This window comes from Mercenaria mercenaria, chromosome 9, assembly GCF_021730395.1.
Source record: "Mercenaria mercenaria strain notata chromosome 9, MADL_Memer_1, whole genome shotgun sequence".
In the NCBI taxonomy this organism is placed as follows: Eukaryota; Metazoa; Mollusca; class Bivalvia; order Venerida; family Veneridae; genus Mercenaria; species Mercenaria mercenaria.
In genome coordinates, this window is record NC_069369.1 from 13,755,023 (window position 1) to 13,884,351 (window position 129,329).

General features: G+C 35.2%; 2 protein-coding genes and 1 pseudogene across 3 annotated transcripts; 2 read left to right on the forward strand and 1 right to left on the reverse strand.

Annotated features, from left to right (window-relative positions):
- Nucleotides 1-12,166: 12,166 nt before the first annotated feature.
- LOC123547745 (histone H2B-like) lies at nt 12,167-13,029 on the forward strand (annotated as a pseudogene).
- Nucleotides 13,030-38,945: 25,916 nt separating this feature from the next.
- LOC123546510 (uncharacterized) lies at nt 38,946-46,037 on the forward strand. The gene is made up of 4 exons (XM_045332850.2): nt 38,946-39,740; nt 42,310-42,422; nt 43,271-43,458; nt 44,565-46,037. The coding sequence occupies exons 1-4, from the start codon at nt 39,616-39,618 to the stop codon at nt 45,267-45,269; spliced, it is 1,131 nt and encodes a 376-aa protein (XP_045188785.2). The 5' UTR covers nt 38,946-39,615; the 3' UTR covers nt 45,270-46,037.
- Nucleotides 46,038-60,925: 14,888 nt separating this feature from the next.
- LOC123546511 (allantoicase-like) lies at nt 60,926-108,818 on the reverse strand. Of its 2 annotated transcripts, none has more exons than XM_045332852.2 (13): nt 108,721-108,818; nt 97,909-97,996; nt 96,971-97,033; nt 94,326-94,440; nt 90,174-90,272; nt 85,964-86,046; nt 81,655-81,775; nt 80,543-80,613; nt 79,369-79,503; nt 78,615-78,672; nt 64,631-64,680; nt 63,044-63,101; nt 60,926-61,361 (listed from the first exon to the last, which is right to left on the reverse strand). In XM_045332852.2, exons 2-13 carry the CDS (start codon nt 97,981-97,983, stop codon nt 61,126-61,128), a joined length of 1,164 nt encoding a protein of 387 aa, XP_045188787.2. In that variant the 5' UTR covers nt 97,984-97,996; nt 108,721-108,818; the 3' UTR covers nt 60,926-61,125. The 2 variants fall into 2 exon arrangements, with proteins under 2 accessions (XP_045188787.2, XP_053406836.1); XM_053550861.1 differs by lacking the exon at nt 108,721-108,818 and adding an exon at nt 106,579-106,951.
- Nucleotides 108,819-129,329: the final 20,511 nt, after the last annotated feature.

Consider the following 129,329-nt stretch of genomic DNA (forward strand, 5'->3'; position numbering starts at 1 on the left):
ATGTTAATTATTATACTGTTATTAAGGGAAAACCCAAACGGAACTATATATGAGACAAAAGTTTACCATTGAAATAAATATTTTCTGGCTATATATTCCCTTTTAGAAACTGTCAAACTGTGTATAAGACATTCACGAACCCCCTCACAGAAGGGTAAACTAAACTTAGCAAACGCTTTAACAACAACAACAACGACATCATTATCATCATCATCGTCTTTCAGCAGCAGATACAAACCATTACTTACTAGACGTGTAACCACAGTATATCCAATTCATAGAATAAAATATCTTCCAATTCTTTTTAAACAAAATTTGATGCTTATCAGTTATAAATAACGACCATTTTACATCCTTGGGGGCTTTATAATCAGCGAATGTATAATGCATGCAAATTCCATAAATATACCAACTTAAATCTTTTCTCGTATTTCCAAAAAAAAGTTGTACTGTGAAGAAAGACAAACCAGGTCTTGCAACACTGTAGCCAGAAGGCAGAATAGCGCAGCACACAATACAGTGTCGCCGTGATGGCGGCACATAGAGAATCTGGTTCGGGCGTTTTTCATCACGATCCCTTCCAGGCTCGTCCAGAAATGCAAGTCGTATTTCATCGTTAATAAATTTACCGAAAGAAATGTACAACATAAGCATGTATAGCATAAACACAATGTTTTTTTTTGTCTTCCCGCATCAAATTCAGGAAATATGGTGCAACAGTTTAAAATGATTTTATAATGTATATTTAGATGAGCATAATTATTAAAATAAAATAGAGAAAAGTACAAAAATTTAAGACCTTAATGTATAGTTTTGCTTTACGAATTATATACGTCTGAAGAGAAATTAACGCCAGCATCAAACAACTATTTTGGTGGCAAAAGTGACAGCCTATGCCTTGACTGTAAGGAAGTTAAGTTATTTTTGCCGATTTTGTCAAACATTTGAACATTTTGTCACGATTGCAAGACACGTTCTTTTCCAAACTTCCCCGTCTAGATTATGTGTTGTTTGTACGTATTTTCTATATTTATGTTGTCATTCCTCTCAAGTGGAGAATGTTATGTACACGCGCAAAACCAGTAAATTGATAACAGTTCCACTTTGTTCTCATTTCATGAAATTTCATGAAAAAAATAATTTATCACCTGACAAAGCACTTTCCACAAAACAATGATTTTATGCTACCGACACAGACGCCGGTCCGCCATGTTTTCACAACAAATATTTATATGTTCCATCATTCGTAAATAATCCGAGACACTAGCATGATAAAGGGAGATAGAAGGACAAATAGAGATTATATTTTACAGAATGTATTCATCTGTGTACCTGGATAGGGGTGATGGTTTGTATCAGAAGCAAAACAGAGCTCGTGGCAAGTGAGACCCAGACGGGGTGGACAAGATTATGTTTATTTCTTTATACATGGTCTATGCATGTAGGCTAAACAATGAATTCCCTAAAAACCGAGATATGTGTTATGTAGGATGTTAGTATATTTTTTTAAAGGAAATATCTATAATTCATACTATTACTCCATTAAGAAGCAGTCATATTGTGCCACTAGGCTTCATCTATGTTGCACAATGCGAAAATAGAAACTTATGTAATAAGAACTGTTATGAGAAAGAAACTGTCCGACACAAAATGTTTAGTCTGTCCGTAGCATGAATGTGACTTAGTGCTGCAAAATGGGATTTGCGACACTTCGAGACAGAAACAAATAAACGCATCCAGGTTAACTTGCTTGAAAAAACTAGTACTAAAATAATACATTTCTTCATTTCTCTAATTTTCGCCATCTACATGACATGATCATTTGCGATGCTTTTAATCATAGTATAAAATTTTGTGAGACAATTATTACCGAACAGTTGAAAGCAAAGAAAAGAAAAGAAACATTATATTCACCAACATATAAACATATAACTGCATATTATTTGTATTATATTCTAAGACTGTGCACTTATTATATAAATTATACAGTATTCCCAACAATTGCAAAGAAAGTGTTGCTGACATATTTTACAGCTTCTTATCGGCGTCCTGCACATCATACTTATGTCTGGATCATATTTGTTTGGACAAGGCACCGCTTTACCTACGTTTTTTTTTACTAATTTACCAGTAATTGAAATAACGTGACATATAACAATATTTTAGTTTATTCTATTGATATAATCTTAGCCAGTGTTTAATTCCTCATCCCTAGCATTCACAAGTGTTTACATCAAGATATCACTTGTAAAAACGATATCGCCACCCAACAGTTCATATTCATAATTTCTTGGTCCCCAAATTAGTACAAAAGAAATATATATATGATCACAAAAACTCGGTTTCTAGATTATAAAGCAAGATAATAATATACTTCATTTAATCAGCTAAAGTGTAGGATTACTTGTTAGTACAAATAACGATCTTTCCCCTCTCTTGCTTCCGGTTTTTGAAATAAATCGGATTTCCGGAAAGAAAACAAAGATTTTCTTTGTACGTACATTCACATTGTGGCAGAATTTGGAAAAAAACAACATAGGCTGACGTACTGTGACAAAGAACTGAAAAATAGCTATATAAAGACAGATTTTGAGACAGATATTGCCTCAAATTCTGAACCGATGATGCAAATATTTTTGTCCGTGGAATAAATCCGTGTTGCAAATATATCCGAGATTAGTAAAAGTCAATAACATCAACAATGGAGGACTCTGTTTAATAAAAGTTTTGAAATGTGAAAATCCCATCAGCCCTATCCGCGCCCCCGCCCCCCCCCCTCCCACCCCCGCTAGTACTTGTTTAAGCGGTACATTGAATGGGATCTACTATCCAAAAAGTCTAGGAGTCAAAATGCATTTTGTATAACGTCTCATCAAATGTGTAACACAATAAAATCATCATTTATAAGAAAAAATAAACAGATATTGCCAATTCTGTCGATATGTATAACAACTGTGCATCTACTTAATATAGTATATCTATGCCGATTATAAGTGCAAGGTATGCACCTTTAGTTCTATATTGAGATACCAGATGTAAAAGTTATGATAAATCAAACTATATCTACCCATGAATTTTGAAAGACAGATATAGATATATCACCTGTACTGATTTTGTTTGACACAACATTTTGCAACACAAGGCCGCTTTCTAAAATAGATAATTTTGGATGTTTTATACAAGTGAACAAATCAGGCCTATAATAAAATAAAACGGCACCAAGAACTATTTCTAAAGTAAAGGAAGTATGTAACAGCAAGATATTTGAAATGCTTTTTTTCAACTCTGGCTATATAGGTGGTATATGCCATTATGTTACATTATAACTTGTATATTGTCACCATGAGTATTCAAAAGGTTGTATATTATAAGGATATGTAATAAAAGAAATTTTAAGGATTTTTGCACCTGTAGTCATGTTTACGCTGAGTAGATCATCGTGGAGGCAGTATTAAAGTAGATAATTTCGTCAATGTCGGCTGACATCATAACAATCAGATCGAGAAACACTAGTTATATTTTCAGTGCCTAGAATAATATATGAGCCGTGCCATGGGAAAACCAACATAGTGGCTTTGCGACCAGCATGGATCCAGACCAGCCTGCGCATCCGCGCAGTCTGGTCAAGATCCATGCTGTTCGCTTTCAAAGCCTATGGCAATTATAGAAACTGTTAGCGAACAGGATAGATCCAGACCAGCCTGCGCAGGCTGGTCTGGATCCATGCTGGTCGCAAACCCACTATGTTGGTTTTCTCATGGCACGGCTCATATATCACGTAGAGAAACGTTGTCAACAAAATGCACCTCTCACGGACAAATACACCATCATATCACGCATTCTCTTGACAAAATTTAAGACAAAATTACATTTGGGTACGATGTCATATTTTATCTAGAGCAATGTTACTGTAACTTGCACAAGGAAAATAACACAGGAACTTCTTATTTAAACCACTGAACTTCTTTTGACATTTTCGTAAAATCGGGACTCGAAAGAAACTGTTCAGAACAGAAAGAAAAGAGAAAATATTTAATGACAGGAACAGAAACAAGGCTGGCTACACCCCAGGAAAAACTACAAACGTTTACCAGACCTGGAACGAAGGCATGCAGAGTAAAGAAAAACGAGACACGATGACTACAGCCGGTATCAGACCAATATATACACGGCCATCTCCCAGACATTGGTGAAGCCGAACCAGAAACGCTTAGAATAAACACACTGTTTGCAAAAATGCATTAGAGGAGAATAAATAATCCGCTTGTCAGGGAAATACAATTACAGTAGATAAATATGTCACTGGGGAAGACGGTATACCGTTCATCAAAAGACGCACACATAGAAATGAACGGTGTAAATATGCTATCTGATTTATGGAGCATAATTATGCGAATGTACTGGAAAAAATTATATATACTTCATAACCCGCATTTAAATTTTTCTGTAATGGATCTTAATTGATAACGGAAGTTGCAATATTAATAAACTTAAAATGAAAAAAAATTAATGGCCATTATTAACAGTTATATTACTTAAATAAACATCTCAGTTCTTTAATTTTCAAGGCAAATAACGTTAAATTATTATTTTTATATAAATTAAATTAGCGAAGGATAGTTCTGAGCAATTAAAGTTAAAGTTTCGTTTGTAGTACAGATAGACTTTGTATATTCTGAGGTTTGTCGTCGGTCGTGTTACAAGAGAATAAATTCATGCTTTGCACACTTTTAAAGTACATTTGACATGGCTGTGAATTAGACTCATGAACCCCAAAAGAGTCTAAGAAACACGTCTGTTCTTTCACTTTTTTTTCTTCATATATTAGTCATATGGAAATCTTTCTTTGTCTAAGCATTTTATTCATATCGATAAATAGCAAATATACATAAATATTGAGCTCATTTTGTGAACGGGCACAACGTTAGTTTGAATATTTAAAGTACATAACACTCTTATAAACATTAAAGGTTATTGTCTTTGATATTAGCTAATTCTTTTCAAGATGTTCACAAATTTATACAAAGTAAAACCGACCAGTATTCAGATCCCAGAGATTCGTCAGCTAATTTTATTAAGGCAATGGAAAATAAATGGTAGTGCGGATCGTCGCATGACTTATTATTATTATATTATTATTATTATAATACCAGATTATATAAGCGTCATTTTCATGACAAATACGTTCAAAGGCGCTTAACATATATAGCAAACGCAGCCACACAGGGCGCGAAATCATCCTCCACTAGTACAGACACAGAGCGATCTGACCAGAGGGACAGAGGGAGATAAAGCCCCCAGAATCCTTTTTAGATACAGGCCTGTACTGCTAACTTAGCCTAGCTCTTTGCGAATAGATAGTCTGGTTCATTCATGTGCTCGGTGTAAAGCAACGATACACACGAAAAAAAAAACAAAGACAAATATCAAACAGCCGTCTTCCCTGGGAAGAACCAGTACATGCCTCTTAGTTAGGTGGAAGACATCTCAGAAATTTCCAATACCTTCTGTTTTTTCTTACGACAACACGTCACTCTCGTCTTCGTCAACGTAAAATGGGTTCGTCTTGAAACTGGACAAAACTTTGTTGAGTGTATGCTGGCAGCTTACCATCTCAAAGACAGCAAATAGTCCTGATCATAACCCAACACTGTTTGAAAATATACCGTAAAAAACTGGGCTTCTTGCGTGGCAAATATGTCCCCATCAGAAACGGTTACATGTTCCTATGTCTTACATTCTCTAAATAAAGTAATTATCATTATTACAATGTACATACTTTATTTACTCCGAAACAAAAACAAGACAATAAATAACATAGTATCGGAACAAAGCACAGGTTTACACAAAAATGTACAGAAGAAACAATTATACAGCATACATGATATAATTATTGAAATTACATGACAGTCAATTGAGTACAAAAATGCAGTATTATAATATATTGTAGATAAGAAATCAAACAATCTTCTCGGAACGAAAGACAAGAAACATTCAAAACTACAGTATACTGCATTCAAGTACACTTTATCACCTTAAACTCGTTTGTATCTAGATTATGTCAAGTTCAAGGCTTGCTATGAGATGTCATAACTTACGCACTTACATTACAAAAAATATAAGAGTTTCATAGTTTCTGCCCTCTATTTGACAGACACAAGACATCTTGTGTAGCTCTATTCTACAAACATTGCTACTATTTTAAAAGAAAACATTGGAGACGACCACAAAAAAAACCCCAACTATTTATGCAAAGTTAATTAACATCAAAATGTTTTAACAAAGTTTCCATAAATTTTGACGAAAAACAGATCTGAAAAATTGTTGTGCAGTTTGAATACAGTAAAACTATGTGGAAGTTGTTAATGGTGATCATTCTGATAGAATATTCCCTGTTAAGTAAAGGGCTCTGACATGACATTGTATGGGTCATTGTAACATGGTATAATACATACCATTGTGAGTCAAACCACGGGTAAATAAATATACGAATGTGCACAGAGACAATGGATGTCATTCCAAACTAGCCCTTCAATTACCAGACATAACACAATTTTTAAAGGGATTCGAGTTTTTTCAAGGTCTATCTATATGAAACTACTCAGGTAGTTAAAGAAAACAAAAATATATATATTTTTTATTTTACTGATCGGTCAATCAAATAAATATATCAATTAATTCGTCTTTATAAATGAAATGATAATATCGATAATTAAACGGACAAGATAAATACACGTTTGGGACAACAAATTATGTAGGTGTAGATAGGCTTGAAATCGAATGCAGCTGAGATATCAATTTAAAAATTGTACATTTTTCTTCAGCTTCTTCCTGTTTCCTATATTTTTTTAAAATATTATTCAAGATCGAAATGATAACGTTTATACAATAAGCCAAGATAAGTTTACTTTTGTGATTATCATGAAAGACTATCTATATCTGCACCGGCATGTATCCCAGTAAATCCAGGTCTTCCTGGCATAAAATTTAGACATATCCAAAAGTTCCTCCGCTGAGAGTAGCGCTCAGTACAAACTCACCTACATGAAGCAGTGGATGGTAATTTTTCAAAAGTTAATTGAAAACTAATTCAATTCAAGGACTTCAAAACATCCATATAATTTGCAATGAAATTATATATCTAGATAGAAGACTTTTATTGTGACGAGACGAGGGATGTATCTTTTATCTACATATGAGATACGGGGTATGATATGATAACGTGAAATTGAACGGGGTTAGGAGTTATGACACATGCTCTCTCTGACTCGAATTTTAAACGAATAAACTTTTTCTTCAATAACGCCCATGTTAACACAACACAGAAGTTTCAATGACGAATGGCAAAATCAACATCATTTTGTGTGTTGCCTTGTAATGGTTCTTTCCTAATTGTATGCTTGTTAGGGACGAGCCGACATGTTAATCTGCGGAAAATGGCCTTACTTTGAAGTAGATAATAGGAACATGAAAATCATACGGAAATCCTCCGGTTGATTTATTATGTGCACTTAATCACCCTCTAATGTACAGCAGTGGTGTCCACAGCGTTCGCGTAGTTTTGTGCATCTTGCAAGCAATCATGATTATAAACATTGAGTATTCAAACTAAAGAGCACGAATTTAACTGAAGACATTCTTGAAATTCTCTAAGACATTCCATTTATGTTTTCATGTTGAAGAATTTTAAGATTTATTAGCAATATTCATCATTCTTTTTTTCATTTAGCTACGTCAGTTTTTTTTCCAGATCTTGTATAAATAAACCGAAGGCTGTTCTACGACGCTTAGGAATGAAGATCGAATTCGCTTCAAAATTCGAAATATGAAATTCTGTCAAACATGTTTATAAAGATCAACCGTGGGAAATGAAACAAACATATATTATATAATACAATATAACAATATAGCAAATTTGATTATATTGAATAATAACATATTGAAAAAAACACGTATCTTTAAAAAGGATTTTTGTGTTTGTTTTCGTTTGATAATAAATTATAGGTCATATGGCGACTTTCTAGCTTTTGGTAGTTGACGAAGACCTAAGCTATTCCTCCGAGCATTTTTTGTGGACACGGGCGGGCAGCTGGTTAGAATCACCGACTTTCAGCAAACCAAATGGAAGGCTTCTTTACATGAAAATATTTAAGACTGAAATGTACATGTTTATTGATTCAAATAATACTTAAAACAATGCAAAAAGATGAAACATTTTGAATAGTTCATCTCACATAAAGGGAATAGGTAAATAATTACGACGTAAGACATAATACGACTGGTACTTACATCATACTAGTGCTAAGAACAAAGTAATGGAAAACTAGGGCTATAAGTGAAAGTATCAACAGTAAGACACATCAAAGAAATCTGTGCAAAAAGCAATTCATATCTGTTAACGGTAGGTATTTACATAGGTTAGCATTTAATTGGCTGATAAGCACAAAAACAACAAAAATGTTTTAATATTTAAATATCCATTATCTTTGGAACTGTTCAAAACTGGTTACCTGTAAATATGTAAATGGATAAATTGGCTGGTCGTCATGTTTACTTGCATTGGAAGAGAAAGAAAATGCCATCATACATATTATGCTCTACCCCAACGTATAGTATGAGAACCATGGTACACAATGAACCCAGGAAAATATACTAATCCATTTCAGTCGGGCATTTTTCATCTAAATTGCCCTTTTCCGCAAACGGATACTACGCAAAATGAACCACCTGTGATTTATTTTCCATCGTTCAACTGGTCTACTCACAAAGACCTAGGGTATCGCATCCAGATCTCTTGTGCCTGAATCTCTCTCCCTCTCAAACGTATCTGCGTCGGCAAGATTGCTGTTAGCAGGACATAGGCCTAAGTGTCTCCGAGTCAAAATAGCTAACGATTGTTCGGGAATAAGAAGTAGAAGTAAAACAAGAAGACAAGTAGGAAACAAGAAAATTTCGGTAAAGCCGATGGATGCTCTCAGATGTATTATCATTGCATATTAAAAGAACAAAGTGGAATTCACTGACTGGGCACATATAGTTTATTAATGTTAAACAATCAATTGAAAAATCATTCCACCGGAACATGCAGAAATTGTGCACACCTTCTCTTGACAGTGAAACATCATATAAATTTTCGGCGAATTCCAGCCAGTGATTGTTGTGAAATACTCCTGACTATGATGTCGTATGTTGAATACTGAAAGGGCAATAAATCAGTGAAAAATCTTCCGACTAGAACATGAAGACAATATTCGCATCTCCTCTTCATTGTGAAGCTTCCTATGAAGATTGGCTAATTCCAGCAAGTGGTTGCTGAGAAAGGGTAATAACTCTGTGAGAAATCATCCTACCAAAACACGGAGACAATATGCGCGTGGAGCTTACAATGAAGTTTGGCTAGATTCCAACAAGTGGCCACGGTTGCAGAGAAATACTGCGGACAAGAATTCTATTATTATTATTATTATACCAGATTTATATAGCGCCCTTTTCATGATAAACACGTTCAAAGGCGCTTTACATAAATCAAACGCAGCCACACAGGGAGCGAAATTCATCCTCTACTAGTACAGAAACAGAGCGATCTGACCAGAAGAACAGAGTGAGATAAAGCCCCAAGAACAGATAGAGAGAAATCCTTTATACAGGCCAGTCCGGCTAACTTAGCCTAGCTCTGCGAATAGACAGTCTGGTTCTTTAACGTCCCCGGTGTATAGCACCGATACAAGCGAAGCCGTCTTTCCTGGGAAGAACCAGTACAGGTCTCTAGTTAGCTATAGGTGGGAGACACTCAAGAGCATCTCAGAAATTTCCAGTAGCTGGACCGGGATTCGAACCCCGGACCTCTGGATTGACAGTGAAGCGTGTTACCACTAGACCACTGGCCCACCTACGAATTCTACTATAGTATACTACTGTTGAATAATCAAAGGGCAACAACTCGGTGAAATATCATAGGACCGGAAAACAAAGGCAATAATCGCATCTCCTCCTGATGATGAACCTTCGTATGAAGTACGACTAAATTCCTACTAGTAGTTGCTGAGAAAAAATACTATATAATTATTGTAGTGTAGTATACTACTATTGAATAACCAAAGTGCAATAACTTAATGAAAAACCATCCGACTGAAACACGAAGATAATACGCATCTCCTTCCCAAGAGGTTTCTCTAAATTGCACAAGAATTGTTCTATAGTATACTACATCTTGGGAGCTTAAACCGATAAAAGATGCACTAACTTCGTAAATAAAAATATCCACCAGGTGAATCCGTTACACACTAAATAACAGTAGACATAATATAATACTAAAACAGTACAGTTCTCGTGTAAATATATATATAAAAGAAAATCTAACAATACTCACTCAATACCTTTGCAAAAAGCAGAACAACAACATCAAAAAAAAGACAATGAATGACCCGACGAAAGAGGAAGGGAAAAAGACAAATTAACAAATGAACTCAGCCCCAGAAGGCTCCCATGGAATCCACTACCTGTCCTGCCAGACACAATCAAAGAGGAAAGAGTCTAACTGTAAATGAGTATTGCACATTAATGATAATATGTGTCTCTGAACCTCTTTTAATACAACATCTAATAATTTACTAAATACAATTGAAAAATTATCGTGTCCACGAAGCTTTCGAAATTTGTAAATTACAGTACGTTGCTGCGATCAGGTTCGGAGTACTTTCAGAACTGAAAAACCAAATCGGAGTTTCAAAATACTAGAGTAATATATGTTAAATTATACCTGCTGGAGAAAATGTTCGATAATATAATTTATTCCGTTCATTTAAATCCTCAACATGACTTCAACTTATGTCAAATAATATATTGTAAGGAGTACATGCCCATCTAAATGAGGGAAATTAAGAGTACTTAAAAGGTCTCTCTTATAACTTTTCGTGTTGATTGCATCATTGAATACAAAGAGCAGTAAAACCATTTAAATGCAATTAATCTGCAATTTTAATATTTAAAAACTCGCTGTACTACGGAATACTGTTTTATACATATCCTACCATCGCCTAATTATCAAATGGTAGGATATTAGGATAGGCGATGGCTTACTATCTCGAAAGTTCGACTTACGTAACTCGACATTTCAACTTACTCGAAATGTCGGGTTATTAACTCGTACAATGGCCTTTGGGTTAAATATGTTTTTTTTTCTGTCAGTTATTTGAGATTTCTTGGACTTGCAGAAGTAAAACTATAAATAAAATCCTTAGAGGCTTCAGTGGCCGATTGGTTCAGGTTGCTTGCTTAAAAGCACATACACCTCACTGCTGTGGACGTGAAATGTCATTTTGGGTGTACAATAATTTCATGTGAGGAAGCATCCTGTTGGCTTGTATAAGCTAGGTCAGCAGTTCTACCCATGTGCCTGTTCATGTCTCAAATTATGCACAAAGGGATACCTAGGGTCTTTCTTTAACCATGAAAAACTGGAAAGTCACCAAGGACCTATAAATGTGTGGGTGTGATGTTCAGCTAAACAAAAAAACCCCACCAAACTACCGTTGATAAATAATTTGACATTCTGTGCTCAGCAGATGACTTCCGTTGTCATGAAGTTAAAGGCCAAGTTCACCAAATACTAAGTAACTGGGGTACCACAGATATGCTAGATCATTATACCTCCGCGAAATGAAGTTAGGAGTGTGCCTGTCGATCAATCTGTGGGTCGGTCGGTCGGTACGTTCTAATCCAAAATTTCGAGTTAGTAAGTCGAAATTTCCAGTAACGTAAGTCCAAATTGAGATAGTATCTCGAAATTTCAAGTTCGTAGGTCAGAATTTCGGTAGTAAAATCGGAATTTTGCGTTGCTATCTCAAAATTTCGAGTTAGGTAGAGAATGGAATATAACCCTGTCTGCATACCGTTATAGTAGAAAGAGAATGGAATATAACTTTGTTTGCATTCAGTTGCAGTAGGTAAAGAATGTATTATAACCCTGACTGCATCCCGTTGCAGTAGGTAGAGAATATAATATAACTCTGAAGCATACCGTTACAGCAGGTAGAGGATAAAATATCACCGTGGTTGCATACTGTTACAGTAGAAAGAGAATGGATTATAACACTGACTGCATACCGTTATAGCAAAAGGAATATGAAATATAACCCTGATTACATACTATATTCACTGAATAATCATGGTTGCTAAAGGTGTCGCAAGTAAGGGCTCAAAGAAGGCCGCCGCAAAGGCAAAGGCCGCAAGGTGTACTGACAGGAAACGCAGGAGGAAGAGGAGGGTATCCTACTCTGTCTACATCGACAAGGGTGTTGAGACAATTATACCCTGACACTGGTGTCTCCAGCAAAGCTATGTCAATCATGAACAGCTTTGTAAACGACATCAAGAGAATCGCTGCTGAGGCTTCAAGACTTGCCCACTACAACAAGCGATCCACCATCACAAGCAGAGAGATCCAGACAGATGTACGTCTCCTTCTGCCCGGTGAACTCGCCAAGCACGCCGTCAGTGAGGGCACCAAGGCCGTCATCAAGTACACAAGCACCAAGTGAATTGTTACTTGTAGAACACACAAACAAACGGCCCTTTTTAGGGTCACTAAAGCACCACCAAATTGAGAATCTTTAAGACCAACGTACTGACAGTCCTGCTGTATGGTTCAGAGTCCTGGAATAAAATAGAGAAAAGTGGAAACTTCACAGGTCGCTCAACACGACAGAAACGAAAATGTTGCAGGTGGCAGTTTACTCAGACTATCAGCAACAGGGTGGACGTCTTCCAGAGAAAATGCTTCCGCCGGATTCTCAAGATCTACTGACTCAATAAAATCTCTATTGCAAGTCTTCACCACAGCACAAACACAGCACCTCTCTCAGAAGAGATTAAGCTAAGAAGATGGAAGTGGATTGGTCACGTACACCGTATGGAAGAAGCAGCCATCCACATAGTTGCATGTGGTGGACACCAGCAGGCAGAAGTAAAAAGAGGAAGACCCAGGGAAACTTGGAGAACATCAGTAGAGAAGGAGATGAGGACGGAGAACTGAACCAGGGGTCAAGTACAGATATGGACGAAGGACAGGCCACATTTGAGATATTTGGTGGCGGACTTATGCGCAAACCAGTGCAAAGAGGGGATTAAGTAAGTAAGTAACTGTTACATTAGAAATAGTAGGGAATATAACCACTTGAAGAGTTAAACAAAACATAGCTTAGCATTGTCTTGAACAAAATCATGTAAATTCTACTATAAGCTGATGAACAAACTTATCTCTTGATTTAAATGCCTTTGCTATTTCATAAAGATACTTATAGTAAAAATATGATAAAAATCGATTTCAAACAAATGAGAAAATAATCATTCTAATGGGATATTTGCCATGGGAGACGAATTTATTCGAAGATAAAAATATTTCAATATAATTTTAATGCGTACCTTGCTATTTTAATGAATGTTTGAAATTAACGAAAGTTGTAAATCAATTTAATCAAGAACTTTGATCAATAATATAATAACATTGTTGATTACATTTGAATAATTATTGCCATACCTTAACATTAAAGATATGTACAATATATTACATATGCAAATTTGCAATATTATTCTGAGACTGAAGGTTTTTTAATCAGTTTTCGTTCGCGTGAAATAAAAAAAAATTGGAAAGTTAAAATTTAAGTTAAAATATTTCATTAGTTACATGACTTTCAAATGCTTACGTTAGGTTTATTTGAAAAAAGTTTGATTCTAAACTTGCAGATTGGCTGTATATTTAACAAATGAGGCCTTCCCAGCAAACATCGCGGTTAAATGATTTTTTTTCCAAACAAGTTGCCCAAGGGCAATATGTCGAACCCGCCAGCTGTCAAAAGGACTGAGAGTTGCACACGAAACTCTGTCTCACTGAGACAAATATTTGTGCCAATTAAAACAATTGTGCCAGGTTATTTTATAATCCCACATTCAATGACAAAGTTATTGTCCGGACAAGGTCAATTATAGCCATATTTGACCTTTAAACTCAAAGTGTGACCTTGACCTTTAAGATATTGACACGGGTTTGCGCGCGACACGCCGTCTCATGGTGGTTAACAATTGTGCCAAGTTATTTTAAAATCCCACAATCAATGACAAACTTATGGTCCGGACAAAGAAATCCGGACGGACGCACTAACGGACGGACGCACACACGCACGCACATACACCGAACAGCCATTTGGACGATTATGTCTTCACTCCCTTACGGCTCGACAAAAATGAATAAAAGCTACTTTACGATCTTTACATTAATAAAGTCATAAATCACAAGTGATTAGAAGGGCATGCTTTTAATTGATCAAAGTATAACTTGTGCATTATTTTATTTAATTTTGTAAACATCATTTACATGCTTAGCATTAAACAGAATTCCTGACATAGCTTCATGTAAATCTTTTTCTTCATGTAACTGTCAACTTCTCACATATTACACCGTTGGTGATGGAGAACATATAACTTGATATTAAAGACAATGATCAAACTTGTTAGGAATAACCTTATTCACAGAACGCAGTACCCTTAAAAGAGAAAACCTACATCAATGTATATAGTAGTATAGACGTGTACAGACTACTCGGGTATTCTTGCAAACCAATCTAAACAATCACAACTGATGATAACAAATACTTCGACAAAAAACAATTTTTTGTGGCCATTAAACAGATGTAAACTGTAACATGTACCTATTTTGTTTTTAAGCTAAAATTTTTAAGCTAAAAACAAAACAATATAAGAAAATGCCTCAAACGCCTATTATTTCCTTGTGCTACTGGGTGATTCAATGGAATTATATCAATAAAAAGCAACAGCGCTCATTTTAGTCTTTTTTCTTATATTTAACTTGTTGTTTTATGCGATTTGAACGAACACAAAGTTGACATAGCATTTCGAAGCCGGTGTCCGTAGGTAGACGTCTAAAAGTAGAAATGAATAACAACACTATTATAAATAGCCGTGCTCAAGGAGATCGGGAAAATTGAAATAATAAAGCCAAGCTAGTGACATTTCATAAATCATATAATGTCTTTTTTATTGACAATTTAATCATCTGCTCATGAATATATAAAACGATACTGTACATTTTATTATTCCCATATTTAATGTATATTTCCAAACAATACATGGGAAAAGTAAAATTATAGAGCAATGTGGGGCACCGCCTTTGAACTGCCACTTGGAGTTTAAACAATAATCATCACTTTGATTGAATTTACAAGACAGTGTAAATGAAATATATTCCTGCTCGGCTTGCCACTGTACATGAAGACCCAGTGTCTCTAAAATTGTCCCCATCTTTGATACAGAGCATCCGATGCAAATACCGCTGTTAAATATCTCACACATGGTATCGGACCACTTTATTTTTCTACGTCGATTTTTTATTGTGCTTTATTTATGCAGAATTATCATGCACAATAATAGATGTCCGTTATTTTTCAATTAATCGAAAACTTCACTTCGTCATTTGTTCTGGTACGTCACTGTATGTACACTTTATTGATAGTAGAATAATGTAGAGAGTAATGAATAAACTAGTTAGAACGATGACAAATTCCCAACCACAAGGAACCACATACAGTAAACCGTCCAAAGCATATCATCAAACCCTCAACCAAACAAACAGGGAACTCAACAAGACAATAAACATTGTCGGTCAAACAAATACAGTTCTGGATGCCAAGACAAATACACGGATGACTGACAGACCGCCTTGTCGAGAACGATCTGCAGCAAAACAACTGCACGGTGATGTAACGATTTAAGGGATGCCCAACATCACTCTTGCCGCCACGCCATAACTGCAACAAGTTTTTGAAAACTAACTGTAAATATAATCGAGTACCCATATACGCTTTGATTTTCTTATTTTATAAACGACTGATTATAACTTGCATTTTGTTTAATGTCTGAAATAAATCATTATTAAGAAATAAAAATAAAATTCATATTTGACTTTACCCACGAAAGACGCATTTAAATTACAAGAAACGCGTCCAAACGCATGAATGCGTCGCAATGGCTAAATTAAAAAAGGCGATCCATGTTTGCTCATACAGAATGCATAGACTCACCGTACCTAAACAACATTTATACTATTGTACATAGAAATTACGGTAGATATGGTAAGCACACTTGTTTGGGAAAATTGGCCAGTTTGCTTCGCATAAAGTAAAAAATAAGTTTTCTTGGCTATGTAAATACATTTTGCTGGAGCTCTCAGGGATAAATAGTATTAACAACTTGAGCAAACGTCGGATAATCCATATGAAGATTATCATCAAGACAGCGTGATGTATTGATAAAAGCAGTAATAACGTAAAATGTTCAACACGCAGTCTCTTTCAAAACAATAGAATACAATGATGCGACAAATGGCGCACAACTGATTCCCGTGGGAACACCAGTTTCCTTTTGAAAGGCTGCCTTCCCCCATCGGACATAAATGTTATACAGTCAAATTGGAGAGAACAACAGAAACTTCGTCTCACGATTCTAGCAGTAAATAAAAACTGGCAAGAAATTAAAATTCTCGTTAGCAAAAGTCTTTTTGAATTGAAGCAGATAGTTTTATAGTTATTGATAGTGCAGTAGTAAACAGTAAATAAAGTAGAGAATCTCGTGTAATGACTGAATTGACTGAACTTTGATTATCATATGAGTTCGCCGAAGTCCCTTTTATGACCAAAAGATGTGTTTGAACCACAGTTTTCATGCTATCATTTCACGTGTTTTTATATGAAAATATAGATATATCAGTTGTAGTGCAAATACACAAGAGCTTGATAGCGTTGAAGTTTCTTATGTAATATAGAAATCAAACACATGGTTGAAAGTTTATATCACTTACCATCTTTAAGGACGTTCAACTTTGAAACTTGAATGATATGATCAGTAACCACCTCTTGTTCAACTGAAGGGCTTAAGGTGTGTTTTCCAGTACTATTTAATTCATTACATAAACTATTAAAGTAATGCAGACATTAAATTGATGATGATTTTATTGGCCACTTGATTGGTTTGCTGGAACTAAAACATACCTTGTTTATTTTCAAATTCCAAGAAAGTAAGGACTTTGCAGTAGTCAAAACGCCAAGGGAAAATACAGTTGTCAAAAGATTAAGGGAAACACCACTTAAGTCACAGTGAAGCAAGACAGGGGATATATATCAAACGAATCTGTCCCCTGGGGGGATTTAAGAGCTAATTGTTTTGGAGTTCCATACCTGTTCATTTTACCAGTGGTTATAATGAAATTGAGAATATAAATCTGCCATGTCAATTAAGTAATCTTACTTTTTCTTCGAAATTGAGAGCCCTAATTGGTTGCATCTGTTCTTCGGCCGATTTAAAGTACTAGTATAAGAACTGTGCTAATAAGTTAATGCTGAAACTTGCACAAATTTGATGTTGAACAGCGTTTTATGAATTTCTCGGATTCTACAGGTGACAAAAAACGTTTAAGGACATCAAATAAGACATTTTCTTTCACAAAACGGATCTTCTCTTCTCATTCCAAACAAATTAATGTGCTAACGCCTGCAAACCCTGTTCTGAACAACCTCATGAATTTGAGTAGTGATCTACTGTGCCATAATGATAACACTATTATAGAGTGTACTTGTATTACAGCAAGCATTTTTTTATCGGTCTATTGATTGCCCTTTGCGTAGGACAAGATTATGTACGATAATGTTTATAAAGAACCAATGGTCTTACATGGTACTTTTGTCTTCTTCAGTATAAGCCATTCTAAAGGCTGGAATCCTTTGCTCTTGTTTTAATCACACTAACTATCCATTTCCTCTTGCATCACGGTCTGCTATTGCGATTCCAGATATATCAGCATATCCCGGTGACAAAAAAGTTTCAACACAGCACCCTTTGCTTTTGTGTTTTTGAATGCACATTAATGTATTTCGAGTTATTATTTGTAGCTATATGTAATTCACTATTAGCTGATTGTCTGACGCAATTTTGACTAGCTAGGTTCATACTGCCTATCTCGTGATCACAAGAAGACATATAATGAGATTAACCATTAGTTCTTCCGGTTTAAACTCCTGAGTTGAGTTTTGGCTTCTGATCGTTGAAGGCGGTGCCTACCGGTGTTCTTAGATATTTCAATCTGTTTATATATGTTCGTAAGAATGTCAGTCCTTTACACAGTGGTACTGTTACAGGGGTTCGATATGAGGGAAGTTGCGTTGTAGGAACGTGGTTATTCCTATTGGATATTTCTCTTTGCTTTTTAGTGTATATTGTTGCAGTTGTTTCTCTCTGAATTTCAAATCAATGACCTTAGACTATTTTCTCCAATCATTTTTGAAATTGTACTGTTCTTTCTCCATTGGTTCGTACAGAATGGTCGCGGTAAATATACTTTGTCTCGCCGGGTATCGGACTCTTGCTCTCTGGATCTGTTATCGATGTTTTTGCAAACTTCTGCAACGTAAATTAGAAAAAGACTTTACATTGTCCGTTCCTCTCTGAGGATGAAGGTTGGCAAGAAACAACATTCACTTTATTAACAATCCTATTAAAGTTTTGCATTACTATTATTGTGTGTGCTAGAACAATAATAACCTTTACGTCAAATGTCCTGTCTTTTGCCGTTATATTCGGTGTTACTCACATCAAAGTATAGTATAATTGCCTTCTCGTGAAATACAGTGTACAGAATTATGATCTAAATCTATAAGCACCAATTCCTCATTATATATCAGAGACATGATAGAAGTTTACAGTCCGGTTAGGCACCTATATAAGACCAAATGCACTTGGCCAGTACTTGTGTCAAATATTCGAATCGTGATCTACAGCAAACAGAGCTTTGTGCAGATTAAAGCTCCATTTTACAACGGTACTTAAACTGACCGTGTACTATTTACATTTGTATTCTAACCTATAAGTATTGTAATGTTCATACATATGTGTTCTATTTTAGTTTTATTGTTTTACGGTATGAACACATCTGCAGATGTCTCTAAATTGTTTTTTTGTACTTTTAGCATGTGTAAATGTTGAGTTCTGCTCAACCCGGGGCTAGAGGGCGTGGACGGTAGCATGCATTTTAACTACCGTCCATGAACAGGCTCAGTCAAACCGAGCCTGCAACATTTTCGTTTTTGTTGTGTTGAGCGACCTGTGGAGTTTCCACTTTTTCTATTTTCGTCTTTAGCACTTTTTATCGTTTATATATCTTGAATATATTCTGTTAAGCTCTTTCGAACTCAATTAAACATGAATAATAATAAAAGTAATGATAAAAAAAAATAATAAACTAGAGCTGCTTTTGCGAAAAGCGCATGTCTCCCATCTGAATAGTAAAAAAAGAGTACACTTCAGGAGTAAGTTTTGGTTCATAAAAGTTGGTTCAGTAATTCAAAGGGCCACTCGGTTCTGTAAGTTTTGGTTTACAAATCCAACGTGGTTTGGGTGAGTTCTTCGGATCAGTAATACAAGGGTCATAATTCCGAAGTGCCTGGGCCGATTTGGCTAGTTATCGAGTTTGGCCGAGGACATATTGGCAAACACATTTTGTTCAAGTTTGGTGAAGATCGGATGAGAACTGTTCGACTTAGAGCGCGGACAAACTTTGTGACGGACGGACACACAGACAGGAGTAAATCAGTATGTCTTCCACCACAGTGGTGTGGGAGACATAATAATCAGAGTGGATTACTCATAGCAGAATCATTCTATTTATGTCACTATACAGAACAAATGCATGTCGAGGCCGATGTACTTGACAATGCACATCCTATATGCCTTATCTCCTTCAGCTTTGCTTTGTCGTTTCAGATAGCTTTCAAACATAAGACGTCTATAAGAGCCTTTTCTCGACAACCTGTTTATCAAGAGAAAACATCTCCGATGTAAGAGTTGCAAGATAATTTTAAATAATCGAGAAAATCTTGATGGCAATGTGATCGTTATCTATCTGGGCGAGAATATTCATCTTGCAGTTTGGCAAGATGCAATGGCAATCATTTTGTCGCCTATTATCACTGACATAGCGTCAGATTTGACAGTACATTGCTTTGTTTGTTTAAAAAGATTTTTTTAATGGAGACTAATTTGAAAGGTTGTCACGTGTTTTCAGTGAGTATTACAGTGAATTATGTCTGAAAAATTACGTAAAACAATGTTTCGTCTGTGTAGCGGGCTAAGTGGCTTAATGTAGGGTGAAACCATTTAAAAGATGTTAAATAAATGGAAAATCATTCCTTTGATCTTACTGAATCAAATTAAACTCGGAGTCACATATAAAGCTACAACGGAAGTGTGGTTAAGAAAAATGATACTTTAAAAGTATAACTCTATAATAATTAAATTCAAATACCTATTATTACATACTCATAGCAGCAAAGTATATGATATGGGACAAGTAAATAAAAACATGTTTACGGATGAAATGAATTAACCAAGCAAGATTTAAAGTGGAGAAATGAATAACTGCCTTCATGTGATTGCTTCTTTTGTATTTTCCGTTTTTCTTTGTTTCGATCTAAACATGCATTGCCCTGGAAGGTTTTAGGAAATTCTATGGCACCCTTGAATTGACTGAAAAAAATCTTTCTTAACTGTCACTGAAAAATATGACATTTTTTGGTTTAAGGTACATAACTTTAAAACTTAGACATTGTATCCTTTTAATACAGTTCTTGTGTTGTCAACATCTTCATAAATTGTCATCTGTAACAAGGGAATATATCACTATGTGAGCAGGTCCTTTTTCATTTTCTTTACAATATGTTTGTGTTCGGGTCAATTTAGAACATTGGTGGGTTGAAAACAAAGATGATAAGATTATAGTTTATCAGATTCGAAAGTAACAAATACTTATCATCTCCATCTTTTTAGCGCACACAGGGTTGAAGTGTTTGTCATCGTACATCACTTGAACATCAGGAAACACGTTTCCGCATTTTTAAATTTGTGATCAAATTCTTCTTCCGGTTCAACGATATTCCACTTCCGGTGAACGATAACAACTGGTAATTTAACTTGTCTCTATGTTTAGTCAATCATATACTTTCTTGTTTTCATTTTGTTATTCCAGGAAAAGACAAACTTCACTTTAATCAGAAACTATATCTAACGTCTAGTTGTCTGCTCATTTGCACCAGAAGGGTGTCAAATTATTGCGCATTAAATGGATGTGAAATATTCAGTTTCATCAACTCTTTTCTTGTATTTTTATTTTTTAATCTCGTTCATTTTGGACAATATGCATATCATGTCATTTCATTATTTTTCTTACAATACTGATTATCTTACTTTTTGAATTACTTTAATAAATGCCGCATTTCATATTTGGATAGTGTACATTTTATACTTTATCTACTAATATGTATAATGTAGGTTTAAACGTTTCAATCATGAAAATATTTTCTTTACAAAAACGTGTTAGAATTAAATAAATAAATTAAAACTCAAACTAACATGACCTCTTAGACAACGTGAATAAAACGATATCTCTATTTTTAAAACGTATTGAAGTATAGGAAGTATGTATCATAAATGTTCGAATTTTATCTTGAAACAAACTTAAAATACCAGTATTTTCTTTGCACTTCTTAAAAAATTAGTTCTTAAAGACACTTGGGCGTCAAACAAGATCCATTACAGATAATTATAGTCAAGTGAACACGCTAACGTCTCCATTCTAATCAAAATATCAAAGAATTCAATACGGTATTACTTTTTGGAAAATTATAATAGCATTTAATGTCAGAAAATTTTCAACTTTTAACACTCGAAGTCAGGTGTGGAGCTAGGGAAAACGCGCAACTAAATTTGGTTTGCTTTTTATTTCATTTGTTGCTCTTTACATGGCGCGTTTTGCTGTAAGAAAATATTTTTCGACCTTTGTAAATTAAAATGATCTTTTTTGAATAGACAGGAAAAAACGTATATTTATAAGTGGATGCCCCACACTTAAATGTTCAAATCTAGTTATCCTATGGAATGTTAGTAAAAATATTTTTGAGAGGTAAATATTGTTGATCATGTCTCACAAAATGTTTGTCTTGCAAAAATATTTTCCTCAACGAAATAATTGTAAGTAAGGCGTGGTCATTTTTTCATCTTGAAGCTTGTTATTCATAATCATCATCTTCCAATTTAAAGTTTACATCACTGTCTCGTCTGACTAATACTGCTGACCTAATTTATTTACAACAAGTACCAAGAAGAGTAGTAATTGTTCTTTCTATTTCTTTGCTAACGTCATATTTTTTTTATCCTCCCGGAACCTTGACTGAACGTAATGAAAAGAGGTAATGGTCGAAGTCTACAACACATTGTCGTAAAATATGCTCAATCAGCATGAGATACGAAGCCAGGCAGCAACTCCTACCTTGCGACCAATTATGCCAGTGCATTGTACCAGTTCTGCCGATTAGCGCACAGTTGACAAGAGGACATGCGTTACCTATACTTGGGGAAAGACGGTTCTGACTTTTACTCTATCTCACTTTCATTGGAAAGGCCAGAACAATTTACCAGAGCAAGAACAAACCAGCTGAGGCCAACAACTATTTGAATATTCGCATTACACTGTTGGGATATTAATCATACAACGATACAAGAACTACGGATAGCAATTATATTGCATCTAAAGTACCAACATTGAACATAATTACAGGTCTACATTTACAACCTTACTTGTAAAGTGTGTATTTCGAAACTAGTGGCCTAGTGCCTTACACCTGAAAAATACTCACAGTTTAAATTCAGTTTCAGCTTTGCTAAATATGATTTAAATGTTAAATATCAGAATCTGTGAGAAGATTCTTTGGACGCATAAAACGCACCCCCACCCCACCCCACACCACCACCACATTTCAGATCATCCCCTTGTTTAAAACACGGTGTATCCGCTCCCTCTCCCAATCGTCTCTACTTAAAACACGTGCTTATTATGTAATAACAGAATGCGCACAATAAGAAGGCATTTATCAATCCCATGCCGATTTTATCCTTCTCCATATTACTTTTGTCTTTTCTTATCCAGTTCCCCGCAGAATCCTGCTGGATCAAAGACTCCGTATCAAATTAAGTTCATTTCAGTGGATAAAATTTTACAAACTGTATTATAAGATCGGGACGATAAATTCTTAATTATGATTTTAAAATGCTGATAATACTGCAAATAAAACGCGGTATGATTATTTTGAGGCTTTCGTCGCCGATGTGCGGTGTAATAGTTGAAAAAGTAAGCTATAATAGTATAATGGGGTTGCAACCCTGCAAAGGATTTCCATTTATTTCAAAGAGAAAATACACAGCAGTCGCTTAAACATGCCAGGTATATGTGGGGCATTAAGATAGGGTCGTGGTTAGTTTTTCATCAGGTGTTAAAATGGATGAGAATTTTCTATACATGGAAAATAAATAAGGCATAAACATTTAGAACGATTTCTTATTGAAGAAACAATCAAATGAGGACAAATGAGTCATTTAAGTGGTTCGCAAATTGCAAGTTGAATATATTATCAAGTTATTTTTTTTTTCAGAAATGCTGAATCACTTTTATATGTGTTCATTAGAGGCAAGTGTTTTTGAATGCGAGGATGTAGAAATATTAAAAAAAAGGGATTTCATTGCAATGTTACATAAGTTTTAAATTCTAGTTCAAGTTAACGCAATGGTAATAACCTCATAGCTACACGCCGGTTGTCTGGAGACCATAGCTACACGTCGGATCTCTGGAGACCATAGCTACACGTCGGATGTCTGGGAGACCAAGTATATATTGGGAGAGTCTTGCAAAAAAGGGGTTTTAATGACATTTCTGACGGTTTTAGAGATTTTCCGTTGCAATGGAAGCTGTAACTGATATCAAAGACTTGCATTTACCATTACAACTCATTTCTCCACATAATAATTGTGAAACGTCGGGACTACTGAAAGTCGTTTTCTGGTCTGAAAATCATTATTAACAAAGATATTCAACAGCATATCTGAAAATATGATACATTTATTCCTTGAAGAACTCTGTTAAAGTAATTGAAAAATGGAAAACGTCTTGTCACAATTTTTATATAAATTGTCACATAACACAGTTATGTTTTTTTTTCACTTTCGTTTTCATTAGTCTGTTTATACTGAAGTAAAAAAAAACAAAACACACACACACACACACACACACACACACACACACACACACACAAAGAGACCACTTACTGACTTAGAAATTATGCTGGAGTTACCTTACAACTGGAATTAGCCGTAGAAGGCCATTGGGAGGCAGTGGAAGCAAGACAGCAAACCACTAGCCGACTGAGGCTATTCATGGGAGATAATGAAATATAAGCAACACCGTGATGCCCCATAGCAGTGGAGCTCTTTGACAAAATAACACTGAATTAACGCCAAGAACTTTTAATAATTTCTGAGTTAAATCCTTTCACTACTTGCTGCATTGCTTGAAGTGCTTCTTTTGTCTTCAAACTAATCAGTATTTCAATACATTTAGCTTTGTTAGTTATTTTTAACATGATTTTACTTTACCAGAATCCAAGCGTTCTTGTTTTTTTTGGGGCTGAAATTTGGACTTAGATATAGAAAAGACAATAAAGTGTATCATTCTCATTTTCTACATAGAGATTTAAATATTTCTAAATTCACAAAAGCTGACAAACAATAAACTATAGATCTACTTGCATTTTGCATGTTAGTTCCTATCATGGAATTTGAGCCGCTGTAAATATTTAGGTAATTTGATGACTTAAAACACGTATCACTTCATAACAAAATATCTTGTCTTTATGAATGGTGAATTCCATAATTGTTTCAGCGTCTTCATCTACAACAAATAATAACAATGACAATACAAAATGTTATTTATTTAAGTATGTCCTTCCATGATACAAAATACAAAAGAAAACACTCATAAAACTTATGTTAATACAAGCATTACGGAAACCTTACTTTACAGAAATATGACAGACTAAGAATTGTTATGAAGTCAACGAAAATTGAAATACACATTAATAAAACGCCTAAATGTATTAGGACACCATTATCATCTGTAACTATATTACGTATTTACACTACGATGAAATACAGGGAAAACACTATTTCAAGATTAAAGCAAACGTCTGCTTCTTCATTGCACTCTCAAACAGGTGAAAGAATTCAACTTTAAGGTCATTATAAAGCGATCATATCAATGAAACATGCTCCTCATTTTCAACGATTGTCACATACAAGATATAAGTGTTATCTAATTAATTAAAGTATAAACATAGCTAGCCTTATTGTCATATTTTGAAATGTAATCTCCATAAAGCAAAATGTGTTATTATAAAGGTTCAATCACAAGGCATGATAGTGGGCATACTTCGACCCAGAGGGTAGTATATTTTGAACCTAAAGTCTTTTCATCCTCATATCATATCAAAATTTTATACATTTTGAAAGTTATACATAGTTAAGCAATTACAACGGATGTCAATCAAACCCTCGCATTTTCTGCTTTCAGCGTCGCTCTTTGAAGCCGTTTCACATTATTCTTTAAATGTAAGGTATTAATCTAGCGGATCTCTTGACAGCTTCGCATAGATTCAATGCACTAAACGGGTTTTGAAATGAGATACTGAATTATTCTTCTACAATATGCGGTTTACTGTTTCGCGAGTTTGGCATAAACCAGTGCATGCCACATGCACACGATAACATACTGTTTTTGTCAACATTCAGTCAGAAAATTAATATCAAACTTCCTCTATGAAAAGAACAGTTTGCCTGTCTTCTTGTTTCAATATTTTCAACACTATTTCAGTTCTTTAACTGCGGTCAGATATTTAACCAATTATTTTCAAACACCACGCCGGAGCCAGCTATCTCACAACTTCTCCGCATAAAACAAACTTGAATGTCTTCACACATTACGTCCTTTGCCGAAGAGACCTCTATGTGACAATCACGTGCTTGTCTCCCTACTCTTTAAGACAATAATGTAGTGCCCCTACTGCACTATGTAGAATATATAATTGAGCCGTGCCATGGGAAAACCAACATAGTGGGTATGCGACCAGCATGGATCCAGACCAGCCTGCGCATCCGCGCAGTCTGGTCAGGCTCCATGCTGTTCGCTAACAGTTTCTCCAATTCCAATAGGCTTTAAAAGCGAACAGCATGGAGCCTGACCAGACTGCGCGGATGCAGTAGGGGCACTACATTATTGTCTTAAAGAGTAGGGAGACAAGCACGTGATTGTCACATAGAGGTCTCTTCGGCAAAGGACGTAATGTGTGAAGACATTCAAGTTTGTTTTATGCGGAGAAGTTGTGAGATAGCTGGCTCCGGCGTGGTGTTTGAAAATAATTGGTTAAATATCTGACCGCAGTTAAAGAACTGAAATAGTGTTGAAAATATTGAAACAAGAAGACAGGCAAACTGTTCTTTTCATAGAGGAAGTTTGATATTAATTTTCTGACTGAATGTTGACAAAAACAGTATGTTATCGTGTGCATGTGGCATGCACTGGTTTATGCCAAACTCGCGAAACAGTAAACCGCATATTGTAGAAGAATAATTCAGTATCTCATTTCAAAACCCGTTTAGTGCATTGGATCCATGCTGGTCGCATACCCACTATGTTGGTTTTCCCATGGCACGGCTCAATTCATGCTGCAATTCCGTTAAAAAGTCATTCATGGGAGGAATGTCCTTACATTTTACTATAAATAAGAGTTCATGTACAGCAATTTCAACAAAACAGCGTACATCAGCGGGAAATCAAATTTACGATAATAATAATATTGTTTTGCCACCCTATAACCAAGCCCTGTATGAGATCTTATTTTACGCCCTCCGTTATTCCTAGCATGTAATCATGACAGGGAAAAGCAACATAGGTAATTATCTCTCTGTTATACACCCATTAGATGCAACACATCCTTTTGCTTGAGCTCTTGTTGTCAAACATGAAAGACTTCGGTGGGCATATTGCTCATATGGTTTAAATAGTCAGATGGCACAGTAATGGGGGAGTTTTAAGTGATATGTATATTAAATATAAGTGGTTGATAATATAAGGCCCGTTTAAGCAGCTGTCGGCTCGGAGAATCTGTTTCGATGTGATGGCGCGAAACAATAACTCTCTGTTCTAAGCGTAATTTAGAAATTATGTTAGCCTTTATAGCCTTCAATGTTGGATCCATCCACATTTTTACGGATGATCAGATGTGCTTTGCAGTTAATGAGTCAGAAATTCCAGGAATAATGTCTGATTATTGTAACCTCTTTCTATAATTGTTATTGAACAATTCACAGGCTATTATACGGACATCGACATATCATAACCGTGTATATGTGCAGGACATGCTGAAAATACGGCCCCGTTAACTTCGAGGTTCAAAGCAGGTTTCAGGTAACGTAATGTAATAAACAATTTTTAAATCTCAATTTTAAAAATGGAATATTTATTCTACATAAATAAAAAAGTGACTGCTTTCTTGGTCTAGAAACTACATGTCATTTTTGTTGATATCATTGTTTACCTAATACATGCGCAACGTTAGGAATCATGTTGAAGATATCGACGCGCAAAGGGTAAGAAAAGTCCGTTCTGAATCAATATAAATTTATCGTCGAAATGCGAATATCCTGAGCTTTATTTCTCAGAGATGATTAAAAGTGAATAAGTATTTAGAATGAGTCGTGTGTGGATTAAACAAAAGGCGTAGAAAAAAAAGCAGAGTTTAATGGTTCAAAACCCGGTGAATCACGACAGGACCTCGCTTATGCACCAGTTACATTGGTTGACAGGTCCGGTGCGTGGCTTTTCTTTCAAAAACACGAAGACTTTTTTCTCGTAATTGAAACATAGAAATCGGTAAAGCATTACATGATATGAAGTTTACAAATAAATCTATTGATACAAATTATAACTTTTAATTGACTGGCTTATTTCTGTGTATAGAAAAGTGTCCCACATGTTTATAACCATTTAAAAGGTGACATACTCCTGATTCTGGTATGGTGTATGCTTTAATGTAAGAAGTTCCAGACAATTCAGGTCTTCACTTTAAAGAGTACAAAAAGCACTAGCAATAAATTTTAATTCTGAAAAATAAACATACGAAATAATTGAAATGCAGACGCACCGACGCATTATCTACTTAAATGCATAAAACGTGCAAAGAAAATGACATATTCTGGGTACCATATGACAGTGATACAATCGACCATGAATGTCACAAGACTAGGAAAAGAGAGCTGTACTCTGAGATACTGGTATATGACGTCCATGTCATAAATACAAAAAGTAAAACGATAAGAATCGAACGCTAGTGTCAGCCATAAACCGTTAAAGGCGGTTATATCTCTTTTTTATGAAGACTTAATATTTGATAACATCGAACGCTACTGTCACAGCTTAATGTGTTACCCGCTCTCTCGAAACCTTCAAATATATTCTGTCATTCCTTTAGTGGTGAAGCCTAAAAAGGCCGCCAGGTCCCCATGGTATATTATGCACGCGAAATGCCACTGTAACGATTGTAATGATCGGGGAGAGATAAGCAAATCGCCCTACGGCAAAACAATAACTTGTTCATTTAAATACAGTCTAATATTCGGCGTATCTTTGTTTCATCGAGTTCATGATATTAGTTTTGTCTCGATTCCGCAATTTCATAGCAGAAAAACACTTTATCAGGCATATTAATCTTAAATCATACGAAAGTTTATATGAGCACGAAGCAGCATGCTAGCCTGGATATACATCTTATTTCGGTAATTCATAAAAGTCTATCTACCCCCTGTAAACATGAAGCAAATTGGTCCGCGAAAATTACTCTACCGATTTTTGAAAGATAAAAGATGCCGACGCGAAGATCAAACGCTTTCCTCGGCATTAATTTAATAACAACCTCTTGATCCCCTCGAAATGTACAGCCCCTTTATTAATTGTCAGATTTTCCAGAAGAAATCGATGTATCCACAATTTAACTATTTTCAAATCCTTCAATCACGTATTATTTATTGCTCTCTCTGTCTTGCTTTCTATTGATCTCAGTAATTGTTCAAAACAGACCTAAAGAACATATTTTGGTGGTAAAGCATCAGTACGTTTAGTTCCGACAGCGAATTCTAATACGACAAAAAAACGGACAAAGAATACGATTGCTTTTAATACACTTACTTAAACCCGCTTCTTTATACTTACAGATCAGTGTGGATACTAGAATTAATTTCGCCTGGAAAAGAAAAATCTAGAGAACTGTAGTCATATTTTAAGTGCATTTCAATTTCAAAGTGAAAGCATGATTAAGTAATCATGCATTAAGCATATTTGAAAAAGAACACGTTTATTATTTTAGTAAAAAAACATTTTCTTTAAACTGTGGAAGAAAAAATAACGAAAAAAGAAAAGTAAATGAATAAATGTAATTCGGAGAAGCAAATGTATCACTTTTGACAGACACAGACATTTGTTTTAATTATATGTTCATTACCGAATCCCGTAATTCCTTTTTCATGATAATTGAAAAGGTATAACTGGCAACAGGATCGGGAATGCATCTTTTGAGGGATGATAAATGCTCGTTCTAACTGACAGCAAGGAATGTGAAAATACGTAGCGCCAATAAACATGTTACAATAAAATTGAGACTGGAATACCTCCTAGAACCGCCTTGAAACGCCCCGGGAACGCAAAAAGGTTTGCCTGCCGCATGACTGATAGAGGCTCTTAGTCCAGCCCGTCTCAACGGGTTGGTATTACCCTGCTAAATTTCTTTAATGATTTGTCCATATTTCAATTCGGACAGTACCATAAACTGTTAAAAGGGGTGCACACCAAACGGATACTGACTGAATGGCGAACAGTGCAGGTCATGATCAGGCAGAATCAATCGTGTCCAGCATGATAAGGGTTAGACATTTTATCTTTTGATATTCACTTCACATGTTGAAATCTTCATTCAAATGTACTTAACTGTACTCAATATATAATAATAATGTATGTAGAGCTACATTTATAATTAAATGTCATGCAGTATCCGTCATTTCCAGTTTTAGTAGAAGTACTCATTTAGCAGTGTTCAGCTATACATGCATTTCAACGTAATATATAGTATTGTAAATACATACATACAATTGTTTTATAACTGTTCAAGTCCAAGCATGAAATTTGGCTCTAGTATACCTTTAAACATTGATGTCACCGAACTCTCCAGGACTAATGGTTAAAACTGCAAGAAATATATCTGTTGACCGTCATTTTGAGGCAATTTTTCCCTTTGAACACGGTTACCCGCAGTCCGGCAGTGGTACGATTTAAATGATAATGATCGACTGGTATAACTTGCAAATTTCTCACCCAAAATGGATAGTTATCATGGTTATGTATTTTAATTCATGAAAAAAAAAGATAATTGTGAAACACATCCAGCATATATTATACCAAATAGAGAGTACCTTTTCCTTGGATTGCACTGTATCAGAATCCATGTAATTTACTTCCGGCTGACCACAGGCAGTTTGACAAACTGAGACCCAAGTAACCTATAGCAATTAACTTTCATTGGTATATCGCAGTATATGAAGCATACCATACTACTTGTTCCGACATGTATTACAGTTACAAGTCATTTCATTTAAACTTAAATCTAACCTAAACTAGATATGTGAAAAATACTATAGTATAGGAAAAATGCTAGTTGAAAAAAAGTTATCTTACCAAAAACAAGGTTCCATTCTTGTCAAAAATGTGTAAAATTGCTATTGCTTTTTTTTTAATTTGGCCCTTTGTGATTGTCTGTGTGTGTCTGAAGTGAATGCGGATACTACTCAAAATTAAGTCACAGCCACAGATATTTCAGTCTCAGCTGTGTTGAATAGTAGCGTAATAAATAGACTGCTGGCTAGCTTTTACTAAAGACTAACATTGCTACATACTACAGTGCATCGCCACAACGCCACATGTCTATGTATCAGTTGAACAACTTCTTGTGCATCGCGACACGCCACATGTCTAATTATTAGCTGAACAACTTCTTGTGTATCGCGACACGCCACATGTGTAGATATCAGTTGAACAACTTCTTGTGCATCGCGACACGCCACATGTCTAGATATCAGCTGAACAACTTCTTGTGTATCGCGACACGCCACATGTGTAGATATCAGTTGAACAAATTCTTGTGCATCGCGACACGCCGACTAGATATCAGTTGAACAACTTCTTGTGCATCGCGACACGCCGCATGTCTAGATATCAAGTTCAGTTTCTTGCGTATAGCGACACCGCCACACATCTAGGAATTAGTTGAACAACTTCTTGACGTGATGGTTTAAAGATGTAGAAACGTACAGGTCAGGCAGCAAATGAGGAAAAGCTAACAAACTTCTTATTATGATGTTTAAAACTATTTATATAGAACACTTATGTTGTCACAAAACATTTTTATGTAATTTGTTTTGAAACTTCATAAAGGTACTCAAAAATAGTTTTTTTTTTGTTGGAAATAAAGTCACAATATATCTAGAACATTGAATTTCGGCAAAACGAAACAAAAATATAATTCGCTTAATTTTGAAATAAATAATATTTTGCCTACATTTTCTTTATAAGGTATCTATTCAAGTTTATATAATAATTATAGTGTGTTTTTTTTTTGTTACAAACGCTGCATATATCCATATTGAAACGTATTAAAAAACTATATCTGCAATAGCAAATTGTCCATCAAAATAAAACGGTTAGTATGTTGTGTCAAATATTTTCCCAGTTTCATGTACCTTTGTACTTACGGACTGGCGGACAAGTGACCGATGTGTACGCCAGTTAAACTAAATGAAAGGATTGACATTCGTGTTAGATCAAGTCCAAAAACTTCTCAGAAATATGAACCATATTTATTGAAGCACATTCATCATACAGTTGACGCCAAAGAGAATATTCTATGACAAGCATAAACCAGAGTAAACAAATCCAGTACTATCCTAAGGTCATAAAATAATTAAATAAAAAATGTTTTATCCGAAGTTTGAAAAATTCCCACCAAAAAAAAAAAATATACCGGAAGTGTTGCAGCACGCGACCGGATGCTACTACCGTTTCTTTTTTGTTTCCGAATGTCGCAAACATATGTTAAACCGTTATAACGATTCCTATATGAAATTATTAAATCATTTCAAAAGTGTGTTCGGCAAATGTGAAAAAGGATCTTCAAGTGGCATAATTAATTATTCAAGAACTTTTAAATAGACGAAATGTGCAAAGCGTCTTGAAAAAGAAACGGAGAACGAATGCTCTTGAGTATTTGATGGATTTGAACATCTTAACTCAAGTGCCTACAATTTATTTTATGAAATAGGAAGTATAAAAGTTAAAACCTTGTCTCTAAAAGAACCTTGATCATACAGGAAGGGATGATCATACAAGCTACAGGATGTACTTTTTTCCTCTTTACAGATATATCTTTGTTTTTTTAAATTGTCATAAATCATAGTAAGCTTTTACGTTTGTTGTGTATATGACACCATGTGAGTCGCGCCATGAGAAAAACAACATAGTGGCTTTGCGACCAGCATGGATCCAGACCAGCCTGCGCATCCGCGCAGTCTGGTCAGGCTCCATGCTGTTCGCTTTTAAAGCCTATTGGAATTGGAGAAACTGTTAGCGAACAGCATGGATCCTGACCAGACTGCGCGGATGCGCAGGCTGGTCTGAATCCATGCTGGTCGCAAACCCACTATGTTGGTTTTCCCATGGCGCGGCTCATGTCATTTTCGAGGAAGTGTTTTTATTTTGTTTTTATACGATTTCTTTTTCAATTTTTCTTATGACAGTCCTTGAAATGCGAGCAGAACGAAAATGAAATGTGAGTCTTGGTGTCTATATAATTATCAAATTTCTTTGGTTACCCTGCTAACATGTAAATAGTATATCAAGTTATCATCACAATTAAATGTCTCTGAAAAACTAAGATTCATGTGAGATTTTATCACATGGCAGCCATTCCACAGGCCAACATTATACCTGTAGACTTTAGTATTATTCCGACTAATATAAACGGTATCTGTTATGAACAATGCTGTACTGTTAGCAAATTAGCTTTTTACTTGGTACACTTAGTTGTAGCCATATCACAATTTTCATTGCTTCTTCCATAATAATCTTCATTTTAAAACATAAACAACACCTTAGTGTAACAGAAAGAAAGTAATAATTTTAAACACACTTCTCTTTTTTAAACCATTAAATATATGACTCATTACATAAACACGCCAATACATTGACGTTATCCAAACTTTTTCATGAATATGTTTTTTATTTTATATTGAATGTTATGTTAATGTGATTTTTCACAAGTGGCGGTTGATTTTTTTTCAGACTATGAAATCATATAAAAGTCATATTCGTAACAAATCGTTTCGTTCTTTTTTTCTATACTGTACTGTCGTGGTAGTGGGGATAATAATAATTTGATGGTTCGAATCCCACCCTGATGGTCAGGCAATAATGAGGCGGAAGGTCGGCAGTTTTACCCTCATGAAAGAATTTCCAGCGGGGGATATTTAGAATTTTCTTCAACAATTAAAGACCAGAACTGAACGATGAAACGTAAATGGTTGCCTACGAAAGACGAAGGACCCGTGGTGACATTTCAACTTCATTATTTTACGATTTCTGCTTCCTGATTTCACGATTTCCACTTCATGAATTCACGAATTCACGATTTCTGCTTCCTGATTTCACGATTTTCACTTCATGAATTCACGATTTCCACTTCACGAATTCACGATTTCACAATGGTGAAATCGTGAATTCATGAAGTGGAAATTGTGAAATCGTGAATTCGTGAAGTGGAAATCGTGAACTCGTGAAGTGGAAATCGTGAATTCATGAAGTGGAAATTGTGAAATCGAGAATTCGTGAAGTGGAAATCGTGAATTCATGAAGTGGAAATCGTGAAATCGTGAATTCAGGAAGCAGAAATCATGAAATCGTGAATTCATGAAGCGGAAATCGTGAAATCAAGAAATCGTGAAGTTTTTTCGTGAAACCGTGAATTCATGAAGTGGAAATATTGAAATCGTGAATTCATGAAGTGGAAATCGTAAATTCAGGAAGCAGAAATCGTGAAATCGTGAATTCATGAAGTGGAAATCGTGAAATCAAGAAATCGTGAAATCATGAAATCAAGAAATCGTGAAGTTTTTTCGTGAAATCGTGAAATCAGGAAGCAGAAATCGTGAATTCGTGAATTCATGAAGTGGAAATCGTGAAATCAGGAAGCAGAAATCGTGAAATAATGAAGTTGAAATGTCACCACGGGTCTTTCGTAGTTGCCATATGACATAAATTGCATTGACGGGACTTAATTCTAAAAAAAAGACATTTATACCTACACTGAATGGGAAACCAACGCAAGTATAGTATCATCACCATCAGCAGCATACAACACACAGTTTCCTCGGTATTCTTTGGCCTGACAGTTTTCTTGTTTCGCCGTTGAGTGGTATGCGTAGTGCCAAGTGCATTTTAGATTAAAAAAAGAGAAATTGACTATTAAATTCATATTAATTTCATTGATACTTGGATGCAAAACATATTCGGAACCGGTGAAATGGTCAGGGATACAAAATATTTCCGGAAACCGAAAACTGGTCAAAGGCAAAATAAACATTTCCCACAAACCGGCAAAATTACCAAAAATTACCATTTCCGGAACAACCAACAAAATGGCCAAAGATACACAATATTTCTGAAAAAACCGACAAAATGACCAAAGATACAATATATTTCCGAAAACCGACAAAATGGCCAAAGATACAAAATATTTCCGAAAAACCGATAAAATCACCAAAGATACAAAATATTTCCGAAAAACCGACAAAATCACCAAAGACACAAAATATTTCCGAAAACCGACATAATGACCAAAAATACTAAATATTTCCTAAACATTGTTGAAAATTCAGACAGTATATTTCATTTTGAACTGCGGAAATACAAGTTCATACCAAATGAAATTGCTAGCCACCTCAGCGTACTAGGATAACTACACCAGTTCACTTCCTTCGCTGAGGAGATGTTTTAGTATCCAGCCGCTCTACCTCTATACCAAGTTAATGTTATGTACGTCTGTCTGTACATAATTCCAACAAACTAGAGTTATATTTTGGCTTCATTATAAATTTCTTGAATCATCTATAATATAAACAGAATAAAACAAACTAACCTAACCAAATGCAATGATTTTTTTCTCACGCATTTTATTTAATGAACTGCAGGAATACAAAGCACATAGTCCATAGGATATTTTCTTTGCAATGGACATCAAAGCCTTGAGACGTCTGTTGGGAGCGGGTTTTGGTAGATTTATTTTCTGTTTCAGTATGGCAACTATAGTGCACCTCAATGTCATTCGTCAACAGCGAATACCTGAATTTACATTTTCTCTATTAAAATGTCATGGCAACAGCACAAAATGTAACTTTCTAAAAAAGCAGTTTGCATGCAAATAAAAAATAAACCTTCTATGTGAAAAATTAACATCAATTACCTTTACTTTATAAACATCTTACTTACACATTAATAATTATTAACAATATACTTCTGATCTATTTGTGACGCTCTGTATCTAAACAAATGCAAAACTACTATAAAATACATGTATGGGAAACAAATCTATGATGAATTCTACGTGACCTCACATGAACCAGGAATTAACTTTGTCTAAATGGCCGGCTGGTGCAGTGATGTATCATGGATAGATCTTATATAATCCAAATGGGTAGTGTGAATGGAGGCATGTTAAATTAGGATTGCTTGATTATTGATAATTCATCCGCAACTTTCAAGAATGGAACTATTTTGTGTAGCGCATGTACATCTTTTTGAAGTGATTAGGAATAAAATAAAGATTCTATGTTTGTCAAAATATATTTATAACTTTGGTAGCGGGTAAACACACCCCCAATAATGACATTTAGAAAATATCAACTAACTCTTGGAAAATGAAACTATGTATATTGAATTACACATACATTAGTCCCATATGGAAATAAATTCCCATGGATTATTTTTCTTTCAAAGGCAAAATAGTCAAGGGAATAAAATTATCTAAACAACCTTTATTAACTTTAGTCAAGTCATATTTTCTAATGAATTGTACACATTGGTCCCATTTCAAAACAAGATTTCCATGGAATATTTTCTTTCCAATGGGAAAAACATCAAGTTATGCTAAGCAATTCAATGATTGGTCCACCTGAAGATTTAGATGCTAAAATTGTAATATATTTGTAGCTGCCTAATACAAACCACGCCGCTTGTTTAATGACACAGTACTAAGACACAATATTAAACTGTAAGTATTATTATTATTATTATTATTATTATTATACCAGATTTATATAGCGCCCTTTTCATGATCAATTTCACGTTCAAAGGCGCTTTACATAGTTCAAATGCAGCCACACATGGCGCATAATTCATCCTCTACTAGTACAGACACAGAACGATCTGACCAGAGGGACAGAGTGAGACAAAGCCCCCACGACAGAGAGATCAGAAATCAGATACAGGCTTGTCCGGCTAACTTAGCCTAGCTCGTTTCGAATAGACAGCCTGGTTCTTTAACGTGTCCAGTGTACAGCACTGAAACACGCAAGGATTGCCTGGGTGAAACACTGAAAAGCGTTTCTGAAAATTCCCGAGTAGCTGCCGGGGATCGAACCCCCGACCTCAGGATTGGAAGGCCAGTGTGCAAACCACTGAGCTATCCGTCCACCCAAGTACATGTACATATAAATATTTATTCACCATATAGATAGTAGCTTTGAGTACTACGAGCTATATAATCATTATTAAACAACAGATCTTGAATTTTCCTTAACCTTTACCCTGCTAAATTTCTAAAATGAACTGGCCCATCATTCAATTTGGGCAAGACCGTTTATTATTCAAAAGGGTGTTCACTGAAAATCTACTGACTGAATAGCGAACAGTGCAAACCATGATCAGCCGGCTGATCTGAGTCTGCAATGGTCGCAAAGGCAAGATCAGCTGCCGCCAGCAGGCTAAAGGCTGGCTGTAAAACTTGATGAACTGATTTGCCAATCATACACCCGGCTGTGCTAAAGCCCGATAACGTATTTGCAACTTATGCAGAATTATATTTCAGTTTTGGCTACTATTGTATTGAAAAGCGAGTATCAATACATAATGTAATTCAGTTAAATCTGAAAAAAGATAAACAGATAGAAACTGCTCGTTTTTAGAAATTGAATGTGCCCTTTTACTGCAGGAAAATATGGAAATACTACAAATCTCTTATATTCCACTTTTATGTCTTGTTCTTAAGTTTACCAGCCTTTCCGTTGCCAGCAGATTCACGTAAACGCCTATGTAACGGTCTTTATGCCCGTTTACTAATTATAATAAACCCCGTTGTCAAATCATTATTACGGTATTTATGACGATGTGGTCTTTAAATTGATTTTACCTTCGAAGCTGTCATCACGGCCTGGTCGTATTTATGAATTTTCCAGCTGCTCAGTAGGTAACTACCTCCAATATGAAGAGTCTGAATATTGCTTGCTGAAGAGTATCTACTTAAATCTGAAGTGTTAGCAGACTCTAAGATTCTATTTAGTTTCCCCGAATCAAAGATGGCGTAAAAACCGTTGCGTGGTTTAATGCGCGGCTTTACCAGTTATACTAGTGCATCGACATTTTGTGTTTTATTTCTATTTTTTATTTTCGTTGTCTTGGTTATGTTTAATGTTAATTAATTACCTTTTTGTATCATTTATGTTCATAATATAGCGGAATATTTTCATTGATATAAATGAATTAATTATAATCATATCACTTTACAACAGCTTCTGTAGAAGTCGGAGTCTTGCAGACTTTTCATAAGTGCTGCCCTTGAATATATGCAATATATCTGGAATGTTGATTTTATCGTACAGTTTATGTGCAGTAATATATGATGCAATATGAATAAACATAATTAAATAATTAATTGTCTTTCACTACTTACGTATGGTGAAAACTACCATATTGCAGTAAATTTAATAACTAACTTTTTTGCGAAGCTACATATGTTGAAAATACTTTCTTTGTGCTGTATTTATTGGTACTGCTAATTAAAAATATAAGTCATTTGGTCAAAATGCTGCTTTCTGTAGTAGAACAGATTCTCTAGGATGTAAATATTTTCTTTTTTGGTTCATTTGCTTATAAAACGGGGGCTAAAACTTGCACAAGTTAGCATACACCTCATTTGCGGTGGAAGACACATAAGCAAATACATTTAACAATTTAATCCGGACCAGCCTCTACTTATGGACAAAATTATCGTTTTTACTGATTTAGGGACCCAGATCATCTATAGACAATCTAATGTTAAGGTGCATATTCTGATTTATTATAAACCTTTGTACCAATTATTTAAGAAGTTTTTCAATTGTTGCTTCTGAGCGATTTAAGCATATTTGTCAGTTAGTATGATCATATGTACACCGTCTATTTCTTTCAATTTACAGTCAATAACTCTAATAATGAAAAGTTCATTTCTTTTTCTGTTTGTTTGTATATAGTAAACACAAAAAATTAAAACATTTGGTCAAATCTACCAAATCATTATCATTATAAGACTAGAATATATTTCATTTCACACCAACATGTATGTATTGAAAAAAACGAAACAATTTTAAATACAAAATGGAGCAAGCAGCAAGCTACATTTACACAATTGATTTTAAATCTGAGATAACATATCTAAATTTGATGCGTTCAAAAACACTTTAATAATAATTCCTTCCGACAATTTCAAATCTCTTAATTCAGTACGCGTAAAACTACCAATGCATCTTTCTGCATCAATAGCTATATATTCAATGGCCGTACACTTTTATTTACTCGTAGTTATATTGCTATTGAAAGAAAATCAAATTTCAAATCAATAATCTTGAAATGAAATATTGAACGTAAGAAAAGTGGAAGAGTTTTGATTTCCGAAAGGAGATACGGTATTATTGAGAGGCTTAAGAGACTCTTTGCCGAATTTAAGGAGGCTATTCAAAATGCTCCACATTTACTGTGCCGAAAATATATCGAACAAGAAAATACGTCAATTGCAAACAAGATGTGTGTATCGATACATTTGGATTTATGAAAAGTTGATAAGGAATAACGAGATGAATGTATGGATGAAAAAAATATTAACGTGAACTCGACGCCATCTTTAGCTTTAATTTCTATGAAATAGTACACGCCTAGTTGACAGAGTCAAGTGGTAGATCTAATTAAAATTAATTGGAACATATCTACACTATAAAGGATCTAAATAAAATAATTATGGAATATGATGGCATTTTAGCTAATAAGAGGAAAATATCAAGTCAGACAAAACAATAGCGGTGTGTTTACACTTTACGTGCTAAATTGTTTATGTTAACCAACCTTTTCGTGTATGCCAAGTTACAGTTTCAATATTAGTGCCATTGAATGTCTAAAACGGTTATAATGAAAGAAAGGCTTTGGAATGATTTCCAAAATATTTAAAATGTAGTCACTTTGACAATATTTGAGGTGTCATACTTAAGGTATGATCAATGGCAGACATAGTATCGACGAAGTTTGGTGACAGAAGACTTGTTTATTTACCGCCAATAAATCTAAAGGGGAGCAAAACACCAAAGGTTGAGACAATTGAGGCGGGTCGACAAGTTCCCGACAGGTATACAGCCCTGCCAGTTAGGGTATAGATAGCATCGTAATTTGTTTGAACTACCAAGTGTTTTTCCTCAATGATAATGTAATGTGATTCCAGCGCGAACGCGAGGACACATTATTGTTAAAACCATTCTTATTACTTGTATACATTATTTGACAAGTATCTAATTTTCATTTTAACAGCCCAATATGAATATGGCAAAATAAGTCAGTCGGCTAAAATGCAGAAACCTGAAACAAAAGATAAAATCGTTTTTAGTCCTCGTGAAATATTTTTCAGGTCATTTTCGTTTGATCTTCCAATATGATTTTTCTTCCTTCTTTTAACTATTTTAATTTCTTTATTTGGTAATTTGTATTAACACGTGTGTTTTTATTTTACATATTTTCATTATTCACTTCCTATATATGTGTGTATTATATGCATTTAAGTATTTTCATATTTGATTTGGTACCTGCCATACCGGCTTCGGGAGTTTCTCTGTCGTTGTGTCATAGAGAAAATGAAACACCTAAATATTATGAATTGCCGACGCTGAGTCTGTTGAACTTAACCAGTATGCTTTACCTCTAGTTAATTTGTAATTGTTACGAACACTAGAAATGTTGAGATTCTGACAAGTTACAAGAACGTCGAGTTCCTTTGCATCTATCATTGGGGAATCTAAAATTTTATTTTGCCAATACCATAATAATGAAAGAGGTCAAATATACATTTATGTTTATATACAATACTTAACAAAATATTGTACATTGACATAACTGACTACAATAAACCCGGATATTCGACTCACCTTAATATCATTTTAATGAAGGAGAGATGAGATTTTGCTGAAGCTGGCTTAAAATCTTCTTTCTATCTATATACCCGATTTTGGTATTGTAAATATATTTGATTTAGATGTATGTATTTGAATTTGCCGCTATTTTTCTTTTGCCGAGGTAAACTATTTTACTTTGACCGTGCCTTATTTTGTTAACTTCTTGGTGAATATGTTTGTTGTTTTGCGCTGATTATGCATGCCAATAATTGAATCTACAAAAATATCTTAAGTTAAATAATTGCATAGCACTGAGATATGAAAAACATTTTAAATGAAAAAAATGTGTAAAAGTGTAGACAATTATAGAATTTGAGTTTTAAAGACAAAGTTTTATATTTATAACAAGAATGGAAACAATACTAATTATTGAAGATATTGAAGACTTTGGAATGCAGCAGAATGGCACTGTGTGGGAGGTTATTCCTGTTTGATTTATGCACATTCTGCAGTCTGTAATATATGGATGACGAATAACATTATAGAATATTGAAGCTCATTATTTATATCTAGATAATCTGTCAGATTGCAGAGTGCATTAATCACTTCTTGAACTTTTCGTAAATTAGATGTTGAAAGAACCGTGCTGTTCAAATACCCTAGCAACATTTAACAATTTATTAAATATTATTTTGATGCACTATTAAGATATTGACACCTGCTTATAAACATCATAGTGAAGTTTAAATCCGGATCCTTTCTGCGAAATGACAAGATCTCTTCCGTCATGTGTGATCTCATTCCTAGTTAGATAGTACTTCCTTCTAGGAAACTTATGTAGGGGACACGCTTTCCTGTACGTCATTGTGAGAGGAAAACAAAATGTGTTAGAACATCTTTATCATTTTTTTTTCCAATTCATTTATGAATGCTATGGCAGCCTGACAATAACAGACTGCAATTTTATCTTAATTAAACACTTTTTATTCCTTCGCATAATTATCCTGGCTTCACTGACAAATGAAAGTATAAATTCGTGCAGAATATTTATGTTTAAAAGTGGTTAGTCACATTTAAAGCAACATTTTATGACACGTTTCATTTTTCGTATACTCTGTTACAGAGTTATTTAGGGAACAAAAAGGCCTGTTACATCGAGCTGGTTCCCTATTATAAATACATTGTATATATTTTTCCTTTTTTTTTTCTTTATAAAATTTGCAATTACCCCCTTCTTTGATATGAAGTTATATAAAAAGCGAAAGATTTCCAATGATTTCAATATAATTTTTAGCTTTACAATTGCATATGATACATATTGAGATATTTTGATAATATGAACCAAAAGGCAAGTTTTAAAGGAATACATTATTTTTCAAGATATAGATCGATGATATATCTATATTTCGCCTTCAGTACAGAACGTAGCTGTTGTGCAACCAAGTAAGCAAATGGAGATAGTAATGATTTTACAAACTTGAATTTCTTTATTAATCGATTTTGGCTAGATATATAATAAGCCGTGCAAGTGTTTAATAATGTAATACAATAATTCTTATATTCATAGCATTCTATAGGCAAACTGTGTTTATTAAATATGTACTTATGCTAAGGTAACTCAACTTGATTGGGCATTTTAGAATACATGTACCTATCAAGTGTAAATGATCAATTGTTAAAGTTTAAAGTTCATTACTTGATCAAAATCCGAATGACCATTTTCATTAATCATTGAAAAGCGTTACACTATTATCATAAAAAAAAACATAACAAATACGTTTGTTAGATAGATCAAGATTTTTTTTTGTACAGATATGGAAACGCCGGTGACGTGTCAATTGTTCCAAAAGAATATGCCTACAACGACAGATACGCTGGTAGGAAAAACGCTTGGTTAGGAGGTCCAGTCCGCTCCACAATAGAAGGTTTGTGTCTACATTGCGAAAATTGTTTCTCAGTTTTATATTGATACGTAAAATGCAATCTGAATTTGTATTTACGAGATCGCGCGTTCATTCTCTGGTTATGACCGGTCCCTACTTTGAAAACAACCATTTGCTTGTGCAGAAAAGGTTAGATACAAAATGGAACAGCACGTTCATCTAAAATATATAATTAATGCACAACCGGCTATAAAATAAGAAAAGAATAAATAGCCTTTAATGTAACAAGACTGGAACCTGAAATCACACATTGTATGCTGTGAAAAGGTTTGCCAAGATCATAAACATTTGATCTGCCTTGACTGGGTTATGCATTTATGAATTAATACAACCAAGTGTTATAGAAACTGCCATATAAACAACTGCATGTTATTTCAAAAGAACACCAGATAGGGGTGGAATTGGATAGTACTTTAATACACAGTTTAAAATTTTGACCGCAGGAACAATAACGTCTTGAGCATTTTAACATTAAACTAGAACCTACGAAGTATTTCTTTCGTTTTGGAAAGGTTTTTGTCACAGGTTCGTTAGATGAAGCTTTTCACGAATGAATACTTAGTATTATATATTTTATTTGAATACATGATCTGTGTAAATGTTGGTTGCAGCAGTTTCTTTCCATATTTGTAATTATATATTCAGTTAGCCAGTTACCAAAATGCATGCAATATTGTTGACTAGTAAAACTCTGTAAAAAGTTTTTATTATTATAATTTTTTATAATTATAATAAAATTATAATTTATCCTTATAATTTAAATGAATAACTAAATGATACAGAATTGTATATATTATATAAGATATACAATGTATCTTTTACAATGTCAGGTAATATCGTGACGGAGCAGCCTCGAGCAGTTGGTGACCAGATATTTGAACAACTATACCAACAGGCTACTACAAACACCATGGCAAACTACGGACAAGGCCAATATCCCGTGTTACCTCCAATTGGAGATTCACCCAAACACATGCACTATACTAATGTTGGTCTTCAACCAATGGCACAACAACAGGTAGAGTAACTGAACTGAAATCTGTATGTGCAGATATTTTTCACGTACTTTACTTTATTTCTACGGATTTAAAAACACGCTAATTCTCACTTTGAAAAGAAAATATGAGCCGCGCCATGAGAAAACCAACATAGTGGCTCTGCGACCAGCATTGATCCAGACCAGCCTGCGCATCCGCGCAGTCTGGTCAGGATCCATGCTGTTCGCTTTCAAAGCCTATTGCAATTAGAGAAACCGTTAGCGAACAACATGGACCCTGACCAGACTGCGCGGATGCGCAAGCTGGTCTGGACCCATGCTGGTCGCAAAGCCACTATGTTGGTTTTCTCATGGCTCGGCTCATATACACAATTCTAGCCATTTATTTAGAAACTACGATGTCTTTTTCCACTGGTTGTGTAAAAACAACAGCATTGCTGCTGTCATTCTTACAAACTTATTGTGTGTTGTAAGTTATCTCAAATAAATAAAAGTAATTATTCAAGAATGTAAGAAGTTCACATAACGAAATATTCCTACACCGAGTGCAGGAACTGGTTTATATTCAGTAAAGAGCTCTGGGTGCAAATAAATTTACTTTTATCATCTTACCTGATGAAATTCATAAGTGCTGGACTGGTTAACTTCTTTTCGTTATTTAACTGGAATACTGATATCAATGTTGTTAGTATAATGTTTCTAAATAACATGATGATATAATTTTGTTGTAGAATTGTCACTTTGCACTTGTTTCCTGGTGATGTTTCTTTTACAAAATTCTGATGTATCAAAAAGAAATCCAAAAATAAATATCGAACCAGTTACCGCAGTTCGATTCACATGACGAAAAATACACCGCGCAGAGGAAATACGAGTTGCACAAGGTTCTACCAGATACAAAAGGACTTTATCTGTGTGTGGGTTGCATATGTTGCACGTGTGAACAGGATTTTAGTTATAATTTACGTTTTCAAATGAATGATCACGTTATATATAAAGTCAGCTTTATTATCTTTCTATGAACATGGGTAAACATAATATTATCTAGGTTACCTTCATTTGTTTGAAACACAACGTATATTTATTGCGGTTCATAGCACTACCTTATACAGACACATTTATTTCAGGCGGGGCAGAATCCACAGTTAGGACCTAGCAATGTACATCAGCAAGGATCCGGTCCCAATGAAAAACATATCTACTATGGACCAAATGGCGAGGTCCTTGAAGGCCCACCATCCTGCTGTCAGCGCCCTGGCTTAGAGCTACCAAGAGACTTTGTATTTGAAGGTCTATTATATTTCGGACGATTAAGAACAATAAATTTAATCGAAAGTGTCTCGGGGTTTCCAAAACTTCCTGACTACTTGATAAAAGATTTACTGGAGAAATATGGACAATACGAACATACAACTGTGAGGGTTGTGGCACGGCTTGGACGATGCTATGTTCATGCTACACCACATATAAGGGAAAGTCCTAGAGTTCAGCCAGAATATGTTCCCGTGTATCTAAATGAAGACGAGGAATTCGATTACGGTAAATTTATATCAGATTATCAAAATGGACAGTATGTGCCTCGCAGACGGAGATACGGTTCCCCTCCAAAAGCACGTGAAATTGTGTATCGACGGGACTTTCGCCCAAGTACTTATGATGATGTTGAACATTTGCGTTGGCGAAGAGAAGATGAGCGATTCAAACCTACCGGAAGAGAGACGGCACCGTCTCGGGCTGAAAGCTGGGTGTACCGAACTAGCAGCAGACGGACATTGCAGACGAGGGATGACATCAAACCTATTGAAAAGCTGGACAGACGTTTACTTAAATAATGAAGGTTTTTAAGCGACTTGCGTCAGTTTTCTAATACAGTTACTAGTAACATAATTTCGTCGTCAGGTAAGTTCCTGCAAAGTTCTATTTAATGAGAACATTTTTGAATAAATGCAAAATTACATGGTGAAAAGATAAAATATTTATAGATATTTTTTTTTTATTCTTGCCATTTTATGTTGACACTTTTGATGGATATAAAATGTCAAGGAACCAGACTTATGTAGACAAGAAAACTTTTTGTCATTCAGGACTCGGGTCTTTAGACTCTGCATGTTTAAATGTGTATTTAAAGGTATTTTTGTTAAAATGAACACTGTAAATTGCACATCTAAAAACAACAAAAAGGCTAAAAATGAACAAATATGATTTAAAACGATTTTGACTGGAGCAGACTCAAGTCAAAGTCAAGGCCATGGTGGATTGAAACGGATATGCAATATGTAATAATTGTCTTAACATCTGCCACATCAACAAGGAAGGAAGTGAAAAAAAGCAGCAGTGACTTCAGTCGCGGAAATTTCACAACAAACTCTCCTGGGAATTGTTGTTTATAGCTATATGTTTAATATTCGACATTTTTCATTTATATAAAAGTCTTTCACAACAGTAATGCTTTTATCATACCATGTATATAAATAAAGTAAATGGCTTTCAACGGTTGAAAAATGATAAATATAAATACAAATTATGTGTAGTTTTTCTGAAATAGTTATTTTTTTTAATTGCTGTTATACATTGTATTCTAATACAAATTTGCAAAAATGTTTCAGATTTGTTTTTTAAAAACCTGTTGTTTACTTCCTATTTGATTATTAAATAACGGACTGTTTAAAGGTATATTAGACCCAAATTTCGTACCTGCTGAAACTACAAATATAAAATGCATATTTTTATTTGTATACAACAAAGGCAGGACGTTTGCAGTGCACATTGGGAAAAAACGTCTTACTAAAAAGAAGTAGGTTTACAATGCATCTTTAGGCAAGAAACATCTTTCATAATCCTATACATTGCGTGGCGTTACAAACTTTGTTAGATCTGTCATGGCATTTTTCTAACTATATTTGCTAAAATTATAACGTTTTGCAAAAGAAGTGTTGACCAGACTATTGTAAGACATAGATCTACCACATGTTTGATGTTCAGCCTTTCTGCAGCTGACGTAACACGTGCCGACGAAGTTCTGTTGGCAATTATAGTATCTGTAGGTCCGTGCTTGTGCAAGTCTAGCCATAAAGATAACTACAGAATACTTAAATGTCCTACATATTATTTAAGAAATAATAAATCTGTTCCTATACTTTATCAATTAATAAAATATGGGCAGGAGTTTGGATGCGTAATAATTAAATCACGAGTGCGTAGCATCCAAACGACTGCCCATGTTTTATTAATTGATAAAATTATTGGAACATATTTATTATTTCGATTCTAACAACGCAAATAATTCGCATTTTACGGTACTACATTTTCAGCGTAATACGTCATTCGGGTCATATGCTGTTACAATTTACCCCCTATGGTTAGAAAGTGTTACATAGCCAGTGGAACGTATAGATATTTGTTTCTTTTTTATTAGAATTTTGAGAAGTATTCATAAATTAGTATTCTAACAGCTCGCAAACTAATTATGAACAGAATCATCAAATTAGGCGAGTTGTCCCTGTGTTACGAGTGACGAGCTTAACTTTTATATGACGTCACATCATTATGACGTCATACTTTATGTCATACATTTATGACGTCACCGCTGAATCATAATTGAGCTAATTGAATTCGCTCGTAGTGATGAGAACGTGTTTTACGGACCTACACATAAGTCAGTATGACTTTTTATTATATTTATGTTTTTAAAATGCTGTTTTCAACCGTTTGGCCCTGAAATAATTCGTATGTAATGGAACTGAAGTAGAATCTGTTATGTTACAATCATAGGGGGGTGAAATGTAACAGCCAACCATATTTTATCGTAGATTCATGTATAGGCGATTTCGCTGTATGTTTATATAGCAATAGCTGCGGATCGTGTTAGAATATATGTTGGTACACAAGTAAAACTTAGCCAGTCCTATATTCAGACATATTTCCCCACAAGTTTGAAATTAGTCCTTGTATTTCAGAGTATACTTTATTAGTGAAGCAATTAAACGCATCTGAGACTAACCAGTATACTGCCGACTGGTTCCATTTTCGACGTAAATGCTGTGAGAAAATGTGCTGCCACTCGAACCCGGGGCCTCGGGTTTACACGAGCATTATCGTGTTTTCATATTATTACAACCGGTGTTAGGATTCACCTGGCGGGAAAACTGCTTACTTGAGTAATTTAAGATCGGGTTTGGTGCACACCATCAAGCGGTTGAAACTTCCAAGTGGTGTTTTTGCCAATGATCGTTTCGAAGTGTACCGCGGCGTTGCTTTATGTGATCATTGTCTGTATTTGTAGATGAACTGAGGTATTTCTGAGTTCTAGTATCTTTGCTGATCTTATATTCAAAGTTATATTTCTTGCTGAACCGTTCTGAGCGATACTTCCAGATTGTCCTTCTGTGTGATACTTCATGATGTTATACCTTTCATGATTGATACCTTTCTGATGCTGACACTTCATAGTGATACACCTTTCATGATGCTTTAGTTTCTGTGATGTGATACCCTTCCATGATGTTGATTTGATTGAACCTTTCCTGATGTGATACCTTCTATCTGTATTTTTGTGATTAATTCCTATCTTTCATGATGTTGATAAACCTTTGCTGATGCTGATACACCTTTCATGAAGTTGATACACCTTTCATGATGCTGTTATGCTTTCTGTGATGTTGATACACCTTCCATGATGTTGATACCTTTCATGATGTTGATAAACCTTTCCTGATGCTGATACACCTTTCATGATACTGTTATACTTTCTGTGATGCTGATACACCTTCCATGATGTTGATACTTTTCATGATGTTGATAAACCTTTGCTGATGCTGATACACCTTTCATGAAGTTGATACACCTTTCATGATGCTGTTATGCTTTCTGTGATGCTGATACACCTTCCATGATGTTGATACCTTTCATGATGTTGATAAACCTTTCCTGATGCTGACACATCTTTCATGAAGTTGATACACCTTTCATGATGCTGTTATACTTTCTGTGATGCTGATACACCTTCCATGATGTTGATACATCTTTCATAATGTTGATACACCTTCCATGACATTGATATCTTTCATGATCTTGATACACCTTTCATGATGCTGTTATACTTTCTGTGATGATAAAAATTTTTATATGATGCTGATACACCTTTCATGATGCTGATACACCTTTCATGATGCTGTTATACTTTCTGTGGTGCTGAAATTCTTTACATGATACTGATATACCTTTCATGATGCTGATACACCTTTCATGATGTTGGTACCAATTTCATGAAGCTGGTACACCTTTATTGATGATGGTACACCTTTCATACTGCTGATACACCTCACCTTTCATGATACTGATACACTTTTCATGATGCTGGTACACCTTTCAAGATGCTGATACACCTTTATTGATGATGGTACACCTTTCATGATGCTGGTACACCTTTCACGATGCTGATACACCTTTATTGATGATAGTACACCTTTCATGATTCTGGTACACCTTTCACGATGCTGATACAACTTTATTGATCCTGGTACACATTTTCATGATACTTGTACACCTTTATTGATGATGGTACAGCTTTCATACTGCTGATACACCTTTCATGATACTGATACTCCTTTCATGATACTGATGCACCTTTCACGATGCTGATACACCTTTATAGATGATGGTACACCTTTCATGATGCTGGTACACCTTTCACGATGCTGATACACCTTTATTGATGATGGTACACCTTTCATGATGCTGATACACCTTTTATAATGCTGGTTCACCTTTCATGATGCTGGTACACCTCTCACGATGCTGATACACCTTTATTGATGATGGTACAGCTTCCATGCTGCTGATACACCTTTCATGATACTGATACTCTTTTCATGATACCGATACACCTTTCACGATGCTGATACACCTTCCATGATGCCGATACACCTTTTATGACGCTGATACACCTTTAATGATGATGGTACACCTATCAAGATGCTGATAAACCTTTATTGATGCTGATACACCTTTCATGATGCTGATACACCTTTTATAATGATGAAAAACCTTTCCTGATGCTCATACATCTTCCATGATGTTGATACACCTTCCATGATGTTGATACCTTTTACGATGTTGATAAACCTTTCATGATGCTGGGACACCTTTCATTAAGTTGATACATCTTTGATGATGCTGTTATACTTTCTCTGATGCTGAAATTCTTTACATGATGCTGATACACCTTTACTGATGATGATACACCTTTCATGATACTGGTACACCTTTCATGATGCTGGTAAACCTTTCATGATGCTGTTTCACCTTTCATGATGCTGATACACCTTTCATGATGCTGATATTGATACACCTGTCATGATGCTTATACATCTTTCACGATGCTGATACTCCTTTCATGATGCTGATACACCTTTCATGATGCTGGTACACCTTTCATGATGCTGGTAAACCTTTCATGATGCTGTTTCACCTTTCATGATGCTGATACACCTTTCATGATGCTGATACATCTTTCACGATGCTGATACTCCTTTCATGATGCTGATACACCTTTATTGATGCTGGTACACCTTTCATGATGCTGATACATCTCTCATGATGCTGGTTCACCTTTAATGATGCTGATACACCTTTCATGATGCTGATACACCTTTACTGATGCTGGTACACCTTTCATGATGCTGGTACATCTCTCATGATGCTAGTTCATCTTTCATGATGCTGATACACCTTTCATGATGCTATTATACCTTTTTATGATGCTGATACACCTTTAATGATGCTGGTACACCTATCATGATGCTGGTACACATTTATTGATGCTGATACACCTTTCATGAACACCTTTCATGATGCTTTTTTTACACAATGCTGGTACACTTTTTATGAGATTTGTATACCTTTCATGATGATGGTACACTTTTCATAAAATGATACATATTTCATGACGTTGAATACAAATAAAAATTACAGCACACCACTGAATACAGCATTTAAGGAAAGGGTGATTCCACACATCTCTTTGATATATATTTGTTAAGACACAGCTTTCAGTTGCTGAAAGTAGCAATGGACAATGGATAATGAATAAAGAAAGGGACGCTACTTTGCTTTCTTGACAATTGGGACATCTAATGCATGAGGAGAGACATTGTACTATAAATTTTCCAAATGTTAAGCAGAAAATGTGATCATAAACTTTGCGACCAGCATCTGCGCAGTCTGGTCAGGAACCATGCTGTTCGCTAATGGTTTCTCTAATTCCAATAGGCTTTAAAAGTGAACAGCGTGGATCCTGACCAGACTGCACGGATGCTAGTCTGGATCCATGCTGGTCGCAAAGCCACTATGTTGGTTTTCTCATGGCATGGCTCAATTATGAATCAGTTAAAATCTTAAGAAGCTCAAGACTCTTTTCTCTTTTTTTTTGAACAACTTTAAATTATACACTTCGTATAATTACTGTAATACTATTAAGACTTATAGAACAATCATATACATGTGCAATTAGCCCTTGATATACAATACTGTACTTTAAACCCATTTTCATATATTGCTTTCATGGACCAAAATATGCAAAAACGATGCAAGTGTTGTGTACTTACTTTGCACATAGCAATTTTTGCCATCAGTAGTCTTATCTTCATTGTATATAACAGCAATCACAACAACTTAAGGGCTAGACAAAGACCTGAACAAAGATCTTAAAAACATATTCATTATTGTTAGTTGTTTTTTTTAGATCTTATCAGTTCATTTCTTTTAACAACTCATTGTTGACTTGCAACAACAAGTTGAGAAGTCTACTTATCTGTGTTCTAATTTAAGCACCACACACTTCATATGTTGGACACTGTTGTTGACAAGATTGTTTGAGTTATGTAATGGCATTTAACCTTTACCCTGCTCAATTTCTAAAATGGACTGGCTACCATTCAATCCTGGCAACACCTTTTATTATTCGATTGGGTGTTCACTGAAAATTTACAGACTAGATAGCAAACAGTGTAGACCATGATCAGCCTGCACGGATCGCAAAAGCAGAATCACTTGCTGCCAGCAGGCTAAAGGTAAACTGTCTTTAGTGCTTGTACATTTCTTACCAACATAAATAGTATTCTTTAACTTTAAATATCAAACTTCATTTCTGAAGGTCACCATAACCTTAACCTAGCCTTTGTTGCAATAAAATTGATATAACAATGCAGCAGATTTATACAAATTATTCAGTCAGTAACTTGAGAATGTACTGATTACATAGTTACTAAAATTTCAAACGAAGTGAAACATTTAAAATGCATACCAAAATTTATATTAAATATAAATATATATATGTTATATTTAATATAAGAAGTATATACAGCTAACAGTTGTCTGAAACTTTGTTATGACCTCTAAGTACTACATACATTGCAGCAGTATTTATGTACATGAGAGCCTCTGAGGCCGAGTAGTTGAGGTCACTGATGTCAGATCAAAACTCACCCCTGTGGGTAAAAAGTGGTGCAAAATTCTTTTAGGCGAGGAAGCCATCTAGCTGGCCTTTGAAAGGTTGTGCTTGAAACAATGCATGGAACGGCACCTGGGATCTTCCTCTAGTACCATGCATGGAGGGGCACCTGGGGTCTTCCTCTAGTACCATTTAGGGAGGGGGCACCTGGGGTCTTCTCTATACCATGCTGAGCACGGGATCTCCTTGTACATCATGGAGGGGCACCTGGGGTCTTCCTCTAGTACCATTTAGGGAGGGGCACCTGGGGTCTTCCTCTAGTACCATGCATGGAGGGGCACCTGGGGGTCTTCCTCTAGTACCATGCATGGAGGGGCACCTGGGGGTCTTCCTCTAGTACCATGCATGGAGGGGCACCTGGGGTCTTCCTCTAGTACCATGCATGGAAGGGCACCTTGGGTCTTCCTCTAGTACCATGCATGGAGGGGCACCTGGGGTCTTCCTCTAGTACCATGCATGGAGGGGCACCTGGGGTCTTCCTCTAGTACCATGCATGGAGGGGCACCTGGGGTCTTCCTCTAGTACCATGCATGGAGGGGCACCTGGGGTCTTCCTCTAGTACCATGCATGGAGGGGGACCTGGGGTCTTCCTCTAGTACCATGCATGGAGGGGCACCTGGAGTCTTCCTCTAGTACCATGCATGGAGGGGCACCTGGAGTCTTCCTCTAGTACCATGCATGGAGGGGCACCTGGGGTCTTCCTCTAGTACCATGCATAGAGGGGAACCTGTGGTCTTCCTCTAGTACCATGCATGGAGGGGCACCTGTGGTCTTACTCTAGTACCACGCATCTTCCTCTAGTACCATGCATGGAGGGGCACCTTGGGTCTTTCTCTAGTACCATGCATGGAGGGGCACTTGTGGTCTTCCTCTAGTACCATGCATGGAGGGGCACTTGGGGTCTTCCTCTAGTACCATGCATGGAGGGGCTCCTGGGGTCTTCCTCTACCATAAATAGCTGGAAAGTCATCAAATGACCCAAAATTGTGCCAATGTTATGTTAAACACAATAAAAACAAAAAAATATGTAACTGTCCAATGAAAACCTAAATTCACGGCTATCTGATCACCACCCGTTAGAAAATGCACCTACCTACCAATAAAAAGGTTAACAGTGACTTAATGTTAATGAAATTAGTATGGAGATCAAATACAAGTGGTATTAGAAAATTTATTTTTCCTTGAAAAGATCATATAACCAAAATTTTTATACAGCTACTTCAAGCCACGTCCTTTAACAAGTACAATCATGTACTTATTTCACATCTGCCAAATAAGTAGTGTATCTATTGTGAAATTCACTCAGACTTGCCACTTTTCTATTAAAAAATATGAAAATTTACTAAGAATGTGAAACCCCTTAACTATTGTATTGTTTTATAAGAAGGCAAATAACATTTTCTACCTGTTCACAAGCACATACAGTAATTGTGGTCTAAACTGAAGTAAAACCCTTAAAAAGAAACTCTAAAAAATTAAATAAATTCCTTGAAAAACAGTACAAACAATTATCTCCTGAATTGTTCTTCAAACCGCTACTAACCATTTATCTACCTGGTACTAACAACATACCGGTAATTATTGGTTTTAACCAAAATTTGCGCTAAGTTCAGTAATTTGAATATTGATTTCTTTTCTTCAAAACAATGCAAAAAAGCACTTTCATATCTTAAAGATGATTATCTCTGAGTGAACTGAAAAAATTAGGCAATTAATTTGGATGGTATCTACTTAGTGGTATGATCAGTCTGTTAACAATGTGTCAGTAACAATAGCTGTCAGAGGCAGCGACCTAGATTCTACAGCTCTGTCAGTTGAATAAATATAAGTCGGAAAAGAGGCATTATTTTAGAAAACTACGGAACCTGTGAATTCAGCATCATCACAGTGAACAATTGTGTAAAGTTTAAAATCATTCCCATAAGTGAGTACTGAGATAAGACTGACATACAAAACTTAACCAGAAATTACAAAGTTGAAAAGGGACATAATTTTGTTAAACAGCAAAATAGTTACGGAAGCTATGCTGTATAAGTCAGTTTATCACTGTGAATTAGTGTTTGAAGTTTCATCAATACTGAGATATCAGCTTACATACAGAAACTTAACCAAATTGCACACCAACTTGGATGTCTGGGTGAGTCCAACAGTTCTACCTATTCTTTGAATACAAACTCCCCACAGCCTTTACTTCCCCTTAAGGTACATTGAATCAGTGCAATCACAAGTTGTTTAACCAAATTTGGTTAATTTTTTAAAATTGCATTGTATACGCACACATAATTGTTCAAGTAACAAATTGAAGTGATTTTTGTCAAAACCATATACTGGACATTTGACAAAGGAAACAGGCTGCCAGAATGTGTTCCTTTGGCGTCTCCGCCATTCTACAGTATCTTGTGACTTTCTCATTGTCACGTGGTATCTTGTGAATGCCGCGGTTATGATGAATGCAAAGGAAGGAGCTTGCTTCGAATAGTCTAGTTAAAAACTGGTTATCTTGAACAATGATTTACATCCCTGTTCAGGATACTCAGTACAACACCAGCTTCCACGTAAAAAATACACATCAACTTTTTCCTGTTAAGCAGCTATGGTTGACAAAAGAAAAATCCCCCAAAAAGTCATCCACTTGACCTGATGTTCTTTTTCTTATGAAGGTAACGTCAGTGTGTCTTTATCATTTTCATCTCAGTCATGAACATATTCATTATCAGTTATTTTATCTTTATGGAGTAGAAAGGTCAACTTCAAGAGCTTAACCTTTAGCCTGCTAAATTTCTAAAATGGGCTGGTCCATCACTCAGTTTAGGCAATACCATTTATTATTTGAAGGGGTGTTTACTGAAAATTTACTGACTGAATAGCGAACAGTGCAGACCATGATTAGCCTGCACAGATGTGCAGGCTAATCTTGGTCTGCACTGGTCGCAAAGGCAGAATAACTCGCTGCCAGCAGGCTAAAGGTTAAAAGTTACCATTCTAAATAATATTTCATCTAACATTCATAAAGAACAAGTAAATTTCATGTAGTAAAATATTTCCTGCAATGTTGTCCGAGTCTTAAAGAACAAATATTCCCTGAATTACTTTCAGGAATGAGGTACTGGAAATGTGTGATTCTTGTCATTGAAGATTTTAACTCAAGTCCTTGTAATTGAAGATTTTAACTGAAGTCAAATTTTTTTAGTTTAAAATAAGGAAATATAGGTATGGTTAAGGAGAGAAATTCGAATTGCCTGTCGCTAACTCCACTACTTCAGATGAAGATTAAAGGAAAAGTTATTATGATCATGATATCTGCAGTTTCTTTGATTACCATATATCATTATATAAGTATCTTTTACACCTCTCTGAGCCGTGCCATGGGAAAACCAACATAGTGGGTATGCGACCAGCAAGGATCAAGACCAGCCTGCGCATCCGCACAGTCTGGTCAGGATCCATGCTGTTCGCTTTCAAAGCCTATTGGAATTGGAGAAACTATTAGCGAACAGCATGGATCCTGACCAGACTGCGCGGATGCGCCGGCTGGTCTGGATCCATGCTGGTCGCATACCCACTATGTTGGTTTTCCCATGGCATGGCTCATTTATGGAGCTAAAAAAAAATAACCAAGAAATTCCATTTTCTTAGTACATAAAGGGCCACTTATACATATTCTGATAGAATGCAAGCAAGAGTTTAATGATTCTCGACCAACCTTCTCTTTTTATGATGATAAATAACCAAAGCTATAGTTCTTAAAGTATTTAAGAAAAATGTACCTAGAAAATAGAATGTGTCTGATTTTCCCTGAGGAAAAAGGGTGTCCCCCACGGGTACTTTGTCACAAATTTGGGGCAAATTCAAATGTTGCTGTTTATGGGGGTACAGCCTAAAAAAAACATTTCATATATGGATCATTTTTGGCCTACTTTTTGAGCTATAGCTCACAAAAAAAAAATACCTATTTTGGCTAATAAAGGGCCCGTAACGAAATTAAGCAAAAATCCAAAAAGAATGCAATGTGCAGGTCAATCATGAAAAAGACAAAAATGCAGGGTTTATGAATTTAAAATAAAATACTTTTTGAGCAAGCCGTCTTTGGGGGAAAAAACTCATTTTGCTATTCGGGGACCAAAATTTTGGAATGGGGGGTCAGAGCCAAACAAAAAATTCCACAAGATGAAAAAAAGTGGAAAAATTTTCAAAGCTATAGCTTTATTTTTTGGGGGAAAAATTGGGACTTAACAAAATTCTTAAACTATTGATGTTACAACAACATGACAAACTGTGTTATTTTTTTTTTCAAACATCTGACGAGCTAAAAAAAAATCAAAAAAAACGTCACAGAGCGCAGCAATTTTCATGCCAAAGCGAAATATTGGCACACTGAGAAGTGCAGCTATCACTGGAGTTTTTAAACCCCAGTTGGAAAATGTTTAATCTGATAAAATTTTTTTTGAAAAATTACGAAAGGGGTAAAATTACATAAAATCTATAAGAAACCTCGGGAAGAAAAATGCAACCAAACAATCATTTGAGGGAAATCTGTTCTGAGGGGAAATCTCACAGCCCTCTAGCACCAGTTTATGCAAAATTCTTTTTAAAAATAGGTTTTGAAGGGAACCCATCTAAAGAAGCGAGAAAATATAACACACTAAACCCCAAGAGGAGAGGGCTTTTTACGGTCACCACACCCCCATAAGGATTGCTGTTGTAAAAAAACCATAAGAAATCTTTTTTTCTTTTTTGGGAAAAACATCAGGCCCAAAAACAAGTAAATCTGTTAAATAGGGGTTTAAAGGGTGTTAAAAAAGGGTTTTTCTTGATTTACCTGTAACAGTTTTTGACCCAGGTGCCACTTTAAACTTGACCTGATTCCTAAAAGGGTTTAGATATCAAGTTGAAAAAGGGTCTACATGAAACAAAATTTGTCTATTTTTTTCACCTACGACCTAGGTCTTTTTCCCAAGTGCCCCAGTTCTAATTAATCTTTTTTTTTAAGCAGAAAAAACTTCCAAAAAGACTCATCAAGTCAGGTAAAAAAAAGGGGGTTTTTGAGTCTGACAATCTTCTATGACTAAACCCTAGTGCCCTAGTTTTTGACCCGATAATTTTCTTTTTTAACCGACCTATTTTTACAGAAAAAAACTTCAACAAAGTTATAAGGAAAAATCAAACTGAAAAGGGGGTATTTAAATTTAAAAACAAGGGTCTTTTCCCTGATCTGACCTTTTGACCTAGATCTTATTCTCATGAAACCCTTGTAAACTGACCTAGATTTCTGAGCCAAATTCTTACATATTTTCAAGAAGATCAAACAAAAATTGGGGCCCTTTATAGTATCAACAAATCTTTCAATGATTGACTTATTGACAAAGTTTCGACCTCAGAAATTTAAATTTTTGAACTTGCCTAGATTTTATAAGAAAAACCTTTCCAAAAATTTTAATCGATCAAACAAAAAAAAAGGCCCTTAAAAAGGTTTTTTTTTTTTTTTTTCTATGTTTTGAACTATTTTTTTTTTCCCTTTCTAGTACCCTATCTTATCCCTGACCTGATTTCATAAAAAAAATATTCTGAAAATTGAAAGAAGATAAAACGGAAAATGAAACCCTGGAATATTAAAAAGATTCTTCTATATCTGAAAGTGACTTTTTTTAAAACTTGAAGTAACACATTTTTTTTCTTGACCATTTGACAAATTTTCAACAGTGAAGAGAAAATGTGGCCTTTACAGCAGAACATTTTTTCCTTTTAAAAGCCCTAGGATTAGTTTTTGCCCCAAACTGCCCCCTTAACAAACACAACACTTTTTAAAAGGGGTGATGTTTTACAAAGTTTCATAAAGTTGGCAAAATTTGTGCCCTCAAGGGTGAAAACACCACGACCAACAGGGGTATCACAGTAGTCCCAAAAGTGAGCAAAAAAGATTTGACTATTTGCCCGGGTGGGCAACAAAATGACCAATTTTTACCTTTTAACACAGTTTTTTTTTCTATTTTTGTTTGGCGTCTCTAATTTGAAAAGCATACTGTGAAATCTTTTAATTTTTTTGGGGGGGGACAAATTTTTGTGGATTTCAGGTTAAAAATCCACCAAATTTAATCCAACGAAAAAGTAAACCCCCATTAAATTAATATTAAAAAGTTAAAACCCATAATTCATTTCCCCCGAAATTGCCATTTTGCCCAAAAACCACGAAATTAAAGGTTTTTCAGTTTTGGAACATAGTTTCTTCCTTACCCCTGGAAGATGACCAGTTACCAAATTTCCCCTAAATATCCTTACACAACAGACAAAAATCCAAGGCTTAGTCTTTATATTCATTTGTACCTTGACCTTGGGGCGGTACAATTTGCTGGCCCGCAAGTTTTTTTGAAAAATGTTTTTTTATAAAAGACATCCATAAAAGGTTTTAAAAGATAAAAGGAGACAAACAGACAAATGAACAGGCTACCAGCCCGATTTCACAAACGGGCCCTTTTGAACGGAGCCCCCGCACCATAAAAAAAAAAAAACAACACTTTTCACCCCCCCCCCGGCCAGACCAAACCTGGCTTTCTGCCCTCTGGTGGGGATCCATGCTGTTCGCAAACAGTTTTTAAGGGGCAATAGACTTGAAAACGAACAGTAGTGCAGGCTGGTCTGGATCCCTGCTGGGCCAAATACATATGTTGGTTTTTTCCCTGGTGGGCTCAATTAATTTATTTGGATTTAAAATTTTACAGTTTTTAAAAAAAACTTTAATACTTATGATAACCCAAAATTTATTTAAAAACTCGTATCTTTATTCAAATAGGTTTTAAAAACAATAAAAAATTTTTTTTTCTTATAAACCTGGTTTGGGTTTCTGTTTTATTTACTTTTTTTTTGTAAACACAAAGAAAATACAGTACATCCCCAAGGGGCTAAATATGATGAAAAATATGACAGTTTGTTTGTATAGTTATTAAATCACTTAACAAGAATACACTTACAAAAAGGCAGGGTACATACCCCCTCAAAATAGGACCTGGAATTTGGATATGTTTCATCTGAAATCCTGAATTTTTTTCTTTTCTTAGGGCTTTCACATTGTTTTCTTAGTGTACATGTAGTGTCCCCGTTTAACTTTTAATATAAATTTCAAACTTTCTGAAAAAGACCTAACCCACCCTTCTAAAATTTTCAGTATTTTGGCAAAAATAGAACCCTTTTTTTTTGAAATTCCCCCCAAATTAGCTGACCTTCCCCCAAACTTTTTGACAAAACAAACAAAATATAGCCCCACCCTGAAAACCAACAAATGGCTTTGCGACCCCCCACGATCCGACCACCTGCGCATCTGCGGGATCTGGTCGGACCCGGTCCCCAAAGGTTTCTAATTTCTAGGCTTTTAAAGTGAACCGATGGACCACCAGAGGGGCAAACCCCGGTGGGCTGGATCCAGAGGTCGCAAAAACCTTATTTGGTTTTTACATCGCAGTATTATATTTCAAAACTAAACAGTTAAAGATGAAATATAAACATTGTGAAAAAATTTATGAAAATTAAGAGAGGTTTAAAAATGTTTTGATTTCTAATAACCTGTTAGGGGGGGTTTTGTAATGTATCTTTAAATTTCTTCCTTGCTACCCGTTTATTACCTTGAAAAGGGGCATTACTCTTGAAATGAGCACGGTAGCCCCAAATTTCCCCCTTTTTACCCAGCGAGGGGTGTCGGTTGGCCCAAAACTAATGCACCAAGAAAAAATGCGTAAATTTTTTTGACTAAAGGGAAGCAATTTTAAATGGGAAGTAAGATTATTGCCAAGGCATTTTATCTCCCTTTTTAATACATAAATGGGCAACATATCGTATAAATAATTTTAAAGTACATTTGTAGAATAACACTACAATAAGAAAATTTAATTTTATATTTCGGAAATAAATAAAGAGATTAACATTTTAAATTTTATAAATTGCTATAAAAACATAATGTAAAAGATGCCCATATAAAAAAATATAATTGACTGTTTTTGCATTTCCAGAAATAAGTTTTACAAACTATTTCAAATTTATCAATTTCTAAAACTCCAACAGGGCCCAGTTTTTCAAAACTTAACCAGCTGTTAAACTAACTGCTGGTTAAATTATATTTAAAACACGGGCATGATGGGGGAAAACAGTATGATGTTTTTTTTTTCTGTAAAGATTTTTCAAAGTTATAATTTTTTATCTCTACTTTTCTTTTCTAAGTCTTATAAAAAAGAAAATAACCCTAAAAGATAAACAACTGTTTGCTTAAACGCCTTTAAAGTTTTTTGAAAAACAGGCCCGATTTCAAAAAAAAAAAAAAGATTTAAATTACACATTAACGCCGTTTATACATAAAACAGATCTTAGTAAATAGAATTTAAATTAAAAAAATTATTTAAGAATTTTACAAACATGGTTAGAAACAGAAACAAAATTTTTAAGGGGATTTGTAAATCCCTTTTTAACATTTTAAAATTTCTCACAAAAGTCAAACATAACCTTAAGTACCAGGAAGCTCAGGAAAAAAACCCTTTTTAACAATTTTTCAAATTTTTCCCGCAAAAGACTGCACTGTACCTTGTTATTTTTAAACCCTTTGCCTCTGCTGCAAAAGATTTCAAAAAAAACAAAACCCGCACGTTTACTTTATGGCGACCTTTACTGTAAGCCTTTTTTCTAAACCGTATGTTTGTACCCCCCTTTTTTTTTATTTTTTTGATGGTTTTTACTTATAATATTTTGTCAACAAAAAAAACTTAAATTCAAAACCTCTGTCCCGACCCCCTTTTTTGTCAACACAAAGTTTTTGATAAAAAAATATATGTGTGAAAAAAAACAGGGTTTTGAATCTTTTTAAGCTTAAAAGGCCCTCTTTTTTTGTTTTAAATTTTTTTATCTTTGTTAAATTTACCCGCTGGCGACAATGATTCGCCTTTGCACCAAGCAGACCCAAAATTTAGCCTGCATATCCTCAGCAATCATTTAGACGTTTCCTATTTAGTCCGTAAATTTTCAGTGAACACCCCTTCAAATAATAAGAGGTACTGCCCAAACTGAATGTTAGAACAGTCCATTTTAGAAATTTAGCAGGGTAAAGGTAAGGGTTAACAAAACCTACACCAGTAAATACGGTATCTGAGAATATTGCTCCAACTGAATAGAGATATTAAAAACTTTCTAACTAATACTCTATATCACAACTTTGATGAAGCTGACTGAGCTTTACGTCCCCATATTCTGAATCTACTAACGCCACCATCAGGGGAAACTGTCAATCTCACATGGGAAATAACTGCTACATTACTAAGTTTTGCCACATCCACAAACATCTGGTTGTGTCCCTTTAACTTAGTTTCTGGTAACAGAGTTTTCCATGCTGTATCCAGTGGAAGAGAAGATCCTGGAAAGACTCTGTCATCAACTAGACACCCTAAATGACAAAAATAATACATGTGTTTTAAATATCAATAGAAGATCTATTTCTTTTTTTCTTTATGCTTGTTATGGTTTTAATACCAATATGTTAAATACGTAATGATTTCTAGTGTTCCTGAAATTTGTACAAGCATTAACTGAAGCTGTAAATGAACCAAGCCTCACATGAATCACAGGCAGACAATGATTTCAGATATAATTTACTTCTGACTAAGTGTCTACCCTTATCATGCTGGACACAACTTCAGATACAGAATGACAATCCTGTGAGGTTTGATGGCCATTGGGCAAATACTTTATGACATATGCACTACACAAAGTTGGTTTGAAAGTCAGATGGATGGACAAAGGCAACTCTAAAACCCCCATCCTACCCTTTTTTTAGGGGGTGGAGTGGGGGGATGGGGGGGGGCAGAACAAAAATCAAACTTGTATTAAGTGTATCATTTAATACTGTGTAATAAAGTTATTCAAAAACAAGAAGGACTTCAAATATTTCTCATTGTGATATTGCTGGAAAAAAAGCTATATTGAGGAGGAAATTTAAAGATGGTCATAATTTCAAAAAGAATTGATAATTTCCATTTTTAACAATTATACATATAGATTCTGAAATTAATGAAGTCATTCAATTCTAACTTTGGATATGATTCCAACTGTGAAAATTCAGAATTTTTTGAAATTTAATGCTTTATGTTAACAACTAATGTGACACTCTTAAAATGAGCCGTGCCATGGGAAAACCAACATAGTGGGTGTGCGACCAGCATGGATCCAGACCAGCCTGCGCATCTGCGCTGTATGGTCAGGATCCATGCTGTTCGCTTTTAAAGCCTATTGGAATTGGAGAAACTGTTAGCGAACAGCATGGATCCTGACCAGACTGCGCGGATGCGCAGGCTGGTCTGGATCCATGCTGGTCGCACACCCACTATGTTGGTTTTCCCATGGCACGGCTCAAATAACTAAGGTTGATATGTTTATTTATTCTGGGTTTAGTGCCATTTTTAAACAGTATTTCAGTTATGTGACAGCACGGCGGCAGTTAACCTAACCAGAGTTCCTGGATTCTCTACTAGTACTGACCTGTTCTGCACAAATAACTGCCAACTTCCCCACATAAATGGAGGACAAATGATTTTCAGACACAATGTCTTTTATGGATAGTCATGGAAAATATTCAGCTTACTTGGGAAGTGAACTCACAACCAAAACATTTGAAGATCTGTGTTCTCCTTATTGAACTAAGCTGATGGCATTAGAGGTATACATAGTTAATTCTCTAGTGCAGCTCCAATTAAAACAAAGTTTTAATCATTGCCATTTTTAATGTCATTATTGATCTACCATAGTTGTTCGCAACTTGTAACAACAATTAGTGTATAAAAGAAATTTTCACTCCTTTAAATTTTATCACCATGATGAAGAGAATAACTAAGAAAATCTAAAGTGCAATACCAATCACTAAAACATGTAATTCATTACAGATGATTACAATTACTGATTACTATTACCCTAGGTCTGGAGTAGAACAAAGACTACAAACCTTCTTAAGTCACTTAAGTGTCACATTTTATAGCTTTGACATACACACTATATGCTACTTGAAGTTTTTGCTTTATTGGGGTAGCACAAAGATCACTTCTAATTCTACTATAATGTGTGAAAAGAATGTACCTTCTACTTTACAAGTATATGGAAAATTCCCCTTGTAATGATTAGTGTCAACTTCAACCTGAAATAAATGTATGGTAAAACATGAAATAGCCGTAAAAGGGAATTTGTTAATCTGTTTTGTTCAAAATTAACATCTAACAGGAAGATTGTTAAGTCTGTAACAAGTCACAATGAATTACCGTCTGACAGGTATACATCTACCATTGATTATCTACATAACATTATATTCTAATCATCAGATTGCCATAGCTGATTTCTAAGATTTAAAAGACAATAATATTACTGACAATCTGTAGATATTTTAAGTTTCCAATTATGAATAAGGAGTGCATTATATTGACCATTAAGTATTGACCTGGCTCTCATTGATATTTGCCAATATTTTTGGGCATTTCTGCTAGTTTACGTAGTATTTTGTATCCTGAAAATATCCATATTACTAAAATAACCTATACATGTACTGATACTGATGACATGTTAGTGTAGTGGTAAGGTCTCTGATTTTGGTGCACTTTATCACGGGTTCAGGTTTACTTCAGACCATCTTTTAATTCAATACAAAGTAATTTTACAATATTGCTTTTATTCTTACATTATTTTATGTAATACATTTCACATTTTTCAAAATGCTTTCTCTTGTAGCATGTATTTTATTATTATTTTTTTTTCTTTATTTCATCTTCACACTTGAATTATCTGTTGAATGAACAAACACTTAACCTGTCTTGAAAATCCCGATGACAGGTAATTTGTACTTAAATCTAAGAAGTTTTAATGAACTTTATTCGACATTTTTACAACACTGAACTTAAACACAAGAGTATTTCTTTAAATAAATGAACCATAAAAAATCACGAGAAGTTGAATCAAATAGTGTGGCAATTTTTCTGCATTTTACGTTTGCTGATAAATGTGAAAACAAATGAAATGTTCAAACAAAGGACTTGAACCCACCATTCCGAGGTTGGCAGCTAAATGTTTCTTGTCTGCAAAGCTATCTTCACTTGCAGTGTAATGTCAGTCAAGAAATATTGTATTTGTTTTGCTGTCTAGATTCAGACACTAAAAAATTAATTTATGGAAATATACAGAATATGCACGAGTGCCAGGTCAATTCTTGCGGACAATAATTCAATCAATCACTATTCTGTAAGTAGTTAACCCTTATCATGCTGGACACAATTGATTCTGCCTTTGTGGCCAGTGCAGATCTGTGCAGTCTGATCATGATCTGCACTGTCCGCCATTTAGCCAGTATCTTTTTGGTATGCACCCCTTTTAACAGTTAATGGTACTGTCCAAATTGAAAGACTGACAAGTTCATTATAGAAATTTAGCATGGTAAGTACAAAGAATTTGTTTGTTTTGGGTTTAACGCCATATTTCAACAGTATTTCAGTCATGTAACGGCGGGCAGTTAACCTAACCTGAGTGTTCCTGGATTCTGTACCAGTACAGACCTGTTCTCTGCAAGTAACTGCCAACTTCTCCTCATGAATCAGAGGTGGACTAACGATTTCAGACACACTGTCGTTTATAAGTAGTTAAAGAAAGATGTTATAATGTATGAGTAATGCTGTAACTTACCATCTGAACTATTCCAGAATGTCCAAGTTGAAATGTACACCATTCTGATCCTGTACATACAAACAAATCACAAAATCAAAATTTAGTGAGAGAAAAAAATCTTCTTTACAACTTCACCTTGTATAACAGTAGGGCACAACATATTAGAAGACTTATCAATGAAAATATGAGCCGCGCCATGGGAAAACCAACATAGTGGGTGTGCGACCAGCATGGATCCAGACCAGCCTGCGCATCCGCGCAGTCTGGTCAGGCTCCATGCTGTTCGCTTTTAAAGCCTATTGAAATTGGAGAAACTGTTAGCGAACAGCATGGATCCTGACCAGACTGCGCGGATGCGCAGGCTGGTCTGGATCCATGCTGGTCGCAAACCCACTATGTTGGTTTTCTCATGGCACGGCTCAGTTATGTAAAATCAATCCTGAGCAAAGTTTCCATGCAACAGTTCCATGTTCTAACTAAACTTTTGTCCAAAGTTTTGCATATCATTAGAAAGATCTGGTGGACATGTACATTATGATAACAATAAGGCCATTCTAACATAATACTGAATAAGTATTTCACCATTCAACTTCTTCCTTTAGTTCAAGAAGCAGAACAGAACTAACTTTTGACCTGAGCAGAAATTTAAGAATAGTGGTACCATACAGACTTAAGACACATGACAGCTGTGACATTCTAATAAAATGTCTTAGAATTGTGGAACCACATAGGCTTAGACACACGGCAGGTGTGACAGTCTGTTAGAATGTTTAGAATTGTGATACCACAGACAAATGACAGATGTGACATACTGTTAAAATGTTGAGAAGTATGATATCACAATGTCATAGGCTTAGACACACGGCAGGTGTGACAGTCTGTTAGAATGTTTAGAATTGTGATACCACACAGGCTTAGACAAATGACAGATTGACATTCTTGTTTGATTGCCTTAGAATTGTTAGACACATGACAAGTGTTAGATTCTTTTAGATGTTTTAGAATTGTAGAATCATGTTGGCTTAGACACAATCATGACAAATGTATCTTTCTGTTAGAATGTTTAGAATTGTGAAACTACATAGGCTTTGACACATGATGTGTGTGACATTCTACCAAAAATAATAAAGGCATGTTGTATCTAGCTTTCTTTTAATACTGCAAACAATTCACCTATCTGCCATATCTGCTATTGTTTTGTCAAAAAATACATCTTTTCAGTTTTGTCTTCAACATAGATTTCCTTTGATACTACTTAAAGCACACATTTTAGTAGAATGTTTTCAAAGGAAAACACTTCTCAAAAACTGTAATTTCTACACTAGAAAATATATGTTATCTATATGAATAATTGTTAACACCAACATGGCTCCTTCTTAATACCATATAACAAAAAATATCTTGGAAGAGATATTTTATAATTGAATTCTTTGAAAAGCAAATATAAACAGGAAATTTTCCATGTAACCTACTACAATATAGATACCTTCTCCTCTTAACAAAGACATAAAACCATGACAATGGCAGACCTCTTGAAATTTTAACAGTATTTGTAGCACCAAGGTTCTAAATGAGTCTGTTACGTTAATCAGTCAATTTCCTTTGTCTAAGTCCTCCAAAATGTTTATATCTGGCTGGGTACGGGGGGACAAGATAAATTTCTTTGAAGTGATTGAATGAGCCTAGACATACTTAGTTAGTATTATAACTTTCCAACTGTTTGATTAACACAGTCATTTTTCATGCACAAAGTATACACCCATTACGACTATTCTATATTAAGGTACTTGTTCACAGTTGTTTACAGTTAGATGAAAAGTTTGAATATCATCATTCACACAGAACTGATAATAAATGTGCATCTGCAATAAAAAAAATTCAATGACATTAAGAAGTGAAAATCTGGATTAAACAATAGTAAAGTATCATTCAAAATACTGTGAGACTTTGTACTTTCATTGGTATAAAACTTCATGGCTATTTCTTGGGTGCTTTAATTTGTGGATTTCAAAGTTAAGATATAAAATTAATATGAACTTTCTTTGTTCACTAGAATTTAATTTCAAGGCTTGACACAATGAAGAAATCCATGAAAATTAGATGTGTACAAATATTAATGATTTTACAGTACTTTGAAAAAAGTCATACGTCTACCAATTTTTTTATAAAAAGTTACAATTTCAAACAAATTTTGATGTACTGTATTTTTAATGCAACAAATATGAACAAGTCACTTTAATGTTCAGAATGGAGTAATTTACTGCCTCAATGTATCAAAATATTTACAACAATTAATTATCATTTTACGACTTGATCTTGAGAAAATGACTATGATCAGTTTTTGTTCTCTCTCATAAAACGTTCATTAAAAGATAACTGCAGAAAAAAGTAAATCTTTCTGCTGTTTTATGCTCAAAGTTTTATTAAAATGCTTGTGTAAATTTAAATGAAAGAATGTTTTGCAACTTTCTGGGAGAATTTGGCTGAAAGCAAAATATGAATTAAAGTCAGAATTATGACAATATGAAGGGTGTTTTCAGCAATCATTACATCTCCCCTACAGGTTTGACTCCAATACATTAATAATCTCCGAGGAAAACATCCTGGCAGTTAATGTTTTGAATATGTGTGTCAGTTTATTTGACAATCCCTCTATACTGAACTCACAGAGGAAAATGTGGAACTATGTTTGATTTGTGGCCCCTGGGTGTTACCTTAATGATAGGAACCAATTATCTCCATACATCAATCATTTGTACAATACAGTCAAATTTCCATATCTTAACTTCGTAGAGACAAAGGAAAAAAGTCAACATATCAAAATATGGAGATAACTGAAGTTATGTCAAATCTGGTTGGTAGTGGGGTAATGAAGTTTTGTGTTGATGAAAATACATTTTTTTGAGACAAAATATGTTTATTGGAAATAAATATTATGTTTTACATGATTGGTCATTACTTGATGAAACTAGAGCTATCACTAAAGGTGATGAATGTACCCCCCTCATGCACTGACACAGTACATTGCAATTTGACGCACACAAGATTGCATAATTATGTGGACTGTATGTATATAGACTGTATGTATACAGTATAGTAACAAAAAACAAAGTCCCGTAACTATGCAGAATATTTATCTAAAAGAATGTAACATGCACCATGCACAACTAGGGTTGGTACTGATCACTTGTGTGAAGTTTCATTAAATTGTGTGTAAGGGTTTGGTAGATTAGGCACGCACAAGATTGCATATGCAGACTGTATGTACATAGCATGTTAACAAGAAACAAAGTCCCATAACTCTGCAATTTTTGTCGCTGAAAGAACCTAACATGCCCCATACACAACTACTGTTGTTACTGATCACTTGTGTGAAGTTTCATTAAATTGTGTCAAGGGGATGAGGAGAGATGGTGGCGCACAAGACTGTGTCTATGTATATAGTATAGTAACAAAAAAACAAAGTCCCATAACTCTGCAAATCTTTTTTCTAAAAGAACCTAACATGCCCCATGCACAACTACTGTTGGTACTGATCACTTGTGTGAAGTTTCATTAAATTGTGTCAAGGGGATAAGGAGAGATGGTGCGCACAAGATTGCATCTACGGACAGACGGCCAGACGTTCTAACGAAACGGTCTTTATGTGACACCCCCATTGTTCTCTCTGTTGTTCTAACGGTCACATAAAAAGAAAAAAGTCACATAAACAGAACGGAATGAATGACATCAAAGAGAAAGTACCATTATGCAGTCACTTAACCATCATTTCGCGGGCACAGACAGACAGACAACCTGAAACCAGTATACCCCCCCTTACAACTTTGTTGTCGGGGGGTACAATAATTAATTCATAATGCCTTTTTGGCATTTGTTTAATGTTAATTCTAACCATTGTTCAACCTACTTCTTGATTTCTTATACCACTTTCCACCATCTTGTGATTTGGGCATTGCACATGATGTGAAACTCACTCTTATGTTTAAACCTAAACACAATATAAATTGGACAGTATCATCATTTTTTTGTGTTTATAAATGCAATTAAATTCACTCAATTTTGAAACAATTTAATATAAATCACTCAATCAGCATGACACACAGCTTGCATAGCATATAAGCACATGTTCAGCTTTTTGCCCTGTGTCTGGCAGAAGATTAATGTCCACTCGAGATAACTGATGTCAGAATAGTGTAAATTTCAATGTTGGGGACTGAAAATTTAGTCGAAATATCGAAAAAATTGAAATAACCAAATCGAGATATCTGTAGTTCACTTATATAAAATAAGAAGGAAAAAATCTTGACCAGGAAAATCCACTCGAGATATCGAAATAACAGAAGTTGAGATAATGGTTCTGAACTGTATTTTAGTGTACATGTATTTGTTTTGTTTTTGTTTATTGCACCGACACATATATAGGTCATATGGCGACTTTCCAGCTTTAATGGTGGAGGAAGATCCCAGGTGCCCTTCGTGCATTATTTCATCACGAGCGGGCGGGCACATGGGTAAGAACCACCAAACTTCCATAAGCCAGCTAGATGGCTTTCTCACATAAAGGAATCAATGCCCCGAGTGAGGCTCGAACCCACATCGGTGAGGGGCAAGTGATTTGAAGTCAGAAACCTTAACCACCCGGCCACAGAGGCCTCTGTATACATGTATAACCGCTAACAATAATAAAGGAGTAGCAGACTCAACTAATAGTGAAACAAGAGCACCACCTTGTGGGTGCAGACGTTCATCTGATTTTTTTGTCTCTGTATATTGTCCTACCATGATTTTCTAAGTCCAAAAAGGGCCATAATTCTTGCAAAAAAGCAATGTAGAGTTATGGTACTTGTTGTACAGAGTCAGCTTTTAATGGCAAATAACTGCTCCAAGTTTTAAAGCAATAGCTTTGACCGTTAAGGAGAAAAGTTGACCTAAACATAAAACTTAACCTAGAAATCTGATATTTTCTAAGTCCAAAAGGGTCCATAATTCTTACAAAAAGCAGGATGGAGTTATGTTTCTTCCTGTATAGAGTCTGTTTTTGATGGTGAACAAGTGTTGCACGATTTAAAGCAATAGCTTTGATAGTTTAGGAGAAAAGCTGACTTAAACACAAAACTTAACCAAGAAATCTGATTTTTTAAGTCCAAAAGGGGCCATAATTCTTGGAAAAAGCAGGATGGAGTTATTTTCTTGTTGTACAGAGTCAACTTCTGATGGTGAAAAAGTGTTACAAGTTTCAAAGCAATAGATTTGACAGTTTAGGAGAAAAGTTGACCTAAACATAAAACTTAACCAAGAAATCTGATATTCTCTAAGTCCGAAAGGGGCCATAATTCTTGCAAAAAGCAGGATGGAGTTATGTTTCTTGCTGTACAGAGTCAGCTACTGATGTTGAACAAGTGTTGCAAGTTTTAAAGCAAAAGCTTTAATAGTTTAGGAGAAAAGCTGACCTAAACATAAAACTTAACCAGGCAATGCCAACGCCAACGCCGATCAAGTGATGACAATAACTCATAATTTTTTTTTTCAAAAATCAGATGAGCTAAAAATGACCTTAATGATTGTATCACTAAGAATCATTTCTGCAGTGTGTGCTATGTCATTTCAAAATAATTTCATGTATATATTATGGCTATCTCCTATGCAGAGGTGTCCCTTCATAGTAAAGTGACTTCTGCTGCTACATTTTTATCAAGAATTTGATAAATTGTTGTTTTCATCATTTGACATTATATTTTAGTTGTTGAAACTGTTTTTAGTCTTTTCATATATTTGAAGCTAACATTGGTGATAAACTGAAAAAGTAATGGTCATGTGACTGTCATGGTAATGTTTACCTAACACCTATAAACTCTGACCTCTGGGAATTTCAACTTTAGGTTTGAATGTGCTTTATGAAAATAGAACAATAACCCCGTATCAATTTTAGTCTATAATTTCATTTTTATGCCCCCACTTTGGGGGGGGAGGGGGGGCATATAGATTTGTTTTTCTTAATATTTGCAGCAAGTGCTTGTATCATTTATGATATAAAAATCTACTTAGACTAAACTTGCTTAACACAGTGCGTACATCTTGTTATGCTTTTGCTAGAGTGAATGTACATGTAAAGAAAACATTTTTAAGGCAGCCAGTTATAAAATACAAGTTCAGGTTTTTCCAGATTTCCAAGAAAGCTATGTATGTTCTAAGCTTGGTCACAATATCCCATGGAAAAAATGGCCTTAAAAAGACATTAAATTTGCAAAGAAATGCCCTATATAGTAAGCATTATAATACGTAGGAAGGGCCATTACACATGTTCCTGAAGAAATTCCACTGAATCTTGATTCCTACCAACAATAACTTTGAGGTTTTATGGAAATCCTTCAAATCATGTCTGAGATATGACTTTGGACAGGTAGAAACTGGAACAAGAGGGTCACTGACCCTAAAGCACTCACTTGTGAAAAAGGCTTCAAGTGTGTTTGTATAATGTAATGGTACAAGTACAGTGTTAGATTTATATAAATATCAAGGCTCTAGCTATTATGGATTCAAAGAAGAATATATTCAAAGTTTCTTTAACATTGGCCGATATTACATACAAGTCACACAGACAGGCATGGCCATTTTTGAACCTAGGGCAATAATTTAAACAATTATGGTAGACTGTAAAACTCTGATATCACATGCAAAATATCCAAAAAACATTTGTGAAAAATTGTTTTAAAATAGGGCCTGCTGTTTCTGACAAAACATTTTTAAAGTTTCCAATGTATATATACAGGGAAAAAGTGACAACTCCCCCTGGCAACCATGTTTTATGACAAATCAAAATAATTTGAACACAATCTTGGTAGTAGGTCAAACAAGGACCAGTTGTGTGAAATTGTTTTAAAATTGGGCCATCAGTTTCATACAAGAATTTCTTTTTAAGTTTCCACTATATACATATAGGGAAAACTGACCACACACTCTGGCGGCCATGTTTTTTGATGAATCAGAATAATTTGAAAATTCTTTAAAGAAACACAAGGACAATTTGTGTGAAATTATTTTAAAGTTTGGGCGGCAGTTTCATACAAGATAATTTATTTGTTTCTACTAAATACATAATGGGAAAAGTGACCACACTCTGGCAGCCATCTTTTTCGAAGAATAAAAAAATGTGAACAATCTATGTAGAGGGTCACACAAAAACAATTTTGTGAAATTATTTTAAAATCGGGTGAGCAGTTTCATACAAGAAGATTTTTTAAATTTCCACTATATACATATAGAGAAAGTACCCATGCCCTCTTGCGGCCATGTTTTTGAATGAATCCAAATAATTTGAACAGTCTTGGTAGAGGGTCACATAAGGATAATTTGTGTGAAGTTATCTTAAAATCAGACCAGCAGTTTCACACAAGAAGATTTTTAAAGTTTCCACTATATACATATAGAGAAAGTGACCACGCCCTCTGGGGGCCATGTTTTAAATGAATCAGAATAATTTGAACAATCTTGATAGAGGGTCACACAAGGACCATTTGTGTAAAATTATTTTCAAATCAGGCCAGCAGTTTCACAAAGAATTTTAACTAAATAGATCTAGGTAAAAGTGACCACGCCCCCCTGGCTGCCATGTTTTTTTGACAAATCAGAATAATCTGAACAATCTTAATAGAAGGTTACATAAGGACCATTTGCTTGAAATTAATTTAAAATCTGACCAGCGGTTTAGGATGAGATGTTGTTTGAAGATTTTTCTACTCTAATTGGTGGCCCATATGTGTAACCAAGCGGAAACATTTGTACAATTTTGGTAGACGACCATCCAAGGAATAAGTTTCAACAAAATCCACTCAAGAGCTTTTGAAGGTGATGTCGTTTAAAGAAATTGTTGATGACGGATGTACAACCTGAAGTTCTTACAAATGGATCTTTACTGGGTAATCTTTTGTTATAAAGTACCAATTAAGTGACAGAAGTACCCAATAAGCAGTACGGAATGAATAGAATTTACTGTTACCTATTGTCCTCAGTACCCAAGAAATGTTCTATTTGTTTGTTTAGACAGACGGATGAATGACAGACGACAAACAGTGTGATTGTAGTTCAATATGGTAGAAATTTTATGTGTATTCAAAACATGTTGTTTTTATGCTTTTCAACTTCAACTATCATTGTATCATGTTACATATGTTACATGGACTTCCCTTCATTAGATTAAAATTGAGCTGTGCCATGAGAAAACCAACATAGTGCGTTTTTGACCAGCATGGATCCAGACCAGACTGCGCAGATAGGATCCATGCTGGTCACTTTCAAAGCCTATTGCAATTAGAGAAACTGTTAGCAAACAGCATGGATCCTAGCAAGACTGTGCAGATGCGCAGGCTGGTCTGGATCCATGCTGGTTGAAAACACACTATGCTGATTTTCTCATGGCACAGCCCAAATGCTATTTAATCACAAAATTTAAACAAGAGGACCATGATGGTCCTGAATCGCTCACCTTGACCTAGATATTATAAAGATAAAAATCTGACCAATTTTCATGAAGATCCATTGAAAAATATGGTCTCTTGGGAGGTCACAAGGGTTTTCTATTATTTGACCTATTGACCTAGTTTTTTTAGGCACGTGACCCAGTTTCAAACTTGACCTAGATATCATCAAGGTGAACATTCTGACTTATTTTAATGAAGATCCATTCAAGGGTATGGCCTCTAGAGAGGTCACAAGGTTTTTCTATTTCAAGACCTACTGACCTAGTTTTTGACCGCAGTTGACCAAGTTTCAAACTTGATCTAGATATCATCAAAATAAACATTCAGACCAACTTTCATACAGATCCCATGAAAAATATGGCCTCTAGAGAGGTCACAATGTTTTTTCATTATTTGACCTACTGACCTACTTTTTGATGGCACGTGACCCACTTTCGAACTTGACCTAGATATCATCAAGATGAACATTCTGACCAATTTTTATGGAGATCCATTCACAAGTATGGCCTCTAGAGAGGTCACAAGGTTTTTCTATTTTTAGACCTACTGACCTAGTTTTTTACCTCACATGACCCTATTTCGAACTTGACCTAGATATCATCAAGATGAACATTCAGACCAACTTTCATGAAGATCCATTGAAAAATATGGCGTTTAGAGAGGTCACAAGGTTTTTCTATTATTTGATCTACTGGCCTAGTTTTTAATGGTACGTGACCCACTTATACACCTGACCTAGATATCATCAAGATGAACATTCAAACCAACTTTCATACAGATCCCATGGAAAATATGGCCTCTAGAGAGGTCACAAGGTTTTTCTATTATTTGACCTACTGACCTAGTTTTTGACGGCACGTCATCCACTTTCGAACCTGACTTAGATATCATCAAGGTGAACATTCTGACCAATTTTCATGAAGATTTCATGAAATATATGGCCTTTAGAGAGGTCACAAGGTTTTTCTATTTTTAGACCTACTGACCTAGTTTTTGACGGCACGTGACCCAGTTTCGAACTTGACCTAGATATCATCAAGATGAACATTCAGACCAACTTTCATACAGATCCCATGAAAAATATGGCCTTTAGAGAGGTCACAAGGTTTTTCTATTTCAAGACCTATTGACCTAGTTTTTGAGGGCAAGTGACCCAGTTTCGAACTTGACCTAGATATCATCAAGGTGAACATTCTGACCAATTTTCATGAAGATCTTGTGAACAATATGGCCTCTAGAAAGGTCACAAGGTTTTTCTATTTTTAGACCTACTGACCTAGTTTTTGACCGCACGTGACCCAGTTTCGAATTTGACCTAGATATCATCAAGGTAAACATTCTGACCAATTTTCATGAAGATCTTGTGAAATATATGGCCTCTAGAGAGGTCACAAGGTTTTTCTGTTTTTAGACCTCCTGACCTAGTTTTTGACTGCACATGACCCAGTTTCGAACTTGACCTAGATATCATCAAGGTGAACATTCTGACCAATTTTCATGAAGATTTTGTGAAATATATGGCCTCTAGAGAGGTCACAAGGTTTTTCTATTTTTAGACCTACTGACCTAGTTTTTGACCGAACGTGACCCAGTTTCGAACTTGACCTAGATATCATCAAGATGAACATTCTGACCAACTTTCATACAGATCCCATGAAAAATATGGCCTTTCGAGAGGTCACAAGGTTTTTCTATTATTTGACCTAATGACCTAGTTTTTGATGGCACGTGACCCAGTTTCGAACCTGACCTAGATATCATCAAGGTGAACATTCTGACCAATTTTCATGAAGATCTTGTGAAATATATGGCCTCTAGAAAGGTCACAAGGTTTTTCTATTTTGAGACCTACTGACCTAGTTTTTGACCGCACGTGACCCAATTTTGAACTTGACCTAGATATCATCAAGATGAACATTCAGACCAACTTTCATACAGATCCCATGAAAAATATGGCCTTTAGAGAGGTCACAAGGTTTTTCTATTATTTGACTTACTGACCTAGTTTTTGATGGCACGTGACCCAGTTTCGAACCTGACCTAGATATCATCAAGGTGAACGTTCTGACCAACTTTTCATGAAGATCTTGTGAAAGATTTGGCCTCTAGAGAGGTCACAAGGTTTTTCTATTTTTAGACCTACTGACCTAGTTTTTGAAGGCACGTAACCCAGTTTCGAACTTGACCTAGATATCATCAAGGTGAACATTCTGACCAATTTTCATGAAGATCCATTGAAAATTATGGCCTCTAGAGAGGTCACAAGGTTTTTCTATTTTTAGACCTACTGACCTAGTTTTTGACGGCACGTGACCCAGTTTCGAACTTGACCTAGAATTTACCAAGATGAACATTCTGACCCATTTTCATAAAGATCCTATGAAAAATGTGACCTCTAGACATGTCACAAGGAAAAGTTTACGCACGGACGCACGCACAGACGACGGATAAGGGACACTGCGCGATCACAAAAGCTCACCTTGTCAGTTCGTGACAGGTGAGCTAAAAATATGCAGATCCACAACTTCACATGCTGAATAATAATCCTGTTATGTTTCATAATCCTGGGACATAACTCTGGTGGGATGCAAATTAAAACATCAGGCATCAGGTGCACACATTCCTTGCTGAATAACAATCCTGTGAGGTTTGATGACACTGGCTCAAATACATTTTGAGATATACATGACACAAATTTGGATGTATGGACAAACTGACAGATAGACAAGGGCAAATCTAAGTACCCCCCATGCAAAAATTATACTTAACAGTATGTGACCATGTGTTTCAAAATACTACAATGAAACATGTATAGGTCCCAAAAATATTCAAGGAAAACAATTGGGACATGTGGAACAGGACAGGTTATTTTCCAAGTGAAAATGGGAAATAAGTTTGTCTAAACAAATGTCAGAGTTATTGGATCTGAAATGTGTCTAAAGCCTGTTGTAGGTTTCCAATTGGTAACTGTATGGGTTATCAAGATACCTGAAGGTATAATAACCAAAATGTTGGTGAGGGTATACCTGGTAATAACTAGAGCTATCACTAAAGGTGATGAATGTACCCCCCGCATGCACTGACACAGTACATTGCAATTTGACGCACACAAGATTGCATAATTATGTGGACTGTATGTATATAGACTGTATGTATACAGTATAGTAACAAAAAACAAAGTCCCATAACTATGCAGAATATTTATCTAAAAGAATGTAACATGCACCATGCACAACTAGGGTTGGTACTGATCACTTGTGTGAAGTTTCATTAAATTGTGTGCAAGGGTTTGGTAGATTAGGCACGCACAAGATTGCATATGCAGACTGTATGTACATAGTATGTTAACAAGAAACAAAGTCCCATAACTCTGCAATTTTTGTCGCTGAAAGAACCTCACATGCCCCATGCACAACTATTGTTGTTACTGATCACTTGTGTGAAGTTTCATTAAATTGTGTCAAGGGGATGAGGAGAGATGGTGCGCACAAGATTGTGTCTATGTATATAGTATAGTAACAAAAAAAACAAAGTCCCATAACTCTGCAAATTTTTTTTTCTGAAATAATCTAACATGCCCCATGCACAACTACTGTTGTTACTGATCACTTGTGTGAAGTTTCATTAAATTTTGTCAAGGGGATGAGGAGAGATGGTGCGCACAAGATTGTGTCTATGTATATAGTATAGTAACAAAAAAACAAAGTCCCATAACTCTGCAAATTTTTTTTCTGAAATAATCTAACATGCCCCATGCACAACTACTGTTGTTACTGATCACTTGTGTGAAGTTTCATTAAATTTTGTCATGGGGATGAGGAGAGATGGTGCGCACAAGACTGTGTCTATGTATATAGTATAGTAACAAAAAAACAAAGTCCCATAACTCTGCAAATATTTTTTCTAAAAGAACCTAACATGCCCCATGCACAACTGCTGTTGGTACTGATCACTTGTGTGAAGTTTCATTAAATTGTGTCAAGGGGATGAGGAGAGATGGTGCGCACAAGACTGTGTCTATGTATATAGTATAGTAACAAAAAAACAAAGTTCCATAACTCTGCAAATTTTTCTTCTAAAAGAACCTAACATGCCCCATGCACAACTACTGTTGGTACTGATCACTTGTGTGAAGTTTCATTAAATTCTGTCAAGGGGATAAGGAGAGATGGTGCGCACAAGATTGCGTCTACGGACAGACAGACAACCTGAAACCAGTATACCCCCCCTAAAAAACTTTGTTGTCGGGGGGTACAACAATAGGTGTCATCTACTGACTACAGGCAACCACCCTATGAAGTGTGATAACAGCATAAATGAGAAACCTTTATCAGTAACTTTCAATTTCGACTTACAGAGGCAATCATCCTATGAATCTTTAGCACTAACACATTCTCAAGTTATTGACTGGAAACCTGATTTAGTCTCTCTTCATCTTTGACACACTAACCTCAAAAAACAATACACATCATTTACTTTGATTGTTTTTGGTTAAATGCTGTTTTCAAAAGTTATTTCAGTCAGATAATGGCTGACAATAACCAGAAATTTTCTGGATTATGTACTGTTGTATTAATCAGTTCTCCAAAAGTAACTACCAACTTCTCAGAGGTGGAGGTCGAATGATTTCAGACACATTTTTTCCCCAAATTTGTCACATAGAAGATATGCCTTATCTGGGAATAGAACTCACAACCCCAGAGATCTATAGATCTGCACTCTCCTTATTGAACGATGTGGGTGAGTGTGTTTTCCAGTCACTGATCAGAACAAGAAACTCTACAAAAAATTATCTACTGATGACCTCTATCAGGCTTTATCAGTGTAACAAGCCTATCAAACTGAAAGTGTTTGTATAACTATTTAGGTGTGTTGTAAATTTAGCAGTCTGATTAAACCTTAATTGATTCTATTGATGAGAAACTTTGGCCTCTGCTACTTGGGTTGTCATTCACCATTTACCCTCATAAATTGCTTGGGACTGGAGTGTGTATCATTTTGTATCATTTTATCTGGGTACGCTGTCATCATGTACCATCGTAAACATGTCTGGTTTGATAGAGTTAGAGGTGACTCCATATTTGGGATGGTACCATCAGTCAACAGTTATACTCATAAATATTAGGGGTAATCTTTGTCTTTCATTACTATGATACACTCCAAATATGGAAGGGTACATACTTTCGTATATAAACCTAGGTCAAATCTGGGGAGGTGAATTTTACTTTTGGCTCGGACTTTAAAAATACAGATCATTGGATCTAGAAACAAGAAATGTAATATTTTACAATTATAATAAAATAAGTGACTTTAGACCAGAGGAATGAGAGAATTATAATTTTGATGACTATATATCCATCTCTTAGACTATATATCCATCTCATAATAAACTAACATAGAACACTGGAGACTGAAGTGTTATTTTATCAATGGTGTGGAAACCCTCACCCCTGAATCTATGTTTTTCAACAGGTGTCACAGAGTAATTTTCCAATAAGAGAAGATAGCATGGTAGTATGACTTACCAGATGGACATAACTTGCCAGTGTGTCTGTACTCCTGAACTATAGTTGGTCTTGTTGCCTTAAAATTAAAACAGGTTACTGTATTTCACCATTTTATGCAGTAAAATAGAGTTAGTTAATCACTGTTTTGTACAAACATCATGACAATTATATGCAATGGTAGATAGAATGAGTATTGTACAAATCTGGTTATTTCCTGGTCATAACTAGGGTTCTTCGAGTTTTATTTTCTTCAGTCAAGACATCAATATGACTATGTTCTTCAGGAATTGTCAGCAATGACAACATTGATACTCCTCTTACTTCTTTAAATTAATTTATCACGTTTGACGTTGTTGGAATGAAATAAAGCCGTTACATAAATTTGATAATACACTTGTGTAATAAAGCTTTGACGTTGACATCATTTTAAGTACAGGAAACGTTGGTCAAATTTACTTGGTCTATAACATGTAAAGAAAGATGAAATTTTGATGTTTCAGCAGGAAAAGCTTACATGTGATAAACAGAACATTACAACTGTGTCTTTCCAAATTGAATTTATAAAACTTGTTGAATAAATTCAAAATGAAAAGACACTCATGTACCGTAATATCCTCTATATAATAAATCTGATTTTATAAACATGTTGTACCATAAAACTTTAAGTTCATATTGAAAATGAAAGATTTCTTCAAACTAAAACATTAAATGTCTGGCATTTATCATTTACATTAAAGTTTGAAAAATTTAGAGACACAATTAAGCAACTAACCTTGGGTATAATTTCCCAGCCATCTTTGATGGATTCTCCTCTCCCAGGTTTGATGAGATTCTTGGGATGTCCTCTATTGGTTGTACTGAAGCCTACACACACACAACCGCTCCTCATTGATGCCAGGTCCACTAACTAAATACCACAAAGCGTGTAAACAAGTAATATGTCGTAAGCTGTCGGTGATTTTGACTCTCAAGTAATGACTTATCAACTTGTTGATAGCTGATTATAATCCAATATCAAAATTCATCTTTGGTCAATATATATATACAAATTCAAAACGATTCTGACAGATTCTCTTTGGAAAAATCTTATCTCTATTTTTCAACTTCTCTACAGGGTATTCTATAGTACCAGGTTTCTACAGGACAGAGCACAATCCCTTTTATAAGTCCAAAGCAAACTTCGAAGCTGTGGAGTTTTGTGGTTTTCGAACTGTGTTTTCGAACAGTGTTCTCAAATTTTATTGTCAAAGATGCTCATTAAACTGCAGTATAATTCTTCCCCACCTGCCAGAAAAGGTTAATAGGAAGAGCTTCAGACTATAAACTTAAAGGGGTTGTGAAATTAAACAATGTGCAAAATAGACAAAAACCTAAAACTGACATTTTTAACAGTTTGATGAATTTACCATTTTCCATTAAATGCAGAAAGATATTTTTGCCAAGTTTATTTGCCAACAAGTGCATTTGACTGTGTTACCATTTCTAAGTATAAGAAGGGCCATAACTTTGACAAAATGCAAATCAGAGTTATGGTTCTTGGCCTACTAAGTAACCTAATAATGACGAACAAGTGAGCAAAGTTTCAAAGTTGTAGCTCTTATGGTTTTTTAGCAAAGGTGGACAAAAATTTTAACTGCCAACATCAAGTGACGACAATACCTCGTAGAGTTTTTTCAAAAATCAGACGAGCTAATAAATCAAATTTTTATTATGTATGTAGAAGTTACTTCCAGACTTATCAATGGCAAGAAACATGCAGAAAATACTGGATTTGGGGTGTGTGATTCAATTTTATTCACGTTTCTGAACTTTAAAATCTGCAAATATAACTGGATCATAACCTCTGTGATTTAAAACCACTGTATAGTATTCTACTCATTCCTTGACATTATTCATATTCTAGTTCAAAAATATATCTACCAAAAATAATAATATTTTATAACTACCTCTTTTTCTGAAACTTTATTCCAGTTTGGTGCAGCTTGTCCATATACCCTGAGTCTTGCTACACCACCATCTGTTAAAACAATACATCTAATTCCCTGTTTGATATTTATCCTTGTTTTTCATTTTGTGGCTAAACTAGTAGTTGGGAGGATTTAAAATAGATGCCAAACAGGACCTCACAAAGACTGCCTTAATTGTAAGGATTTAAAGTAGATTCCTAAAAGGTCTTCGCATAAACTGCCTTTATGAATTTTGTTTTCCAAACAATAATAGAGCAGAAACAAAATGTAACAATCTGAAGTCTTAAGTTTCTGAGTTTAAATGTGGATGAATACAGACCCATGTTGCTTTTGGTATGACTGGGCACATAAGGTTGAACTACTAAGCTTTCTGCAACACAGTCAGTTGGCTGTTTCACAAAAAAATCCTCAACAAGACCCAAAAACTACCTTGGCAAGAGGCATGCAGTCTCAGTGTTAGTGTCACTCGTACATATGACAAAAGCTCACTTTAAATCATAATTTAATCCAAAATATACATAAATTATAATTCTAATACGCTTGTCTCTGTTAAAACACGCTTACGCTAGAATGACGTCACGTTTATGTGCTGTGACGTCAATGTTTTTGTTGCAACTAAGAAAGAGCGCTACTATATTTTTTTTATTGTTTTACATTAAGAATGTATTAGAATCGAAATGATTTATAGCAAAAGAGTGTTTTAACACTATTCAAACACTCTGGCGGTAATACATTGTACAAATAATTTCACCCGACGTATAACCGCCCATCGTGCACAGTGTTAACTCTTTTGCTATAAATTATTTCTTAACTCAATGATTTCCAAAGTTAGAACCAATTCATCTTTATTTTCCCCCAACAGTTGTAGAATAAATTGTTTAACATACATGCAAAGCTAAACAAATATCAAGACACAAACCACTGTGACCAATATTTTGTAAACTTCCAAACAAATGTTATTAAAATAAAGGACTAATACAAGAATATTACAGTACTTTACCAAAAAAAAATGTAAAAAATAAGAATCATTATATATATGCAGGAAATACTAAGACTTTATGTGGCAATATTTATGAACAAGAAAATTCTACCTGGATAAATATTCAGTCGTATATGAGTGAACTTTTTCTTCTTTGTACATTCAAAGTAGTTGTGGCATGAAGTCTGGAAGCCTGGTTGTAGTTGGGTTAGTGATACAATGTATTCCCAGCTCTGGATATGAAGAAAAAATAACTTACATAAAATACAAGCCTTTAGGCCATACATTTTGTACAACCATCTGGCTGACATAGAGTTATCTTTTATTAGCTGAATTATTACATCTGCTACAGTCTACAAACTACAGATTTTAATGAATCCCATCTGCATTACAAAATGACCAGTTCTGATACAAATACCAATGTCTAATCATATTATTCAGAAGTGCAATACCAAGTATGTATCATATGATAATACTGTTCCCTTTCTGAATTCTGATCATTAAACTGACCGAAGCAACAGAAACAAGAGGGCCATGATGGCCCTATATCGCTCACCTGTTATCATTGCACTTGAGGACAAGAAGGTCCTCGGAAAAAATATCTAAGTCCAAAGGACAGGAACTACAAAAGAAAGAAATTTAACCAACAAGAAAAACAAAATTCTTACAAGGTACAGATATGTCAAAATACACCTAAAAATTGGAGGTACCATCCATGTTGTACCACAGAAAAGTGGTCTCGGTTTTTCCCTACGGCCAATAACAAAAAAGTTACTAAAATTAGGCTATTTATAGTAATGTAAAAGGGAAGTAATTCAAAAGAAAATTACTGTAAGTTAACAAAAGAAGGATCTGCCAAAAAAATCTGTTGACATAAATGAAATTTCAGATCAGTATCTTCATTAGTTACGGAGATATACCCATTTTAATTTGAAATAAAGGGAGGTAATTTGACATAAAATCATCCATAGTTTCTACCCTGATTGGCTCGGTCCAACTAATGACAATAATGAAATTTCAAAAAGGTCCTGTAAGTTTCTTACTGATTAAAATCCATTTTAACTACAATCAGGGGAGGTAATCAGATATAAAATAACTCTGGAAACTACGATTGGATCTGATTTGTCATGGAATCCAAGATTTATTGTTGTTGAAGATATTTTGGAAGTTTGTGTCAAATAAAACCATAAATGAAGTCTCTATATGGCTGCAAAAGCCAAAATAGCCAATTTTGGACATTTAAGGGGCCATAACTCTGGAACCCATGATGGAATCTGGCCAGTTTAATAAAGGAACCAAGATCTTGTGGTTGTACAAGTTGTGTGCAAGTTTGGTTAAAATCAAATTATAAATGAAGTTGCTATTGTGCAGACAAGGTCAAAAAAAGCTAATTTCGGCCCTTTCAGGGCCATAACTCTGGAACCCATTAGGGATCTGGCCGGTTCAACAAAGGAATTGAGATCTTATGGCAACACAAGTTTTTGTGCAAGTTTGATTAAATTCAAATCATAATGAAGCTGCTATTGTGCGACAAGGGCAAAATAGCTAATTCTGGTCCTTTCAGGGGCCATAACTCTGGAACCCATAATGGAATCTGGCCAGTTCAAGAAAGGAACCAAGATCTTGTGGTGATACAAGTTGTGTGGAAGTTTGGTTAAAATCAAATCATAAATAAAGCTGCTATTGTGCAGACAAGGTCAAAATAGCTGATTTTGGCCCTTTCAGGGGCCATAACTCTGGAACCCATAATGGGATCTGGCCAGTTCAAGAAAGGAACCGAGATCTTATGGTGATACAAGTTGTGTGCAAGTTTGGTTAAAATAAAATCATAAATGAAACCACTATTGTGCAGACAAGAAATTGTTGATGGACGGACGGACGGACGGACACACGACGGACGACGGACGAAGGGTGATCACAAAAGCTCACCTTGTCACTATGTGACAGGTGAGCTAAAAACAGCATCCTCCTTTCTAACAAGAGGACCATGATGGTCCTGAATCGCTCACCTCTTCCCACATGATCCAGTTTTGAGTATGACGTCGTTTTTTCTATTATTTGATATAGTGACCTAGTTTTTGAGCTCATGTGACCCAGTTTTGAACTTGACCTAGATATTATCAAGATAAAAATTCTGACTAATTTTCATGAAGATCCATTGAAAAATATGGTCATTAGGTTTTTCTATATTTGACCTATTGACCTAGTTTTTGAAGGTACGTGACCCTGTTTTTAACTTTACCTAGATATCATCAAGGTGAACATTCTCACTAATTTTCATGAAGATCTCATGAAAAATATGGCCTCTAGAGAGGTCACAAGGTTTTTCTATTTTTATACCTACTGGCCTAGTATTTTGACCGCACATGACCAGTTCGAAACTGACCTAGATATCATCAGGTGAACATTCAGATCAATTTTCATGAAGATCCATTGAAAAATATGGCCTCTAGAGAGGTCAAAGATTTTAATAATTTTAGACCTACGGACCTAGTTTTTGACCACAGTTTACTCAGTTTCAAATTTGACCTAGATATCATCAAGATGAACATTCAGACCAACTTTCATACAGATCCCATGAAAAGTATGGCCTCTAGAGAGGTCACAAGGTTTTTAATTATTTGACCCACTGACCTAGTTTTTTATGGCACGTGACCCCCGTTTCCAACTTGATCTAGATATCATCAAAGGTGAACATTCTGACCATTTTTTATGAGATCTATTCACAAGTATGGCCTCTAGAGAGGTCAAAAGGTTTTTTTATTTTTAGACCTACTGACCTAGTTTTTGACCGCACATGACCCTGTTTCGAAATTGACCTAGATATCATCAAGATGAACATTCTGACCAATTTTCATACAGATCCAATGAAAAATATGGCCTTTAGAGAGGTCACAAGGTTTTTCTATTATTTGACCTACTGACCTAGTTTTTGATGCACATGACCCACTTTCGAACTTGACCCAGATATCATCAAGATGAACATTCAGATTAACTTTCATACAGATCCCATGAAAAATATGGCCTCTAGAGAGCTCACAAGGTTTTCTATTATTTGACCTACTGACTTAGTTTTTGATGGCACGTGACCCACTTTCGAACTTGACATAGATATCATCAAGGTGAACGTTCTGACCAATTTTCATGAAGATCTTGTGAAATATATGGCCTCTAGAGAGGTCACAAGGTTTTTCTATTTTTAGACCTACTGACCTAGTTTTTGATGGCACGTGACCCAGTTTTGAACTTACTAGATATCATCAAGGTGAACATTCTGACCAACTTCATAAAGATCCCATGAAAAAATGTGACCTTTAGAGTGGTCACAAGGTTTTTCTATTTTTAGACCTACTGACCTAGTTTTTGACCGCACATGACCCAGTTTCGAACTTGACCTAGATATCAATCAAGATGAACATTCTGATTAATTTCATGAAGATCCCATGAAAAATGTGACCTCTAGAGTGGTCACAAGGTTTTTCATATTTTTAGACCTACTGACCTAGTTTTTGACCGCACGTGACCCAGTTTCGAACTTGACCTAGAATCATCAAGATGAACATTCTGATTAACTTTCATGAAGATCCCATGAAAAATGTGACCTCTAAAAGTGGTCACAAGGTTTTTCTATTTTTAGACCTACTGCCTAGTTTTGACCGCAGGTGACCCAGTTTCGAACTTGACCTAGATATCATCAAGATGAACATTCTGACCAATTTTCATAAAGATCCCATGAAAAATGTGACCTCTAGAGTGGTCACAAGCAAAAGTTTACGGACGGACGGACGCACGGACGGACGGACGGACGACGGACGACGGACACCGCGCGATCACAAAAGCTCACCTTGTCACTTTGTGACAGGTGAGCTAAAAATGGTAATTGGCAATTTTCTTTCTCTTTGTTTTCAGTTTCATTGGATTTAACATCAAAACAAGCCAATTATATGTCACATGACAATTTTCCAGCTTTTGATGATGGAAAAAGACCACAGGTACTTCTCCGCCCATTATTTCTGACACAAGTGAGCAACTGGATAGAACAACTGACTTGAAAGCCAGGAAGATGACTTCCTGACAAGGAAGAATTCTACACACCGAGCATGACTTCAAGTCATGAGCAAGTGATTAGACATCAGTGATCTTAAACATTTTGGCCAAGATAATGATAATTCAGAAAAATTCATGTACTTATTCTGCTTTGTTTGAACAAGTATAGCAAATAAGGATGGAGTTCTAACGATACGCTGTCTGATGTTCAGTCTACCGACTGTATGTTTATAACTGCTGGTGTCACAGCTATGCCTCTTTCCATGACACACACCAGTCTGAATTTTGCAGGGGAGAGAACTCAAGAGGGACTCAAATAACCCTTAAGCTCTTTTACAATCAACAAACAAAAACTTGTATAAACCAAAGTGAACCTCAGATTGCAACTGGTCAACCATCTGATAATCTTCTTGTGTAGCAGCCAGCCCTATTCTCTCTCCTCCTCGCTTTGAGAAAGCTGAAATGATAAAAATGAAAATTTGATTAAATCTACTCAAATGCATTTACACCTTTCATATGAGTATGATTTAAAGATGATAAATGACTTTGAAATGATTTTTTCTTAAAATACAAAATTAGATGACTCATCATGATACAGAGTTTATCCCTTTGATTGTAAGATCAACATAACTAATTTACAGAGTGATTACCACATGCAATATTTTCATGAGTGGCGTATGTATTATCTGGTGTTCATGAGTGAAAGCTATTTTGATCTTACATGTAAAACAAACACAATCATTTCTTTTATTTTCTATTTTTCAACTGATCCAACAAACTTTTACCCACTTTAATGTACATGTAGTTCTGTTCAAATGAAATTGAAATGTGTATATTTCAATAATTTATTCAAAAACTTCAACTTTTTTTTCAAAATTTTATAATACACCATGAAAATATAGTTAGTAACAATGTTAACCATAGAATTTGCCATTTAAACAATAAAACAAGAGCTGTCACTGCCCCCGCAGCGCCTTGACCTTTGACCTGGTGACCTTGACCTTTGACCTGGTGACCCCAAAGTCAATAGGGGTCGTGTACTCAATAAGTACTATCAGCATGTGAAGTTTGAAGGTCCTGGGTGCAGTGGTTCGCGAGTAAAGTGCCTTCATACAAATAGTTAATGTTGTGACGAATGAACGAACTAACAAACGGACAGACAGTTGAAAACTAATATGCCGCCCTTCGGGGACATAAAACACTGCCTGCAGGTGCAAGCACTTTTCTTTTTTGTTTGGTTGTTTTGGGTTTAAAGCCGTTTTTCAAAGGTATTTCAGTCATGTAACGGCGGGCAGTTAACCTAAGCAGTGTTCCTGGATTCTGTACCAGTACAAACCTGTTCTCCGCAAGTAACTGCCAACTTCCCCACATGAGTTATCAGAGGTGGAGGACGAATGATTTCAGACACAATGTCTTTTATCAAATCGTCACGGAGTACATACGCCCCGCCCGAGTATTGAACTCGTGACCCCGCGATCTGTAGACCGACACTCTCCCTACTGAGCTAAGCGGGCGGGCATAAGCACTTTTCTTGACATCTAGCAATACTTCAAGCAGAAATTTTTTGTATGACGATTTTCATGACATCATTGGGTATGCTTTTACATGTGAAAATATTTTTTACTAATTACATATTTCGTTTCAATGGTGGTAAAATAACCAGTTTTATCCAGAAACATATGCTCTGTTTTCTTCTAGTTTTCACATGAAATTTACAAAGCCTGAATGTAGAAATCGTACACTTAGATATAGCAAATCAGTAGGGAAAACATAAATTTATTTCTTGTAACCCACGTGCCTTGTATCCACATAACAATCAATTCATTATCAATATAATTTATATGGATGTCAGTATATATTTGTTAGTTATAAATGTTGCTGAATCATTTAAAGTAAGTATCTTTGACATGTACTGAAAAGATCTGTCCTGAAATGGTACTGTGTAACTAACTTTATTGCTAAAAGAAAAATGCATCTATTTGTTACAACAGGTTACTCTTCTGCATAAATAACTGCAACTAAGTAATGTTCCTTTAAAAACAGTTATTGCTACAACCAGGTTCACTGGCTTTTCTTTACTTTTATATTACATGAAGAAAGTATAAATTTAGGAAATAATTTTTTTCTCTGATATTTGCATTTTTACTATATCAAAGTTCTGTCTGTGTATGTTTTACTTAACATTACTACCATATAGCGGGTTAATTCTGCCGGCAAAAAATTCTGCGATTTTGTCCTAAAATGGGCCTAGTTTATTTCTGCATTTTTTATTTCTGCAACCTTCGAGAAAAGCAGGAATTAATTTTTGCAGTTTGCATAAACCGGAAGTAAATTCTGTGCAAAGGAAATAGCTACCGCATTTACTAGGTCACAATTAATGGCTCAAATGCATATCGTTCTCGTCAGTAATGTCTTAGTGGTATTATCCAGATCGGAATCTAGTGAAGTTGGTGCAGCTGATTTATGTTTAAATCTGATTTCTTTTCATTACCGTGCATGATCAAAAATCAGAGTTAAAAATAAATACTTTAGGTCTAGTACTGGTAATGAATTCTGAAAAAATATTTTCATAAAAATGTAATACTGCTGGTAGAAAAATTAACGATATATTTACAAATATAAACAAATGCAAAATCTAGTACATAGTCTGTTCACAGTCCATTCAGTTACAACATACATTAATTAATTTGTTTAACTTTTCATAAATCTTGAGTGTTTTGTGATATAGACTTGTAAAGATTACACGTCCGAAACGGTAACCATTCATTCGTGGACAATAGATCGATACAATAACAAAAGCAACTAGAAAATGCTTTTGTAAAAAAGCGCATGTCTCCCACAATGCAAAGTCCTATAGGCAAGAAGTCAATAGGGGTCAGCAGCGAAAAGTCAAAGAGACACTGATGGTTGGCTGCAACAGGGATCATCTACTTGGCATGTCCAGTCATCCTGCTAAATTTCAACACTCTTGGCCTAGTGGTTCTCAAGTCACTGTTCAGGCTCCTGTGACCTTGACCTTTGATCAAGTGACCTCAAAATAAATAGGGGTCATCTACTCTGCATGTCCAATTATCCTATTAAGTTTCAACACTGTAGGTCAAGTGGTTCTCAAGTTATTTCGAAAAAATGATTTTACATGAACAGGCCACTGTGACCTTGACCTTTAATAGACTGACCCCAAAATCAATAGGGGTCATCTACTCTGCATGTTCAATCATCCTATGAAGTTTCAACATTCTGGGTCAAGTGGTTCTCAAGTTATTGATCGGAACTGGTTATCAATGTTCAGGCCTCTGTGACCTTGACCTTTAACGGAGTGACCCCAAAAACAATAGGGGTAATTTACTCTGCATGAACAATCATCCTATGAAGTTTCAACATTCTGGGTCGAGAGATTCTCAAGTTATTGATTGGAAATGGTTTTCCATGTTCAGGCCCCTGTGGCCTTGACCTTTAACAGAGTGACCCTAAAATCGTTAGGGGTCATCTTCTCTGCATGACCAATCATCCTATGAAGTTTCATCATTACGGGTCAAGTGGTTCTCAAGTTACTGACCGGAAATGGTTTTCAATGTTCAGGCCCCTGTGACCTTGACCTTTCACAGAGTGACCCCAAAATCGTTAGGGGTCATCTACTCTGCATGACCAATCATCCTATTACGTTTCAACATTCAAGGTCAAGTGGTTCTCAAGTTACTGACCGGAAATGGTTTTCAATGTTCAGGCCCGTGACCTTGACCTTTAATGGAGTGACCCCAAAATCGATAGGGGTCATCTACTTTGCATGTACAATCATCCTATGAAGTTTCAACATTCTGGGTCAAGTGGTTCTCTAGTTATTGATCGGAAATGGTTTTCCATGTTCAGGCCCCTGTGACCTTGACCTTTGATGGAGTGACCCCAAAATCAATAGGGGTCATCTACTCTTCATGACCAATCATCCTATGAAGTTTCAACATTCTGGGTCAAGTGGTTCTCTAGTTATTGATCGGAAATGGTTTTCAATGTTCAGGCCCCTGTGACCTTGACCTTTGACGGAGTGACCCCAAAATCAATAGGGGTCATCTACTCTTCATGGCCAATCATCCTATGAAGTTTCAACATTCTGGGTCAAGTGGTTCTCTAGTTATTGATCGGAAATGGTTTTCAATGTTCAGGCCCCTGTGACCTTGACCTTTGATGGAGTGACCCCAATAACAATAGGGGTCGTCTACTTCAGCAGCCCTACAACCCTATGAAGTTTGAAGGTTCTAGGTCAAATGGTTCTCCAGTTATTGCTCGGAAATGAAGTGTGACGTACGGACGGACGGACAGGGCAAAAACAATATGTCTCCTGGGGGAGACATAATTAACCACAATCTATACTGTGTGAATAACTTGACAGCAGACGAAAAACTCATGAGATAAAGATAACGGGTCATTATATTAAGCGAAATATCAAACTTTATTTCCGCGTCAAAAACTTCTGCTAATAGTTTAAATGTGTGGAATTTAATTCTGCGTGTCAGCCTCGACCCGCAGATTTAGCAGAAATAAAAACCCACAGAATCAACCAGCTATACGGTATAAATAGTCTACACTTACATTTAGTTAAGTTTGCTGCCTGGACTGAACTTCTGGGTGCATAATTCCCGGTGAAGTATGAGGTATCAACATCTATACCAGATATAACACCAGGAACACCTGAAAATATTTTGCTTCAAAATTTCATACTGTAACATGGTAAGTAGTTCCAAAGGGGATTTTAGAATGCCATGACTTTAGTCTACTAAATTAATGCGATATTCCCCAGCCATAGATTTTTCTCAATCCTACATGATTTAAATATACTTTTAATTTTGTTTGCTTACCAATTAAAAACCACTTCAAAAAGAATTCCAGACATGTTATTTTGAGATCTTAGTCACAAGTTTGAAAGCTGCTTCAAACAAGGAGCTAGGTTCAATATACGCTTGATGCTCCCAGTGGCATCCTTGTCGATACAAAGCAACCTAAGTCCAAAACAAGGTCAAGTTCAAGATCAAGGTCAAACTGAGGTCAGGTGATGTCTGAAGATGAGGAATGTTCACAGGTTACATCTGCATTAGTATCAAGTCATTCTAGTTAGGGGTACTGATGCTAGACGAAACGTTTCTATTTGGTTAACCTCGTATGGACGGACAAACGGACAGGACAATCACTATATGCCTCCCGCATCAGTAGATGCCGGGGGCATAAAAACAGTTTTTGACAGACCTGCTTATATGCAAAACATTAACCTGTAATTTTAAGTCAAAAAAGGGCATAGTTGACAAAATAAAAGCTAGTTATGTGACTTTGTCCAGTTGATCCTTTGTCCCAGAATGCCAAATATATATGTAAAGTTTGAAAGCATAAAGCCTAGCAGTTCTGGAAAACCTGCTAACATACAAAACTTTGTGACGTGGACATTTACAAAAAGGTGAAAACAAAAACTACTATTTGAAAAATTTCAAACAGTCAAGCTTAAATCAAACCGACTCTCAGACTGTACAATCAATTATAATTTGGCGATTCATTTTCTTTCACTTCACATCAATCTGCATAATCAATCTTTACCAAATGACTTAAAATCAAACCTATTTTATCTTTAAAATTTAAATCGATGAATTCTTCATGTCCCCCATGAAACATCCATTTTGAATGAAACCACAAATTTTATGAGAAACTCAATCATTTCGTGGTCAAAGACATGTTGTCTTACATTCAGTGCTACTGAAAAAGCAGAAATTTTCTTGAGTGTTTAATTTTCGCTATATTCGCGAGGCCCTACATCTCGCGAAGATTAATTCTCGCGTAAATATACACCATTATTATAATTCAAATATGATACAATTTTTACAATGTCGTGAATATTAATCATCGCAAACATACTCAAAATTTCAAATTCACACAATTTTGACCCAGCGAAAATATGTGCTTTTACAGTATATCTGTGATTCTGAAAATACTGAGATATATACATCATTTTCTTAGACAGAATTATCTCCTGATATATACATGTATGTACTATTCAGGTTGTAAAATCTGTCAAGAATTTTTTGCCTCAAACATCTGTCTGTCATCAAATTTGCTTATCATTTGAAAGAGCAAGGTCCTCTACAGCCAAATCTTTCTTCACAAGCTAGTATTCAGACTGTAATTTTTAATGCTGCATTGAGCTATGTCCACATTCCCTAACTGTTAAAAAGTTATTTTTCCAACTAAAGGAATATGAGATTTAAAACAAATAGCCAATGATACATCTGAACTGACTGGATTTAGGTTGAAGACTGTTCACACTGCAGTAAATTCATTCAGCAACTAAGATAGATTAAAATATGAAACAGTAAATGTTGAATTAATCCAAGACTTCTAAAACAAGAGCTGTCAGTGGACAGCGCACTCGACTATTCTCAGTGCTTGATAGTATAATATAAGCAATGAGTAAAACTTTAACATTACAATAAGCATATTCTAAGTCGAAAAGGGGCCATAATTCAGTCAAAATGTTTGATAGAGTTGCCTCCTGCTTTTTACAGGCTGGGGTCATGATGGTAAACAAGTATGCAAAATATGAAAGCAATATCTCAATGGACTTTGAAAATATTTGGGGTGGTACGCAAACTTTAACATTTGTGTGACGCTCATGCTAACACTCACGCCGACGCCGGGGCGAGTAGGATAGCTCCCCTATTCTTCGAATAGTCGAGCTAAAAATAACTTGTCATTTAAGGAGGTAGGTTACCTTCATATTTGTATGTGCGCATGTCCAAACGGAAGCTAACGTGACGATTTACGACGACATTTACGACAAACTAAATGTGTTTGTATATTCATTCTTCTGAAAACAAATCACGAACTTGTCTTCGATCTGATGCTTTGTGGTTTAATAATGCAGAAATAATGAATAAACTGCCGCAGAAACGCTTCAAAACAATGTTGCCTTAAATTGACGTCATTGACGTCATGACGTTACGTGTCAGTTACCGCGCAAAATTAATAGCTTTTATCTTGAAAGTGCGTAATTCTGTGCATTTTCTTTATTTTAACTATTTTCAAATAACCATTATTTGCTGAAATATCTATTATGAGTCTTTTGCTCTGAATGATAATCAATATTTTGATTCTTTTATGCAGTTGTATTGAAATGTTATGCGGAATGTAAGAAAATGGATGATGATAAGCAATGTTATTTGGAATATAGTTGGGTGAAAGGTTACTTGTTACGGCCATTTTCAAATAAAAATCTAGCAGTTTGATTTGTAATACCTATTCTTCAGGTTCCGTTGATAGTTTGTTACTTATATACTAAAACTAAGATCTAAAATTGTTCAAATTTCAGTAGAAATTGTGGTTTCTTGAATAGAATTGATGTTACCATGGAAACGAAGCCCGTGACCTATGTATCTAAATGTCAAATTTAAAAGCGTTGACACTGGTCTATTTAAGAAACACAGCTTCGGCTTTTTATTTTCATTTCAACAATATCTATGAAAATAATAGCAGCATGCTGAACCATTTTTCCATGACAAATTCCAGACAAGGAGTATTGCTACAAGTATTCTAAGCTGTGAAATTTGTTTGAATAAATGCAAATAACACGAAAATATAACTCACGTTAGAAATAATATGTTTTAAAGCTACATCAACTAGAAAGATAATCTTATTCAATACTTTTTATAAGAAATTACAACAAAAAGCAAGATATAAGCTATTTTAAACATCTCTGTTGCCATGGTTACTTTAAACTTTAAGAAAAATAGGGTACCATGTAAAGGGCTTGGTATTTTGCTAATAATATAACCAAAATAGTCCATGTTGGTCATTAACAGAATGGCACTGAAGCCGTCGAAAACCCCTATTTTTATACATAGTTGTTCAAAAATGAGAGAAAATGCGCCACCATGGAAACACGAGCCCCGCGACATATACATTTTAAGCTTTTATTAGAAAGCTAACGTGCATATTAGTAAAATTATCAATTATGCAGACTTCTACGGATATCAATGAAACTAAAATACACTGAAAAGTGTTAAATATCCGTATTTTCCTTCTTCTTTCAATATGAAATACCTTCGGAGGGTCATGTTCTTCAAACCTGGACAAAAATTGAACTTGAAGGGACAGAGACAAACAATATTGAGATGGTAGCAGTTAAAACTTCATATTACACGAAATACAAAAGAATGCTGCGGTTCAACTAATCTGAATTTACCCTTGTAACAAGGTAACCTACCTCCTTAACCTTTAGCCTGCTGGTAGCAAGTGATTCTGCCTTTGAGACCAGTGCAGACCAAGACCAGCCTGCACATTCGTGCAGTCTGATCATGGTCTGCCCTGTTCGCTATTCAGTCAGTAAGTTTACAGTGAACACCCCTTCGAATAATAAATGGTACTGCCCAAATTGAACGATGGACCAGTCCATTTTAGAAATTTAGCAGACTAAGGGTTAAAATTATTTGTGACATTTATATAAACATTCTTCACTTTTTAATTCTTTTATAAACAGACAGAATATAAGTTAATTGATTTTTAATCTTTTAAATTATTAAAATAACTGAAATAGAGATCGATCCTTAATAAGGGTAAGGTGACGATATACAGAACAGTTAAAGTAATTAATTTACTGCTAAAATTATGGCTTTTCAAATATTACAATGTTTTCTCTAATATTGTGCTAAATGAACTAAATAAACTATATTCTGTGACAATGTGAGAATGATCATCAACAAGCACCTAGTTGTATAATGCACCAGTCATGTCCTTCAGTCCTTTTCCTTCGTGTTTCCCAGCCATCCATCCACATGCCATACTCAGTTATCTCCCCTTCCTTAAATACAGCAGCTTCTTCCTGAATATAGAAAATTCATTCCTAAACTTCACAATCAAAGGCCTGAATGGCTTGAGTCGGCTAATGATTGATGTACTGACAGTATAGTCTACCAGTTTCAGTTTGTTTTTAGTTTTTTTTTCTTAAAATTTCATAACACAGCTCGATATTTACCCAAAATATTATATCCGGATACGATTACACTTTTCTCCAGTTTGAACAATATATTTTACAAATTGTGATGATACGAAGACATTTAGCAGCAATTGGCAGTATCTGACATTGAAGTTTACGGTTAAATTACCTCTTATTTAAATCTTTTCATAAAAAAGTTGTTTCGTTTCGTGAAAGCAGCCAAACATAGACGATCTACTTTTGATTTCAAAAACTACAAGAAAATACAATTTAATATTTCGCCGATTTGTTTATTTCTCGAAAAATAAGAATTAAAATCATTTTTAATATCAGTAGTAACTAAACAAACCAGTAAGAGCTTCTTCCTCCAATAATTTATCCGTTTACTGACTGCAAAATTCAACCCACGCAAAGTTATAGAAATCATACGATGCGTGTTTACGTTCAATGTGGGAGAATTAAGGCTGATCGGCTATGTTACCTAACGCATCCAGACGATTCAGATTTTGTTTTTAAAAAAGCATTGTGTGCGTTTCTGTAATTTTATATATACGTTTTTATACGCTTAGAAATTATTAGACATGCGTATTTGCATTATTTCTATACGTAATTTACGCTTATACGCATCTTATCTGGAGCCCTGTGGAACTATTTTTTGTCTTTCGCTGGATGTTACCCAAGCTTTGTAAGCCTGCACAATTCTTAAAATGCACATTTATGCTTAATGAGTTACATTCGAGTATTGCACAATTACAAGTCATAAATATGACAGATTACATCGTATATTGGTCATAGCAAAGGGAATTGACACAACTTAACTTCATTCATGCAGTGAACTGTTTGAAGTTTGAGAAATCTAATGGAACTACATCCCTTCACTGTGTTATTTGGTCCATTTAGAGAATCGCTGGATAGCAAGGACTCGTCAAAAGGCTTTCAGCCTTTAGCCGACTCAAAAACAGTGTTAAGTAAACAATTCTTATTCAGTTATATATCTTGTCATCTTTTGTGGTTCGGACCAAATGTTAAACAATAAAAAGAAAAGCTTGTTCAGGATTATTAAACCACTAACAAAATAAGGTGACGATATCAGACTTGAATCATATACAAATCATTCACTTTCATTGGTCAAGGAAAAGATTTAACAATTTAATCTGCCTGTGGAGAAACAGAAATGCATTAGATTTCAGAGGCAATGAACTCCCTACAGAGAGCCTAGGCTCAAAGTTTGTATAAATGAAAAAAAAACAAGAGCTGTCTCTACTGGTGACAAATGCCCCCGAAGTAGGCCCAAGAATGCCACAGTTGTATGCAAAAATATCACATATCATTTTGTGACCTTGCCTTGACTTAAGAGGCCTCAGTCATAAGCATTACACATCTTATCAATATGGTTAATATTTGTGTCAAATTATTTTCAAATCCCTTGATATATGGCAGAGTTATGGACCAGAAAAGAAACACCTTTGCCTTCTAAGTGTGACCTTGACCTTGGAGCTTGGGGTCTGGGTCTTGCACATGACACCTCATCTCATTATAGGGAACATTTATGCCATGTAATTTCAAAATCCCTTCATCAATGGCAGTGTTATGGACCGGACAAGAAACAGACCATGTTAACATTTGACCTCTAAGTGTGACCTTGACCTTGGAGCTAGGGGTCTGGCTCTTACTCATGACACATCGTCTCATTATGAGAACATTTATGCCAAGTAATTCCAAAATCCCTTAATGAATGGCAGAGTTACGGACCGGACATGAAACAGACCATGTTAACCCTTGACCTCTGTGACCTTGACCTTGGAGCTAGAGGTCTAGGTCTTGCGCATGATATGTCACCTCATTATGGTGAACATTTATGCCAAGTTATTTCAAAATCTCTTCATGGATGGAAGAGTTACAGCCTGGACAAGAATTTACCTGATGCACAGATGCCACATGGACAGTGCGATTTTAATATGCCCACCATGGGGAGGGGGGGGGGCATAAAAAGTTTGTAGAAATGAGCCAAGTCTAGATACAACATATGCCATATAGCCACTAGTAAATTTTCAGATTAAATGTTGGGAACATAAAACTTGTAGTGTTTGTAATTTTATACTGAAGTGTGATCCAAACAAAAACAAGTAATTTAATTTCCTTACAAAAAAAAATCAAGACAGTTTTTCTCTTATAGCTATTAGAAGCAGTTTCACAATCTACAAATGTAGATCAAATATGTTTACACTAAATAGTCTTTGTCAACTGATTTTATATGATTAGTGAAAAATAACAGAAAAGAAAACGATCATTGTGACTGTCACTGGCAATTTATCGCCTGAAAATATTCACTATTTAGACCACAAGAAAATTTCCTTCAAAATATTTTTCAAATTTCCTATTACACCAATATTACAGTTTACAGGTGTTACTTTACCTTGATGAGGTTTTCTGCTGGAGCAAACCAATCATCTGTAGCAAACACAACTTTACCACCAACCTAAAGATCGAGTTAAAAAAAACATTAATTTATTCATTATTGTCATTATGAAAGCAAAAGTTCAACCTGTTTAAACATTTTCAATATGCAACTTCAGTACATTTCTCAAATACATTTTTTTCTGAATGTCATGTAGACATCATTTTCAATAAATAAAATTAATATGTATAACAACATGTAAGTTCACAGCAAAGAAAGGTTTGTTTTGACTGCAAAACTTGTCCTCTATGTCACAGCCGAGTGTAACAAATGACAGATAGCTCCAAGGCCCAGTAGTCCAAAAGCTACTATAACAAATGACAGATAGCTCCAAGGCCCAGTAGTCCAAAAGCTACTATAACAAATGACAGATAGCTCCAAGGCCCAGTAGTCCAAAAGCTACTATAACAAATGACAGATAGCTCCAAGGCCCAGTAGTCCAAAAGCTACTATAACAAATGACAGATAGCTCCAAGGCCCAGTAGTCCAAAAGCTACTATAACAAATGACAGATAGCTCCAAGGCCAAGTAGGCCAAAAGCTACTATCATAAATGCCTGCTAGCAAGGCCAGCCGCTTCAAAACAATAATAGAAAATCCATAAATAGAAACTGAAGAAAAATTAAATTCTCTCCCCAAATCTTTATCGTCACATCTTAATCTCAATGTTGGCTTTAAGATCAGCTCACTTTAAACTTTCCCGCCTTCAGACTACTGGATGGATCTACTACCAATTTTAAAGTTGGCTTTCAGACTGGAAGGCTAGTGGACCTTGAAAAGGACAAACTGCTGTTGACTAGCTTGCCTTTGGATTAGCAAACCTTCAAAGCCAAAGAATTAAAATTCTATGAAATGTCAGAAATCTTAATATATGACTGTAAACATGTTTATTAATACCTGTTCAGAAGCTAAATCATTGGAGTCAGTGAAGTCCGGCAGTTTCTGCAATGCCGAATGTGGTATTGTTGCCATTTCTGTTCAATTCCTACAATATCATAAATTGAGCCACGCCATGAGAAAACCAACATAGTGGCTTTGCGACCAGCAAGGATCCAGACCAGCCTGCGCATCCGCGCAATCTGGTCAGGATCCATGCTGTTCGCTAACAGTTTCTTTAATTGCAATAGGCTTTGAAAGCGAACAGCATGGATCCTGACCAGACTGCGCGGATGCGCAGGCTGGTCTGGATCCATGCTGGTTGCAAAGCCACTATGTTGGTTTTCTCATGGCGCAGCTCAATTAGAAAGGCAAAAAATAATGAGATAAAAGTAAAATCAAATAATACTTTATAATAAGTCGTTTCAAGGCTTGCTTTCAAACTTGGTGAAGGTACTAATGTCTTTTTCAAGAGGAAAAGTTTCCAGGTTTCATTGTTTTATGAAGATTCTATACTGGAAACCAATATCTGATAGATATATAAATGATGAGAGAAGCTGAGGTCCAGTGGGTAGTGCTGGCCATTCAACAGAGGAGTTGTGAATTCAAGCTACACTGGGGTCACATCATTCTGCAGTACTGTTTTTTTTTTCTTTAGAAAGTGGAAGACCAATTCAGGGCATGTGAAACAACTTTTCTTCTAATCAGGTTTTTTTCATAGGAAGTCACACACATTAGAATTTGGGTAGGAAGAAATTAATGTAAAGTCCGAGTGTGTGACTGAAAATATTGTTTGTAATATAAATATTCTTGTTTGTAAATGTTCCTGATTTTTCTTTGCTCTTTTTAAGTTTTAATTTTCTTTCTCAGGAAAACCTGACCTTAGAACAAGGGACCTGGTTCTTGCACATGACAATCCGTCTCATGGTGGCGAACATTTGTGCCAAGTTACATAACATGAGCTGTCCATAAGACAGCTTGCTCCCCTAATCGGGGATTTGACAGTAAAATGAATATATGTCTAAATAAGAGACCTCTACTTTAAAAGGAAGATACACCAAGGGGCATAATTCTGTCAAGAACACAAAACAGCCCGTCTCTAGATTTGCCATGGAATTCTATGGAAATCCATGGAAAATATTCCATGGAGTATTCGGACTACCAATTTATATCATTTTTTTATGAAACAAAAATACGAAGAAAAAAATCCGTGGAGTTCCATGGATTTCAATGGAATGCCACATAGTTCCGTGGAAATCCATGGGTTTCCATGGAAATCCACGGCTTTCCATGGTACACCACAGATGACCGTGGAAACCAGCGAAATTCCATGGCAATCCATGGAGTATTCGGACGGCATGCCATGGCAAATAACTCTGGAAATCCGCGGAAATACCATGGAAACTTGTTGGTGACAGAACTGGACTGAAATGAAAATCAGAAACCATTATGAATGTCACATCTTAATTTATAATTTCATAATAGTCAGCAGTATAACAAAACTGCTTATGAATTTTGACATTTCTTCACTAGGTGACAGAAAATAGTACAAACAATATGGAGCTAAAATGTCACCAGTTTCTATTCAGTTCCACTGTCATTGTAGTATATCAATGTTTTCCACTGTTTGTCATAATGCAGTATAGTCGGTATAAGATATGCCATCATTTTCAACTGAATGTAACTATTGGTTGAGAAATTTTCTGTCACTGTTGACCACCATCAGTTTAAAATATCATGTAGTTTTCATTAACTGCCACAAAGCCATCATTTGCCATCAGTTGTCTCACTGCATTAACCTGTTGAAATAATAAACCAAGAGATATTAAACCAATTAAACCATAAAAGCAGTTTCTTCATTAGTTTTGTCCTTACTTCATAATTTCAAAATTGAATGGTATTCAAAGAAGTGCTTCTTTATCATACAGGCAATACTGCAGACTTAAGCAAGTAATAACATTACTTATTATATTTTCAAGAAAATGTATTTTTCAATTTGATTTCAAATGTAGGTAGAATAAGGTTCCATAAAAAAGGCATGCAGACAGATATTCAATGTTTTGGGGTAGTGATCAATAGGTTCAACTTATGCATTACTATTATTGTATAAATGGTGACCTAATTGAAATTCTACCAGTTACCTGCACTAACACAAATGTGTTGACTGCCAAGTGATAACTTAATTTGATACTTTTTTAATCATTATATAAAATATTGGTCTGGACTTGATATAAGGGAGATAATTATAAAACCTGTCGTGGGTTCTGCTGGAAATTATAAATTTGATCCATTCAGTCATGTTCAGGGAAAATTGTCAGTTGCCCACTTTCAATCAAACATAGAACAATGGTAGTGTGTACATGTATTTATAGTACTATAGTAATTACTTACATGTCTTTGAATTGTTGGATGGAGTCTCCTTTGAACACAATACATTGGTCACTAAACTGAATTATCTCCATTCATTCATTCATGTATGCTGTTTATATACTCCTGAAAAACAGATATAGTTTAAAACCTAGATGTCCATAAAAAAATGTTGGTTGATTATTTATTAGGTATGTCAATGACCTGAAATTAAAACTATACATCATGATGAATAAATGGGACCAAAAATATCTTATCAGCAGCTTTTTACAGATGTGGCAAATTGAGGGTTACAAATTAATCAGCATAAATACCTGCACATTTAACAAAATTTCTAACTTTACCCTTGGATAAGATTATATAAAAAATTTCTTTTTGAATTTTGGCACACATTTAAAACATACAAATTTTGTATTATATACAATTTAAGTGTATAATGTTAACTTTTTATTTTATTTAATTTCATGGAAAGTTTGATATTACATTAACAAAAATATCTTTTTCTAAAATAATCTCCCTGAACATCATAAATATATAATTATGTACTAGTATTCTGTTAGACTCCTCTTAAATGAACACATACATCTGTACATTGTAACCAATTTTCATTTACTTATACATTCCAGTTTATATTAAATGTTAGACATAGATTTTCGTAAGTAGGCTCCTTAATAATTTAATGTTGGAGCCAAGGGACCAGACTTCAACTTCACTGAAAGAATCTCCCTTTTTTTTTTAAATTTAAAAATCATATTAATATGGAAAACAACTAGGAAGTTGAATATATCAGAATTCAAAAGAAAAAGTAATTGTACCTAAATAACAAATAGCTGCTTAATATGTGTATTATTGCTAAATTTTCGAAAAAAATGTTAAACACTTTCAATAGAGTGCAAAATCATCGATTAATAACAAGTAAATAATCCATAAACATTTCTTTCTACTAAAAAAATAATTTTCATTAATACCTTAACATAAATGTGTGCAACACCAATAAACCAGTTTAATAACAGGTTAAAAACACATATTCTAATTCTCTGAATTTACTTAGTAAACAGTGGTCAGCTGACTGGTAGCATTGTTTACCCTGTAATACAGCAGTGCCACCTGTGGAGATAACTCTACTGGCCTAAATTTTATTGAACCCACTGAATAATTTCATTTAAAAAGTGTCCAATTTTCCTTTTAGTAAATTAAAAGCATGATAAACTAGAAATTGCAGCTGCTTAATAGAACTTTGCAAAACAAAAGCTGTTAAATAAATGAACAAAAATATATATGAAGCAAAATCATTTGTTGCATAACACAATCAAAGCTAAGCTGCCTGCTTCCAGTTTGAATCCATTTTACTAGTTTTGTTACATTGCTATAGGTACTCTACATTGCTGTTGAAAAATCATGAATAAATCTTATGAACTCACCTGGTGTATTCTTTTAGTTATTGTTAACTTCCAAGCTGCATGTAAACACAGTAAAATAACTCCACTCCATCCTGCCCTCAAACAAAGAACTTCCTGTGTAGATTTGAAATTTTGATATTCTTGGGCAAATGTGTCATTTACAGTCAGCTATTGGAGGATACATCTAGGATGTTAAAGATATTTTGTACCACAGGTTGATTTTATTCCATTTACATACTCATTATTTTTGAAGTTTACCCTGATATTAAACAGAAAAAAGTTCAGGATTACTTTTTGAGGTACATTTACAGCCCCCAGAAGTAGTTCACAGACTTTATTTTCATTGGTTGATCTCTTGTTATGAGTTTCTAAATATAAAGCAGACAAGATCTTATCATGCAGTCTGGGATAATCTCCTGTTGTGAGACAAGCAACAGGTACACTACAGAAGATTAAAAGAACCAAATAATTTATTACTTGATTAATCAAATTAAGAATCCCTTGGCCAGGTAACTGTTAATGAATTTTGGTGTAAAGAATTGTAATATTATATATGTAACTATTGTTAGTGCTGTTCTTTTTGGTGTTATTCTAGGAGAAAAAGTCATGATATTTCAATAATTTTTTAAAGATTAGTACAAAATGAACCTATCTGCAAGGTGAGTTTATATGACAAGTTGCATTACAATAAATGTTTTACAGTAAAACCTGCTTTAGCAGTCACCTCTATTAAGCAGCCAACCTGTCTTAGGCAGCCAGTGCGTCATTTCCCAAAATGGTCATTCATGCTATAAATTACCTGCATGAAGCAGCCATCTGCCATAAGTAGCCACTTTTTCCTACTGCCTTGGCAGGCTTCTTAAGACAGGTTTTACTGTAATTCGATTAGTTGTTTTACCTATCTAATTAAGTTGTAGTTATTGGTCATAAAACATACTAATCCATTAAAATATTCTATGTTCACAAGAAATACCTCCCAAAAATTCTTAGTCCACAGTTCCCATCAATTTCCATCACAAAAATTTTCTAAGTTATTTTCTATGCTATTTTCCATCCCAAAATTTTACTAAGTCCAACTTTCCATGGCAAAAGCTCCTGTTTCCGCTGAAAATGATCAATATTTCAGCTGTAATCCATGGAAATCCATGGCAAACTTACTGTTCCATTCAATGTCCATGGAAAATTTCAGTATTCCATGGATTTCCATGCTAATTGCCACGGAACTCCATGGAATTCCATGGCAAAAGCCTTATTACCATGGCAAATCTAGAGACGGGAGAGTTATTGGGATTGTAACAACACATGCAGATGATGATGGTAAAGATATATTTTGCGTTTCAAGTCATTAGCTTATATAGTATCAAAGTTATGTCCAGAAAACGAAGTTTGTTAAAAAATTTAAGTATACAAGAGGGCCATGATGGCCCTATATCGCTCACCTGAGTACCATTGCTTTAACAAAAAAGAAAAAAAAATTCTTACAAGGTACAGACAGTAACAGATATTTCAAAATACACCTAAAAATTGGAGGTACCATCCATGTTGTACCACAGAAAAGTGGTCTTGGTTTTTCCCTATGGCCAATAATAAAAAAGTTACTAAATAAGCTATTTATAGTAACATAAAAGGGAAGTAATGAAAAAAAATTATTGTAAGTGAACAAAAGAAGGATCTGCCAAATAAAAACTAGAGCACTGCAATGCAACGCAAATGCAGAGCAATATACACACAAAACAAAGTCATATGACCTTTGACCCCTAAGTGTGACCTTGACCTTGAAGTGAGCTATCCCAAACATGCACTCTGCACGTTGTTTTGATGGGGTGAACATTTGTGTCAGGTTTCTTTGAAATCCTTCAAGGGGTTCAAGAGTTACAGAGTGGAAGGGAAATTACAAACCAACAGACAGACAGACAAACACCTAGGCAATAACATAAAGGAATCAAGATCTTATGGTGACACAAGTTTTGTGCAAGTCTGATTTAATTCAAATCATAAATGAAGCTGCTTTTGTGCAGACAAGGTCAAAATAGCTAATTCTGGCCCTTTCTGGGGCCATAACTCTGGAACCCATATTGGAATCTGGCCAGTTCAAGAAAGAAACCAAGATCTTGTGGTAATACAAGTTGTGTGCAAGTTTGGTTAAAATCAAATCATAAATGAAGCTGCTATTGTGCAGACAAGGTCAAAATAGCTAATTTTGGCCCTTTTAGGGGCCATAACTCTGGAACCCATTATGGGATCTGGCCAGTTCAAGAAAGGAACAGAGATCTTATGGTGACACAAGTTTTGTGCATAAATTCAAATCATAAATGAAGCTACTTTTGTGCAGACAAGGTCAAAATAGCTAATTCTGGCCCTTTCTGGGGCCATAACTCTGGAACCCATATTGGAATCTGGCCAGTTCAAGAAAGAAACCAAGATCTTGTGGTAATACAAGTTGTGTGCAAGTTTGGTTAAAATCAAATCATAAATGAAGCTGCTATTGTGCAGACAAGGTCAAAATAGCTAATTTTGGCCCTTTCAAGGGCCATGACTCTGGAACCCATAATGGAATCTGGCCAGTTCAAGAAAGGAAACAAGATCTTATGTTGATACAAGTTGTGTGCAAGTTTGGTAAAAATCAAATCATAAATGAAGCTGCTACTGTGCAGACAAGGTCAAAATAGCTAATTTTGGGCCTTTCTAGGGCCATAACTGTGGAACCCATAATGGGATCTTGCGAGTTCAAGAAAGGAAGCGAGATCTTATGGTAATATAAGTTTTGTGCAAGTTTGGTTAAAATAAAATCATAAATGAAACAAGCAAATTTGATGAATTGGAATCCCCCGCCGAAAGGGTCAGAGTTGAAGAACGGCAAAAAAATATATCCAGCAATAAGTTAAGAATGTTACCAAGAAGCAAATAATTTCATTAGTCAAAATCAAACTAAAAGAAAATGAATGGTTTGTTTGGGGATGGGGTGAGGATACAACAGTTTACATGTTGATTATAAATATTGATAGAAAACGAAAAATGAAAAAAAAAAAAAAAAATTTTGGGGGGGGGGGGGGGGGGATGACCAAGGTAAGGTGGTGACCAGGTGTAGGTACACAACATCACATGTTTATAATAAATGTTCATGGACAAGAATGGAAGAAGTTTAATGAAATTCTTCCAATTGGTTGGTTTGTTATGTACAGATCTGTGGATTTTTAAACAATTAAAGTGCAATAACTATATGGAAAATTGACCAATCGAAAAAAAACTTGAAGGGCATCGTCGCAGTATCTTGGTTCATGTCTACTTCAAGTTTGATGAAATTCTACCTGCTAGTTACTAAGAAATGGCTGCAGACGGACATTTTTCATTAAATCAAGGGCAATAACTCTGAGAGAAATTGACCTATCAAAAAAAAAAAGAACTTGACGGGCATCAGCGCAGTATCTTGGTTCATGTCTACTTCAAATTTGATGAAATTCTACCTGTTAGTTACTGAGCAATGGCTGCAGACTGACATTTTTATTAAATCAAGGGCAATAACTCTGAGGGAAATTGACCAATCAAAAAAAAAAAACTTGACGGGCATCATCGCAGTATGTTGGTTCATGTTTATTTCAAGTTTCATGAAATTCTACCAAGTAGTTACTGAGAAATGGCTGCAGACAGACAGACTGTCGGACGGACAACGCCATTTCAATACCCCACTCCCGATTTCATCGGCGGGGGATAACCACTGTCGTGCAGACAAGGTTGAAATAGCTAATTTTGGGCCTTTCCGGGGCCATAACTTTGGAACCCCTAATAGAATCTGGCCAGTTCAAGTAAGGAACCAAGATCTTATGGTGATACAAGTTGTGTGCAAGTTTGGTAAAAGTCAAATCATAAATAAAGCTGCTATTGTGCAGATAAGGTCAAAATAGCTAATTTTGGCCCTTTCAGAAGCCATAACTCTGGAACCCATAATGGGATCTTGCCACTATCATGCAGACAAGAAACTGTTGATGGATAAACGGATGCAAGCACAGACGGACTGACGACGGATAACAGTGATCACAAAAGCTCACCTTGTCACTATGTGACAGGTGAGCTAAAAAGGGGCATAATTTGGTCAAAAATACAAATCAGTGTTATAGGAATTGTTTCCACACATGCAGATGATGATGATAAAGATACATGTTAAGTTTCAAGATTTAAAATCATATATTGCATTAAACTAATATCCAAAAAGCGAAGATTGCAAAAAAAGGTTAAGTACAAAAGGGGAATTATTTTGTCAAAAATACAATTAGAGTTATGGGGTTTGTAACACATAATTATGCAGATGATGATTATAAAGAAATATTTTTAATTTCAAGTTATTATCTTTTAAAGTACCAAAGAGATGTCTAAACGAAGCTTTCGAAAAAATTTAACATGAAAATAATTCCAAGTATAACAACTTTGTGACCCTGACCTTGGGTATAATGGGCCCAGCCCCTGCACATACTTTGTTTGTATGCTGGACAATGTTTATGTGAACTTACAGTAAGACATAAGCAATAGTAATATGACAGAACAAGAGTGCCGCCAAGCTAGGCAAAATACGCCCGAAGGGTTACATCAGAGGATTGGAGCAAAATTTAAAGAACTTGACTGCTGAAGCCCAAATGACAGAAACAAAAAAAAAAAGAAATTAAAAAAAAAAAATTTCTAAGTCAAAAATCTTACCAGGTAAAGTTATGTCAAAATACATCTAAAAATTGGATGTACTATCCATGTTGTACCAGAGAAAAGTTTTTCCCTACTGCCAATAATAAAAAAGTTTCAAATTAAGCTATTTGTAGTAACAAAAAAGGGAAGTAATTAAAAAAAAATATTGTAAGAGAACAAAAAGGGATCTGCCAAATAAAAACAAGAGCACCGCAATGCATAGCAATATACACAAAGCAAAGTCATATATCACCTTTGGCCCCTAAGTGTGACCTTGACCTTGAGCCAGTCATCCAAAACATGTGCTCTGCATGTCGCCTCAGTGTGGTGAACATTTGTGCCAAGTTTCTTTGAAATCCTTCAAGCAGTTCAAGAGATACAGAGCGGACACAGCAAAGTCATATATGACCTTTCACTCCTAAGTGTGACCTTGACCTTGAAGCTAGTCATCCGAAACAAGTGCTCTGCACATTGTCTCAGTGTGGTGAACATTTGTGCCAAGTTTCTTTGAAATCCTTTAAGCAGTTCAAGAGTTACAGAGCAGACACGAAACACACTCATATGACCTTTGACCCCTAAGTGTGACCTTGAAATGAGATATCCAAAACATGCGCTCTGCACGTCGTCTCGGTGTGGTGAACATTTGTGTCAAGTTTCGTTCAAGAGCGGACACGAAATTACTAACGGATGGACGGACACCGGGACCATAACACAATACGTCCCTTCGGGTGTATAAAAACAAAGGTTGCCGAAAAACTTTAACCTTAAAAATAACCTAAGTATAACACCTTGGTGACCTTGACCTTGGGCATAATGGACTCAGCCCCTGCATATAACAGCGTCAGTTAACTTATGGTATTGGTAGCCCGAACTATTGACCATATCGACATTATAGGATAAATCCCGTTTTCCGGTATTTCCATAAATAGGGTCAGGGGGCTGGTGAGATTAAACAATATAAAGATCGTGTACAATATTAGCGATTATTTTTGCCAGAAGATAAGGATTTAGGGAAGTTCTTACTTTCTCACAATGGAAATAATATTCTACGACCTCGGCATCAATTTTTTTGCAAAAATAATCTGTTTACCTTGAAAAATGCGAATAATTTCACACCTTCGGTGTGAGCGGCAGTGTAGAATAAAAGATAAAATTTCAAAAATAAAGTAAACTTTGAGGATATTTTTGCTACATCTTAATTACAACAATGTTTATAATGATAATCTGCAATACTTTTTTCATTCATATTTTTGTTTAAAACTTGAAAAAAGGATAATCTAAACGCTACCGCCATGTAGCATAATGGCCGATCCCCCCTCACTGTAAAACCAGGAACGGGCGTTTATTGGTGGTTAATACCGGAAAACGGGATTTATCCATATTATGTCGATATCGAGAAGGCAGTGGCTACGATTACGGTACCGTAATCCTAGCCTCCGGTTCTAGGATTACGGAAGTTCCGTATTCCTAGACAACCCTATGAGAATAGGCTAGGATTACAGAAGTATTTAAGAGGCATCAAATTTATGTTAGGACATGCGTAAACGACATTGTAAACTTACTCATTTCACTTAATTTCACTTGTATTTCGTGCTATCGTTAGGCCGTTTTGGGTTAGTATAATCTTAATGATGGTGCGCAAAAATATTATAGAATTATCTATGTTTCGTATATACCTGCATTTTTTTTCATCAAGTCAACACAAATGGTCTTTAATAACATAAAATATGGTTAAAAATCATTAAATTCATAGTATAGAATTTTTAAAAAAAATCTTAACTATGACACTCATATTTCTAATATATTTCCGCGCGCCGCCATTAAGATTATGCTAACCCAAAACGGCAGATTGAAAACATGAAATCATAAGGCAGGCATGAAATATTAAGTGAAATAAGTAGTTTTACAACATCATTTATCATTTATGCGTGTCCTAACATACTTTATGCCTCTAAATATACTTCCGTAATCCTAGCCTATCCTCATAGGGTTGTCTAGGAATACGGAACTTCCCTAATCCTAGAACCGGAGGCTATGATTATGGTACAGTAATCGTAGCCACTGCCTATCGAGAAATGTAGACATTGTACTCTGTAGAGAATTTGCCAGAATCCTTGTTCTTTCCAACAATTGTGTGAAGGGAAGCTTTTGGAATTCGGTTCAACTAATAAATAATAAAGAGAGCATAGTGTGATAGTACGGCTAAAGATAGAATGAACAAATTATAAAAAAAAAGTATTCAAAACAATGACGTACTTTCCGAAGTACGAAAACTTTTAGTACGAATGTCACTAACAAATTTGTTAGCATAAAACGGGTCTTAATGACATAAAATGCCCGGAACAAGTAAATTATCTCCAATATTGTTGATTGTATCCACTTTGCAAACTAGTACCTTTTTGTAAAAGACGGTAATTAATCTTATTTTGACGGCCGATCTAGCGGATGTTTACATGTAACCACAAGCCCGTTACGTGCCGTTCCGTACATTCCGTACCGTGTGTCTTATTAAATACCTTTTTGGTGCCCTTTTCATGGTACCCTGAAAGGTTTGTTTTCCCCCTTGTAGCACTTAAAACAGTAATGTGTATATTTATCTACATATTATGCAAAGTGGGGCGTAATGAGGCGCAATGCTACAAAAGGAATGCGAATCTTGCGAAGGGGCAAATGTGTATCATCAGTATATCTTGATTATTAAATGGTTGGTAAAACCAAAAGCAAAATCCTTTTATAGCATTTAAGATATATGTTTATAGCCTAACCTGCCAGTATAGGTAAAGATATGTCATATTCTAACACATACCAACTTATTTCCCTACTGAAACTGTGTAATATAACTGTTCAATCCGGATAAGTGTGAGGTATTAAGGATTACTCGACAGAAAAAAATGCTATTAGACTCTATTTACAATTATATACTCGATAATATAGCACTAAAAACTATAGAAGCCGCTAAATACCTGGCTATACAGATAAAAGAAACAGCTTACAACACCTATGTCCACCCACAGCTTGAATACTGTTCCTGTATATGACACCCTTGGCAAAAATCCACCAAATATATAGTTGTTTATCCACCTGCGCAATCTTGTGTCAATATAACATGTTCATAATACGAAACAAGGCTACTGAGTGTTGGTGATAAGATACATGTAAAATACCCCTTTACGGACATGCGGCATTGTTCATATTTTGTTTCTGAAACATAAATCGTCGTCTTTGAATATCTTATAAGTCATACTACAGTGTATAAAAACAATGAATAATTCGATACTAACACTAAAACACATGGACTCTGTACAATGAGAGTAAAACTGAGATAAAATGTTTAACTCATCTATGTTACAGTGTAACATCTGCTGAAACATGAATGTAGTTCCCATCATTTTATCACGTTCTTAATTTTGTCGTTTAAAGTTTCTGATTGGAAAATTGAATGGTTTAAATTTAAACAGAAAGAAGAAGTACCACATACAACTTCGGAAAAGGCAAAACCCAAGTTGCACGGTATCCAAAAAGATGTAATCTTGGACACAAGCAACTGTATCAAGGCAAAATTGAAAATAGTAGAGTTGGCATTTAAATTTGTGGTGGCAATCAACAGAAAACATCATAATTATGTTTGTTCATTTTCAGAGAAGACGGATTTAATCGCAGCCGAACATTTTCTTGTTATAGTTTATCAATTTCAATCCACTGTTTACAACGTAACTGTTGTGCTGTTTTTCACTTTGTGAGTCCGCTCAAAATATAGTCTTAGTGGACACGTCAACTCTGTAATGTGACTTAATTAACTGGTCGAACACCTCTTGGTATATCATTCAATTTTCTTAATGTTTCATACTTTGGTACGCTTCCCTTCCTTCGGTTAAACCCGTGATCGCTGCGATAAAAAGTAACACTGGTAATTTGTGTAATATATTACAATGTAGTGCAAAATTAATATAATACATGTATAAAGAACTGAACATACAACATTATACACTGTTGCACTTAACGCTTTTGTTTCTAACAATTAAAATAAATTTTGCAAGTAAACGGCATTTCAATGTTTGTCCTTGCCATTCATTTCTGTAGCAATACTTATATGTCTTCTGTATTATGGCAATTAATTTACTTTTCATTACTGATTGGTAACAAACATTGCTTGTGTGTACTATAATATTACGCCAAAAAATGTATCTGACTTTAGGTTGCTAAAATTGCTGGTTCAGAATAGGAAAAGAAAATAAGGATAGGTTTACAAAATTTTATAAATTGTCCTTGATACCAATAACACTTACCTAACGGTTATTTCTGATATACGTGTTAGCGTAGTTTGTTCAACTAATGAAGATTCATGTTCATGCTCTTCGGTCATAATAGCGTCTGATGTTCATAGCGTCTAGACCTAAAAAGATCTGAAAGAAAACAACTGCATGTTAAAGTCGTTGTCTGTATAGTGTGTGTAGCTGGACAAGATAAAAAAACCAAAATGTACCTATAGACAATGTCTCCGAAAGTTTAGTTTTATTTCTTCTTGCAATCTAGACAGCTGAGTCTATAAACAGGGAAGATGTTAAAATTATGTAGGAAAACTAACCCTAATCCTACCAGGTTTCATGAAAACATGATAAGGGTTTTTTTATCAACAGTTATATTAAAATATCGAAGGGTCATTTGATGCTATAAAAATGTACGACCCTAAACAGAAAAGAAATGTACACGAGTTGCACAATAAACATTCTCTGATAGTTGGACACATTTTTTTCAGAAAAAGTTTGCAACAGAAATTGCTTGAAATACAAGTTTGCAACAAAAAAGCTTGAACAAGATTTATTTGGGTATAGCACTACCCCTATAACATGCAGAGCCAAACGTTTATAGAATTCTTCACAATTATTTGTTTTGTCTCGTTTAAGGGCCCACATACAGGCTAGTTTGATCATTAAAATGTAATAAAAAAAAAAGAAACGACGCAATTCAAATATAAAAACATAGACATGACCATTTTATAACTTCAATAACTTTGAGAATCCGAAATTTGCAACGCTGAAACGCAGAACCGAGTGTGACGTAGACATAGAACTGATGCATGCATACATCCACAGAGTTCAACATACCATAGTAACCCAATTACCTGATAAAAAAACAAGCGAACACGCGATAATTTCAGAAAATATCCACCACTTTGTAAGTTTGCAACCATTTCGCTCGCTTGAACCAAGTGTGCAACTACTTCAGGTTCTGCCCTTTGTTCTACCATGGCTTGTATTTTACTGTAAGTTCACATAAACATTGCCCAGCATACAAATAAATCCCATAATACCCAAGGTCAAGGTCACCAAGTTGTTATATTCTGAATAATGAAAAAAAATCCAAAATTTTTGTTTACAGACATATTTTTAGATATCCAAATGATAATGACTTGAAAATAAATACATTTCTTTATAATCATCATCTGCATGTGTGGTTGCAATCTCCATAACTGTAATTGTAATTTTGACAGAATTATGCCCTTTGCATACTTAAAGTGTTTTGGCAGTCTTTGTTTTCTACATATAGCTTAAGTACAATATAAAATAAAAACTTGAAACTTAAAACGTATCTTTATCATTATCACCTGCATGTGTGATAACAATCCCTATAACTCTGATTTGTTTTTTTCACAAAATTATGCCCCTTTCGTACTTAAATTTTTTGACAAACTGTTTTCTGGACATAACTTTGGTACTTTTTAAGATAATGACTTAAGTAACAATCCAAATAACTCTAATTTGTGTTCTTGAAAGAATTATGCCCCTTGGTTTATATTCCTTTTAAAGTAGAGGTATGTTATTGAGACATATATTAATTTTACTGTAAAATCGTCCGATATTGGAGCGCTTTGTTTTACGGACAGCTCTTTATGATTCAGTTCACTTTGTTGGTACTATAAATAGCAATAGAGAAAATTAGTTTACTTCCAGTAGTGGACTTTGCACCAGTATTGAATAGCAATACTTCATTCACTTTTTAGCTTACCTGAGCCAAAAGCTCATGGTGAGCTATTGTGATTGCTCACCGTCTGGCGTCCCGCCCACCACACTTTACTTTCAACAACATCTCCTCATAAACCACCCGTTCAAGTTTGATGAAATTTCACAGGAATGACCCTTGGATAGTTCCCTTTCAAAATTATTCAAAGAATTGAATTCCACACCGTTTCTGGTTGCCATGGCAACCAAAAGGAAAAACTTAATAAATCTTCTTCTCCCAAACCGCGTAGAGCGTTGATATTTGCCATGTGATATTATCTAATGGTCCTCTTTGAAAATTGTTCAAATTATGCCCCTGGGGTGAAAAGAGGCCCCGCCTCGGTGGTCCTAAGTTTTACATAGACTAATATAGAAAAAACTTTAAAATATTCTTGTCTGAAACCACAAGACCTAGCTTTTGATGGCTGTGTAGTCATAGATGTTTGGTACATGTATGCTGCATTGCCTAGTGCCCCTGAGGTGGAAAGAGGCCCCACCCAAGGAGTCCCAAGTATTATATAGATTTATATCAGAAAATGCTTCAAAAACCTTGCCGTAAACTGCAACGCCTAGGCTTTTGATATTTGGTATGGTCATTACCTCATAGTCCTCTAACATAATTCTCAAATTATGGCTCTGGGGTGAAAAGAGGCTCTGCCCCGGGGGCCCCAAGTTTTATTTTTCTTCTTGAAGCTAAAGGAAAGAAACTTATTCAAGCACGCAATTAAACTCAGGTATCTAATGACAAATGAAAAGGCCAGAACAGTGTAGCGACTGACGGCCTTCACATCACTCTTTTTCAACTTATGTTTATGCCATAATGGCCCAGTTCTTTCAAATTGTAAAAAGGCCTGTGTTGTTGGAAACACATACTTAGATTTAAAGCTTAAAATATAGGATTAGCAGATTGACAAGGAAATATGGGTAACAGAAAGTTGAAAAATAAGTCTACGATTAAGTTCAATAAAGCTTCAGGGAAACATTCTTGGCTTCCTAAAATATGAGTAGAAAAGCAATGTAGCGCAAAGAAAGAAAAATTGAACAATATGCAAAGGACAAAATTTAATGTCGTCCCTACCAAAAAGTACGTAAACAAGCGATTGTGAATGGAATGCCAAGTATGAAATTTTCAGTGAGAAGGATAACTATAATTAGAAACAAGAATACACATTTTTTGCAATTAAAAACACCAATATTGCCTTTAAAATCAAGAGTAACAGTCAGGACTTAACTGGCAATAGGATAATTAATTTGGAAAATTTAAAACAGCTGGTAGTTGAAATTACTCTTCATACTGCACAGTGTGAAAAAGCACAGGATTTAGTTAAAAAGGGACAATCATGTGTTGTATTACAAACAGAGACAAGAAAACAAGGTTTCTACAGTGTGTTGAATGCATCATGTAAAGGATGTTCCAAAAGATTTACTTTTGAGACTTCTAAAATGAACACATATACAAAAATTGCCGATATTAATCTGAGAACAGTTTGGGGTACAATAGCCACGGGTGAAGGGTGTTCTCCTATGAATGAGTTATTTGGAATTATGAACATACCATCATTGAATAGAAATTGAAAATCAAATAGGTAAATGGTGGGACAGTATTTTTAAAGAAGAAATACTTAAAGCAGGGATAGAAGAGAGAAGACTGGCAATTGAAAGAAATGACTTTCATCAAGGTGTACCACACATAACTGTAATTTGTGATGGGGGGATGGAGCAAGCGAGCGTACAAACGCCAGTGGTGGTGTGGCCGTTATATTTGGTGGTCAAACCAAACAATTGTTATATTTAGGTGTTAGAAATAAGTACTGTTATCTTTGTGGCAATGGCAAGCATAATCAGGAACATGTTTGCTATAAGAACTGGACAGAGAGTAGTCAGTCAATGGAGTCTGACATGATCATTGAAGGATTCATGGAGGCAGAAAGCGTACATGGACTGAGATATTTGAAGGTCATTGCTGATGGAGATAGTTCGGTTTATTCTAGAATTGTCCAGGAAATTCCTGTTTGGGGACCATATGTTCAGAAAGTTGAATACATGTGCAAATTTAATGTTTACGTACCAGTTTAGAAAGATTAATTGATCAAAAACCGGAATATAAAGGGAAAGGAAAATTAACGAAAACTATTCGAGTTAGATTAACAACAGCTGTTAGATGTGCCATAAAAATGAGAAGTGAAGAAAAAGATGCAAAACTGCTGAAAAAAGATATTAAGAACTCAGTTTACCATATTTTTGGCTTTCATGAAAATTGCTCTAATTTTTGTAAGAAAAAAAACCAAAGTTTACAGAAGAAACAGAATCAAATGAAGAAAATGTGACTGAAAACCATGATGAAATTTCAGATGACATACAGGAGATATTCACTGATCAGTCCAACGTTTGGTATATGGGTACAAATGCAGAAATGGAAGAGTCCAGATATGCTACACTCCAAACAACTGCAGATATTAAAAATATTATAAGAGATGTATCAGTTTTACTGAATAGACTTGCAGAAAAAAGTTCTCGCTTAATAGGCAATTTTACGACAAACCTCGCAAAAAGCTGGATGAGCATAAGGTCCAAATTGGATGCAGGAAAAATTATAAATAGAAGTAATAGAGGGTCATGGAAGACAAGATGTATTGGTGGTGCACTTCGCAAAAACCTAGGACCTGCCTGGTCACCAGTATTACACCAAAGGATCTCAAATGAACAGCCGGGAAAATACTTTTTAGAAACCTTTCGTAGAAAGTCGAAACATTTAATCACTTCTTTGAAACCACAAAAACAAGAAAAAAATGTAATTCAAAGAAGGAAGCATAAACAAAAGAGTATGATCATATCTAATAAGAAAGCCAAGTTAGATTATGGACCAGCTAGGTGTCCTGAGTGACATGAAAGATATTACCAAAGAAAAATTAGACACAGTTTGTTCAGATTTCTTAAAAAGTTAGTTGAAAAAAAAAACAGATTACATAAAAAAAAAAAACAAAAAACAAAAACAAAAACAAAAAACAACAACAAACCACTAAGCAGCAACACCTGTCAAAGGAATGGATCAATCAAAGAAAGATAAGACTAACATCATAAAATTTTGGAAAAAAATATAAAAGAAAAATAAACAATGTTTCAACATCAATTATCAAGAACACTGTATACACAAATTTCAAAGGTAACTTATTTAATGTGAGAGGTTTGACTCAAGAATCAAACAGATTAACACAATATAAAATAAAAAAAGCAGAAGTTAAAGAAATACAAAAAATGGGACTCATGATATATGAAAAAAAAAAACAAACTTTCCTGGCTGCATCAACAGATGGCAAAGTAATTGAAAAAAAAAATGGTGATGTTGGTTTAGTTGAAGTTAAAAATATTTTACAGAACAACAAATTATCATTTACTGAAGCCAGCAAGTGTACCAAATTTCTGCCTGAAGCTTGAACGAAATGGGAAATTATCGTTAAATAAAAATCATGACTACTATTACCACTGTCAAGGACAAATAAACATATTTGGTTAAGACTGGGTTGATTTTGTTGTGAGGCGAACAGAGCCATATCAGATGCATATAGAAAGGATATATAGGGATTCTGAACTATGGGAATCAATGTTGCCAAAACTTGAGGCATTTTATATGAAATTCCTGTTACCAGAACTAGCTGTACCAAGATATGGTACTGTTTCTGGAATAATACAGCCAGAATCACCATGGGTAATTAATATAAAATTCTTTATTTTTTTGTTTTTGTTTTTTATCTAAAAACCCTAAGCAGAATTTTAAGAAACGTACATGAGATGCATGTGAAAGTTGCTCCTGATATGCATTCAAAAGGTTTATAAGGTATATTTACAAGTTATTATTTTATACAGTAAATGTGTCTTGAATGTATATTTTATTCTAGCATGGCTCTATTAGATTTCCAGTTAAACAAAGAAAGAAATCTTTGATTATCCAGCATGTTTTGCGTTAAGCAATGGTAGAGGCGCGGACCGGTATACTAAGAGAGCATTATGACATCAATTATATTGACGTCCGATACATTACAATAAAGTAAGTACAACATAATATTTATTAAGATATGTCAATGAGCACGTCACAATTTAAAACAATGAAGGGGCCTCAGTGGCCGAGTGGTTAAGGTCGCTGACTAAATCACTTGCCCCGCATCGATGTGGGTTCGAGCCTCACTCGGGGCGTTGAATTCTTCATGTGATGAAGCCATCCAGCTGGCTTACGGAAGGTCGGTGGTTCTACCCAGGTGCCCGCTCGTGATGAAATAATGCACGGAGGGGCACCTGGGGTCTTCCTCCACCATCAAAGCTGGGAAGTCGCCATATGACCTATAATTGTGTCGGTGCGACGTTAAACCCAACCAAAACAAAAACAAAAACAATGAAGGCCTTCTTGTGATTTATTGTTTAATTTACCACGTTTCATCGTTTAGATACGCATGTGAACTTCGTTTGTACCGTGATAAACTAGATGATAAACCACTCGAAGGCCTTGACTATTTGTTAAATTGAAATATTCTGCAGCATCGTTTTACGCTTAACTTAAACTTTCTAAAATTCAGTTTGCATTAATTATGATTGGAAATTTTAATAAAATGGGCTAATTTTGTTAAGCCGCTATTTAAAAAATAACCATTCATACCATGTTCATATTATTTAAAAATGATTTCTACATTGAATACTTAATTATCTATTTATACATTCTCTTACTTATTGTAATTCCAGTATGAGGACAAACAAGTAGCAGAGAAAAAGCCAGTGAAGTCACAGTCAACATCCAATAAAAGAACAAGGACAAAGATGCATTTTAAATTATTACTTGTTTCATTATAGTTTAAAACATGTACTTGGCAGTCAGAAGTTTATGTAGCGAATATCAAAGGTTTAAGTCAGCTAAAATACATGAGAAATATCGTAATGTTCTTAAAAGAAAGATAATAATATATCACACTAAAACGACTATAAATGAATGTAGAATTTTAAATAATGAATATATGAAATACACACAAATCCTACCTTTTAGGCCATACCAAATTGATATGTCGTTCGTCGGAACTACCGCATCAATAATTTCATTCCCGAGAAAAAAAATAAAAATCACCCGGCCGCACGTACATAAAAATCTCCGAAAAAAAAATTTTTTTCCGATTACGCGGTCCGGAATAATAACGGCAAAACAGGTTTTATCGCTGTTTTAATGCGTCAAAGTGATATTGATCGGATTTCATACGTCCGTAATACATGTAGCTGATGTCCCAAACTCAAAAAGTCAGGAATTATGGTGTTGTTCATCATTTGTTTTAAATCTTGAGTGTCTGTGCTAGTGCCACACATGGCCTTCGATGTGCCGGTAGGTAATGAAGTAGGCACATTCTTCTTTTGTTCAATACAGTGAAAAGAACGAAGCCCGACTTGTAAGACGTGCACGGGGATGCAGTTAAAAGTATTTGGAAATATTGTTCAGATATAAAGTTTTCAAACCATTTGTTATCAGTTGTTTAGTTCAGCATGTTATATCTAGAGCCCAAAGCTGAGGCCAACTACTATCTTAAAAAAATATTTGTTCACAGATCCTGACCGACCTATCACATTGTCTCGGCCCAAATCTTTTTGAACGTAACTTTTTTAGTACAGCAGTCAGATATTCTATCAAAACGCATTTTGTCAATTTAAAAATTGTTTAGCTTTTCAAATAAGTAGTGTTGATATGAAAACAGTTTCTAACAAAATCTGTCCTTTTGTAACCCCAATTTTGCCTGTTTGTACACATGACGCCAGGATATATTAATTGGCTGTAAATTGATTGAACAAAAGAAACTGTAAAAAAAAAACAGACCTCCCCAACTCTAAATTTCTAGTTCAGTCAAAGCACAACAAACCACTTTTAAGGGTGGCCATATTGGGATCATTCTTTGACCGTCTGTTATCATTTTTGCCTGAAATGAATCTCTACCACAAAAACTTAAGCTAGCCTGATCTGTTAAGAAATTATTCCAAAGGGATTTGAGCAATGTCAAAGCATCTGTCTGCCCAACTCCCTTTGGTCTCACTGGTCAAGTGGTTTATTACTTCCCCTCACCTCTATGGGTTGGAGTTCCACTAGGGGCACAAATTTGTTCATGTGTCAAAGTCATCTAACTGTGTTTCAGAAGAAATGTTATTCCACACATGTGCCTGTTTTGTCTTAAATATTCCTCATCATGTTCCGTTAAAAAGGCACGCCTTCAGATTAATGTAGAAAAATCAAAATTAAAAATAAGACACTCATCCCTTAGTAATTATAATTACAAAATAAAAAAAAAGTGATTCAGTGAGTTTTGGCAAGAATTTATTTGCAAAATCATTCATGTAGTCTTTAAAACATATAGAAAAGCTATATACTGTGATACCCACACTGTAAATGTTTGATTTCTGTGTTATTTCTAAAGAAATGTTAACTTTATGTATAATCATAACCGCCTCCTCAAAGGTCCAAGCTTGGAAAAAAAAATAAAAAAAGCCCACTCGCTCCATGTAAAATCTACCCGCCTCTGAAAAAATCAAAATTGAGAAAAAAAAAAAAATAAAAATTTCGCTCGCCCGCTCCTATTTTTTTGAAAATTTTCCGAAGAACTATTAATCAATTTGGTATGGCCATAGTATAGTTTAATTTCATTACATTAATGAAGTACTGGCTTTACTTTTTTAGGAGTGAAAAGGTTTTATTTTGTTATATCTTTATTCAGTGCATGTAACACATCATAGCTGTATTTCTTTCATAGTCTGGCATTTATAAGATCGTATCATATATTTATCTATACAATATATTTTTACTAATGTTAAAGATAATTTTTACAATGTGAAGTTTACTGACAATATAGTTGTCTGAAAAGGTTTTAAAATCATGTTAAATCCAAAAATTAATATTAAGTAACTACACAGTTTCCTGTATTAGGTGTTGGATTGTAACCCTTTTGCCTGTTGTTAATGTTAACTGATATTACAGGTCCAAAGAATTGATAAAACAGACTCTGATAAACCAGATACACATAGAAAAGAGAGATCAACACCCATACATGCACAGCCAAATACAAGTAATGAAGATACAGTAAGTTTAAGAATAAATTGTTTTGTTTTTACTTTTGTTCTTATTCATCAGTGATTTTATTCTAAGAATAGAATTTAAAGTTATGGATGTTCTTTCTAATTTGGTTTCAATATATATCTTTGACATTTGATGATAATATTTAAACAAAAAAATCACATTGATACAATTTTTTATCATTTTTGTCACATAATGAAAACAAACATTCCACAGCTTACTTAAATATTATCATTTAAAGTTTATTATTATATTCATTACTCATATTTACATACAAGTGAAACCTTTGAATATTGTTGTAAATTTAGCAGTTTTATTAAAGCTGATTTATTAATTGATTCTACTGATAAAAAACTTTGGCCTCTGCTACTTGAGTTGTCATTCAGCAGTTACCCTCATAAATTGCTTGGGACTGGAGTGTGTATCATTTTGTATCATTTTATCTGGGTACGTTGTCATCATGTACCATTGTAAACATGTCTGGCTTGTTAGAGTTAGAGGTGGCTCCGTATTTGGGCTGGTACCATCAGTCAACGGTTATCCTCATAAATATTAGGGGTAATCTTTGTCTTTCATTACTATGATACACTCCAAATATGGGAGGGTACATACTTTTGTATATACACCTAGGTCAGAACTTGGTAGGGCGATTCTTTACGTTTGGCTCGGACTTGGAAAATACAGGTCATAGGATCTAGAAACAAGAAATGTAATAGTTAACAGTTATAATAAATAAGTGACTTTAGACCAGAGGAATGAGAGTATTAAAAATTTTGATGACTATATTTCCATCACTTAGGCTATATATACATCTCATAATAAACTAACATAGAAAGCTGGAATTGAAGTGTTATTTCATCAATGGTGTAGAAACCCTCACCCCCGAACCTACGTTTTTCAACACTGGAGGCAGCGACGGAAACGGACTTACACCCGTGCTTATCAGAAATTTGGACATATATTTCTATTTAATATATTTGTGGTGACAATTAAGTGACAATCACGGGACCTAAAAATCAACAAGAAAAAGATTCTGTCACAACTGAAGATGAAGGTCATGAACAATTGTTAGCTGAAGTTGAATGTTTGAGACAAAAACTTAAATCGGCAGAATTTGATAACTTGACCTAAAGTGAGAGACTACGCAAGCATGAACAGGAAAGTACTTTACAAAAAGATGAATTAGTACGCAGTTACCAACAACGAATCAATGACATTTCTTTGGAGAAAGACAATCAGATAAGAAATTTATTCAATGAAAGGGACACAGCTTCGAATGAAAACAGCAATACATCAAGGCAGTAAAATCAACAGATGAGAGGCCGTGATAAATACGAGGTTCCTCTACCAAGGCAAATTAGCTTTGATGGCAAATCATCCTGGGAGAGTTTCAGTCATCCATTTGAAGCTATGGTTGATGCGTGCAAGTGGGACAATAGTGAACGTTTGTTCCGCCTTAAGAATAGTTTACGCGGTGATGCTGCGGAATACGCTTTCAAGCAGCTGGGAGCTGATGAATTGTCAAGTTATGCAAGATAAAACTATTTATGGCGACGCGATTTCAGGAAAGCGCTCCACTTCCTCCTATCTGGCTGAGTTAGAAAACCGGAAATACAACAGGGAAAAAGAATCATTGGCTGAATATGTGGCAGAGGTTAAGAGGGTGATAATAAAAGGTAACCCCACAGCAAACAACGAGACGAGGGAAACGATAAATCTTCGGCACTTTCTTTAGGGACTTCAGGAATCTCAGACGGCTTTGTTCATTGCGATGCAGGACCCAAAAACTATTGATCAGGCAAGAGAATTGCTCGACAACTATTTCAGCATCAGAGATGACGTGAGAGGAGAGAGAATTAGGAACATTGACACGGGAGGGGAACCTTATGTAACAGAAGTAAGACTGCAAGAATTTGGCAGGGATCTGAAATCCAACATAGGCAAAAAGATTGATCATCTCGCGAACCAGTAGAATGTTAAAAGTAGTAGATCAGCCTCAGTTCGTAAAGTAAATCAGCGCCCAAGAAAAGATGTGCAGTATTTTAGATGCCAGCAGTTTGGTCACTACGCGGACGAGTGTAAGGCAAACCTTCAGGAAGGTAACAAGTCGGAAAACTAGCTTCGACCAAGCCTAACGGCCCAGACTTGGTCAATAACAATGAAGTTGAATTTAAGACTATTAAGTGTAGGAGTGCTAATACAGATGGTGTTTGCATTATATTGCCTGTACATATTTTTCAAACTGTGTATGCGAACTTAGTCATAGATACTGGTGCCTGTACTACGATTTTTTTCTACTGTATTATATCATAGAATACCAGAGGATGTGCGACCTGAATTGTGTAAAGTTGACCCTTCAATACGTCTTGAAGTTGCGGATGATGTTTTTTTAGTCATAGATGGACAATGTGAATTTTCATTTAGTGCATCGGGTCAAACTTTTAATTACATTGTATTTATTGCACCTATTCAGGAAGATGGACTGACTGGATTAGACTTCTTGTACGAAAATGATTACCAACTCAGTGCTAAAAAGGGATTAAAATTGAATGGGAAAATATGTAGAACTCTAGTTGAAAAAGTTCCCCTGAGGGCTGTCAGAGTGACCACAAGGTCAAGAGTAACAATTCCAGCGAATTCAGAAACAGTAATACCTGGTGAGGCTATAAATTTCGGTGCAATTAATTCATCATTTACCCTTCAGAGAATAAACAACCGGCTAACAATGTTTTGATGGGAAGTGTGCTCATTGCTCCAAAGAGAATTCAGGGTGATTCAATTCCCATTAGACTAGGTAACATCTCTGACAGAAAAGTGAAATTATCAAAGGGGTCGTCATTGGGATATTTGCATGAAACTAAACAGGAGGATTTATTAAGAGAAAATGTTGATTTAACTGACTGTGAAATATTGGACAATAATATCAAAACAAGTGAAAATGACATTAAACACAACATGACTACATGGAGCAGTGGGTAAAAGGACCTGTACCATAGATCCTCAGAAAATCACAATGAGTCACAAAAAGAAGCATTGAAGTGTCTTCTGGAGAAACATAAAGATGCTTTTTCCAGTTCCTCCACAAATTTAGGGTGTACTTCTATAGTGCGACATACAATTGAAGTGCCAGAAAATGTTCGACCTGTTAAAATACCACCTAGACGGGTGCCAAAAGCGTTCGAAGAAAAAAGTATTCAACAACAACTTGAAATGGGAATAATTGAAGAAAGTAAGAGTCCATGGTCTGCACCTTTATGCTTCGTAAGGAAAAAGGACCCACAGGGAGGAGTGCACGTTGTTGTTGATTATAGAGGTTTAAATTTATTTAAGTAAAAAATGTGCCTATCCGTTGCCAAGAATTGACAGTTGATTAGAAAGTTTTGGAGGAAATTATTATTACAGTTCATTAGATCTTTTGTCAGGCTTTTACCAAATAGAATTAGACGAGAGAGATCGTGAAAAGACTGCATTTGAATCCAGCAGGGGCGGTCTGTATCAATATATTACTATGCCGCAGGGCCTTACGGTCGCTCCACATACATTTCAGCGGTGTATGGAATTAGTGTTTAAGAACTTACAATGGAGGACAATGATTATTTACATGGATGATATTTGTACTTTTGCCGAAACTTTTGATCAGGCATTGTTTAGGTTAGATGAAATTTTAACCAGATTGGAGAAAAATAACTTGAAATTAAAACCGAACATGTGCAATCTACTCCAAAGGCGCATAAATATATTGGGCCACACAATTGACAGTTCTGGAATACGTCCTTCAGAAGAGAAAGTTAAAGCTGTGAGAGAGTGGCCTGTGCCGCGGAATTTAACCGAACTCAGAAGTTTTTTTTAGGTTTTTGTAGTTATTATAGACGTTTTATCAAGGGATTTAGTGCCAGGGCGTCACCACTTAATCGCTTAACAGAGGCCGGTCGAGCGTTTATCTGGGGACTTGAACAGAATAGTGCTTTTATGGATTTAAAATCTGCATTGACAGGAGAAGATGTGTTAGGATATCCAAAGGAGGAAGGCTTATTCATAGTGGATACTGATAGTAGCAATTTCTCGTGCTGGGGTTGCTTGTCGCAAATGCAATGGTCAGATACAGCTCAGGATTATGTTGAAAAACCAATTAAGTTTGCGGATAAATCATTTGACAAAACACAGCGACGTTATTGTGCCACAAGAAGGGAGCTGTTGGGCGTTGTGACATTTATAACCCAGTTTAGACACTTTCTGTTAGGTAGAGAATTTTTATTAAGGACTGACTGTTCCAGTTTAAGGTGGTTAATGTCGTTTAAGTCACCTACTGATCAAATGGCACGTTGGCTAGAGGTTTTGTCACAGTATAACTTTAAAATCGAACATCGTTGTGGGAAAAAGCATATCAATGCTGATAGCCTGTCCAGAATTCCAAGTGAACCAGAGGAGTGTCAGTGCTATGATGGGAATACAATACTTGAAAGTTTACCATGTAAGGGGTGTCAGACTTGTTTAAAGAAACACGATTCCTGGTCAGATTTTGCACAATTCAATGACGTTGTTCCATTATTCGATAAAAACATGAGTATTGGGAATCAAAATAGGCCTGTCATATTACGAGTAAAAGTTCAAAATAGTGGATTATGGAGCAGGTTTTTTTGTGCTCCTGCAGCTGCAAATCATGAAGTTGATAGGATGTTTCAATACACTTTTCCATGGATTAAAACAGACTGGGAAGTACTTCCGAAATCGCGTACAACGACTTCGATTCCATAATAGTCTGGATTTAAATGGTGTACAAAGTGGAAATAGCTCCAGCTTTGGTGACAATAACGAGGAGGTGTTGAACAAGGACGTAAATTCTATACTGGATGATCATGTTGTATTATCCAAGGATGCAGCGCAAACATCTAACTTAGGTTGTCTCAAACAGTTTAACACAGTTAATTGTTCACCTGTCAAAATGGCCAAATTACAGAGAGCAGACCCAGACTTAGAAATAGCGATACAGTGGCTTGAAGAAAACAGACGACCCCTGAGATAAGGTGGCTGGGAATTCACCAAGTGTGCGGAATCATTGGCTAAATTATGATCTGTTAACTCTGATTGATGGAGTGTTATTTAAAAAGTACATTTTCAGTGCAAAGGACTATCGGCTTATGTTGATAGTGCCTAGAGTACTATATAAGGAACTTTTGATATCTTGTCATGATTCAATTACTGGAGCACATTTAGGAATTTCAAAGACATATTCCAAATTACGTCTCCAAGATCACTGGTTTAAATGAAGGAATACGTCCAGTTGCATATCAAAAGTTGTGAAAAGTGTGCATTCCGAAAAAGGCCGGAAAACATACCGAGGGCACCATTAACAGAGTACACAGTTGGCCATCCTATGGATCGGATACAAACGAACATAATGGGGCCACTTAATGAGACAGAATCCGGAAATCGGTACATTATCGTGGTCATTGATGGATTTACCAAGTGGGCTGAGTGTTACGCAACCAGAGATCAGCTAGCAAGTACCGTTGCTCATAAGATTGTATATGAAATTTTGTCCAGATATGGTATGTGTTTGGCCATACATTCTGATCAAGGGACAAATTACCAATCCAAGTTGTTCAGTGAAGTATGTCGGATTTTGGAAATTAATCAAACTAGGACTAGTGGATATAGGCCAATGGCAAATGGTGGACCCGAGAGATTAAATCAAGTTTTGCAAAATATGATATCCACTTATGTAAACTCCAGTCAAACAAACTGGAATGAAAATCTTAATTTAATCACCTCCGCATACAGAGGATGTGTCCCCCAGGCGACCGGATTCACGCCAAATTATTTATATGATGGGACGTGAAGCTATTATCCCGGTTGACATTTCACTTGGCTGCATTACAGAGAACAAGATAAGTTCAGTGGACTATGCCATTCAACTACAAGAGAAGTTGACAGAGACGCATCAGATAGCACAAACTAATTTGCAAAAGAATGCTGTCAGACAGAAGCGTGATTATGACAGCCGGATTTCAGAAACACATTTTAGTAAAGGACAGTTAGTTTTGTGTTTAGAGAAGTCAAGACATAAAGGAATCAGCAAGAAAATTGACCCTAATATTTGGAAGGGGCCTTATGTTTGGAAGGGGCCTTATGTTATTACAAGGAAGATCACAGACCTTTTGTATGAAATAAGACTTTCTGCAAATGGCAAATCAAGAATAGTGTACATGACAGGTTGAAACCGTTTCATGGAAATAAAATGACCCATTGGCAATCAAACATGGTGAAGTCTGAGGAAAATAACCATAAATAAAAAATGAAAGGGTACCAGCAAACTTCCAAATCCTGCCTGGACAGTACCAGTCAACAAGTGAGGAGAAGTTCAAGGAATAGGACCCAATACAGACCATACCGACATTGTACACAATAGTAATAAATATTAAAAGTGTTAATTGTTCTTCATCGTGAGGGTACTTCAAAGGCTAAATGCTGGGTATATCTAAGAGACTTGCACACTTGGGCAATCATTTCTAAACATTTCGGATTTCTGAAAACATCAAAATATTGAGAAATTAAACCTGGATTTTTAAATTTTAATGAATACGTGCACAAGTTGCAATAGGAATTTTTCTTTTCGTTCGGGATTAAGCAGGCATAAAAGAATGTGTACGTGTAACAAGGTCACTTTTGGATTTAGTTCATATTTTTTCTGGATTTAAAGTGTTAACTAATATTCATCCAGGATTATAAGTGTGTAATATTTAATTTCATTATTCTTTGTATGGATTAAATTAGTGGCTGCATTGGTAATAATAATCCCATTCAGCCTAAGTGTATTCAAATGGATTTATTATTCTTTGTATGGATTTAATTTGTGGATGCATTGGTAATAATAATCCAATTCAGCCTTGGTGTATTCAAATGGATTTATTTGTAGGTTTCATTTTCAGATATGAAAATTTGTGCCATTTATTAAAATCATTTATTGTACAATTAGATATTCTTGGCACACAGGACTTAAAACCATAGCCATATAAATAAACATTGTGCCTATTCCTTTTTTTCAAATTAATTTAAATAAATTAAAGGCACCAGGACTTACATTAGTAAATGGTAATGACGACTATCATATCAATGAAATGAATCAAAATTGTGCCTATTTCCATCATCATACTGTGTTAATGTTAAAATAAATAAAGGTACCAGGACTTAGTGTGAGAGAAATAAACATTGTATGAAAGTGCTTACAAATATATATACACCTTATTAGATGAACTGAATTCAACACTGGATTTTATTTTTACATGTGTTTTACGAGGACAGTTATGTGATTTCTTTTACACTTTTAATGTTTCATACACACATTAGTATAATAGTTATTTTAGATGTATACTATTTTGAGAAGTATTTAGTCACGTAGTTTTTTCCGAACTATAATATAATTTTATCAAAACACAGAGTATAGCATGCTTGTTACTATTCATAACACTTAATCATTTATATTGAGGAGCAGTTTCAATGATATAATAGTTTAGGTATTCATATTCTTATGTATCTTCTTCATAGTATTTGCGATCAAGAGTCTGGCTCAGTTATATTTTAATGTTTAAACTTAATTGGGGACAATTAAGAAGCTAAGGGTGGGGGAGTGTTGTAAATTTAGCAGTCTTATTAAAGCTGATTTATTAATTGATTCTACTGATGAGAAACTTTGGCCTCTGCTATTTGAGTTGTCATTCACCAGTTACCCTCATAAATTGCTTGGGACTGGAGTATGTATTATTTTGTATTATTTTGTATCATTTTATCTGGGTACATTGTCATCATATACCATTGTAAAAATGTCTGGTTTGTTAGAGTTAGAGGTGGCTCCGTATTTGGGATGGTACCATCAGTCAACGGTTATCCTCATAAATATTAGGGGTAATCTTTGTCTTTCATTACTATGATACACTCCAAATATGGGAGTATATAAACCTAGGTCAGAACATGGGAGGGGGATTCTTTACTTTTGGCTCGGACTTTGAAAATACAGGTCATAGGATCTAGAAACGAGAAATGTAATATTTTACAATTATAATAAATAAGTGACTTTAGACCAGAGGAATGAGAGAATTATAAATTTTGATGACTATCTTTCCATCACTTAGACTGTATATACATCTCATAATAAACTAACATAGAAAGCTGGAATTGAAGTGTTATTTCATCAATGGTGTAGAAACCCTCAACCCAGAACCTACGCTTTTCAACAATATTGTTTATTGCTTTTTCACATAGAACATAAGTAAAAGACAGAAACGGACTGTTTCCACCAAGTTTGTTGGGAGAAGGATTTCTCATAAGTGGTGTACCAATGAAGATAGAAAAGAGGAGAAATGGTTTAAAGGTTGGTATTTACATATTGTAATAATTAGTTTAAAGTAATTGGTTTTAGCTCAGTTGTGATGAAAGCTTCAAGCTTATTGGAAACACTGTGGAGTCAGTACTGGTTTCATATGAGAAGTCATGGTCTTGACCCCAATTGGGCTCGATCCCAAGACCCCTGGATTGAGCAGCTGACACCTCCACTAGACCACCGCTCTCCTTCTATCATATGTATATGTACATATCTTTATGGTTTTCACATAACATGCTATTCAACATTTATATAGCACCTGCCCCATGATAAACACATTAAAACATGCTGAAAATTCAAAGTCACTTGCTGATTATGGAGCAGTATAGACAGAGAGCATAATGACAAAAAATAACATAGAACACCGAAAAAGATATATTTTATACACAGGCATGTCCATCTAACTTGGGCTGTCACTTTTTGAATGAACAGCCTGGTTAATCTCCCGGGCCTTTCTGAAAATTAATGCATCATTGCACAGGTACATGTACAATACAATAAACAATTATTAAAAGTCAGTGCAAACCGAAAATGTGAAAGCTGTATCGTGAAAATAACCAGTATACACCTTTTGGACAGAATACACTCAAAAGCATTTATGAAATTTCCAGTGCCTCCACATGGATTTGAAAGTCCGACCACAGGAATGACAGTCAAGCATGTTACCATTTTAACAAGCCCATAATGGAGTACCTCCTTTTTGAAGAGTATTCAATTCCTACAATAAACCTACTTTGACAGCAATTTTCATGGGGGCGTAGGTTCAAGCCCCACTGGGACCAAATTTTTTTCTCTTATTTTCATTTTATTCTAATAAGTTTTTACTTCTTTCAAGACTTGTTATTGATTTATTGCACAAAAGTGGAAAACAATTCATTTGATAAGCAATTTCTTGCTGCTCAAAGTGAATTTACCTCTGAAACAGAAGGGGTAGAGTTAGACATCTTTATAAATACTGAGTAACATGCGGTAAAAGTTCTCTATTTTACCTTCATTCTTTAGACTACATATTGTGGAATAAATTCAAGTAGGTTTTACTTCTGCCTCAAGGTTATTTTTGAATGAAGTGAGCAAGTTTTAAAACAGACCCGCAGGATTCGACCTTAATTTTTCAATGTTGGAGTTAAAATTCTGCTGTCTCATTAAATCTGTTTACTTGAGGCACCCTTTAACAAATGATAACGACAGTTTTATTTTCAGTTTTATAATTGTTTACCAATAATTTGATGTTTCTTTCATAAATAATAAAGGTAAAATGAGTTCTCAGCAAACGTTTATGATTCAAATTCAAATTCAAATTTTTATTGGCAAATCAGCAAAGTACTTGCCTTTGGCCATTTACATTGTAATAGATGATAAAGGCCATCACTTTGAAATTTGTCTCTACTTTAGCTTGAGGAAATACCATAAATTAGACAAAATTTATAAAAAACGGTACGGTAAAAGTTTTTAAAAGTTTGCAACACAGTGCGAAGCACGGTCAACTGTAAGAATATACCAAGCAAATGCCATGATTTAAACATTAATATTAGGGGCCTAAA

What these genes read in the sequence shown, in the direction of transcription:
- LOC123546510 (XM_045332850.2), top strand. Translation starts at nt 39,616, where the DNA reads ATGGCAGACATAGTATCGACGAAGTTTGGTGACAGAAGACTTGTTTAT. An exon ending in GGTCGACAAGTTCCCGACAG is followed by an intron (nt 39,741 to 42,309) that starts GTATACAGCCCT and finishes TTTTTTGTACAG; the next exon opens with ATATGGAAACGCCGGTGACG. An exon ending in AGTCCGCTCCACAATAGAAG is followed by an intron (nt 42,423 to 43,270) that starts GTTTGTGTCTAC and finishes TTACAATGTCAG; the next exon opens with GTAATATCGTGACGGAGCAG.
- LOC123546511 (XM_045332852.2), bottom strand. Translation starts at nt 97,983, where the DNA reads ATGGCAACAATACCACATTCGGCATTGCAGAAACTGCCGGACTTCACT. An exon ending in CAGCAGAAAACCTCATCAAG is followed by an intron (nt 94,441 to 96,970) that starts GTAAAGTAACAC and finishes TTCTATATTCAG; the next exon opens with GAAGAAGCTGCTGTATTTAA. An exon ending in ATAAAGTTTCAGAAAAAGAG is followed by an intron (nt 79,504 to 80,542) that starts GTAGTTATAAAA and finishes TGTGGTATTTAG; the next exon opens with TTAGTGGACCTGGCATCAAT.